At 42.0% G+C, this 123395-nt stretch overlaps 1 protein-coding gene across 1 annotated transcript; it reads right to left on the reverse strand.

Annotated features, from left to right (window-relative positions):
• Nucleotides 1-642: 642 nt before the first annotated feature.
• LOC124789358 (mesoderm posterior protein 1) lies at nt 643-94156 on the reverse strand. Its single transcript, XM_047256688.1, has 4 exons — nt 93959-94156; nt 31193-31434; nt 14903-15035; nt 643-2676 (listed from the first exon to the last, which is right to left on the reverse strand). Exons 2-4 carry the CDS (start codon nt 31413-31415, stop codon nt 2409-2411), a joined length of 624 nt encoding a protein of 207 aa, XP_047112644.1. The 5' UTR covers nt 31416-31434; nt 93959-94156; the 3' UTR covers nt 643-2408.
• Nucleotides 94157-123395: the final 29239 nt, after the last annotated feature.

Below are 123395 nucleotides of genomic sequence, written 5' to 3' on the forward strand. Positions count from 1 at the left end.
TTATACTGAAAATATCCAAGAGAACGTGTAATCACAGTCCTGTGTATAGTAATAGTGATTATTTCAGTATATGTACAGCGGCTTCAAACATGGCTGGGAGGCGGCTAAAGTACAAGAATATCATAAATATAAAACAGTCAATTGCTGCAACAATATTTTACTTTCACTGTCTTTCGACACCGACTATGAGTGTCTTCTCCAGAAAATCAACATGTAATTGTGGATTTTCTAGTGAAGACACCCATAGGTGTTATCGAAACCCAGTAAAAGTAAAATTTTGTTGCAAACGTTTGGCTTTTCACTCGGAACTACCGTATACACCTACGTATTCAAATAAGCTGTGTGTCAAGATATAGATTGGGTATAAAATGTAAAAATATGAACGGGAGATCAGCGGTGACGCAATCAAAGCCTGTAGAGCGGTTCCTCACTGAGATGTGTGCGTAAACTATTTAGAAAATTTACTGGGTTACATTTTTTTCCCTCACCTCGGTGCAACCAGAAAGTTCAGATGAAGTGCTGAAAAAATTGAACATTATACTTACTCTTCGACGGATGCATCTTACTCTCCTAATTATGTATGAAACGATATATACGTTAGCGTGTTGTCATAGTGCAATTTTTAAGCACAGTAGAAAACAATTTTATGTTGCAATATATTTTATTTTGAGTTGATAACTTACGTAAGTAAACTGAAGTACATGTATTGCATGTTTATTGTAAGTGCTTCTGCATTTTCAGAACCACATTGGTAGTTAAGACAAGTGATTATATTCTACAAGAACAAGAATCACTGCAAGGTATAAATACTTATGGACAAGTTATTACTACGTAAACAAATTCCTCTTTCGACTGCACACACCTGTAAAGTGACTAGTTTCATGCATTTTTGGATAGCCACTTGTAGGAATATCTAAGCATTGTGCCACCCACGGATCTAATGTGAAATGGAACAGAAATATATCCGTTGCTGTGAAGAGGTAATTCTGTAGAAAATAACTCTATGCAAAGTTTACTAGCAACTTATGGGTTCAATCTGGGGCGTTCTCGGTCGTTTGATGCAACACTGAAGTTCCAGTGCTGAATGAGAACCGCAGCTTCCCCTTATTATGACTACGTCGTTGTCAGTCGATAAAATTATACGCTAGCGATCCCGGTTATGCTGTACGTATGCGTTTGCCCTCTGACTAGAGTTATACTACCGTATATCAGTGGTCCATCTATTTCAGATGTTTCATGTAAACACCGTTATCGCAATATAAGGGCAATGTATATGTGCAATGGTAATCTGTATGTAATGGTTGGTTGTCACCTATAAGGTATATTTCAACTGTCTGACTACTTACGTGTGGAATATAAAAGGAAAACAAATTATAAAAGGAAATAAGAATTACAAATAGATTTCTATTTTATGGCAGCTATTACATCCCATATGGTTTCTGTTCCCGAATCGGCGTTACCGTAATTACGAATGATTAGATTTTTATTTGCACCTCCTAAGTAAAGCGTAAACTAATAAGGCTTGTTATCCGGTGGAAACATAAATGAGAAGTGTGTCTAGCTGATGAATTAACATTTTCTTTGAAATTACTGTGGGGCTGTGGAAAATAGTTCCTACTATGTCGTAAAACAAACGCATTAAATACTGTATGGGGGTCAAACAAAATGGTGCAACGTAAGTACCTGTTATCTGTTTTGACATAAGAGGAAACTAATTTTTGTCCGAGCGGTATGGTTTTCTTATATATTTTAACAGATGAAACCACTCATCGCAAGTTGAAGTTTCCTAGGTAGTTCTGTTGGACCATACTCTATTCCGCTGCTGTAACCTTCGTTGGGCTTGTCGTAATTCATGATCAGTTTGGCCTTAAGACGCGTAATCTCATCGTTGTAAGTCTTTTATTAGGTCTGCCAGCTATAGTCTTCCTTGTACGACTGAAATAAAAAAGAAAAGTTGTGGAATGCGTCTGAGGACGGACTCTGAAAGCATTAAAGTTATGAGAACAGACTCACAACTTTAAACGATAAATTATAACTCGTATCCTGTGATAATAAACTCTAGAAATGACAGTGTATCGTAAGGCAAAGCAACAAAGGAATTGATAGTTAGTGAGGACTGTTCATATGGTAGATAGAGCCAGTTGCGGTCACTGATGCGTCGTATGTCTTAAAAATACTAAACACTCACTAGTCACAAAACATTTAGATACGAATCTGTTCCATATTTAACTATGGATGAAATTGTCACAAAATCTTCCATAACCTTTGTGTGTGGAATATATGGGTTTTATGAAACGCTGACGACTAGTAGTAGCAACGAGAGAGATAAGGTGACGGGGAGGGGGGATGGAATCCGAGCTCTACTGGCATTAGGTCCTGTCTTTGTCCGCTCGGTCAGGTGGCGGCGATCAGTAGTGCTGCAGGAACGAGTAGTCGACGGTGGGCTGGTGAAGGGCAGTCATCTCCGAGGGCAGGTAGTAGCCGTAGCCGAAGGCGTGCGGGGGCGGCTGGCACGAGGGGTCCGGACAGTAGCAGCCAACGGGAGCGGGGGCGGCGGCGGGGGCGGGCTGTGGCGACAGGCCCAGGCCCACCCCCAAGCTGAGGCCCGAGGGCTCTGGCGGCGGCAGCGGTTCCTCCAGCAGCGCCTGCAGGTGCCGGATGTAGCGGATCGCCAGCCTGACACACACCAGAGAACACACTCACAACGCCACTCCCTTTTATAGAATAAATTAAATGGTTCAAATGGCTCTGAGCACTATGGCACTTAACTTCTGAGGTCATCAGTCCCCTAGAACTTAGAACTACTTCAACCTAACTAACCTATGGACATCACACACATCCATCAACGAGGCAGGATTCGAACCTGCGACCGTAGCCGTTGCGCGGTTCCAGACTGTAGCGCCTAGAACCGCTCGGCCACTCCTGCCGGTAGAACAAATTATTCTTCTGATCCAGTGACTTGTCAAACCACATCTAAGATAGCTGTTCAGTTCTATGTATCTGCACACTCTCTGCTCCTTTCTTAATCTGCTGTTCAGTGTCACCCAGCACACCTAGTCTTCTCCTCCTCTCCCTCTTTTCCTTTCAATCTTTGCTTCAATGACCAAATTTCCTAAACACTTCAAAAAATTTGATTGTTCCGAGGTCTTCCCTTCCAATGATATTTTGACGGAACCTTTATACACGGCCCAGTCACATTAATGTGACCAATACCTATGGTCGAAATCAAGGTGAAACAACCATTCACAGACGGCAGGTTGCAGCACTAGCTGTGGAGGGCATATAAAGCATGTTGGAAGGACGTGGAAAACAGTGCAGCCATTCAGAATGACATTTTCACTCTGCAGCGGAGTGTGCGCTGATATGAAACTTCCTGGCAGATTAAAACTGTGTGCCAGACCGACACTCGAACTCGAGACCTTTGCCATGTCTCCGCAATATCCTTTCTTTCCGGAGCGCTAGTTCTGCAAGGATCGCAGGAGAGCTTCTGTAAAGTTTGGAAGGTAGGAGACGAGGTACTGGCAGAAGTGAAGCTGTGAGGACGGGGTGTGAGTCGTGCTTGGGTAGCTCAGTTGGTAGAGCACTTGCGCGCGAAAGTCAAAGGTGCCGAGTTCGAGTCTCGGTCCGGCACACAGTTTTAACCTGCCAGGAAGTTGCAATTTAGAAACAGAGCAATTTATCTGACATCCAAAGGTACACGAACATTGCCTTTCAGGCCAAAGGTGAAGCATTTCCGAAACTGGTAAGTTTGTAAACTATTCGGCTGCCGCTAGGGTTAAAGTATACCGAGCACAGCAAAATGGTGCTATCCAAAACTGGCGCCAAGACAAATGTGGTTCACCATAGACCTTAGACGACAGAAGTGAACGGTGGTTGAAGAGTTGTGTACGGCCGAACAGGAATGCAACTGTTGAGCAGCTGATTGCCAGATGAACCGAGGAGCTACCAACAGTGTCTCCTCAACGAGCATTCGGTAAACTTTTTTCATGTGGGCCTCTGCAGCAGGCGCCCTGTTCACGCAGCCATGCTGACTGCTGTTCATTAACGACGAAGACTAAAATTTGCACGTCATCTTGCAACTGGGCATGGCGACAGGAAGCCTGTTCAGATGAATCACATTTTGTGCTCCATCAGACAGATGGCTGTTGGCACGTATGGCGTGAAAAGTCTGGAAGCAAATACCTGCTACAGTCGTCAGAAGGGTACGAGCCAGAGTAGGTGTATTATGGTCTGGGGAATGTTTTCGTGGCGTTCGCTGCGTGATCTCGTCGTTCTGGAAAGCACAGTGGATCACCACAAGCATGCCTCTGTCCTTAGGTACCATGTCCACTCCTACACAAAGCTTTTTTTCCTCAGCATGATGGAATCTACCAACAGGACAATGAAATGTGTCACAGAGCTCGCCGTGTACGTTCGTGGTTCGAAAAGAATCAGGATGTGTGATCTGAAGTTTTCCCGCCGTACAGAAGCCAGGTAGCGTCGTCCCAAAGGCGCGATGTTTCGGCAAGCCGAATTCTTGCCATCTTCAGGCGTTCTTGGTGTCTGATTGATCTCTGATGGATGCCGACTTTATATAATCTCCACCCCTCTCCCACACCCTCCGTCTGGGCGCTTCCGAGCGGTCCGCGGCTGGTGGTGGGGGAAGGACGGCGCTGGATGGTGGGGTACTGCGGCCCATGAGCTGCCGCGGGGCGTCACGCTTCCCCCACCACCCAGCGCCGTCCTTCCCCCACCACCAGCCGCGGACCGCTCGGAAGCGCCCAGACGGAGGGTGCGGGAGAGGGGTGGAGATTATATAAAGTCGGCATCCATCAGAGATCAATCAGACACCAAGAACGCCTGGAGATGGCAAGAAGTCGGCTTGCCGAAATATCGCGCCTTTTAGACGACGCTACCTAGGTGAATACCCGAGAAATTTTCAAGAATCAGGATGAGTTTAGGGTACTCCCCTGGTCACGAAACTGCCTGGGTTTAAATCCAATCGAGAATCTGTGGACCGCCTTGATCAGGCTGCTCGCTCCATGGATCCTCAACTGAGAAACCTACGGCAGCTGGCCACAGCACTGGAGTCGGTATGGCTAGAAATCTCTGTTGGTAGCTTTTAGAACCTCATTGACTCCATTCCTGCATATTTCGCAGTGGTCCCCACTGCAACAATGGTTATTCAGACTTCTGAAGTGTGGTCAAATTAATGTGGGTGGACAGTGTATTGGTTGATTCTCACCACTTTGTTCTTTCCCATACTTATAATCATTGGGTTTTCTGGTTTTTACCACCCTTTGCTTTATAATTGTAGTTCTTCCTCTGATTCACCCCACACTTTCTGACTTCCTGCATACTTAATTGTCTTTATCATTTCTCCATCTACTACTATGCCTCTTGCTTTTCCTAATGCTTTTTTTATTAGTTGTTCAGCATAAATATTGAAAAGCGTTGGTGGCAAACAACTTCCAGTACTTGTCGCCCCACTTACTTGGTGCTAATGCCTACTATCACTATCTGTCTTGCATAGAGCTAGTTTATATGGTTATTGTCCTTCCAGTCCACACTATCATCCTTTAAGTTCTTCAAAAAGATGCCCCAGTCCGCTCTGTCAAACGCTTTTTCCCAATCAACATAATTTATGTACGTATTCCTGTAACCATCTAGCATTTTTTGTTCTAGCATCAAACATTCAATACCATCTCGTGTTCCTGTTTCTCTCATCAAGCCAAAGCGACCCACTACCACATTATCTTCAGTTTTTCTTTTCAACTTTCCGAGCAAAAAACTACTTATGGTAAACATTCGTTAATCTTTCCATTTTTTGGTGTTATATTTCTTTATCAAGGGAACTAGAAATGTTTTAACTAGATGTTCACGCCAAATGCCCTCGTCAATATATTCTATTGGCGAAGCTGTTTATTGTAGCTATTGCCCTATTTCATAATGCCATAACAGGCTCAACTGGCATTTTATCACAGCTCGTGCTTTCTTCTTTTTGAGATTAACGGCATTTCGTTACATACCAATCTTAGTCGTGTATATTTGGTTCTAAGTATGCACCAGAGAATAGAAAGATGCAAGTATCTTCATCGAAGGGAAAGAGTACGAAACGTTTACTAAAACACTATACAGCCAAACAAGTTGTAGATACCTGACATGGTGTTTACTCTTTTTAATCTAGGTTTTCACGGTTTTTCGTTATTTTTCAGAAAATGGCGTATTTCTTGTAATCAAAGTCTGAATCGTTGAGCACTTTCTTGTTGAAATTCTCAACGAACAGTGTACTTTGCAGACGCTGTTGGTACTGGGCAGAGGGCAGCCTCATTTGGAATAGGCTTTGTAATTGAAGGTATGTCTATCTTCTTCGCAGTATTTTAGGAGAACCCGATGACATCTGTCAGGCCGAAATAAGAGTTGACCGTCCACGTCATGTCGTGCCTACTCCAAACACGCTATGTTTGTTCGTCATCGCCGCCCAGCCTTATACAGCAACGCACACATCTTCAGCAGACAGGCTTGGTGTCCGCAACAAAACACTTTCTATCCTCGAATCAAAGTAAAATTCCTATGCTATTTTTCACAAAAGTTGTAAAAGTCTTCCTATACAATTAGCTCTAAAATATATCTAGCCAATTTTTGCAACCTCTGGGCAGCACTGTATTTATTATAATTGAAAGGAGAGAAATAAGTAAAACTTGTAAATATTTCAGTGCATGAAAAAATCACTTGAAAAGAACGGTTTCATTGAAAGATAGATATGAAACCACTTCTGATAAAGCAACGGAAAGCATACAGACAAATATTCATGAATCCGTTTACTGAACAACACGGCACCGTAGACACTAAGTCTCTTCATTCGTTAACCACGATTCTGTACCGTGAAACAGTAAAAGGGCTTGATAATCCATGCTGGTGTTGCAGATAGCTTACGCTATATATTCGGAGGCAGCGAGCAAAACTGCAGTAAGAGATCTCATATAGCCCGTCTGTCCAAAAAGCTTTTAAAGTTGGAATAATAAAAACTATAGAAAACTTGGAATGATGGCTTTAATGCTTCAGGTGTTACCCGTACTCACGCCTCACTTGAGTGTAAGGCACAAAATGTTCATACAGCTGTGCGGAACTGTTAGAAAAGTGCTTCTTCGGAATGTGTTCGACTCGCGTGTCACATTGGCTTGAATATCGGTTATGTCGCCAAAGCGTTGACCCTTTGTATGAATTTCTGCACTTTGTCGTATTGTGGTAGGTTGCATTGATAACAAGGCTCGTCACCCATGATGATACTTTTACGCAACTGTGATGTCTGAGTTTTGTATTTCACTCTAGTTGCGGCAGCTGTCCATGCGTCATTGTTTTTGTTCTGGAGTCAAAGTGTACGGGAGAAATTTTGCTTACACTTTTTCCTTCTTGAAAACATTTTGGAGACTGTCTTGGACACTGGAACAGAGATGTTGCTCCACTGCGATTCGTGACGCACAACGTTGAAACTACGGCCGCACGCCCATTAATTAACACTGTCTGCTCGCAACTGGCTGCTCTAATGCAGACATGTTGTTTACAGTTCTTAGTTCAAGATCCCACAGTAGTTTCTGCGCTGACGGCGCTTGTAAACCAGGAATAAAATCATCCTATGAACGTGTTGGACTTGTATGTAAAAGTAGATTTTGCATTAATTTTTAGATGGAATGCGAACTGAATGCTGTCTTGAATATTTTAACGCAACTTTCGTATTTTCTGTTGAGCGTGTCATGTAAACTGATGGTCCGGTTGGTGCCCCTATCCTGAGTCCTGAGAATTTTCTGCGAACAAAATTCTCATTTAATATTTCTTCCTATGGTATCAAGTGATGGGAAGAATACTGTTCGTTGGCATTGTGATAGTAGTTTCGACATCGGACACTGAGGAGACAAAAGTCGTGGGATACCTCCCAATATCGTGTCGGACCTGATTGTGCGCGGGGTAGTGCAGCAAATCGACGTGGCATGGACTCCACAAGTCGCCGAAAGCCCCACGCAGAAATGTTGAGCTGTGCTGCCTCTATGGACGTCCCGTAACTACGGAAGTGTTGGCAGTGTAGGATTTTGTGCACGAACTGACCTCTCGATTATGTCCCATGTCGGACGAGCAGGGTGGAAAAATCATTCGCTTGAATTGTCCAGAATGTTCTTCAAACCAATCACAGTTGTGACCTGTTGACATGGTGCATTGCCATCCACAAAAGTTCCATCGTTGTTTGGGGACATTAAGTGAATGAATGGCAGTAGAAGTCTCCAAATAGCCGAACATAACCATTTCCACTCAGTGTTCGGTTCACTGTCCACACCATTATGGAGACACCACCAGCTTGTACAGTGCCTTTTTGGCAACTTGGGTCCATGTTTCCGTGGGGGTCTGGAACCGCGCGACTGCTACGGTCGCAGGTTCGAATCTTGCCTCGGGCACGGATGTGTGTCATGTTCTTAGGTTAGTTAGGTTTAAGTAGTTCTAAGTTCTAGGGGACTGATGACCTCAGATGTTAAGTCCCATGGTGCTCAGAGCCATTTTTAGTGGGGTCTGCGGACAATCGAACCCATCATCAGCTCTTACAAACTGAAATATGGACTCATCTAACCAGGCCACGGTTTTCCAGTTGTCCAGCGTCGAGCCGATACGGTCACGAGCCACGGAGAGTCTCCTCATGTGATGTGCTTTTAGCAAAGGCACTCGCGTCGGCCGTCTGCCGTCATAGCCCGTTCACGCCAGATTTCACTGCACTGTCCTAAAGGTTACGTTCGTCCGCGCCCCACATTGACTTCTGCAGTTATTTCACGCAGTGTTGCCTGTCTGTTAACACTGAGAACTCCATGCAAACGCCTCTACTTTCGGTCGTTAAGTGAGGGGTGTCGACCTCTGCATTCAACGTGGTGAGAGGTAATGCCTGAAATTTGGTATTCTCCGCACACTCTTGACACTGCAGATCTCGGAATACTGAATTTCCAAACGATTTTTCCGAAGTAGAATGCCCCATGCGTCTAGCCCCGACTACCATCGCGCGTTCAAAGTCTGTTAATTACTGTCGTGCGGCCGTAATCACGTCGGACATCTTTCCACATGAATCATCTAAGCACAATGATAGCTCCGCCAATGCACTGCCCTGTTACGCCTTGTGTACGCGATCCTACCGCCATCTGCATATGTGCATATCGCTATCCCATAAATTTTGTCACCTCAGTGTAGTTTTCTGCTCTAAGGGTGCCTTAGGGTGCGACAACGAGAATCTGAAAACTCATACATCTCACTTACGGCGAACGGACGTGCAATGCAATGGATCCACGTTTCTGATAGGTGGCTCACATTTCGAGTACATGCTGTAATCATGTAGACTGGGGATTAATTCTTACTCTGAAATATCCATTTAAATGCCTTCTGCTTGGTGCTTCCCAACTGTAATGTAAGCTTGCTTCACAAAGTTGTGAATACGAGTAGTATAATGGTGCGAATCTATGTTTAATACGTGGTGGGCATTCAGTACTCTGACGTCATGTTGAGCGTACCCTGCCTTGTAAACGTTTATTTGTACGCGTGCTTTTATTACTTTATCGCAAATGGATTTCAATTTACCGTTCAATAAAAAGTTTCTAGTCAGCATGTATCAAATCATCTATCCCCCTAAAGAAGTACTTCATATCCCATTTTCTCAGTGTTTCCCTACATTTTTGTCCTAGAAATCTGCTCGCGGCGGGTTTGCATATCAATATGAAATAAATTGACTAGGGAAATCTGTCACATTGTATTCTCAGCTCCCAATGCACATCAATATCGAATGAACAGCGTGTGTGCTGCCTTTAAAGTCCTTGGAAGGAACTGTGAATTGAAAACAAGCCGTATAAAAGTATCTTGACTGAAGTCCAATTCGTCTCGTAAGATGCTTCACGGTACAGTTGTTTCACATGAACTTTTAGAGGGGGCAGGACTACAGACGTTTTCTCGAGATATCTCGAGCGAGAACAAATACTGTCTCTAATTTGGGGATCCCACACTAATTCTTTTACTGAATAATAATGTGAACACCGTTCCTCGTGGATGTAATTCAAGTGCTTTTCTTTTACCACTATGGCATTTCGAACAGGAGACTAACCGGAAATCTTACTAGGTTCGCATGGAGCAAGACAGAGCCTAAAGGCTATTCTACTATATTACAGACACTAAACATATTAAAAGAGGAAGTATTCTCCATGTGTACTTTCAACACTGGCCATAGTGAGTGGAACTGCAATTTGGAAAGAACTTCATTGAACATAGTTAATTTGGAAATTTTTCTGCTCTGTAATTCGCACCTGACTGTCGCTAGCAACATCTCACATACACTGAGATAGGTTCTGCAGTCGCATTTAAATCACTATCCAAGCATCCAGATATCGATTTTCTGTATTTTTCTCTGAATCGTTTAAACAGCATTCCAAATCCGAACAAGTACACAGCCTCTAATCATCTCGTCTTCCACGGAATGTTAAACCGTAAATATGTGGCCATCACATCTCACTTATGACACCTACCTGTAGATCATCAGTTCCTACTACAAGTCCACAGGCTTCCTTGGCTGAGCTCTGTCTGAGTAAATCCCTTTTGTGTGCTGAACCGTGTCTTTTTGAAAAATTAAAAACAATTATAGAACCAACGCTTCGGCCCTCTTTGCAACGGTGCTCTTCAGGGCGACTGAACTGGATTCTGTGAAGGCTGCTGGAAAGACCTCTACCTCAGATGTAGTTGAATGTAGGTTGAAGCAAAATACTAGCTTAAAGAAAAATGACATGTCGGGATCAAACCAGAATAGGAAAAGAAGAATTTGGCTTATAGGTAGCAGTCATGGGAGGGGTGTGGGCCAACAGCTTCAGGAGAAATTAGGGACAGAGACCAGGTCACAAGTTTTGTGAAATCAAGTGCTAGCCTTAGTCAGGTGACAGAAAACTTAGGTCAGCTATGCAGGGACTTTGAGAAGGAAGATCAGGTAATTATAGGTGGGGTAGCAGAAAACAGCCTGGCTGTATTAGGAGTGACCTGGATAAAATAGGAGCAGAAACTGGGCGCACGAATGTGGGGTTTGTGGAAGTCTTTCAGCGCCATGATCAGCCCTGGGTAAACACTGCTGTAAGGCGTGTTAACACTGAGCTGAGCGGGATGCTCCAGACACCGCCAAAGTCTCACATGAGTGTTGTTCCAGTTGATGCTATTGGTAAGTGGGGTTACACTACACATGGCCTGCACCTTAATAGGAAGGGGAAAGATAAGTTAGCTTCTCTATTAGAAATTACTGTAAGGGGGGCCACAGTCACACAAGGGTGATTCCTGTGGTCATTGGGACCAGGCAGACAGGTTTTTTGGGTTAAAGCCAAATTCCAGACAGTCAACAACCAAGGACAATAGAAGAAAAGAAACTTCATGCACAGCAAATAAGGATAAAGCTAAGGGTGGTATCAACTTACTTCACCAAAATATTTGGGGAATAAAATATAAAGTAGATGAGCTGATAATGTGTTTAGATGATATAAAAAATAAGAATGAGATTAATATACTTTGTTTGTTTGAGCACCATGTAACTGTGGGGATGGAAAATGTCAGTATAAATGGGTGTAATTTAGCATCTTACACTTGTAGATCTATTATGGATAATCGAGGAGTTGCCATTTTCATAAAACAAGGGTATAAATACAACTGTCGAAGTAAGCAAATTTTATGTTGATCAGCACTTTGAGGTTTGTGCATGTGAACTTCAGCTAGATAATGTTGTGTTGATAATAGCAACAGTGTACAGGTCTCCACTAGGAGATTGGGAGCTATTCATTAAAAAGTTTGACTCCCTATTATGCTGTCTGTCAGGCAAAAAGAGGAAGTTATGAATCTGTGGTGATTTCAGTATTAACTTTCTAAGCAATTCTGATAGAAAAGTGAACTAGAAGTTTTGTTAACAACATATAACTTAGTCAGTGATCAATTTCCCTACACGTATAGCTTAGGACAGTAGTACTCTAATAGATAATGTATTTGTACAGCAAGAGGATGTAGAACAGTCACATGCTTTCCCTGTGGTAAATGGATTATCTGACCATGATGCACAACTGATTAACTTACAAAACGTAACAGGGTGTACACTTCAGAAACCATTAAGTAAAACTGTGAGGGTGCTCAACCCGGTATCTATAGATCACTTCAGAGAAAGTTTAGGAAATGTAAACTGGGTAGATGTATATAACGAGTCAAATGCTAATGATAAATGTAGCATATTTCTTGATAAATTTATATCCCTTTTTGAACGCTGATTTCCAAAAAAAATTACTAAATGTTACACCACAAACTCTTCAAATAAACCTTGGATTATTACAGGTATTAAAGTGTCTTCAGAAATAAAAAGAAAACTGCATGAGACAGCAAGAACTAGTAAAAATCCAGAAGTAGTTTCACACTATAAAAATTAATGTAACATACTCAGAAAAGTTTAAGGAAATCAAGAAATACGTATGTTAGAGAAGAAATTAACATCTCCAGCAATAAAATCAAATCAGCATGGAATGTTGTTAGAAGAGAAACAGGAAAAGTAACCACTGGCGTAGGTAGTATTACTGTTAAAGAGAATGAGACCATCTTAACCAACAATACACAGGTAGCCAATGTATTTAACAATCACTTCTTAAGTGTAGGAGAAAAATTGGTGAGAATAGTTCAAAAGAAAAAGCCAGGCAGTACATAGAAGAGTCAGTTTTGAAAAATTTTAGTCAGATTAAGTTTCATCTAACAACATCTTGTGAAATAAGGAAAATTATTAAATCTTTGAAAAATAAATGTTCTGTTGGAGTAGATAACATCTCTAAAAAGTTATTAAAGCGATGCGGAGCAGTTACAGCTGATGTTTTGAGTCACATATGTAATGCATTACTGACTCATGGTATTTTTCCAGACAGGTTAAAAATGCCATTGTCAGGCCTCGCTACAAAAAGGGGGAAACCACAGATGTCAACAATTACCAGACAGTATCCATGCTTACAGAATTTTCTAAAATATTTGAGAAAGTAATGTACTCAAGAGTGGTTAGCCATCTCAACAGTAATGGGATACTTAGTAAATCACAGTTCGAATTTCAGAAATGCTGTTCCACTGAGACAGCAATATAAAACTTCACTGTCCACATAATAGAGTCTTTAAATAGTAAAATGTCACCAGTAGGAATATTCTGTGACTTATCCAAAGGATTTGATTGTGTGAACCATGACATTATGTTAGAGAAATTACAATTCTATGGTATAAATGGAACAGCATATGAGTGGTTTAAGTCATATCTACAGAACAGGAAGCAAAAAGTCTCTTTATAAGCTTCAACTGATTCAAATGAGTTTGCCACTTCATCTAACAGGGGTGAAATTACATTAGGTGTTCCACAAGGTTCGATAATGGGTCCCCCTCTTCTTCTTGATATATGTGAATGACCTCCCTTCTTACGTGAAACAAGATGCTGAACTGACACTGTTTGCTGATGATACAAGCATAATTATTAATCCAGTAAAAGACAGTCCAATAGAAAATGATACAAATAAGGTCTTTGGAAAAATTATTAATTGGTTTTCCACGAATGAGCTTGCTATGAACTTTGAAAAAAAAAAAAAAAACACAGTACATCCAATTTTCTGCTGCAAACATAACACATCAAAAGAAGTCAGTAGCCATGGTAGAGCATACTAAGTTTTTGGGTGTACATATAGATGAGAATCTTAATAGGAAAAGTCATATTTTGGATCTCCTGAAGCAACTAGGTTCAGCAACTTTTGCAATCAGAATAATTGCCAATTTTGAGGATGTAGAAATTAGTAAGTTAACATACTTTGCATACTTCCACTCTCTGATGTCATACGGAATAATATTCTGGGGCAACTCAACACTTAGGCAAAAGATATTCACTGCTCAAAAGAAAGTAGTTAGAATAATGTGTGGGGTTCACAGTCGCACATCTTGTAGGCATGTGTTCAAAAGGTTAGGAATTCTTGCAACTGATTCACAGTACATTTACTCAGTAATGAAATTTTTTTTCAACAACATGGACCAGTTTAAAATCAACAGCGACATTCATGATTACAATACTAGAAAAAAGAAAGGGGTACACTATCCTTTACTTAACCTATCTTTGGCACAGAAAGGGGTAAAATATGCTGCTATAAAACTTTTTGGTAAATTACCAGATGATATAAAATGTCTGACAGACAGCAGTAATAGTTTCAAAAACAAATTGAAATCATACCTCCTTGACAACTCCTTCTATACCATAGATGAATTCTTGAATATGAGTAAATAAATCTGGAGATATAATATATGCATTTTGTGCCATTTAAGCGAATGGGATAGATAACAGAAATATTTAGGTATAACACTATAATGTAAAAAAAAAGAAAAAAAAATTGTTTCCTGTGCGCATTTCTTGTGCATTTGACACGTTCCACATCATAATGGTTTTCCGTGCTATTGATCAATGGAACACGTAACTAACTAACTAACTCTCACCACTCCTTCTCCTCCCACCCCCTCCCCACCACCCTCCACCCACCACCTCCTCCTCTGGGACTGGGTTTGTTTACTCCAACTCTGCGTCTAGTGTTATCTGATGTGGAACTGTGCGGATGTCTTTAAAATGTAACTGAGGCGGGACGTGGGTACCAGCCAGATATTCACCTAGACGAATGTGGGAAACCACCTAAGACCCACGTCCAGGCTGACCGGCACGCCGCCTCTCGTCGTTAATGGGCCGTTCGGATTCGATCCGGGGCCGGCGTGACTCCCTGAATCCCGGAAGTGGATGCTAACGCGTGCGGCTATCCGGGCGGGATCTAATACCTAAAAATATTTTATCCAACAAACTCACGTGTTGACGCTGCATTGTGTGCTTGCTGCCACGTACCTGAGGGACTCTATCTTGGAGAGTTTCTTGCCCTGCGGCTTGCACGTTGGCAGTCGCTCCCGCAGCAGGTCGAAGGCTCGGTTCATGTCGCGCATGCGCGTTCTCTCTCTATCACATGCAGACTTCTTGTAATCTACAACAATGTGAAAAGGGATTTGTAAATATCCGTTCCCTCTGTGGAAGCATGTATACACTAAAAAGGCAAAAGACTTAGTAAGATCACAAGAACGAACATACCGTACAAAATATAACAAAAATCATTTGGCAGTGTTCGAGTACAGTTTCTATGGAAATAATATCAGAGCAGAATGAGAAGTTGTGGGCCTAGGAACCCGTTAGTTAGGTACAATATTCTGGGTAACGTACTTCGTCCAAGATTTATTCAGTCATATGTGGGTACAGACAGAAATGAAAGGGTGCCAAATATGGTGAATACGTTGGTTCTTCTAACGATGAATTGTTCAAATCCCTCATTATTCTCACTTTTGTGGGAAGATTTCTTGTGGGCGTGAAATACGGCTTTTTTCTTGTGTACTATAAATCTTTCGCCTTCGCCAAAACTTAGTCCAGGACATTTGCGTATTATTCGTAAATTATCATGCACGATAATCAATAAAAAGTACCCCGGTAAACACTGGCCAAAACCTATCCAGCAGGTATAACCGACCTCACTTATACCCAAGGCTCTGACAGTTGTTGCATCTCCGGCGTCAAGTGGTGACCCTGTCTTATTCACAGTAACATATCATCTGAGTTTTTCTTTTCTGCGAAATTAATTTTCGCAATTGATTTTGCTCAACGGTCAACAAATTTGTCACATATTTACCATAAAACTCCCTCATAGCGAATTTTGGTTTAATATGTGTCGTATTCGTGCGTCTGATGTACCCATCTCGTGAGCTGTATGTACATTATATTTACTGATCTTCCAATAGGAGTATCATACTGCGCTCAATGTTTCTCTCAGTGGTAAGAGTTTACAGACCCCCTTCAAGAAGATCGTCGTCAAAAAACATCACGTTTGGATTTATTTCTGCTGTCAATAAAATGTTAAAAATATATTTTTGTTTCTACACTGCGTTTTAGTAGATTCATTTGAACTAAAGACACATTACATGGTTACTCTGAATAACAGCATAAGGAAAACTATGTCACAAACCAGAGTAACAGTTGAATTACATTATGTGCAACGTATACAAACAAAATCGCGACACGTCCTGCCATACTACGCGCCTACGCAACAGGTAGGGAATGATTATGCTTTTAAAGGAACAGAATGACTCAGCTATTGTAGGCAGTGGCAGACTAATTCAAGACAGCACGAATGTAGTGAATATTTCCAATATTTCGGAACACTTGCAACGTAAAAATCTGATGTATTCGTTTTTATGTCGGCCCAGCTTCTAAAGTGCTTTCTTAAAAGCAAAGATTCGTAATTTTTCAAACAAAATGTTAAAACAGATTCATCTGGCGTATCTGTTATACTCAGTAGTACACATTACGTATCATTGTCAGAGGCTATGTTTCCAGAAAATTTAAAGTACGACACTGTTAGATCTCTGTATACTGGAGGTAAGGCAGCTCCTACCGATCATTGTTTATTTTCTTTGAAATTTTTGAAAAAGTAATGTACTCAATAACAGTTAAGTACAGCTATAACAATAAGATTCTGAGTAACAGGTAACTTTTATTTCAGAAGGGCATTTCTCCTGTACGTGCATTCTAGCAATTCAACGAACACAAAACCAAATATTCAAAAGATGAAATGTCACCAATTGGAAGTTCTCTATTGTCTAAGGTATCTGGCTGGATAAAACATCATTTATATGGAGAAAGTGAAATTTCCGATACTGAAGAAATATTTCATGGTTTCTTTACTTCATAATTAAGTAATAGGAAGTAGAAAATCATGTTAGGCAGCTCCATCACTTTAGGTAAGGATTCAACTGCCGAACAGGTACAAATCACTAACGGCACACCACAGGACCCGATATTAGATCCTCTCGTATTCTTGTTGTGAACTCCAGTCTGATGCTGATAAATCAAAAAGAACTCCTTTTGATAATGTCACAACCATCATTACGAAGTCTACTAGAAATGCACCGACATTAGGAACAGTACATGAAATTAAACAGAGAAAATGATTATTCTTCTGTAACTGAATTATTAGATACAAAAAACACAATTCAAACAGCATGCTCAAGACATTATTTAACTTCAATAATGAAACAAATGAAAGACAGTAAAAATTACGGCAACATTTCTAGAGAGCATATTTATAGGATTTTTTATTGGACTCTATCTGTTACAAATTACGTGAAAATTTAACTTCAGAAACTTTTCTTTGAATATTACTGGTGATTTCGAAGACGGCAGTGTCAAAAGCTATCAAATACTACTTGTCTAAGTTTCCCCTTTAGTAAAGCTAGACACAGTTGTACTGACGAGATACAATTCTAACGTCTCTGAATGGTTTAGACCTCTTTACACAACGTTCAGTGAGATCTGTACTTACAAACCAAAAGGGAAGTGCTAGTGCAGAAAGAGTGGAACGCAATTCATTATTCGTTTTAAACCGTCTGGCTACAATTGTGTATATTAGCTGTAACAGAAACACTTCTCCTCAATGGAAACCTCACGTGCGCATCTGTGAATGTTCAACCCTCTCATCATGCACAAGTTCTCCTACCTGTTGAGCATCACAATAAAAATGTCAGCAAGTGAATGTAACAGTGCACAGCGGCTTGTGACCGCCAGAATTCACGAAAGATGAGGGTTAGTTATACTCCACTGTATAAGTGAATATTATTATTGTTATTTTGCATGGTAATTATTGAATTATCAGTTTACTTATTACAACAGCAAATATTTCAAAATTATTTATATTACTACATAAAAAGAAGCCAAATAGTCAAAGTATGTATTGAAAATGGATACGTATATTTGTACGTACATGCTTTTAAAATCATTAAAAAATCACCTATGAGCATTAGAGCATAAAGAAAAATTTTCCTTCCTGCAGAAAAAATTCAGGTCTGATATGGTGAAGTAAGAAGAAGTCGCGTTGTAAACAATGAGTATTTTCTTTCTTGTATGCTCGCAAATAACTGTAACTTATAACTGCTATGTGAAGCAGCACGTAAATGGTAGTCCGTTTTGGCGACAGCTAAGCATAGGTACAAATGGAAGAGGTAACGTATATGATATTCAAGAATACGTAGCTGAAGAAATCCGAGTACTGTCTACTTTGCGTGGTCTGAATACTAGATTAATTTCGAAAAATAATATAGAAGTGAGCTAATTTTTGACGTATTTGTTAGTTAGTTCAGAAGCTTACTCTACATGCTTAACTAACTCAAATTTTAAGACTATCAGCAACTGTCGTTCTTACAATTACAAGAGCCTGATGGTGGCTAACGACGTCTACAATATTTTTTCCTAAACACACATCACACAAGCGCCACAATAAAATAACAAGATGCAGTACACAACATAAGAAAGTTTTAGATGGTCTGTTCATATTATGGATAATGATAGCTCTTGCGCGTCTTTTCAACTGAATTATTATTATTGTTTTTAACCAACTATGTTCCCCTAATGGTTTTAGGCATTTTCAGTGGCCAACAAAGAAATAACCGTTTACTGACTTATGATTATTTTGTTGTGAGTTGCGTGGTCTTCCACATCAGAAGTTTTAAGTTAGCTGAAATATCTAAAATAATGAGGTTTATTGTATTTGGTTAAAGACAAATTTAAGAATTCAGTCATCTAAAACCTAAACAGCACTGAAACAGGAATTGAGGAAGAACGGTGGCATAAAGTAATACATAATTACAGATAGTCGTTTTCACTACACAGCGCCTGTGACTGTAACACAAAGTGAACGCAAATAATGCATAATAGTATTCTATTGTTTTTACGAGATAGCACACTACCAAGAACTCATCGGCAGTCCACACATTGGCTGCTCAACCTGCTACCTGCTAGCTGACTTCAACAGCAGCACAGCCAGACCTGACGCATGCCAAAGCTGTGGACTGCCACGGCTGCCTAGAGGATCATCACAGATGATAAGACCGACAGACGCCCAGCCCTCATTGCAGATGGTCTGCAAGTTGTCTTCTTCAAATCAACCAGCTGAAGTGCATTTGTGCGGCCTCCTTACTGACTCATGAACATCTGCTGCAGTCTTTGTCAAATGGTTCAAATGGCTCTGAGCACTATGGGACTTGACATCTGAGGTCATTAGTCCCCTAGAACTTAGAACTACTTAAACCTAATTAACCTAAGGACCTCACACACATCCATGCCCGAGGCAGGATTCGAACCTGCGACCGAGTCTTTGTGAGTACACAGTGTTTGAGGGAGATCTCTTTGCATGACAACCAGAATCCTGGTCCACTGTCAGCAGACTCCACCTGAGCCCAGCACATGGTGATCATCGAGAATGCTGTGGTAGGAGCGGAGAGGGGTCACCAGACTGCCTCAGGTGGACCACGGCTGCTTTGCCTGCTGCCAATGCCCACTCCACGCTCATCGTTGTCAGTGATCCGCAGTAGGAACGTCACGACACGCTGATGAGACATCAGCTTTCCTTTGCGGCATGTGTGTCCCACACCCGGCCGCTCTGTAGTTCTGAAGAAGCTAAAAACTTTGTGAAGTCTATTTGACAGCAATGTATTTGCAGGTAACGCTGCATCACTGACGTCTCTGTGTGTGTACTGGGCAACTCACCCTCAGCCTTCGCTCGCCTTCCTGGTTACAACGTGACTGCAGGGCCACATCGTAATAGTCCTTTTCTTGTACAAGTACAACACTTTGTCTCATTTGACAGCATGCTGCATCCAGTACATCACTGCCCTCCAGCGGTTCCACATTACATAACATACTAACTTGTAAGACAGGCACGACGCTCACCCAGAACGACTTCCTTGTGCCAATAAAAACACTATCAAGCGAATTAAGCCTTAATGTAAAGCTTGCAGTTCAAGTGGATGGCCTGCTACGACACACAGTCCATGTGACTGATCAACATTGCCAAAAGCTTCCTCTAGCCGGAATGTCTTCCGACTAAATTCTACATGTCGTCGAAGGCCGTTTATGGCATGATCCTGATACAGAAAGTCTAATCATTTGTACACACTGCCGAAACTTGTTTGCCTCCAATTGAAAATTCACCATTATCGATCTCAATAGCCATATATCGTTATTCCCTGTCCCAAACAAATTATAATGTGATGTGCCCCATTGCTTCCTACCCACTAAATCTGTCAAATTCACTGATACATGTGCCCCTGTATCCAACAGAAACTTTCACCTTTCCTTACCTACTATACCAACGACAGCACAATCTCCCTCTGCATTCGTATTTCCTGCGTTCGTTTTTACTGAGAACACCTTTCGCCGGTTCTTGGGTTTCCTTTAGAGTTTAACGAGTGCTTATTTCCACCTAGACAACCTCTACTATTATTCTCATTATACTACTGATGGTTCATACCACCCCCGTTTCTCAGTAGCCGACAGCACTGACTCTGCACATGTCCCATACACTTACAATTGAAATATTTTACATTCGCTGCAAATGTATTTCCTGTATCTCTTACTCCTGATGCCAAGTCAGTTTCTTCATATTCCATCGCTAGCCTCACTGCTGAATAGAGAACTCTAGGCGCCCTAGTCTGCACCACCCTAGATATCTCTGGGGCTAAACCCCTCAGGAAAGCACCGAGAGCCCTTTGCTAGGCTTCCTGTAACAACATCTTGTTCGCCTCATCATGCTGCATCAATTCGTATGCACACGCATTAGTTTTTATAATCCTGACTGAAAACCCCTGTAAGGCTGTATTAGACCTCTTAGGAAACACACTTAACTGTCCATGGAAGAACTGTGTACTATAATGTTTTTATACCTTTGCAATAATCCTTATTTCAGCTCCTTGAAAGTCTCTTTCTCGTTTAGTGCCACAGTGCAGTATGTAAAGAACTTTTCTTCTCCTGAAAGGTGTAATCTCGCTATTTGCAACAATTGCTTCTGCGATCAACACCATATCTCAGCAAATCACAGGAGATCCTCTACAAACGAGAACACATTCTCAGATGAGCTGTCAGAAAAATGAGTAAAAGGTTCGCAAGAGCTGGCTCTACTCCTAGACTTTGTGATCTTAACGGTCCTGCCTTCACATTTCTCGTTGTCAGTTCATTATTCGCAAATGTATTTTCTGCTCTTAACCGTGCTACTTCATTAACTAACGATTGCACAGCTTTTGGACCTGTGACACCTTGTATTCCTGGTGCTGCCATTCCCCAACCCTTACTCATATTTTACAAATCCAACAATAGCAAGAACAGAACAATCCTTAATCGACAACACCACCGTATTTATTCCTTATGTCTAATCATGTGGCCTCTGGACTCCCTGCATCGTCTTGCGATAAGGCGACAAAAATGTCTCATAAAGCACGTAACTACCACAGACTCAGCACAAGGAACAGACTGCCCAAGTCAGTGACACTACGGACGTCATACAGGTTCTGATCATTAATCCTTACAGTTGACACTAAATTGGGAGTCATCCGCCAGTTCTTTCTGGCCTCACAGAAGTAACTTTGCTGTTACCACAACTCATCTCAAGTCAGTGACACTATGGACGTCATACAGGTTCTGATCACTAATCCTTACAGTTGACACTAAATTGGGAGTCATCCGCCAGTTCTTCTGGCCTCACAGAAGTAACTTTGCTGTTTCCACAACTCATCTCAAGTCAGTGACACTATGGACGTCATACAGGTTCTGATCACTAATCCTTACAGTTGACACTAAATTGGGAGTCATCCGCCAGTTCTTCTGGCCTCACAGAAGTAACTTTGCTGTTACGATAACTCTGCTCAAGTCAGTGACACTATGGACGTCATACAGGTTCTGATCATTAATCCTTACAGTTGACACTAAATTGGGAGTCATCTGCCAGTTCTTCTGGCCTCACAGAAGTAACTTTGCTGTTACGATAACTCTGCTCAAGTCAGTGACACTATGGACGTCATACAGGTTCTGATCATTAATCCTTACAGGTGACACTAAATTGGGAGTCATCTGCCAGTTCTTCTGGCCTCACAGAAGTAACTTTGCTGTTACGATAACTCTGCTCAAGTCAGTGACAATTTGGACGTCATACAGGTTCTGATCATTAATCCTTACAGTTGACACTAAATTGGGAGTCATCCGCCAGTTCTTCTGACCTCACAGAAGTAACGTTGCTGTTACGAGAACTCTTAATTTTGACCCCATGTCTGCCACACAACACAAATAACAGTTTCACCCTACCGACATTGAAGATACTGTAGTCGGAACTCGTATGTTTCACAGCAGACGTGGCACACCCTCTGCTGTCCACTGGAGGCGACGTCAGAGCTACTGACTCCCTCTCTGTTGAGGGAGGGCACGACCTCTGTCACCACTCTGTTGTGGCCCATGGTGGGGGGGATGGGGGGGGGGCTGAGTGGTGGGACATTTCTATACCGAGAATGTGAAGCACTCAGGCGCAATGGACTGGCAATGGTCAGCAGATGGCTGGCCTCTGTCCAGTGGGACAATATATGCAGCCTGCAATGCTGAAATGAGGCTGGGCAACAAATTGGCTGCCTGTGAGCACATCAAGGCCCTGACGTCAGTGGTGCACTGCCATCTGCCATCTGGTTGAACGCCCATGCACTGCCACCTCTGCTGTGGCTCACTTCTTCTGCAATGACAGGGAAGCTTGCCATGTAATGGACAAGGCCCACTGTCTCCCTGCAGAAAGCCGGTGTCGGCTGGCGCAGACGCAGGTCTGCTGCACTTCGGCACAGGGTGGGCTTAGTGCGAGGGCGGCTGCTGAAACCTGGTCTCGAACACGTCGCTGCAGCTGGTGATACCCATTTTGCTGTCTGAGGTGTCCCTGGAGTCGTTTTATTGCTGCTGGAATTCGAATGAATCTGTACCTAAATTCACAATTATTCATACCTGCTCTGTGGTGCATATATTGCACTATTTCCCAGCACCCATTCACGTAGCTCATAACATGGTTCTAGCCCTGGTGTGCTTACACTGTCCTACCCTCTCTGGCTGTTATCACTGCGTGGTGCATGTTTCACAGAGCGCAGCTAACCTGTCTCGCAATGCTTTTGTGTATCAGCTGCTGTAATCTTCAAGTCAGTCACTGTGCTCACTGGACAGCGGTAGCTAACACAGTGCACCGTGGGGGTTTCTTACAAATTCTTACGACTTCCACTGAAGGCTGGGTAGTGATGCTGCATTGCTGATATAGCAAATTAGTAGTGACCACTGTGATCACGCACTAGCAATATCTATAGAGCGAGCTTAGTGTACTGGGCATGCCACCAACATCGAACTAGGATTGTTACATGACCTTTGTAAACGCTGTTTGTTTACTTTTTGTTCTAAGAGATAAACTATAAAATTCCATGTCTTTATTTTTCACATTTGTTTATTGGTAACAGCAACGATGAGAATCGAAATGTGTCTAAAGAGAAAAAATAGTTTCCATGCATAAGTACCACCAAGCTCTTATTATTGTTATCAAACAAATACAAGAAGCTATATGTGTTGTTAAATATCGAGGCAAATTGTTACAAATCGTTAAAACCATATGGCCAACGTATGTGACTGCCTGGCTATAAACTTGCAAAACAAGTGCTGTCTAGATAGCTTTTGGGGTGTGCTGCCAGTCAATCCGTTACTTTACATATATTTCAAGCAGTTTTCAATTACATGTGAGATTTATATATGATAATACAAGTGATTTCTTGTGATTACACAGATCTCTAACTCACAAATCTTATTCAAAACTACTTACAATAGGAAGCTGTATCAGTAGTACCTATGACGTGGCGAATGATTGTGTATGAACAATATTTCATTTTGCATGTGAACGAGGATGAAGAACGTCGCATCAGAAAATAAAAACGGAAGGATTTCAACCCGGAAAAATATTTCGGAGTGTGATAAATCGCAAATTTGCTGCATGTCATAACTCCAAACTCATTTTAGAGAGTGCATACACTGTCACATATTAGGATGCCATTTTTCAGTGTCGCCACAACAAAATTTAATGATACAGAGATTTAGTAATACGATAAATTACAGTATAATACCCATAAAATAACAGTGACACTATTATCTTATCCTGTAACATAAAAAATACGCCATTTGAGCTGTGACACTTGTCACAAACAAGCGAAATACACTTGAATTTATTTGTTCAAGTTCTATGCCATGTTCATCACATATATCGAAAGCAAATTCTTAACTTGGTTATGCAACAGGGATTAATAGCTTTGTTTACGGCATTTTTAGACAGATGGCAATATAACAGCTGCGTGTATGAAGCAATGTTGTGTAGACCATCCCACCGATTGATGTGCAACACCTATTTATTCGCGTGCACGGTCGTCTCTCAGTATCTGCACTAATCGTCGATCCACTGTAGGTTTTTCTGTATTTCTTTGCAGTCTCCTGCCGTTACTGCCTTTCTAAGGGTAACAGCTTTGTCCACCAAAAGCCTCACGGAGCTTCCGAAGTTGTGAACTAGATAATAGTTGCAGAACATCAAGCAAGTGTTTTCAATTTTCGTTACTTGCAGGCGCAATCAAAAGATATTCCCCATAAACGACCCACTCAGCTGAAGTATGACTTCTTCATAGCAAGTTATAGGTGGCAGTTTGCTGAATAATGATTACGCTTTGTAAACGGTGATTACATGTTATCTATACACAGCGTGTATCGTAATTAATAGTGCAAACTGACACGAATGAAAGTATACGAAAGTAAAAGTAAAACAATTTCCAGTAACGCGTGTCTGTAAACGAGCCGTTTGCAAGATGACTGTAAATGCGAGTTCAGGAATCGTCACGGACCTCAGTATGAAGTACTGCCCTAGTTAGTAGAAGAGTATTTGAAATGTAAGCTTTTGGATCAAGTTCCCATGGAACTGGGCTCAATTTTTATCCCCAGTCCGTCTTAAGAAGAAAGTGAGATATACATGCAGAGGCTACCGCCCCGGACGAGTCGGCAAGCAGTTAATAACGCTACATTATTTGCCATAATCAACTATCATAGTACTAACGTTATGGCTGCAGGCTATCATAACTGATGAGTGACAAAATTATGGTTCTTGTTTTAGTTTATTGGGCGGCTCGCCAACACATTTGACTCTCAGCTCAGTGAAATATAACATGCGTGATTCTTTGGCGGACGTCGGCAAGCCTGAACCGCCGACTAAATGTTTTGCTCCTTGGGCGAGAAGCAACCTGTATTGCCTTGTCAGTTTGGTGATATATGGCATGTCTGGAGGTTGCAAAAGTATTGACTTGATCACTGAGCAGAAGAAATAACTATAAAAACGAAATAGCTGCTGTCAGACAGTAAGTCATTGACGCTGCCGCTGCTGTTGCTGGTGTCCTCTGTGCAGGCATCATTGAGTAACAAAAATGTAGGTCCAATATTCACTACTGCTACTACTACTACAGCTGCTTTTAGTAATTGGTTGTAATAACATCTATATTAAGAGTATTTTTTCTTAGTTAAATTTTCCTTTCCATCCCCTTCTGTAAAGTATTATAATTTAGATGCGTTATGCAAGTTACCATTACAGAGTGACACAAAGTATAATACACAGGTTAATTTACTGACGAGACAGAGTCTTAGGTGCTTACGTAATTTTCACGTTGGAAATACTGTTAGAGAGAATACACATGAACATATAGCAAAATTCAGGTGTGTGTGTGTGTGTGTGTGTGTGTGTGTGTGCGTGTGTGTGTGTGTGTGTGTGCGCGCGCGCTAATGAAGTTTTAATAAAAGAGGTCAGACCAATCAGGTACTTTTTTGAACATGGTGCCCTTTCAGGTGAAGCTTACGTAATATTTGATGTGGAAATACTGATGTATAATTGGATACTATTGAATATAGTGGGCTACATACTAATTGTCTCTTTCATTTTAGGTAAAAAATACAGCGCTGTGATTGATTGTTTAATTTTTAATCGATGCTAATGATTTTTAAGAAATTCCCTCTACTGCCATGTTGCATTTTTAAGCGCTGTGATCGGCTGTTCCACTTTTCAAGGATCTTAAAAGATTTAAAAATGATTTCCAACAAGCACCACCTTCTGTTTTTAAGCACTGTGACTCATTTTTCGTCTTCAAAGGATGTTAAAAAATTAAAAAATACTTTCCTGAGAGCGCCATCTTGCAACTTTTTTTTAAATTTCCCACCAACGTGACGTCACTGAAAGGATGCGTGGCTTCTGACGTGTGATGATGACATCATAAATAAGGGGCTTGGCTTGTGACGTCATGGGTAGGGCAGTGACCTGCTCACATAACAAAAGCGCTTCGTCTTCAGGCCACGAGTCACCTGCCGGGACCATCCGACCGCCGTTTCATCCTCAGTGGAGGGTGCGGATAGGAGGGGTGTGGGGTCAGTACACTGCTCTCCCGGTCGTTATGATGGTATTCTTGACTAAAGCCGCTACTATTCGGTCGAGTAGCTCCTCAATTGGCATCATGAGGCCGAGTGCACCCCGAGAAATGGCAACAGCGCATGGCGGCCTGGATGGTCAACCATCCAAGTGCCGACCATGCCCGACAGTGCTTAACTTCGGTGATCTCACGGGAACCAGTGTATCCGCTACGGCAAGGCCGTTGCCAGACCTGCTCAAATGGCGTCACAAATGAAAATAAAATGCGCTGGAACCCAAGAGCTATACTGCTTCAATGATTAGCTCCCACAGAAAGATTCTGCCAACAAACAGCTAGGTTCCAACCAACTTAAGTCTTTGTTGCAGTTAAGCTCTGCCACAGTATTTATCCAGTAACAGACGTTTCCTGTGTCCAGGCTGATGAGGTAGGAATTAGGTATGCCAGTCTATGAGTCTACAAACAGCTAACAAAGATTTCCAGGAAGACATCCTGCAGCTCATCGCTGGGCAGAAGACAAACTGTTTGTAACAGAAGGTACTCGTGGGAGTCTAAATAGAAAGCAGCTGCTGCACTGATTAGTAGCTATATCTACCTTACGCGTAGTGGCAACATTCAAACTGTTAATCGCCATGGTCCGACTGACAAGAAAATCACGCGGTTTTACTACCAGTGGATTGTGATTGTCCCTAGATTTAAATTGTTGATGCCAAAAAAATATGTTTAAACCTTTATACTTCCAGAAGTACATTATGATCACAATTTACATTTGTAATTTGTTCACGGGTGTTCCAGATGGGTGAGACATTAATTCTGGTGCCCAAAACATTTGTAAACTGTGCAGAAAACGGTAAATAGAATTTCTAGTTTCCATGAAAGGCCTTTCAAGATTCTTGATGCGTTTTTGATGCCAGCGTCGATATATCTGTAACATTTCCACTAGTGTATCTTCAGTGCGTTACGGATGTCTACAGGGACGAGTCTTTCATCATATCTGGCTGATGTACTTGCTACATAAGATGATAGTACATAGGGCTGTTTGTGACTGTGCAGTTTTTATGGAATCAGTTTATTTTGTAAAATAATATTAAACATCTAATAATGTTAAATCACTCTCTGTAAGTTCCATCCAACGTAAATACAAACATTATTCATAACATCTCCCCTCTACCCGTGCTCTGCTGACTCATGCATTGATCAGTCAGAACATTATCACTACTTACCTAACAGCCGGTATGTCCACCTTTGGCACGATCAAAAGCGGCGACAGGTCGTGGCGAGGAGGCGGTGAGGCCTTGGTAGGTCGCTGGACGGAGTTGACTCCATATCTGAGCATGGAAATCACCTAATTCTCATAAATTCAGGGGAGAGTAGCGATGAGCTCTGACGACACGTGCAGTCACCTCCCAGATTTGTTCGACTGGGTTCAGATCTGGCAAACTGGGGGGGGGGGGGGGGGGGAGCAGAACAACTGAAATTCGCCACTGTGTTCCTCGAACCACTCCACCATACTCCTGGCCTTGTGACATGAAGTGTTATCTTACTGAAAAATTCCACTGCTGTCGGGAAACAGGTTCGTCATGAAGGGGTGTATGTGGACTGAAACCAGTGCGCGATAATCCTTGGCCATCATAGTGCCTTTCACGACCTCCACGGGATCCACAGATGGCGACTTGAATGTTCCCCAGAGTATAATGGAGCCGCCGCCAGCTTGTCTCCATCCTGCAGTGCAGGTACCAAGGAGCTGTTCCCCTGGAAGATGACGGATTCGCGCTCTCCCATCGGCGTCATGAAGAAGATGTTGGGATGCATCAGATCATGAAACGCTCTTCTAACGCGGCAACGTCCAGTGCGGATGGTCACATGCCATTTTCAGTTGTAGTTGCCGATGTCGTGGTGTTAACATTGGCACATGCATGGGTCGTCGGCTGCAGAGGTCCGTCGTTAGGAGTGTTGGGTGCACCGTGTGTCGGGACACACTTGTACCCTGTCCAGCATTGGAATCTGGTGTTAGTTCCGCCACAGTTCGCCGTCTGTCAGGGTTTTAGCAGTCTGCCCAGCCTACGACGTCCGACATCTATAATGAGCGGTGGCCTCCAAATTCCACGACTTCTGTACGTGGTTTAACGTTGGCTTCATCACGTGTTGAAAATACTCACCATAGCACTCCTCGAGCACCCGAAAAATCGTGCAGTTTCCGTAATATTCGTGCCGATCCTCCAGGCCATCACAATATGCCCCCCGTCAAACTCAGATATGTCGTGCGCCTTCCCAGTTCTACACACGGACAGCACGCTCACTGGGACTATATGCACCGTGCGTGTGTCTGACTGGCAGTCATTCCTAGCCAGATAACGCTGCTATCGCCTAGACGGGTTTAGATCGATAGTAGGTCGGTGGTCATAATGTTTCGGTTGATCAATGTATCTATGAGGGCCATTCAGAAAGTAAGGAACGATAGGTCGCGAAATGGAAACCACAGTGAAAATCAAAACCGTTTTATTTTGCAATGGATAGCTACACCTTCCAGCTACTTCTCAACACAGTCACTGCACAGACTTAGGCATCTGTCGTCGCGTCGTACCAGGTTTTCAATTCCCTCAGAATATAAGACAGCTGCCAGTGTTGTTCGACAATTTTCTATTCTGGACTACAGTTCGTTGTCTGTGTCAAAATATTGTCTTCATAGCAAGAATTTCATTTTAGCTGAGCTGAACCTCAGGGGTGGCCAATTGCTGGCTGTATTGTGGGTGATCAAACACTTCCCATCGAAAACGCTGCAGGGGCATCTTCATTGCCCCTGCCGAGTGCGGCCGAGAACTGTCGTGTAGAACAAACTGCATGACAGTTATGTTATGTGGATTAAATAGCTTCAGGCGCAATCTTTTGCCAGGTCCTCATACACTACTGGCCATTAAAATTGCTACGCCAAGAAGAAATGCAGATGATAAACGGGTATTCATTGGACAAATATATTACACTAGAACTGACATGTGATTACATTTTCACGCAATTTGGGTGCATAGATCCTGAGGAATCAGTACCCAGAACAACTACCTCTGGCCGTAATAACGGCCTTGATACGCCTGGGCATTGAGTCAAACAGAGCTTGAATGGCATGTACAGGTACAGCTGCCCATGCAGCTTCAACCCGATACCACAGTTCATCAAGAGTAGTGACTGGCGTATTGGGACGAGCCAGCTGCTAGACCACTACTCACCAGACGTTTTCAATTGGTGACAGATCTGGAGAATGTTCAAAAATGGTTCAAATGGCTCTGAGCACTATGGGACTTAATATCTGAGGTCATCAGTCCCCTAGAACTTAGAACTACTTAAACCTAACTAACCTAAGGACATCACACACATCCATGCCCGAGGCAGGTTTCGAACCTGCGATCGTAGCGGTCACGCCGTTCCAGACTGAAGCGCCTAGAACCGCACGACCACACCTGCCGACTCTGGAGAATGTGCTGGCCAGGGCAGCAGTCGAACATTTCCAGAAAGGCCCGTACATGACCTGCAACATGCGGTCGTGCATTATCATGCTGAAATGTAGGGTTTCGCAGGGATCGAATGAAGGGTAGAGCCACGGGTCGTAACACATCTGAAATGTAACGTCCACTGTTCAAAGTGCCGTCAATGCGAACAAGAAGTGACCGACACGTGTAACCAATGGCACCCCATGCCATTCCGCCGCATGATACGCCAGTATGGTGATGACGAATACACGCTTCTAATGTGCGTTCACCGCGATGTCGCCAAACAAGGATGCGACCATCATGATGCTGTGAACAGAACCTGGATTCATCCGAAAAAATGATGTTTTGCCATTCGTGCACCCAGGTTCGTCGTTGAGTACACCATCGCAGGCGCTCCTTTCTGTGACGCAGCGACAAGGGTAACCGCAGCCATGGTCTCCGAGCTAATAGTCCATGCTGCTGCAAACATCGTCGAACTGTTCGTGCAGATGGTGGTTGTCTTGCAGACGTCCCCATCTGTTGACTCAGGGATCGAGACTGGCTGCACGATCCGTTACAACCATGCGGATAATATGCCTGTCATCTCGACTGCTAGTGATACGAGGGCGTTGGGATCCAACAGGGCGTTCCGTATTACCCTCCTGAACCCACCGATTCCATATTCTCCTAACAGTCATTGGATCTCGACCAACGCCAGCAGCAATGTCGCGATACGATAAACTGCATTCGCGATAGGCTACAATCCGACCTTTATCAAAGTCGGAAACGTGATGGTCCGCATTTCTGCTCCTTACACGAGGCATCACAACAACGTTTCACCAGGCAACTCTGGTCAACTGCTGTTTGTGTATGAGAAATCGGTTGGAAACTTTCCTCATGTCAGCACGTTGTAGATGTAGCCACCGGCGCCAACCTTGTGTGAATGCTCTGAAAAGCTAGTCATTTGCATATCACAGCGTCTTCTTCCAGTTGGTTAAATTTCGCGTCTGTAGCACATCACCTGCGTGGTGTAGGAATTTCAGTGGCCGGTAGTTTACTTGGCGGGAGACGCTAATTTCTAGCCATATTTACGTTCTCACTGTGAACTCAGAACTGAAAAGAGCGACATGATGCGATCGACGGACGTACGAGACATAGTGCCCAACACATCTGTGAAAAGCTTCATGAGATTTTCACCTTATTTTCCATTTCGCGACCGATCGTTCCTTACTTTCCGAATAACCATCGTACATTCAGCTGCGCTAAAATACTCCGCTGATCCGGTGGTGATGACTGAGAGTGAAGGAAGACAGGAGCGCACCCAGCAGCCCACAGCACAGCCGGTATGCTGCCTGACTGACCTCTCTCCATCTGCGAGGCGACTTGCGGCCGCCAGGCGACGTTGGGGACGGCCGTGATGCGCACGGGGTCCGCGCCGGGGGGCGACAGCGCGCACGCGCGGACCGCGGCCGGAGCGCGGATGGCCAGCACGCGGCCGCCGCCGTCCGCCGAGCACCTCTCGTAGCCGCCGCTGTCCGAGTCGGCGGACATGGCGGGCTCGCCGGCACTGCTGCAGCAAAACATCCGTCAGTCAGGCGGCTTCCTGCCGAGAGACGAGCGAGTGAGACGAGCAAGTATCAGCACGAGACCGATGACCTCGCTGTTTGGTCTCCTCCCCCAAACCAACCAGCCAACCATTAGCAACAGGAGTACTTACAGTTTCTTTCTTTCTTTTTCTTTTGCTTGTGCCTTTTCCCGCAATGACGTCGGGTCGGCATGGTTAATCGGATTTGGCAAGGTTAATTTAAGGGGTGGCCAGATGCCCATCCTGTCGCCACCCCGTACCCCCCCCCCCCCCAGGACGGAATTAGTGTACCCCAAATGTCTGTGTCTAGTGTAATCCATGGAATAGTGCGAATGTGTTCAGATGTCTGCGATCCATGCAACTGAGGCGGGACGTGGGGACCAGCCCAGTATTTATCTAGTGGGATGTGGAAAACCGCCTAAAAACCCTATCCAGGTTGGCCTGCACACCGGCCTCCGTCGTTAAGCCGCCGAGAGGATTCGATCCGGGGCCGGCGCGCCTACCCGAGTCCAGGAAGCAGCGCATTAGCGCTCTTGGCTAACCTGGCGGGTCAAGAGGAGTACTTACACTGTTTGGTACTAAAGTTCAATTTTTCTCGTAAAAACTTTAGTAACTGACGTTTGTAATAGATTTACTGAAAGTCAACGAACATGTTCAACAGTTCTGACTACACCTGCAATTAATGCATGCTGTGTGTAGGCTACAGAGAAACCGTTGTACAAAGCTTTGTTATCACCCAAAAATATTTCAGCACTTTATGTACTATTCCTTAGGGGTGTTGTTTCTTTATTTCTCGTTATTCCATGTTAATCTCTCACGTGGTTTATATGAGCTACCGGCACAAAGGTATTTTTATATGTGCAAAGGAGCAGTTATCAGGTTTAAGCAAAAGTCCAGTATACTAAATTTGGAAATAATGTAATAATAGATTTGTTGACATACCAAACATAACACTATTAATTTAGTGTTGGTAACTTTAAATCCGCCATAAATTCTACAGCTTGTCATTGGCAAAAAAGAACCGATTCCATTTTTTTGGTTTTGATTGATTTTAGACATAATCGCTATAAGGGTGAGTCACGTAAGACGTAACACCCCTTTTATTTTGTGAACAGTTACACATATGGAAACGCGGTTTTCGGCAAATGTTAGAGCGTTGAGGTGGTCACTAAAGCATTTTAGTAAAATGTTTAGTTCAACGAATCTAGTCCATATGATATAATTTAGAGCAGTGTAGGTAGAGACAATTGTCTGACAGCATGAATTTTACCTCTAACAAGCACAAAAGCCACATACAAGAAAAAGTAGGTAAAATCTTCCTTCAAACATTTAAATATTTAATACAGTAGATCTCTCTGTTTCAGCTCATGTAATTCTGTGAGGATACACAAATGTGACACACTTTTCCTAAGCACTTTGTGACACGCTAGATTGTGTTTCCATATACAAAATTCGTAGATGAACCCGCATCTAGGTCGTAAGTTGGGTCAAGGAGGATTAAGGCCTTTTTCTCGAAGTGCAGGCCTTCCTTACGGTAGTGTTTGCACCCAAATGCCGTTTCCGGCCACGGTGAGCTCACATTCTAAGACATTTCTCGCACTTTTTCGGAAAAGTTTCAGTATCAAAAATAACGCTATATCACTGTAATTATTTTCTCACGAGACATCGAATGCAGTTATAAAAAGCGTACGGTTCCATTCAAGAAAACGAACTTGCTTCAATATCTCCATTGATACCAGCGCTAAAAACATGAATCAAACAAAAACATACGTGGCTCTCGACGCTCTAAGATTTACCAGAAACCGCGTTTCGATATGTGTAACCGTTCACGAATGAGGGGTTTTAGGTCTTAAATGACTCACCTTGTATATCACGTTATTTACCGTGTGAAGTCTTTTTGTGGTGTTGTGATTTTGCTTCCTTATTTATGCCGTGCAGATTATCTGGTGTGGAGCCTCTACCATTGCAGGTGAAGCTGGGTGTGAGACGCCAGGATGTTTGGCAGTTCACCTTCCAGGGCATGGCTGTAGTGATGTGGTGGCAGACTGCCATAGATACAATGCTGGTTGAATTACTCTTTCGCTCCATAACAGTTTTAGCAGTGGAGACAGAGCCGGGAAAGCAGTCTGCCTGTGCCAGCGTTAGCTTACCAGAAAGGCACAGCGCTAACTCAGAAGCGCTGCTGCGTGGTGCACAGCAGATGGACACTGCGTGTCTTGCGGTAGCTGGCCAGCCCCCATTGCTCATTGTAAGTGTGTTGGACCCGATAGGATCACACTGTGGAACTCAGCACGGATGACGTCTGTGGTACGTGCCAGATGGCGGATAGCGTCAACCTATCCCCACACGGAATGATGTACAGCGACAGTGCTTGCTTGCTTGGGGACTGACAGCTGGCCGACTAGATGGCCCAGACAGAAGACTATTGTCTCCACGAAAGTGGCTGTCAGCAGACGGTAGTCACCCAGTGGGTGTCCCAAGGGTGTGATGGCGCAAAGCTTCCCACGCCCGAGTTTCCGGGTTCGATTCCCGGCGGGGTCAGGGATTTTCTCTGCCTCGTGATGACTGGGTGTTGTGTGATGTTCTTAGGTTAGTTAGGTTTAAGTAGTTCTAAGTTCTAGGGAACTGATGACCATAGATGTTAAGTCCCATAGTGCTCAGAGCCATTTGAAACATTTTGAAGGCGCAAAGTGAGCACCTTCCACAGTCAGCACAGACAACAGCCTGCAACTATTGATGACAGCTTCTGTCAGTGGTAGCTTGCTGGTTGCTCTTCAACAGCAGTAGGACGCAGACCTCTCCTTGTGAGAAACGGCTAATGATGACTGCATAACTAAGGAACTCTGTGGCACAAGGCACAATGTGATGATGCAGACTAGGAGATATTCAAGATACAACTACAGTTCGCTGTTCACACTGATTTATTATGTAGAATAACAAGCCTTTGACCACGGGTTATAGTGCCTGCTGCTGTTTAAGACGAAGTGTTGAAAGAAGCGCATGACCAAGTAGTACCTGGGCATGGATGACACAGGACAGTGAATCATAGGGTAGCCAAGCGTTATTGGCGGAAGGCATGTAACAGGATATGGACCAGTATGTGAGGAATTGTGAGCCGTGTGCACAAAATGCAGACTTGAATCATCAACAACTACCACTTCAGATATTTCAAAATTTTGAACATGGCTGAAGCAGCAACTGTTGAAAATCTTCACGGTAAATGCTAACAGCCAAACAGTTGCAGGGTTAAGATTTATTGAAATCCTTGAGCACGGCTTAGGTATATCCAAATATACCTTCATCTGAAGCAAAAATACATCTGATGAGGAAGACACCTTGATTATCAAAAAACTTAGCTACATAACTGTGATAGAAGAAAAAAAAACACTTATAGATTTAAGTAACCATGAAAATTACCAAAGTAATTACAAGGACAAAAAACTTTTAGTCACTTACTAAAATCTGCAATGGAGATGCATAAAACAACAGTGCCAAACCACGTCGTCAGTAGTTAAAATTAAAATATCACCTCTATCTGTACAGCATAATTATGAAGAGATGGTCGATGCGAACACGGCTTATTATCAGTACTTAGCCTGAGAACTAGCGTGGAGAGGGTGTGGAAGCACTAGGGCAGACAGTTTCTCCGAGGGAGGGCACTTGTGGTATGCGCGAGACACTCGCGAACATTAAAACCCAGGGATACAGACTCATGCGCGTCAAAATTTTATACGTTGTGCTAATTCAAACCCTCTGTCTTAATAATTAAAGCACATCAGAACTATTTAAAACGCTTACATACAACAGAAAATATGAACACCTATTTACATGTGTCCTAGTGTCAAGCAGGTAAAACTTGCGCTAAGGAACACACCTAACGAGAGAGGGCACTAGTGTTATGCGCGAAAATCTCGCGCAAATGAAAGACTAGAATACATACTAAAGAAAACGAACAAAATGTTGTAGTAAATCCAACCCATCTGTCGTCATGAATAAAAAACATAACATAATCTTTTAAACCACACCTAAACGCCGAAAACCGCAAACAACAATCATCAAAAATACGTAAAATCCCAACAAGACAGGAAAGGAGTATCCCACCAGCATCAACAGATAAGAAAACTAGCTTCTAGTCAGCCAGACTATATTACGTTAGAGCAAGAAGGGGTTTGAAACTATCCAAAAGAATTTTGTTTCTAAGCTGCACCTGTTCGTTAAGAATAAATCCATCTTTTTGAGATAGATATTTGAAAATTTCTAATATCTTGATCAGGTCCAGTTTTTAACCCTTACTCACTTCGTGTAGCAATTCTACGTCATCCAGTTTACGTGGCGTATGCTGTAAGAGCAATAGATGTTCAGCAAACGTGGAATTGTACACGTTTTCTCCATTTTCATCTAGCATGTGTTCTTTATATCTTACTTTAATGGGTCTACCTGTCTGTCCAACGTAATAGCTGAGGCAGTCGTTACAAGTAATTTTTTAAACTCCAGATTTAATGCCAAGTTCTTCCCGTGCCCCAATAGTATGAATCACTCTTTGTTTTAAGCTACTATTTACGGAAAAGGCAACTGTGTAACCGTATTGATTCCGTAGAAGTCTCCTTATCTTGTTTGATCCGTTCCTCAAAAATGGAATAGAAATAAAGTCATTAGCCTCACTCTTTATCACGCTGTTATCTCCTAAGGTTGTACATTTTACAGCTTTTTTTCCCCTAACGATTTGGTCGGTTAACATAGGGTCGTATCCATTGTTAATAGCTATGGATTTTACTAAAGGTATTTCTTTTTCTATACCTTCTGATGAAGGTATATTTAGATATGTCGAAAACATGGTCAAGGATTTCAATAAATCTTTGTACTGTAACTGTTTGGCTGTTATCATTTACCATGAAAAAACGTCAGATATTACCAAATGCTACCACACGATACTAAATGTTTGGGATGGAAATCTTAGGTCTGTTTAGCCAGATGCCAATAGCTAACAACTATGGCCTGACCGTTGTAGGTCATTCTTTGCCATATGTTGCAAAGCTCACCATTCCTACTCAGCAATCAAGTACAGTTGGAAAACAACTGTCTTTTGTAGTTTGGCTTCCCTGAAACGATAACTACTGATTAGGACACCAGCTTCGTGTCAGACTTAATGAAACAGCTTTGACATCCTCTATGTATCCGAAAACTAAAAACTATTCCATTGATAATTGGAGGACTGAATGCATTCAGTGAACAATTAGGAAGATTCTAAGCTATTGTGTGAATAGGAAGTGTAGAGACTGGGATGATTACCTGTAGAATTTCATGGCTGCATATAGTTCAAAGATGCACGATAGTGTTGGTTTCTCATAATATGAGGTAGTATATAAAAGGAAAATTCCGTCACTATCTGAGGTTATTAGTCTGAAGTTAGGAAAAAATGAAGAACTCGTATGGGACTTTACTAGAACATTAAAGGCTGTGTGGAGGCGAGCGCAGAAAGCGAATACTAAGGCACTGGAACGTCAGGAGAAAATGGGATGGCTTAGTGGTAAACTGCCAGAGTACAGGGTTGACCATTGGGTGATGTTAACTAGCCTGTATGAACTGAAGAGTAGGACAAAGAAATTTGTTGCATGACAACAGGGGCCATAAGGAGCTGTGGAGGTGTCATCATGGGTAAACATTGAATTGCAGTTGCCAATATGGTAACAATTGTCCACATGAGCCAAATGCATCCTTTTAATGGCGCTCCATTAGGTATTGTAGCAGTTGTGTAAGGAATGGGGTAAGGTAGAGTGTGCTTGCGTAAAAGTAAGATTTTTATCATTTCTGGTTTGTAGAAATGAGTCACGGGCAACAGGTTTTTTCAGGAATGGCTGGGGAGTGATTGTGATTTCCTTCCTCCTGGGGTCGCTGTCACTAAGGACAACCATGCTGCATGTCTTAATTCTGGCAGTTCTGCATCTCTTCAGTAGAGAAGTAGTAGATGCATTGGAGAATCAGCAACTAGAAGGAGGGGACTGTTCTCTAGGCTAAAGAATGTCATCCTAAACAGCCAGGACTGGATGCTGAAGTTGACCTATGTAGGAAATGAGGAACAAAGTATGGAGACTGAAAGAGATGCTGCCAAAGCACATCTTGTGGCCAAAAGAAAAGGAGTGTTTGGCGAATTGTGAGAAAAGTACTAAGGATGACTCCTCTCATGTGAGCGACTATGGGAGCATTATGTCAAGCATGTTGATACTGACGATATCCAAGAACTAAATAATATGTTGGGACAAATGAGACAATTGGTCAGCATGAAAAAAGTTATGCTGGAATAGAGTATCACACATCTAACAAACTTGGAACAGTGCACGCTGAATAACACTCAGACGTTGTGAGAACTAACAATAGAGTCGATGGGGTATTTGAAAGCAACCACAGGCAAGGTGAATCACGATCTGAATGTGATACAGGCGCAGGTAGATCTGCTAAGATATTAGAGTAGCTTTCGCAAGACACCTACAGTCGCTAGCTGATAGCATAGGGGATGCTATAGTAGAGGTAACAGCATTACAGGAGGCCAAACACCGTGCAGTACATAGCCAACTGAGTCTTACATTGTTGCCCTGAATAATTCCTTGCTGACCTACGACAGGTCCAGGACAAATCAATAGCAGAAATTAAACACATAGTTAAACCAAATGAACAGAGTTTGTCTTTATAATGTCACATGGCAACAGTAGGGATTAGTACCGAAAAAGGCCAACTCCATGCACTAGCTCAATTTCCAGAGTGAGGTATCAATGCATGTTACGAATGCTTTATAGTCTCTCCAATAATACGTGGAACTCTAGAGAAGTAGAGACAGATAAGAACACAAGACGCAAGAGAAGCCGTTGATCTCTAACGGAAGGGGAAGTTATGTTTTAATGTTGGCAGACAAACTTTGTCATTCTGAAGTACGAGAAGACTGACCCAAGCGGTCGAGACAGAGGTAAGTGGGGTACAACAGGTTTCAGAGAAAGCATGAGTATGAGGATGCCCACGGGATATCCAAGCACTGCACCCTTACTTGCAAAGGTCTTGCATGCATTAGATCTATTACATACACTCCTGGAAATTGAAATAAGAACACCGTGAATTCATTGTCCCAGGAAGGGGAAACTATTGACACATTCCTGGGGTCAGATACATCACATGATCACACTGACAGAACCACAGGCACATAGACACAGGCAACAGAGCATGCACAATGTCGGCACTAGTACAGTGTATATCCACCTTTCGCAGCAATGTAGGCTGCTATTCTCCCATGGAGACGATCGTAGAGATGCTGGATGTAGTCCTGTGGAACGGCTTGCCATGCCATTTCCACCTGGCGCCTCAGTTGGACCAGCGTTCGTGCTGGACGTGCAGACCGCGTGAGACGACGCTTCATCCAGTCCCAAACATGCTCAATGGGGGACAGATCCGGAGATCTTGCTGGCCAGGGTAGTTGACTTACACCTTCTTGAGCACGTTGGGTGGCACGGGATACATGCGGACGTGCATTGTCCTGTTGGAACAGCAAGTTCCCTTGCCGGTCTAGGAATGGTAGAGCGATGGGTTCGATGACGGTTTGGATGTACCATGCACTATTCAGTGTCCCCTCGACGATCACCAGTGGTGTACGGCCAGTGTAGGAGATCGCTCCCCACACCATGATGCCGGGTGTTGGCCCTGTGTGCCTCGGTCGTATGCAGTCCTGATTGTGGCGCTCACCTGCACGGCGCCAAACACGCATACGACCATCATTGGCACCAAGGCAGAAGCGACTCTCATCGCTGAAGACGACACGTCTCCATTCGTCCCTCCATTCACGCCTGTCGCGACACCACTGGAGGCGGGCTGCACGATGTTGGGGCGTGAGCGGAAGACGGCCTAACGGTGTGCGGGACCGTAGCCCAGCTTCATGGAGACGGTTGCGAATGGTCCTCGCCGATACCCCAGGAGCAACAGTGTCCCTAATTTGCTGGGAAATGGCGGTGCGGTCCCCTACGGCACTGCGTAGGATCCTACGGTCTTGGCGTGCATCCGTGCGTCGCTGCGGTCCGGTCCCAGGTCGACGGGCACGTGCACCTTCCGCCGACCACTGGCGACAACATCGATGTACTGTGGAGACCTCACGCCCCACGTGTTGAGCAATTCGGCGGTACGTCCACCCGGCCTCCCGCATGCCCACTATACGCCCTCGCTCAAAGTCCGTCAACTGCGCATACGGTTCACGTCCACGCTGTCGCGGCATGCTACCAGTGTTAAAGACTGCGATGGAGCTCCGTATGCCACGGCAAACTGGCTGACACTGACGGCGGCGGTGCACAAATGCTGCGCAGCTAGCGCCATTCGACGGCCAACACCGCGGTTCCTGGTGTGTCCGCTGTGCCGTGCGTGTGATCATTGCTTGTACAGCCTTCTCGCAGTGTCCGGAGCAAGTATGGTGGGTCTGACACACCGGTGTCAATGTGTTCTTTTTTCCATTTCCAGGAGTGTATTTAGATCCAAAATGGTTATCACACTAAGACTGAGGGTGACCTAAGAAAAGATGAGACCAGAACTAAAAAGTGATAGATTACTGATTAATGGCACAACTAGAGCTACAAGGTGGGGGGTTATTTGTTAATGACACAACTTATGACATGTGTGGAGCAGCTTTTCGTCTCACAGCTACTATCACAGGGAACACTTCCACGAATGTGACACAGCCATTGTTGTGCCAGGTAGATAAAACACTGAACATACTTTCTGCCCAGAACCTAACCTACCTAAACAACACATTGAAAACTGACCTCAATTCACTGGGCGGACTGATACCAATGCAAAAAGGGCGCATTACCATGGGGTAGACGCTCCAGCACGTGCAGCAATACTTTGATGAACAAAAGAAGTAAAGTCCTGCTAACGAGTGTCTCAATTTCTGATACCTCGTGGTTCTGACTCTACTTTGTGTGATATGTGTCTACTTTTGGTGGAAAACAGCCCAACCACTTGAGCATCCAGTGCATCAATTGCCAGCAGACTGGGTAAATATTAGAAAATAGTAATTAATTAATAAGCAGCCACTGACAAATGTGGTTCATGCTGAACTATACTAATCAGAATAAAAGAATGTTGTACATTTATGTCAAACCGTGATACGCGTTGCCTGATGTTCCCAGAAATGTAAATGGATGAAAATCCAGAGGACTAGATTTCCGAAAGAGGAAAGGAGTGTTACGCTACAATTTGGCTGGTCTAATGAATGGTTCTAGCGACTGAAACAGGGATACTACATTATGTGGAAGGTACCATGCGTAAGTAACAAGGCATCCTGTCACAAGTATATGCGTTCAGTGCACAAGGACAACTATTCAGTGAGCTGAAATTTCAGAAGATTCCACCTATAGTCTCTAAAAGGAGATATTGCTGCACATTACAGCGCCAACAAGACTTATGGAGGCACTAACATGATGGTAAATCTAGGGAAAATGATGCCAAGATTGGCGAACAATTTCACTCAGCACCCCTGGTCTTTTAAAACTTATTGGACATGACGGCTGCCATTTCAGAAACACTAGCTCACCTAGCACAGTCCACACAGGGTAATGCAGGATGAATGTCACATAATTCGTGAGGTGTTTCTACATATCAAAATAAACCGAAAAAGTCCTGTGAACACGTGTCCGATTTTCAGTCACTACAGAACTGGAATGAATTTAAGACTACACAAATCAATGAATGAATATGAACACAAGTGTGAATATTACTTACTGGAATGCTGTGTACGCACAGGGGTGGTCAGAATAATGATGGGACAGATGATTGATTCATTCTGCAACAGGTGCGGGGGTTCTCCAACAGATGGCAGCACTGTGACATCGCAGTGAGGCAATTGCTGCAAGTGTACCCAGTGTGCAATTGACGGTTGCATCGGTGAGCAATCGTGAAGTCGTGTGTGTTGTGTGTGAGTGTTGTATAATTGAGCAAGTACATTGTGTCCATGAATACCAACATGCCACATACAGTATGTTCAACCATGCAGAATATGCAGACACGTTGTTTGTGTACTGTAATGGCAGTGCTTGTGCGGCTGTGACAGATTACCAAAGAGTTTTCCTGACGAGAGAATCCTCTGTACCAGGGTTTTCCAAACATTACATGAATCTGGAACAGCGCCCAGTGTACACATAATATCAGAATGTGTGGCCATCCAGTCAGTTGTGGAAGGGGAAGCCATCATTAGAACGATACAATGGAGTCCCACCACCAGTACACGGCACATTAGATGTCTGCTTGATATTCCACAAACGCTAGTGTGACTTATGTTACAGTTCGAGGGCTTGCACCCATGCCATGTGCAGTGTGTGCAACGTCTGCCTCCAGGTGACTCAGTAAGCAGGTAACAATTTTGTGGCTGTACATAGTGGCATTGTTAAATACACTTCATTTACAGATGAGGCTACATTTACATGCATTGATATCATGAACACATTCAATTCTCATACGTCAGCGGTCGAGAACCCACACGCCACTAGAGAAACAAGATTCCAAGTTAGATTCTCAGTGAACATCTGGTGTGGTATGATTGATGACCACCTAATAGGACCTGTGTTCCTGCTAAATCGCATAACAGCCACAGCGTATGCACATTTCCTGATATAACACCTACCTGCACTTTAGGAAGATGTGGTAATAGAGTAATGATGGCATACATACAACAACATGATGGATCACCGGTTCACTTTACGAGACAAATAACACATTTCCTCAGTGGCATATTAGTCATGACTGATCCATTAACTGTCCTGTCAGATCTCCTGACCTAATCTACATCTCCATCCATACTCCACAAGCCACCTGACGGTGTGTGGCGGAGGGTAATTTGAGTACCTCTATCGGTTCTCCCTTCTATTCCAGTCTCGTATTGTTCGGTATGCCTCTGTGTGGGCTCTAATCTCTCTGATTTTATCCTCATGGTCTGTTCGCGAGATATACGTAGGAGGGAGCAATATACTGCTCGACTCCTCGGTGAAGGTATGTTCTCGAAACTTCAACAAAAGCCCGTACCGAGCTACTGAGCGTCTCTCCTGCAGAGTCTTCCACTGTAGTTTATCTATCATCTCCGTAACGCTTTCGCGATTACTAAATGATCCTGTAATGAAGCGCGCTGCTCTCCGTTGGATCTTCTCTATCTCTTCTATCAACCCTATCTGGTACGGATCACACACTGGTGAGCAATATTCAAGCAGTGGGCGAACGAGTGTACTGTAACCTACTTCCTTTGTTTTCGGATTGCATTTCCTTAGGATTCTTTCGATGAATCTCAGCCTGGCATCCGCTTCACCGACGATCAACTTCATATGATCAATCCATTTTAAATCACTCCTAATACGTACTCCCAGATAATTCACTGAATTAACTGCTTCCAGTTGCCGACCTGCTATATTGTAGCTAAATGATAAAGAATCTTTCTTTCTATGTATTCGCAGGACATTACACTTGTCTAAATTGAGATTCAATTGCCATTCCCTGCACCATGCCTCAATTCGTTGCAGATCCTTCTGCATTTCCGTACAATTTTCCATTGTTACAACCTCTCGATATACCACAGCATCATCCGCAAAAAGCCTCAGTGAACTTCCGATGTTATCCACAAGGTCATTTATGTATATTGTGAATAGCAACGGTCCTACGACACTCCCCTGCGGCATACCTGAAATCACTCATACTTTGGAAGACTTCTCTCCATTGAGAATGACATGTTGCGTTCTGTTATCTAGGAACTCTTCAATCCAATCACACAATTGGTCTGATAGTCCATATGCTCTTATTTTGTTCATTAAACGACTGTGGGGAACTGTATCGATCGCCTTGCGGAAGTCAAGAAACGCGGCATCTGCCTGGGAACCCGTGTCTATGGCCCTCTAAGTCTCGTGGACGAATAGCGCGAGCTGGGTGTCACAGTATCGTCTTTTTCGAAGCCCATGCTGATCCCTACAGAGTAGATTTCTAGTCTCCAGAAAAGTCATTATACTCGAACCTAATACGTGTTCCAAAATTCTACAACTGATCGACGTTAGAGATATAGGTCATTAATTCTGCAGATCTGTTCAACGTCCCTTCTTGAAAACGGGGATGACCTGTGCCCTTTTCCAATCCTTTGGAACGCTACGCTCTTCTAGAGACCTACGGTACACCGCTGCAAGAACGGGGGCAAGTTCCTTCACGTACTTTGTGTAAAATCGAACTGGTATCCCATGAGGTCCAGCGGCCTTTCCTCCTTTTAAGCGATTTTAACTGTTTCTCTATACCTCTGTCGTCTATATCGATATCTGCCACTTTGTCATCTGTGCGAAAATCTAGAGAAGGAACTACTGTGCAGTCTTCCTCTGTGAAACAGCTTTGGAAAAAGACATTTAGTATTTCGGCCTTCAGTCTGTCATCCTCTGTTTCAGTACCATTTTGGTCACAGAGTGTCTGGACATTTTGTTTTGGTCCACCTACCGCTTTGACATATGACCAAAATTTCTTCGGATTTTCTGCGAAGTCAGTACATAGAACTTTACTTTCGAATTCATTGAACGCCTCTCGCATAGCCCTCCTCACACTACATTTCGCTTCGCATTTTTTTTTTTTTTTTTTTTTTGTCTGCAAGGCTTTGGCTATGTTTATGTTTTCTGTGAAGTTCCCTTTGCTTCCGCAGCAGTTTTCTAACTCGGTTGTTGTACCACGGTGGCTCTCTTCCATTTCTTACGATCTTGCTTGGCACATACTCATCTAATGCATATTGCACGATGGTTTTGAACGTTGTCCACTGACCCTCAACACTATCTGTACTTGAGACAAAACTTTTGTGTTGAGCCGTCAAGTACTATGAAATCTGTTTTTTGTCACTTTTGCTAAACAGAAAAATCTTCCTATCTTTTTTAATATTCTATTTACGGCTGAAATCATCTATGCAGTAACCGCTTTATGATCGCTGATTCCCTGTTCTGCGTTAACTGTTTCAAATAGTTCGGGTCTGTTTGTCACCAGAAGGTCTAATATGTTATCGCCATGAGTCGGTTCACTGTTTAACTGCTCAAGGTAGTTTTCAGATAACGCACTTAAAAAAATTTCACTGGATTCTTTGTCCCTGCCACCCGTTACAATCCCATTAGACTTCTGTTTATCGGTCTGTTTGAAGGAGGATGTGTATGCTACGAAGGTGAACACACATGAAGAACTTGTCGCTCGCATCACTGGCACTGTTACCTGCATCACGGTTATTCTGCCCCACCATAACGAATACACAGCATTTCGGTAAGGAATATTCACACTTGTCTTCATAATCATTCAGGGATATGTGTACTCACTCTAGTTCTGTAATGAACTAAAATCAGGCACATGTGCATAGGATTTTTTCGTTTTATTTTCATATGTGGAATCACCTTACAAATTATGTGATATTCCCCCTGAATCACCCTTAAAATTGCCAAATTCAGACAGGTGTTATCAGTTACGCAACCATCGCCAGCCGCTAGTCACAAACAGAGTTATGTACCCATCTGCCATCTGAGAGGAATTAGCTTGTGGCAGCAATCAAATCCTGTTGTCAGTAGATGCAGGCCACTGCCTGTGCTGAGTCTGGACGCTGCTGACTTGGTGCCTTCACGCCATCAGTCCACCCCTTGGGTGTCTAGCATCTGTGATGGCTATCTTCATGGTGGATACACTGTGAGCACACATGGTCAACATCATCCATGCTGGGGGTTACAGTGTGATCCTGTCTAACCAGTACATATCATGCTGAGCAGCTATATCAGTCTATGTGCTATCCATCTGCGATGCTTCACATGGCACCTCTCGTGAATCAGTAGCTGTGCCACTGTGCTGATAGCAACACCTTACCAACGGCCATAATTGGCTGAAGGAACACACAGCACACTGTCCTTCTGTCAGGCTACTATTCACACTGGCACCCTTTACTAGCTATGGCCACTGACATCATGTAAGCCATTGACCATATTTCCAGCTCTGTGTCCACTGCTGTATATTTTGTGGAACAAAAACTTGTTCAACCAAAATTGTTTCCTTGTCAGTCTGTCAATCGATAATACCCACCACTCCACTGTAGCCTTGCCCTGGTAGACGAAATACCATACCTCCTGATGTATCACGCCCATCTCCACCTTCCAACATACACACTGGATACCCTGCTCTCTACAGACAGATTAAACCACTTACTACTTTTACTGTCGTTTATTGCTGTTATACACGCTTTTGATGTAATTCATCAGTGAAGTCTTATTATACTTATTTAATGTTCACTTATTCCATTTACTATTTGTCTGGTGACTTGTGCACGATTTCAAAGTGTTGTTAACATTCAATATGTTCAGCTCCTGTGCATGGGTGTGTGAGTGTGCGTGAGACAGTAAGAAGGAGGGAGGAATAGCGCGCGCGAGAGAGAGAGAGAGAGAGAGAGAGCGAGAGAGAGATTCAGAAGCTGGTGGAGTGAGTGGTATGGTGGATGGGTTTGAGAATTTAATTTAGAGTGTAGCCATACACTTTTTTGAATTGAAGTTATTTATAGTTCTTCCAAAGTGGCAAATAGTCTTTCACTGCACCGTGATGTATGTTCATTTATTACTCTCTTCTCTTGGGCTACTGCTTTTTGGATGTGATAATCCTCTTCTACTGCAAATTTTTCGTTTTTGATAGTTTGACGAACTCTTACAGTCTCTTTGTTCTCTGTACAATGCTCAGCAAATATTGTGTGGGAGCTAGTACTTTTTAATGCTCTGAGATTTTCTGTACATCTGGTTCTAAAATCGCTACATGTCTGGCCCACATATACAGAATGACAGCAATTACAAATTAAATGGTAGATACCATGTTGGCTTATTCATTAGTGTATCAGTTTCGGTGGTTTGTCTTCCACATCTGTTCTGTATTGTGGTGTTAGTTCAGTATAATATTCTGAGTCCTTGTCTCTTCAGTACTTTGCACACCTCGTATGTGACATGTTTATCATTATGTACCATGTGTTGCTTACAGTCTGCTGATTTGTTGTTGTGTGTTGTATTTTATCTGTCTGTGTGAGTGTTTCCTATTTATGAAGCTTCTATTTCTGTGTTTATTGTTTATTGCATCTACTGTCTATCCATTATAGCCAGCATTCTATGTAGTCTGTTTTGCTGTGATTTGATTGTATTGTGTAGGCATGTTTGTTCATATGTGTTCTATTCAGTCTGTGTAGAAAATACGTAAAAGTGGCTTCTATATATGTTATAGTGTGATTCGACTGGTTTTGGATACTTTTGCTAGTAGTTATGGGCTTCTAGTATATTGTGAATTCACGTATGTTTTTCCTCTTGTGTCTGGTGAGGTCTAAGAAATTAAGTCATTCGTCAGTGGTTGAACGATGAACTGTTTGTGGAAGGATAGCGATTATATCATCATGAAGTTCTTTTGTAAGAGTATATACTTCAACTAACAGAAAGATTGTATCATCTGTGTATCTGTACTAATACTTTATGTTGTACTGCTTCGGTTTTCCAGTTTTGTCAAAGTTTTGATTTTCCATATGATTCATGAATACGTCAACTAGGAGGTTACTGACTGTGGATTCCAAAAACACTCCTTCTTATTGACTGTTTTTTACTGTGATGAGCTTGAGAATATCTGATATTTCTTGTATGTTTGTCACAGATGCGTTTCCTTGTAGCAGTAGGTTTCTTTCTACGATATTTATGGTTTCATCTGTTGGAATGTGAGTTTACATGGCAATTGTATGAAATGAGTTTAATGTTGCTGTCTTTGGCGTATTTCCGTTTCTTATTTTTTGTATTACGCCACTTTTGTTCTTTGAGCTTTGGTTTTCAACGTATTTATATATTTTCTGTAGCAATGTGCTTCTTTGCTTGGCTAAATAATAGGTAAATGTACTGGTAAAGTTGATCGTAGGTCTCCTGTGAATTTTTTGTTTTTGAATTTTAAGTAAGTATTTCAGAGTGAGGAGCTTGTGATTTTTCCATGCAATTCTTTCTATCTGTATGTCCGTGAAAATCATCTCTGTGATTTTCAGAGTTTTCTGTAAGTTTCTTTGGTATCTGTTTGTAGGATCATTTGTTAGTTCTGTATTGTTCTTGTGGATGAATTTTATTGTTTTGTCAATGTACTCCTCTTTCATGATTGCAACTATGTAGGCTTTGTCAGAATTTGTGATAATGGTGTACCTTGCTTTAGTTTTTGTGCGGTCTTTTGTAGTTTTTTTTTGTTTAGTTGTCTCTGTGTTTTGTTCTTATGATGGTTTTGTTCTCTGTGATTATATTTTTCTTTCTTCAGCGACTATTTCTGTGGTTCGGTTTGGACTGAATTGAGGTGTGTTCAGTCTTTCTTGTTGCTTATGATGTATTCAGTTCCTGTTATGGACTTCTTCGTTCTTTAGTGGTGCACCGCTGAGTCTATGTTAAGTTTAGTATCTTTTCAAACAAGCTCCTTCCTTGTTCAGAGAAGTTTATGTCTGTTAAATTAATCACTGGTTTTGTGAAAGGTGTATTTACTTTGTGATCGGTTAGCCTTCTTAAAACAGGGAACAGCTTGTATCCGAAATTATCAGAAGAAGGGAATTATCCCTTCCAAAGAAAAGTAAAATAAGAGAGGTAAGTTCTAAAGGACGCATATCATGGTGCAATAAAACGCTATTTGCCACAAAAGACGAACTCTACAGCATATGGTTACCTTCTATATTAAATTCTCCACCTCATCCTCCATGCCACTCACTCTAACTGCCTCTTCCTCCATCTCTATTCTCTCTATATGTTCATCTGTCTCTCTCTTTCTGTTTCTCTCTACCCCTCCCTCAGACGTGCATACTCTCTCTCTCTCTCTCTCTCACTCACTCACACACACACACACACACACACACACACACACACACACACACACACACAAACAAACAAATAAACAAGCAAACGTTGTCAAGCTGGTTTCAAACAGCACTAACACTTTGAAATCCCTAAGTAACATGCTAAGTAACGCGATGTGTATCGATTTTCAGTCTGAAATGAACACATAACGGAAAAAATAGAAAACATATTTTTGTTTGTGCATGACATGTTGCATGGTAGATATAAAGCAACCAGCATACACAATTAATAGCGTCATGTGAAGCAGTCTAAATTCAGTACCCTAGCTTTAAATGTTTAAGAATACTCTAACTATGTATAACAGCTCAACTCAGTGACATAGTCTTCACTGTATACTGTATGTAAATTAATGTAAAAAATTTAACACTTAATAATTGCTCCTTTGTGCATTTAAAAACATTTAACACAAGACATTACCATGTGATAATTTATTTAAAGAATAAATAAAAACAAAATATATCGCCGATAGTGGCACCTGAAGTTCTGAAACATGTTTAGGTAGTAAAAAAAACAGTAAAATATAGTCCAGGATAAGCTGAAGTGCCTGCTCAGTTGGCATTAGCAAGTACAGGAAATAAGAAGTAAAATATGGAAAAGATGATTATTTTTACGCCAGGACATATAGTTTCTTCGAAGGTCTTCAACAAATTTCAGAACACAACCATGATTGATCGTGACCGGGCGAAATATCTCACGCAATAAGCGTCAAACGAGGAAACGACAAAGAACGAAATTTGTCTAGGTTGAAGGGGGAAACCAGATGGCGCTATGGTTGGCCCGCTAGATGGCCCTGCCATAGGTCAAACTGATATCAACTGCGTTGTTTTTAAATAGGAACCCCCATTTTTTATTACATATTCGCGTAGTACGCAAAGAAATATGAATGTTTTATTTGGACCACTTTTTTCGCTTTGTGGTAGATGGCGCTGTAATAGACACAAACATATGGCTCACAATTTTAGACCAACAGTTGGTAACAGGTAGGTTTTTTTAAATAAAAATACAGAACGTAGGTACATTTGAACATTTTATTTCGGTTGTTCCAATGTGATACATATACCTTTGTGAACTTGCCATTTCTGAGAATTCATGCTGTTACAGCGTGATTACCTGTAAATACCACATTAACCCTAGGATGCATACACAGGGCCTCCGAGCCCCTTGCATGTCTTCATTTTTAAAAAAAATTCAGAAACTTTTTGTTTGATTTCAAACTGCCTTCCAGTACTCTTTCACTACCACTGTGACATTCCTCCTATCAAGTCTGAACTAGATACCTTTTTAAATTTTTGGATATTTCAATACGTTTACCCATACACCGTGAATGCATAAGCAGGGCTTCAGAAGCCCTCACACATTTATAAATGTTCTTTAGCCTATATCGTCTTCAACGTTTGTTTGGGAGCAGTTATTAATTCAACAATAACTGTAGTGGTATTTCCAGCAACAGGAGTGCCAACAGCAGCAGTAGCTGTAGTAATAATAGTATAACTAAAAAATAATACACACTACTTTCACATATTGGCGATGTCGGCGTATTATTGATGTTTTTGCTATCAAATGTTTTATTATTGCATAGTGTTGTTGTCCTGTGCTGCTCTTGTCAGCCTCATTGTTACTGTAGTTTGTTTGTTGCTGCAAGACCCATATTGTTACGAGTATGACTCGTTTAATACTGCACAAGCTGCTGTTCGAGAGACACGCCTTTTGCTATGGCTTCGACACGCAAAGAAAGAGAGTCTGTACTTGTAAATGCAGCTAATTTTGAAAGTGTTGAGGCTCAGTGGTTTGAAGAAGATGATTCTTGCGAGGAAGCAAATATTTTTGAAGATGCAAAAAGTGAAGAATCAGCCAATTAACCTGCAGATGTGAATATTGAGGCAGATGACTGTCCTTCCGACAATATTACTTCATCAGAGTCTGAAAATGAAGAACCACCACAAAAAGGTATAGAAGACCACACATACATTAGTCGGAGTGGAACGATTTGGAAAGTAGATCCTCCTGCAACTTTTTGTACGCCTGTCCATAATGTCGTAAAGAAGGCACCTAGTCCAGCCTGGTTGAAAACCTGTAAACCTAAGATGCCTGGGACTATTTCATCTCCAAGGAAATACTAGAGGAAATCATCAACTGCACAATTATTGAAGGCAGAAGAGTGGCTGCTTTACGTGGTAAAACGTGGAAAAACGTTTCACTTGCTGAAATGGAAAGGTTTTCTTAGCCTTTTACTGCTTTCTGGTGTTGAGAAGAGTTTGGATGTCCTTATTAGAGAATTATTCTTGGATCAAAAGGCAAATCCTATATATAAGGCCACCATGTCAGTAAATAGATTCGAGGATATAAGGAGAATGATTAGATTTGATGACAGGCGTACCCGTGAAGCTCGATCTGCAAATGATTAGATTTGATGACAGGCGTCCCAGTGAAGCTCGATCTGCAGATGACAAACTTGCAGCTGTTCGCTATGTATGAGAACTATTTCTTGACAAGTGTCAATGATTCCCAATGATTCACTCACAGTTGACGAACAGCTAGTCCCATACCGTGGAAGATGCAGCTTCACCCAGTATATACCCTCTAAACCAGCCAAGTATGGCATAAAACTATTTTGGTTATGTTATGCTACATCTGCGTATGCTTTAGACGGAATTGTTTGCATGGGAAGAAAGCCCGATGAACCTATTCAGAAAAATCTTAGATTGAATGTGGTGAAAGATGTTGCTAAAAGCGTTGAAGGATCATCAAAAAATATTACTGTTGACAACTTCTTTACTAGTGTGCAGCTGGCAGAAGAGATGCTTCAGAAGCAAATTACAGTGGTGGGAACAATCAAACAAAATAAACCAGAAATTCCTAATGAGATGAAACCATCTGCCTCAAGAGCGATTGATTCCTCTTTGTTTGCATTTAGAGGTGACATTACAATGGTGAGTTATGTCACCCAAAACTAAAAAGTCTTTAGTTCTCATTAGCACTATACACCACGACAGAAACACTGATGAAACTCATGCAAAAAAGAAACCAGATATAATAAAGTTCTATAACTCTACGAAGGGTGGAGTAGATCAAATGGACCAGAAAATTCGTTATTACACTTGCAAGAGACAAACAAGAAGATAGCCATTTGCATTATGGATGAATATGATGGACGTCGCAGCAATGATCAATGAAATTTTATTTTCCGCCCAATATCTGACGTACCATAGTGGAAGAAGTGATAAAAGGCGTTTGTTCGTAAGAGATTTAGCAGAGGAAATGGCAAGACCACTAATGGAACTTCGTATTCAGATCCCTAATCTTCCAAAGAAAATCGTTGATGCCATGCAAAGATGTGGTGTTCAAAAAGATGTCATATTGCCGAACCAATTACCTGTTTCAGGAAAAAGAAGAAGATGCAATTATTTTCCATAAAATGAACACAGGAAAAGAGCTATGACATGCATTAAGTGTGAAACCAATATTTGTAAGGAACATAGTGGCGTTCTTTGTGCTTCTTGTTTGTCACGTGTTGAAAACTAAGAAAAATGCAATTTTATATGAACAATGAATAATAGCTTTTTGTCAAAATATTACATAATATTGTGAATAATGAGCATGTTTTAATTGAAGAAATTGGTTGTAATAAATGTTATAAAATGTAAACTGCAACTTATAAGTGAATTAATAAAATTATTTGTATATGTTGTATGTAAATGGATGTAACTAATAAAATTCACTCTTAGAGTTTTTTTTTAAATTAATAAAATGTTAATCAGGCCCACCAGATCCTGTTACTGTATCTTAGGAATCTTTCAATATGAAAATAAATTTGACAGAAAAAAATTTAACTCCAAAAAATGATTATATGAAAAGAAGAAAATTTTAAATTAGGGCAGGGCCTTGGAGGCCCTGCATATGCATTCATGTGTGTTTTCGGCACCATGCATTCTAGGGCTTGCAATAAATGCTCAAAATGATGTCCGTCAACCTCAATGCATTTGGCAATACGTGTAACGACATTCAACTCAACAGCGAGTAGTTCGCCTTCCGCAATGTTCACACATGCATTCACAATGCGCCGACGCATGTTGTCAGGTGTTGTCGTTGGATCACGATAGGAAATACCCTTCAACTTCCCCCACAGAAAGAAATCCAGGGACGTCAGATCCGGTAAACGTGCGGGCCATGGTATGCTGCTTCGACGATCAATCCACCTGTCATGAAATATGCTATTCAATACCGCTTCAACCTCACGCGAGCTATGCGCCGGACATCCATCATGTTGGAAGTACATCGCATTCTGTCATGTAGTGAAACATCTTGTAGTAATAGCGGTAGAACATTACGTAGGAAATGAGCATACACTGCACCATTTAGATTGCCATCGATAAAATGGGGGCCAATTATCCTTCCTCTCATAATGCCGCACCATACATTAACCCGCCAAGGTCGCTGATGCTCCACTTGTCGCAGCCATAGTGGATTTTCCGTTGAACAGTAGTGCACATTATGCTGGTTTACGTTACCGCTGTTGGTGAATGACGCTTCATCGCTAAATAGAACGCGTGCAAAAAATCTGTCATCCTCCAGTAATTTCTCTTGTGCCCAGTGGCAGAACTGTACACGACGTTCAAAGTCGTCTCCATGCAATTCCTGTTGCATAGAAATATGGTACGGGTGCAATCGATGACGATGTAGCATTCTCAACACCGACGTTTTTGAGATTCCCGATTCTCGCGCAGTTTGTTTGCTGCTGATGTGCTGTCGCACCTAAAACACCTACTTGGGCATCATAACTTGTCGCAGGTCGTGGTTGAAGTCGTCCAGGACACCGAGCAGCATACATAGCACACGCCCTTTGGCCATTTTGATCACAATAGACATACATCAACATAATATCGACCTCTTCCACAATTGGCAAACGGTCCATTTTAACACGGGTAATGTATCACGAAGCAAACACCGTCCGCACTGGCGGAATGTTACGTGATACCACGTTTGTGAGTATGACAACGCCATCTATCAGAAAGTGAAAAAAGTGGTCCAAATAAATCATTCATATTTCTTTACGTACTACGCGAATATGTAATAAAAATGGGGGTTCCTATTAAAAAAAAAACGCAGTTGGTATCCGTTTGACCTATGGCAGCGCCATTTAGCGGGCCAACCATAGCGCCATCTGGTTTCCCCCTTCAAGCTAGACGAGTTTCGTTCTTTGTAGTTTTTTCGCTTGATGCTTATTTCGTGAGATATTTGGGCCCGTCACTATCAATGGACCACCCTAAATATATATATATATATATATATATATATATATATATATATATATATATATAGTTGTGTTTTGAAATTTGTTAAATAACTTCGAAGAAACTGCATGACCTGGCGTAAAGCTAATCATCTAAATAATTGAACGAAGTATGTTTGTCCTATAAAACAATTCCTAGCCATGTAGCTTTAACTGTACGTAACATGTCATCTACATCATAACAGACAAAATATAAAACTCAAATCAGGTGTGTAAAGTGGAAAAATCTAGTCGCTGTATTCTGCTTAATAAAGGCATTGAATATTGAATTATAAAACAGGATATAGAACTAGTAAAGCCTATAAAATATCTGCCATTTTTCATTAATTAATGCATAGGGTGAGAACATACAGTAATAGAAATCAAACAGAAAACTCAGCAAAAGAAAATGACCAAAATGATAATTCACACAAACGCTAACATATCACAACATCAGTATAACAAAAATACCTTTCGCAAAAATTGAAAGACAAATTTTTCATCTTGTAACACATAAACAAGCCAGTTCGAGATACTACAAACACATGTAATAATAATTTTTCAGAAAACAAATAATCAAAAAATACCACTGAGGATACAAGATAAAGTGCTGAAACATGTTTGAGTGATAACAAAACTATAAAACAGTGTGAATGGCTATGGTGGAATCACTCTTCCGTTTTTCTTAGCAAGTTCGGAAAATGCAGTAAGAAGAACTAGAACATCCAAAACATGGTTGTAGTACGTACTAGGTTTCTTGAAACTGATCTACTAAAACGATACTCGGGCTGGAGAAGTCAAAGTATGTACTTACACACTGCAAACCGAAGATGGGGAGTGGCTGGCTACTTCATGGTATAACTGGAAACACGGCGTAATGTGGCTACCGAAACCACTCATTTTCTTAAAATCGCAAATAAGGACAGATTCAGCACTTAAAACGGGACACGCACGTTTAATCAAAGAAACTAGTGTTCCTCATGTCAATAAGAAAACGCGCAACGTATAACTCAGAGTAACACATCAAACTGATTGATTCAGACCGAAATAAATGTATCACAATGACAAATGTAATTTGGTCTGTTTCTCTCGAATATGCTCGCTATTTTTTTTATTTTATTGATTTTAACTGAAATAATTTTCAACACCGTACGAATAGGCTCTTAATTCGGAGAATAATTTTGTGTGCGTGAAACGCTGTACGAGACACCACTGCGGCGTAATTAGGATTTCCAACTTGTTCGCCGACGTCGGATGAACATCCGTACAGGGCACTATCTGTCTGCATTATGTTAGGTTCCAAGATGCTGTTCCAGGCGGGTGTAAAATGAATGTGCGCAACGGAGAATAATAAACGCTAAAATGATGATTTGGCCCTGTCTGACTATCCGCTGAAGCAGATCTTAGGATCTCTTAATTCTATATCTTACAATCTAAAGATAAATGAATGATGAAGGCAACAAATCCTGCCAAATAATAAACGTTGTTACTACTTATATATTTATTGTAGATTAAAAAAAAACTTCATATTACAAAGTTTACATTTCCTAAGTAAAATTACTGATCAATTGCCCAACGTACCAAACACTAGAAGACACTACTTTGAAAGATGATCTACGGTGGTGTGGATTCTCAGTGGAAATAAACTAAGGTGATCACAGCTGTTTAGCTTTTATAGCCCTATTAAGTCGAAGTAATTTGCGATGTCACAGTATGTACTACGTCCGGTGCGTCGAAGTGATAGTTCTCGTACCCGCCTGCTACGATGGAAGAACTCCAGCCACAAATAAACTCTTTCAAACACTAAGACGGCAGAAGGCGGTCCTCTGACTAATATACTCTAATCTGTCTTCACCTCTCTGTGCTCTACACACGAGAAACGCGAACTCCGAACCACAAGGACGGAGTTCAGATAATGTCTCAACGTAAGTATAAGCAGAGGAAGTGCTCTCAATTACTGAACGCTGCGTACTCAACGACGACTTCCAACCCGGAGGTGAAGTCCAGAACCGTATAGGTTCGCAACAGTACAGTTCCTAACTGTTCTAATTATAAACTCTACTGAGAGAAAAGACAGCAAGTCCGTCTGTACCAACAAAAGCTGATACCGAGCAACCGTCACACACGCGCGCTCACAACGGAAGACCACGTCTCCCAGCGCTGGCTTCCCAGCAAGACTCATCTCCCCACCATCGTAATTCCGAAAACGAATCATATTCCAGAAACCACGGAATATTCTCCCTCTCTACAGATTCTTCCGAACGCCGACCAACCATATTTTAGTCTTTTATCGTCCAGCGCGGAAAGTTTGAGAGGAAAAACCTGTACTCGTACAATGGTGCGCGTCTGAGTAAAAATCCTTGGAAATAACCCAGCCTGCGTGGTTTCCGAGGTGCCGCTTCTTAGTTCCTCTCACCTGCGTCCAAGATTTGCAAAGTTCGGAAGTATTATCTGATTATCCTTCCAGCCCTACTACAATAGCGGCCGGCCGTCACCCCATTGTGCTCCAGAGCTCAGGTGCCACGACGTCCGTCAAGCTACTTCCTGTGTTTCAGGTGGACCAACACCTGTGCGGGCCTTCCACCCAGAGATTGAGTTCTGTCTGCCGTTTCACCCCCACTGGCGTTCCAACCTCTACTAGTATAGGAAATCATTCATTACGCCGTTTTTATAGTAAAGACACTCTGTCACTTTTCATGCAAGCAATAAGCGTTAACTATTATTTACAAGGCGTACGTGACAATGTCAGTCTCCTTTAAATATTCATATATACGATGTACAACCTATCAAATGATATCTAATTGTGGCTGTAGTTCACGGCAAAGTATGTGGATGAGTGCGTGTAAGATGCGAATTATAGCCACCTTACAAGGTGTGCCCTCCTTTTGTCGAAATACACCGAGGTATTCTGCTAGATGTTTCTGCAAAAAACTTTGCAGTACAAGTTGAATGCTTTTTCTGTAGCATAACACAGATGTTTTCTGTCACTTGAGTAGAACGTTTCAGGAGGCAGTGATGTAAACAAGAGCAACTGGAGATACTGCCAGGAGGAAGCACGATGCTGAGAAGGGAAATAAGTGGAAGAGCGGACAGAACCGATGGGAATAGCCATTTGTGGCGCAAAAGCAAGACATCTACAATCATGCCTCTCGTTCGTTAGAAGATCGAATGATCAACAATTTCCAGGAGTTACCTTGGTCTCGCAATACTGAGGAGTCAATCGAAGATGCTCGTGGAAGGGATTTGCATCACAAGGAAACACTTGGAATGGAACTTCGATCTATGATGTCTGGTTCTCTACACCGACAACTTCTGGAAATAGGTAACCCGTGATTATCATCGTAGAAGAACGCGAATGCGGTCAGGTGCCAAAGAATTTCTCAGGCATGCATTTTCTCAGCAGGAAGGTGAGCCACCATGTTTAGTGAAAGTACCACGCACAGTTATTGAACATGTCCTATTCCTATGGAGGGTAATTTAAGGGCTGTGCACCACCTTGTCTACAGTACGCCGAGGAGTATCCAAGCATGCTAGAATGTGCAGGATAGAGTGACATGACAATTATTAACCAGCAGCAGATTTTGATTTCATAGGTGCGTAAAGTAGTGGACTTTCGAGCGGATTGCCTATATTTTGGTTACTGATTTTTTTTTAAATTTCAGAATGAAATTAGATTAGTTTTGTAAAGCTTATTTTGTCCTTCCCTTCTTCCCTTCAGTTTAAGACTACACACGTCCTATGGAACTGCAAAATGCTTTTTTTATACAGTTTAGCTATAATGTCTCGGTCGTCTACTTAATCTTGTTCTGTGGCCCAAAGAAGTGCTAGCGACACTTGTCAGAACATTTTCATAAGTAGAATAGTGTATTCCTCTCTGCCGATAACATTTTCCTTTACCATCTATGGCGTGACTGCACACTGCAGTGAAGCCACGTGCGTCACACACCACCTATACAACATGCATGACTGCGGTGGGCGCTTCACTTACGTCTTCTCGAGAAGATGAGCAGCAGGAACAGCACACAATGCTTTTATGTTCCACCACAGATGAAAATCTGCAGATCTGAGATCCGACATCGACATAAAGCTCGAAAGAGGTTAGCGTGGCACCTCGAGCATCCCGAGCGTTGCCACTGATTATCTGGCACTTTATTAGTGCCACAAACAATGTAAAATTTTGTCTACAAATCTACACTCCCGATGTGCTACTAATCTACTCTGAAGTGACAGAAGACGTGGGATAGCATCTCCTAATGTCGCGTCGGACCTCTTTTTGCCTGGTGCAGTGCAGCAGCTCGACAGAGCGTGGATTCAACAAGTCATTGGAGGTCCCCTGCAGAAATATTGAGCCGTACTGTCCTATAGCCGTCAATAACTGGCAAATTGTTGCCGCTGCAGCATTTTGTGCACGAACTGACCTCTCGATTATGTCCTACAAGTGTTCGACAGGATTCATGTCGGGCGATCTCGGTGGCCATATCATTCTCTCGAATTGTCTGAAATGTTTTGACATGACGCACTGTCAACCATATAATTTCCACCGTACTTTCGCGGCATGAAGTCCATGAACAACCATTTCCAGTCAATTACCGGTTCAGTTGGACCACAGGACCCAGTCCATCCCATGTAAACACAGCCCACGCCATTATGGAGGCACTACCAGCTTGCACAGTGCCTTGTTGATAACTTTGGTCCATGACTTCGTGGAATCTGCGCCACAGTCGAACTTTATCATCAGCTCCTACCAGCTGCAATCGGAGCTCTTGTGACCAGGCCTCAGTTTCCCAGTCGTCTAGGGTCGAACCCATATGGTCACGAGCCCAGCAGAGGCGCTGCAGGCGATGTCGTGCTGTTTGTAAAGGCACTCGCGTCAGTCGTCTGCTGCCATAGCCGATGAATGCCAAATTTTGTTGCACTGTCCTGACTCATACGTTAGTTGTACGCCACTCGCTGATTTCTGCAGTTAGTTCATGTAGCGTTGTTTGTTTGTTAGCCCCGACAACTCTACGCAAACGCCGCTGGTCTCGGTCATTAAGTGAAAGCCGTACGCCACAACGTTGTCCATGGTGGTATTCTCGGCACACTCTTGACACAGCGGGTCTCGGAATATTGAATTCCCTAACGATTTCCAAAACGTAAACCTTTTCACATGTACTACCTGAGTTCAAATAACATCTCCGCCAATGCACTGCCATTTTATATCTGTGTATGCGATGCTACCGTCATGTGGATATGTGCATATTACTATCCCATGACGTTACCTCAGTGTACACTCGTGTATAAAGCTTAAGGGCGATAGTGACTTTCACATGATGCGTCACGGTCATGTAAACCACCTCGACGAAACTTGGCTTTACATAGAAAGAACTGCCACAGTATGGTACAGAAGATAAATGAAAAAAGAAAACGTAATGAGATGAACTGAAATGACTCGTTTATTCAAAGACAATAACCACACTGAAGCAAACATGATTCATGATGGTCAGCTGGACATTGTAAAAGGCAGAGGACTTGGTTATTAATAGGGTGTGTGATGACCACGGGTGGCAGTGCACACTCGGCAATGTGTTCCTATGTTGGCCACTAGGTTGGCAAGGAGTTCTTGTGCTAGAGCGTTCCATTCCTCCAGTACTGCGGTTCATAACAGCTGGATGGTCGTTGGTTCATGTGTATGTGCTACAATAAGTGTGCCCAATGCATCCTAAACGTGTTCGATGGGATTTGATTCGGAGGAACGGGCAGTCCAGTCCATTCGCCGAATAAGCTGTCGTTCCAAGAGCTCCTCGATGTGCGCTGTCGGATGCGGTCGCGTGTTGTCATCGATAAAAATGAAGTCAGTGCCGAATGCACCCCTGGGAAGATGTACAAGTGGAAGGAACACTGTATCATAATAAAGCCTACCGGTAAGTGTTCAAAGATATGGAGCTCGGTACGGTCAAAAACGTTATGCCTCCACACACCATAACAGATCGACAACCGAATCTTGTTGGAAACGTTCCGTCCCCACCTCGCGCCATATGAGGGTACAGCCAGCGTGAGCTTATGTGATACGTCGAATTGCGAGGGGCATTGAATAAAATATGCAACACATTTTATCCTCGGCCAACTGAGGTTAAAAAAATGCGGAATTTGTCATGGGACATCGTGGAATATTCCCGCTTCAGTCGCTATAGTTTCTTGACGCTCTGATAGGTGGCGGTGCTACACTAGCCTTCAAAATGGCGTCTGTAACGGAGGTGCGTTCCAAGTAGAGAGATGTCATTCAGTTTCTGTTGCGGGAAACCAAGCGCTTGCAGAATGACTACAGCGACCTGGCAGTGAACAAAAGCACGGTGAGTCTTTGGGCGAGACTCTGTCGTCAACGCAGCAAAGGCGCGCAAGCCTGTCCGATCTCCCGAGCCCCGGCCGGCCTCACACAGCTGTGGCTGCTGCAATGTTGACAAGTGCGCGCACTCTCATTCGAGGTGATGAACGGATCACAAACACTTCGCTGCACAACTGGAAGTTTGCTGGTGGTGCTGATAAATTCGTTCACCAGTTGGGGTACTCAGAGGTATGTACCCGCTGGATTCCTTGCCGCCATTCAGACGACTATAATGAACAACGGAGGACTATCTGTGCGGAACTGCTTGCTCGTTACGAAGCTGATCGTAACCCTTTTTTGTCGAACATCGTCACAGGCGATGAAACATGACTTCATCACTTCGAATCGGCAACTAAACGGCAATCCACGGAGTGGCACCACACCACCTCCCTTCCGAAGAAAAAGTTCAAAGCCGCACCCTCAGTGATAGCGACGGTCTTCTAGGACTCTGAAGGGGTTGTTCTCTTTGATGTTCTTCCTCATGGTGCAAAAATCAGCTCTGAATGTGTTGTGCTACCCCCAGGCAAGTGAAGAAAAGGCTTCAGCGTGTTTGTTGCCATTAAAATGCAAGCGAACTTCTCCTTCTCCTTCATAACGCAAGGTTTCACACAAGTCTGTCGCTCCTAGAGAGTTCACAAAACTTCAACGGACTATTCTTCCTCTAACACCCTACATCACAGATCTTGCACTTTCCGACTTCCATGTGTTTGGCTCAATGAAGGACGCAATCCGCGGGAAGCAGTACACGTGGATAATGGGGATGTTATTGATGCAGTGAGACGTTGACTCCGGCGTCGACCAGTGGAGTGGTACGTGCGGGCACACAGGCACTCCCAGTAAGGTGGCGTAAATCCTTCGCACTGAACGGAGATTTTGTTGAGAAATAGGGTTCTGTAGCCAAAAGAGTGCGAAATAATATGTCGTATTGGAATCCTAATAAAACCAGCCAGATTTCAGAAAAACGCTCCTCTCACAGTACAGTTTTCTGTAGTGAATACAGCACGGGGTGAGTGCGACTGCTCTTAGAATAGCGTGGCGGCGTGCCCTGGGGCGCGTGTCAAGGTGTGCCGTGTTTGGCGCTGGTCGACTTCCGCGAGACAATTAGCAGCCTTTGAGAGCGGCACCCGTCCGCAGCTGTGTCTGTTTGCCGGCGCGGCTGCAGCAGACGCCACCTGCGGCTTAGCTGGCGGCCGCTTCCTGCCCACACGCGCAACACGACCACGGCGTCCTACCACAGCTCTCTGACAGGCCTAGCACGGTTCCGGAGCCCACACACGCTCCAGATGCCGTCAACTGTTCTGGGCCGCTGTGGGGTGGTTAGTCTCCCATCGGGCGCCTCCCCAGGTAGCAGATAGGGGATCGTCACCAGATATGGCGGACACTGGAGAAATAAAATATCCGGGCCGACCAAAACTAGCACGACAGGAGGACACATTTCGAAGCCGTAGACGAGGCAACCCGTATAGGACACAGCAAGTCTGACATAAAATCAGCTGACACGTAAGCTTAAAGGTAGTGGTCCCGCCACTGTCATTACCCTGCACAGCTTTTGGCAGGCGGCCGGGTGACTCTTGAACTACTAAAAATCCGAGTAAAATTTCTCTCCGGATATAATTATATGATATGCTGAGCCATGAAAGAATTACGGTAAACAGTAAGAACACATCACATACATCAGAAACGTTTAAAATAGCAACATAGAATGTAGGACGTCTGACACATTAAAAAAAACTAAAAATAGAGAAACAGAATTGGAACAAGAACGAGGCAAGGCAAAAATCAGTATGCTGGCATTACTAAAAAGAAACAGAAATTGCAGGGAACGATCGAATTTCGGAATTATATGATGATCTATTGCACAGTATTACAAGGACAAAGAGCTGCTGCTGAAGTTTCCATCTGGTTGCAGAAAGCGTTAAACAACAGAACATATTCGTACACTTCTATAAATGAAGTGCCGGCCGCTGTGGCCGAGCGGTTCTAGGCGCTTCATTCCGAAACCGCGCTGCTGCTGCGGTCACAGGTTCGAATCCTGCATCGGGCATGGATGTGTGTGATGTCCTTAGGTTACTTAGGTTTAAGTAGTTCTAAGTCTAGGGGACTGATGACCTCAGATGTTAAGTCCCATAGTACTTAGAGCCACTTGAACCATTTTTGTAAATGAAGCTGAGAGCGCATACGTCTCCATATAGTCTTTGTATGCACCAGAGGAAGGAACCGCTGAAAATACTAATGAATTTGAAGAGCTGTTAGAGTACGCTATGTAAAAAATAAATAAGAATGGTTATATATGTACTTCTCACGGGAAACGTAAACGTCCAAGTGGGTAAGAGACCTGTTAAGGATATAATACGTACAAGGGGTCAAAATACGCTGAACATGAAGGTAACAGAGTTTGCTACACAAAATCAATTAGTAACAACAAACAGCTTTTCTGAACATCGTGACATCTATATACTTACATATGTACCTCGAGGAACAGTTTCACTAATAGGTATATTCTCGCGAGTAAAACGGCATGTGCAAGAATAAATGGTGCAAGACTTTTCAGAACCTTGGATGTATCATCAGACCACTTTTTACTAAGATATGGCATAGGCCTAACTTTTATAAAAAGATGGAAGAGACCTCGCATAAACATCCAATCGGATGTAAGAACTTATTGCGTGCACCTGCTCCAGGAATATAACATCAAACTATTATGTCAAAAGAGACTAAACGAGAAATGACGACAAGTGTAAGCAATTAAGTAACAACACAAATGGAGAATGGAATACTACTAACGCAGCTATAACACAAGCAGCCGCTGAAGCGTTAAGAATGACGAATAAGAAGTATTCTAAAAATTACTTGTCATTGCCTAGTAATATGAATTAGAGAGAGAATTATACACTCCTGGAAATGGAAAAAAGAACACATTGACACCGGTGTTTCAGACCCACCATACTTGCTCCGGACACTGCGAGAGGGCTGTACAAGCAATGATCACACGCACGGCACAGCGGACACACCAGGAACCGCGGTGTTGGCCGTCGAATGGCGCTAGCTGCGCAGCATTTGTGCACCGCCGCCGTCAGTGTCAGCCAGTTTGCCGTGGCATACGGAGCTCCATCGCAGTCTTTAACACTGGTAGCATGCCGCGACAGCGTGGACGTGAACCGTATGTGCAGTTGACGGACTTTGAGCGAGGGCGTATAGTGGGCATGCGGGAGGCCGGGTGGACGTACCGCCGAATTGCTCAACACGTGGGGCGTGAGGTCTCCACAGTACATCGATGTTGTCGCCAGTGGTCGGCGGAAGGTGCACGTGCCCGTCGACCTGGGACCGGACCGCAGCGACGCACGGATGCACGCCAAGACCGTAGGATCCTACGCAGTGCCGTAGGGGACCGCACCGCCACTTCCCAGCAAATTAGGGACACTGTTGCTCCTGGGGTATCGGCGAGGACCATTCGCAACCGTCTCCATGAAGCTGGGCTACGGTCCCGCACACCGTTAGGCCGTCTTCCACTCACGCCCCAACATCGTGCAGCCCGCCTCCAGTGGTGTCGCGACAGGCGTGAATGGAGGGACGAATGGAGACGTGTCGTCTTCAGCGATGAGAGTCGCTTCTGCCTTGGTGCCAATGATGGTCGTATGCGTGTTTGGCGCCGTGCAGGTGAGCGCCACAATCAGGACTGCATACGACCGAGGCACACAGGGCCAACACCCGGCATCATGGTGTGGGGAGCGATCTCCTACACTGGCCGTACACCACTGGTGATCGTCGAGGGGACACTGAATAGTGCACGGTACATCCAAACCGTCATCGAACCCATCGTTCTACCATTCCTAGACCGGCAAGGGAACTTGCTGTTCTAACAGGACAATGCACGTCCGCATGTATCCCGTGCCACCCAACGTGCTCTAGAAGGTGTAAGTCAACTACCCCGGCCGGCAAGATCTCCGGATCTGTCCCCCATTGAGCATGTTTGGGACTGGATGAAGCGTCGTCTCACGCGGTCTGCACGTCCAGCACGAACGCTGGTCCAACTGAGGCGCAAGGTGGAAATGGCATGGCAAGCCGTTCCACAGGACTACATCCAGCATCTCTACGATCGTCTCCATGGGAGAATAGCAGCCTGCATTGCTGCGAAAGGTGGATATACACTGTACTAGTGCCGACATTGTGCATGCTGTGTTGCCTGTGTCTATGTGCCTGTGGTTCTGTCAGTGTGATCATGTGATGTATCTGACCCCAGGAATGTGTCAATAAAGTTTCCCCTTCCTGGGACAATGAATTCATGGTGTTCTTATTTCAATTTCCAGGAGTGTAGAACTGATTCTGCTTTAGCAAAAACGAAGTACGAAAAATTAATCTTGGAAGTTGGAATCGATACGTGAGTGATGTAGAACATGATATTCGTGGAGGACAATTCAAAGAATACAAAATTATGGAACGCTTTGCCGGCCGGTGTGGCCGTGCGGTTCTAAGCGCTTCAGTTTGGAACCGCGTGACCGCTACGGTCGCAGGTTCGAATCCTGCCTCGGGCATGGATGTGTGTGATGTCCTTAGGTTAGTTAGGTTTAAGTAGTTCTAAGTTCTAGGGGACTGATGACCTCAGAAGTTAAGTCCCATAGTGCTCAGAGACATTTGAACCATTTTTTATGGAATGCTTGAATAAAAAAGGACGAGATACAAGTAAATAAAATATTTGAAAAGGAGTGGTTAAGATACTTTAAATGTTTGTGGACTGATAAAGACGTACCAGAAACAGACACCAATACTAGTGACTCTGTAGATCTGACAGCAATGGAAGAACTGCAAAATGTGATCCAAGAAACAAAAAACAAAAAGTCGCCGAGCACTAACAGTATAAACATGGAGCTGATGAAACATCCATCCGATCAAGTAATGCATATACTTTCGAATTTTATGAATGTTTTCTGGCTCAGCGGATATATCCCAGATGAATGGAATGAAGTTTTGGTGTGTCCTGTTTTCAAGAAAGGCGTTAGATCATAATGCTCAAATCATAGGGGAATAAATCTGTTAAATTCCTGCTACAAACTTTGTGCTGAAATTATCAACAATATATTAATACCAATAGTAGGAGCACTTATGTTATAGGTACAAAATAATTTTAGAAAAGGCCGATCACGTTCTGATTGTCCCACAATACACATAACGGTGCCAGGGATTGCAGAATCGCCGCGCGGGGTTAGCCGAGCGGTCATAGGCGCTACAGTCATGGACTGTGCGGCTGGTCCCAGCGAAGGTTCGAGTCCTCCCTAGGGCATGGGTGTGTGTGTTTGTCCTTAGGATAATTTAGGTTAAGTAGTGTGTACGCTTAGGAACTGATGACCTTAGCCGTTAAGTCCCATAAGGTTTCACACACATTTGAACATTTGATTTTTAATATATTTTGTATGGGATCTAAAATTTATAAACCTCTCTCACACCGGCCTGATTTAGCTTCACTGATCAGGATAGTAAAAACATGCGTATATTAAGGGAATTTTCATTGACAAAGCAGGCTAATCACATTCACACAGTTCAGTACTGTTCTATCCTGATTAAATTAAGCTTAACTTAAATTCCATAAGGCAGTGCAGCAATTTCGAAGTCTCGGTGCGACGAAAATTGTCAGTCGATCTCCTGGAAACATTTGTAATAATTATTAACTTTCAGTGATCACATGGGGAAGACCGGAGATTGCTGGTAAGACCGTGTTAGCCTATTTATTTGAAGTAACTGGATATCTTGAGCATACAAAACGGCAGGTTCGTCCAGTGTAAATCAGACGTTCCCCACTGATCCCGTGCAACACAGCGTAGTAAGCAGACACTGTCAATAACAATAATTCGTTATATAATACGCGAACACACTTACTTTAGTTTAGTTCATGTATTAAATTCCTTCTCATACAAAATCTCATCAAGATGGCGACTAGCTCAACAATACATACATATACATCCTTCTTTCACGACTAATCGGCAAGAAGTCCCCTATTCTTTTCATAAGAGAAAACATAGATAGCAGAGAAGCTATTCCATGGAGTAAATGGACGCTCCAAGGAATAATTGGGCTTGAAACTACTTTGCATTGATAATCGGTAAGATAAGAAGAGATATTTCGAGATATGTACTGAGTTATATAATTTATAAAATTTCTGAAAATATCACGGAGAGACCGCTGCAAGAGACATTACAGATTCCAGAGTCCGCAGTTTGTCACTAATGTGAACCCGAACGTTGTAACCCACTTTCGTGGCTGTTCGTCAAAAAAAAAAAAAAAAATGGTTTAAATTGCTCTGAGCACTATGGGACTCAACTGCTGTGGTCATAAGTCCCCTAGAACTTAGAACTACTTAAACCTAACATAAGGACAGCACAAACAACCATGCCCGAGGCAGGATTCGAACCTGCGACCGTAGCGGTCGTGCGGTTCCAGACTGTAGCGCCTTTAACCGCTCGTACACTCCGGCCGGCGGCTGTTCTTCGCACATGCTGTAATACTGAGGAAAGATTAAATTAAATTCAGTTTTCGTTCCATAGACCCAGAAAATGAGGCGATCCACGTGGATGCGGAACACGTCAGAAAGTATAACATAAAACCGATAAAACATTCAATATAATACCAGCTACCTGATCGTTTGTCAGGAGATTGTCAAAATAGGTGAGTACAATACACTAAACTTGAACAGCTAAATTTACAGATTTAATATTCTGTCAGAAAGAAACATTGTTATGCACTGTTAATAAATTTATCGTACACAAAATACCTAATCTTGACTGCTGTGACCATGTGCAGTGAAAACTGAAATCTAACAGACATATTTACTTGAGCTGGCCTAACAGTCTCTGTTAAGGAGTTGCCTATCAAAAAGTCTTTCAAACTCTGTTTAAACTGTGCTTTATCTGAAACCAAGTTTTTTATGATTGCTGGCAGTTTACTGAAAATGTGTTTTCCTGAATATTGGACCCCTTTTTGGACCAAGGTAAGCGATTTTAGGCTTTTATGTAGATTGTTCTTATTCCTAGTACTGATACTATGTATTGAGCTATTGGTTGAAAGTAGAGATATATTACTTGCAACAAATTTCATTAAGGAATAAATATACTGAGAAGCAGTGGTTAGAATACAAAGTTTCTCGAACAGGTTTCTACATGATGTTCTTGAGTTTACACCACAGATGATTCTACCATACACTTTTGCACGCTAAAAACGTTTGCTCGGTTTGATGAGTTAACTCAGAATATGATCCCGTGTAATGTAATACAATGAAAGTAAGCAAAGTCTGCAATTTTTTTTGTATGTATGTCTCCTACATCTGTCATCATTCTAATTGCAAATACAGACTTGCTTAGGCACTTAAGCAATTGTGTGGTGTGCCCTTCTCAACTGAATTTATTATCGAGTTGTAATGAGAAACATTTAACACTGTCAAGCTTTTGGATCTGCATGTCTTCATATGTTATACACATGCTGGAAGGAAATCTCTTATAAGTTCTGAACTGCGTATAGTGGGTCTTTTCAGAGTTAATGACAGTGAATTAGCTTTAAACTACTTATTAATGTCAGAGAAATTTGATTAGGAGCTATTTCTTAATCTGAACCTGACTTGCTACTTATTGCAATGTTTGCATCATCTGCAAACAAAAAAAAAAAAGCTTAGCATCTTGGAATGTAACAGAGGAGAGGTCATTAATGCACACAAGAAAAAGCAATGGACTCAAGATGAGGAACACCACATGCAATTAATTCCCAATCGGATGAAGTCTGTCGGCTTACTGACAGGTATTCGCAACGACACCCTTTGTTTCCTGTTAGTTAGAATAGACTCAAACCATGTCGCACCACTGCCGATGACACGAAAATATTCGAATTTATTTAAGATAATGGTGTGGTTCACACAGTCAAAGGCTTTTGACAGGTCACAGAAATACCAGTAGCCTCTAATTTATTATCTAATGAATTCAGTACATTCTCACTGCAAGTGTAAATAGCTTTCTCTATATCAAACTGTGACTTGGACAATATGTTATTTGCAGTGAGATGCTTAAGGAGCCGTTTGAACACAGCCTTTTCAAATATTTTTGAGAAAGCCAGAAAAAGTGAAATTGGTCGATAGTTTGATGGTATCTCTTTATCCCCCTTCCTGTAAAGAAGCTTAACTTCAGTATATTTTAGCTAGTCTGGAAATGTTCCGCTGATAAGAGGTTGATTACACAAATAACTTAAGATAGAAATCAACTTGTATGAGCACTCTTTGATTAACTTCGTTGATATGTTATCATTTTTTTTTGGTCATCAGTCTACTGACTGGTTTGATGCGGCCCGCCACGAATTCCTTTCCTGTGCTAACCTCTTCATCTCAGAGTAGCACTTGCAACCTACGTCCTCAATTATTTGCTTGACGTATTCCAATCTCTGTCTTCCTCTACAGTTTTTGCCCTCTGCAGCTCCCTCTAGTACCATGGAAGTCATTCCTTCATGTCTTAGCAGATGTCTTATCATCCTGTCCCTTCTCCTTATCAGTGTTTTCCACATATTCCTTTCCTCTCCGATTCTGCGTAGAACCTCCTCGTTCCTTACCTTATCAGTCCACCTAATTTTCAACATTCGTCTATAGCACCACATCTCAAATGCTTCGATTCTCTTCTGTTCCGGTTTTCCCACAGTCCATGTTTCACTACCATACAATGCTGTACTCCAGACGTACATCCTCAGAAATTTCTTCCTCAAATTAAGGCCGGTATTTGATATTAGTAGACTTCTCTTGGCCAGAAATGCCTTTTTTGCCATAGCGAGTCTGCTTTTGATGTACTCCTTGCTCCGTCCGTCATTGGTTATTTTACTGCCTAGGTAGCAGAATTCCTTAACTTCATTGACTTCGTGACCATCAATCCTGATGTTAAGTTTCTCGCTGTTCTCATTTCTACTACTTCTCATTACCTTCGTATTTCTCCGATTTACTCTCAAACCATACTGTGTACTCATTAGACTGTTCATTCCGTTCAGCAGATCATTTAATTCTTCTTCACTTTCACTCAGGATAGCAATGTCATCAGCGAATCGTATCATTGACATCCTTTCACCTTGTATTTTAATTCCACTCCTGAACCTTTCTTTTATTTCCATCATTGCTTCCTCGATGTACAGATTGAAGAGTAGGGGCGAAAGGCTACAGCCTTGTCTTACACCCTTCTTAATACGAGCACTTCGTTCTTGATCGTCCACTCTTATTATTCCCTCTTGGTTGTTGTACATATTGTATATGACCAGTCTCTCCCTATAGCTTACCCCTACTTTTTTCAGAATCTCGAACAGCTTGCACCATTTTATATTGTCGAACGCTTTTTCCAGGTCGACAAATCCCATGAAAGTGTCTTGATTTTTCTTTAGCTTTGCTTCCCTTATTAGCGGTAACGTCAGAATTGCCTCTCTCGTCCCTTTACTTTTCCTAAAGCCAAACTGATCGTCACCTGGCGCATTCTCAATTTTCTTTTCCATTCTTCTGTATATTATTCTTGTAAGCAGCTTCGATGCATGAGCTGCTAATATGATGGTGCGATAATTCTCGCACTTGTCAGCTCTTGCCGTCTTCGGAATTGAGTGGATGATGCTTTTCCGAAAGTCAGATGGTATATCGCCAGACTCATATATTCTACACACCAACGTGAATAGTCGTTTTGTTGCCACTTCCCCCAATGATTTTAGAAATTCTGATGGAATGTTATCTATCTCTTCTGCCTTATTTGACCGCAAGTTCTCCAAAGCTCTTTTAAATTCCGATTCTAATACTGGATCCCCTATCTATTCTAAATCGACTCCTGTTTCTTCTTCTATCACATTAGACAAATCTTCACCCTCATAGAGGCTTTCAATGTATTCTTTCCTCCTATCTACTCTCTCCTCTGCATTTAACAGTGGAATTCCCGTTGCACTCTTAATGTTACCACCGTTGCTTTTAATGTCACCAAAGGTTGTTTTGACTTTCCTGTATGCTGAGTCTGTCCTTCCGACAATCATATCTTTTTCGATGTCTTCACATTTTTCCTGCAGCCATTTCGTCTTAGCTTCCCTGCACTTCCTATTTATTTCATTCCTCAGCGACTTGTATTTCTGTATTCCTGATTTTCCCGGAACATGTTTGTACTTCCTCCTTTCATCAATCAACTGAAGTATTTCTCTTGTTACCCATGGTTTCTTCGCAGCTACCTTCTTTGTACCTATGTTTTCCTTCCCAACTTCCGTGATGGCCCTTTTTAGAGATGTCCATTCCTCTTCAACCGTACTGCCTACTGCGCTATTCCTTATTGCTGAATCTATAGCGTCAGAGAACTTCAAACGTATCTTGTCATTCCTTAGTACTTCCGTGTCCCACTTCTTTGCGTATTGATTCTTCCTGACTAATGTCTTGAACTTCAGCCTACTCTTCATCACTACTATATTGTGATCTGAGTCTGTATCTGCTCCTGGGTACGCCTTACAATCCAGTATCTGATTTCGGAATCTCTGTCTGACCATGATGTAATCTAATTGAAATCTTCTCGTATCTACCGGCCTTTACCAAGTATACCTCCTCCTCTTGTGATTCTTGAACAGGGTATTCGCTATTACTAGCTGAAACTTGTTACAGAACTCAGTTAGTCTTTCTCCTCTTTCATTCCTTGTCCCAAGCCCATATTCTCCTGTAACCTTTTCTTCTACTCCTTCCCCTACAACTGCATTCCAGTCGCCCATGACTATTAGATTTTCGTCCCCCATTACATACTGCATTACCCTTTCAATATCCTCATACACTTTCTCTATCTGTTCATCTTCAGCTTGCGACGTCGGCATGTATACCTGAACTATCGTTGTCGGGGTTGGTCTGCTGTCGATTCTGATTCGAACAACCCGGTCACTGAACTGTTCACAGTAACACACCCTCTGCCCTACCTTCCTATTAATAACGAATCCTACACCTGTTATACCATTTTCTGCTGCTGTTGATATTACCCGACACTCATCCGACCAGAAATCCTTGTCTTCCTTCCACTTCACTTCACTGACCCCTACTATATCTAGATTGAGCCTTTGCATTTCCCTTTTCAGATTTTCTAGTTTCCCTACCACGTTCAAGCTTCTGACATTCCACGCCCCGACTCGTAGAACGTTATCCTTTCATAGATTATTCAATGTTTTTTCTCATGGTAACCTCCCCCTTGGCAGTCCCCTCCCGGAGATCCGAATGGGGGACTATTCCGGAATCTTTTGCCAATGGAGAGATCATCATGACACTTCTTCAATTACAGGCCACATGTCGTGTGGATACACGTTACGTGTCTTTAATGCAGTGGTTTCCATTGCCTTCTGCATCCTCATGTCGTTGATCATTGCTGATTCTTCCGCATTTAGGGGCAATTTCCCACCCCTAGGACAAGAGAGTGACCTGAACCTCTATCCGCTCCTCCGCCCTCTTTGACAAGGCCGTTGGAAGAATGAGGCTGACTTCTTATGCTGGAAGTCTTCGGCCGCCAATGCTGATTATCGTACCGACCAGAATACTTAGATTTTAAGGATTTATGATGAATGCTACTTCTTTGGGTGACGTGAGTGTCATTTCCATTTTACTAAAGTTATTTTTAAAGACTGGTCTCAGATACTTCATTGCAATGTTCACCGAACCTGACAACCCCAAGCTATCAGTAACAGAAATGAAATACTTGTTTAAGAGGTTTCCAGCACTACGTGCATTTGTTACCAAAGTCTCATTTATTTTTAGTGCTAAAACTGCTTCGATTTATGCGTTACTTGCTTCAACATTTTGCAGTATTCTTTGTAATGCATTATAGTGCTAACATCAGATATCTTCCTAGATGGTAGATGGAGTGTCCTTTTTGTCCCATATGATATCTTTATTCCTTGGGTAATCCATGTTTTTTTTGACTTCTATGTGATTTGAGCTACCTTTAGGGGAAAACAATTTTCTAAAGTTAACTATATTAATGAATCTCATGTATTTTCCATCTATCCAGTTCTTGTTTTTGAGCAATTTCCTGAATTTTTCCATTTTTGACTTATTTATTACCCTCCTATACTCAGACTTAATAGATTTTTTATTCTGACAAGTTTTAACATTTAATACAAGATGCTGCATATCGTGATCAGATAGCCCATTTGCAATTGGTTTTGTGATATGCCTTTCTTCTCTATATTTGTTTACAAACATTATCAGTAGCAGTCTCAGAGCATTTACATATCCTAGTTGCAAAGTTCACAGTAGGAACTAAATTGAATGATAGTGTTACTGACTGCAATAATTGTTCACTGACGGAGCTTTTTAATAAATCCATATTGAAATTACGAGCAACCACTATTTAAAAGGTCTCCCTCTTGTTTCCTCGGCGAGTTGTGTGACTTGTTTGTACTCTCTGTCAGTCTATGATGAGTACTTACCTAGTGCAGTGTCGTCTTTTGTTATGGATGATAACTGTAAAACTGAGAAACAGAATAAGTACCGACGCAAAGCGTATTTCTCACAATTAACATCACAACACCTAGGTTGCAGATTAATAATCAACGGTGTCTCATGCTTTTGCCGCTGGAGATCCTGTAAAGAAATTAAAATTTTAACTCACTTCTGTTGGGAGATTATAAACTGTCGTTCTTAATCTTTTGCTCCTGGAAATCCTGTTCTGGTGAACGTTTTCAGACCCCGTGCTTCGTAGGCTGACATCCAGACTGAGACCTTGCTGCCATGTGAAGTCAACAAGTCAACCATTAACGAGAAAAATTCAAAGTACATACCGGTAGGTATTTCCTTAGCGATTGTCCCTTCTCCGTACGGCACGAATTATTGGTGATTTTCCCATAAAATCTAAGGCGTAGTTTTCTTACATATTGTTAGCTTCCAGACTAACTTTTCGTCCAACATGCCTACTAAGTACTCTTTTGCCTAAGTTAGCCAGCAGTATAGGTAACAGATATTTTTTAAAGAACATTATGGTCCCCATTGATTATAAAATTATTTAGTCATAAAATCCACTATTGTAATTTCGGTCATATGGCCATTCTCAAGCGGAATACTGTGAAACTGCGAACTCAGAATATACATGCGGAACTGCGGTTAGACAATGCCATACCCAAGACAGTAACATTGCAAAATTACACATTACTCACATTGTGCTTCAGCACATGCCACATCTTCAGGAAATATATGACACGTATAGAAGTGACGTCAGGATTCTCAAAATGAATGGTAAGAAACGGCTATGTGTGTTGCATCGGTAAAAATAATGTAAATCACATTATTTCCGGTAATTTACTAAAATACATTACTTATATTTGACACAGAAACATTGTGAATGTAAAACACACATTCGTGTGCGCGTGAGATTCCTTCGTTGTCACGTAGAAGATGGGAATAATAAAACACAATGATCATGGCCTAACCACAAAATCGGAATACACCTGCTTCAGTATCCACAGTTACATTTCATGAGTGGTGGTATTCCTAAGTCAATTAACAAATCAGTTCACTACAGCTGACTTATTGTTGCAATAAATGGTACCACGCTTTGCATGTGTTTCCATAAATGAAAGCTATATCAACGCAGTACAATGTGCAACATATTTTGATCGTTTTCGTAAATACCTTTGTGTAACAGTACACGCAACATCATTCTTGATGCAATATAAATCGGTATAAAATTGACTGTTTACATATGTTCATATTTCTACTCGATTAATAAAAGTATGTTCCAAGATACTACGTATAACGAGCACCGGCTTGTGATTAAACTAATAGTTGATTCGTTCTGCGCCGTGTAATGATGTTCGGAACCACATAATTAATACATAATTAATAGCAGCATCAGTGTACTGAGATAGAGACCAAATATAATGGCTGATATGCTAATGGGTTAGAGGGGGCAGAACGGTTAAATTGAGGGTAACGTCTCGTCTGTTACCTTTTATTACTAGCAACAATAATGACTGTTAAGTTATTTCTCAAGTCTGTATGTTAGTTTAATAAGCCATTTGGATGATTTTTAAGGTGTTTGTGTATTTCCGATTCTTCCAGTAAATACATAGTTATAATTTTAGGTAGTTTATGAAGGATTTTTAAGGGTGAAGTTGTTGTGTTGATTTTATGTTCGTTATCATTTAAATTTTTGCTGAACGTCGAGGTATTGCTCTGTCTGCCTGAGGTTGTCTGTCACAAGATACTAGCCAAATTAGCTCAGTATTACATTTACTTCACGTGCCGCATTAGATTTTGTAAACGCCTAATCTTTTACATAGGTTAGCCTGCACCTAAGTAAAGGGAAGAGCGGCGTATTGAATTTTTATTCACTTTATAGCCTCTAATTCAGTTTCATCAGTGAGAATCTCGCTCCTTGTTTTTAGTTTTCTCCCATATAGCTGGATGATCATTTCCCTGTCCACGTGTGTACGACCTCTGCCACGCGAGCAACTGGTGGGAGAGATGTTCGGTACCGTGGTCACCACTTTCTCCCGAACTCGCATCTATCAGTTTCTTTTTGTGAGGGGATGGAGCGTTTGGTGTACGAGATACAGACAGATGCCCCAGAAGAGATGGTTTCCCGTTTGGCTGTAGCTGCACCCATTATTCTTCTATCACTTGGTTGTTCGGAGCACGTTAAACAATCTTTAGCGCACGTGCTAGTTGTGCATTAATGTAAACAGACGACATTTTCATCAACATCTCTAAAACAATATTCATCATGGAGTAATATGAACACCGTTTCTGTACATTACTAGCGTCAAAACTTTTATTGACCCCTAGAGGGTGAAGAGTGCACCTGTGATATTTTGTTTATCGCTCTAAAATTGTGTGTACGTATGTTTCATACGCCCTGTATAAGTATTTCAGGAGAAATATCCCACCTCTGAAAAATGTCACTGCTTCTCCTCTTACATTAATCAGTAGCTGTTTTCACCTAACACTTGAAAATATTTATCTATATTTACACATAGTGTTATTAGCTATCTATGTACACTTCTGTACCTCGTTTGTGGTTGTGAATTATTGAATTCATCCTGAATTTGCTTTTGTTATTAGTCACAAATACCGTTATGGCATATATTAATTGGCATGTAGGTGGAAGAATCTTCCTGGACTCTGTAGAGGATACTGCAAGATTTTTGGTTATCATCTTTACACAATTTTCTTATCCTACTCTTCTGTATAATTAATACATTTTTCACTTTAACTAAAATCCTTCAGAAGATTATGCCATGGGATAGAAATGAGTGAACGTATGCAACGTACGGCAGCAATCGTTTTCGCAGGTTAACCCAGCATGGGAGAATCCCGAGTCGGGGGCAGGCAGAACTGAGCTTTTTAGTTAACTTAACACATGCAGGTGCCAACTCAGTTCATACCCATTAACTTTACACAAGGAGCCTCATCCACTGCACTACCTTTGGCCTCTACTTCTAGAACCTGAAAAATCAGCTTCATTTCTTTGGAGCTACGCAAGACGAGTTTTTGTAAGATCAAGTGTTGAGCTGTTGTCTGTGACCCAGACGCACGCGTACTCCACTATTCTCCTGGCTGTGTCTGTGTGGATGTGTTTGGACCTCTTAAAAATAGACTGCATCATCAGCGGAAATCGTAATTTTGAAGAGCTTTCCAATATCCGTGGTAAATCATTTATGTACTTTAATCTTATTCCTGTCGTATTATTTGCCAGTGTGACTCACAGTTTTCTTTTCTACGCATCTAAGGGGTAGGCATTAAGTGCGATACCATTTCGTTTTCCTAACAAAGTTGTATATCCATACAATCAAAAGGTCTTGGCATGATCACAGAAAATACCAACAGTGCTATTTTTATTGTTCAGCTCCACTAGAACTGAGTTCATACCTTGTCTTCTCAGAAGAATAGACTTTTGGAACTCAAACTAAGCTGGTATTAAGAGGTTTTTCTCAGAAATTCAATTCGCTATTTTGTTGTAAGCTACTTTTACAAAAAATTTTGAAAAAGCGGGAGGCACGTAGATTGGCCTAATGTTGGAGGCCATCTGCCTGTCTCCCTTTCTGTATGTCGTTATTTCTGCGGCCTACTTGTTTTTCATGTGGTACTAACAACACAAAACAAGATTTTAGTACTTTGGATGAGATACGATAGTGGCCAGAGTAGTTATTACCTTTTAGTGACCTAATGATTTTTGTGATCTCTCTAACAGATGAGTTGGCGCAACTGATGTCTGATAATGATGATGATGTATTTATTGCCTATTTACTGTTAGGAAGAATTCGTCGAGTTAACTCGGTAGTGATCTGAATTTCATACCACTGGTATCATCTGAGAATTCAGTATCGTTTACCTTGCTGAGTTCATTCGTTCCAAGCCGAATAATGCGCTAAATATTCCTTGCCTTGTTCTTCGATTTTTTGTGTGTGCATAGTATATGGTAGTTGTTTTTTTGTTGACATTCAGAAGAATTTTGAAATAATGCTTGTACTCCATTTTTAATTCTTGATTTGAGCTAGTTCTTTGTATTAAATGAAATACTCTGTTCGTAGTAAAGACACATTGATCACAGGTGTTAGCCATCCTCTTCCAGACTTCCACTGTATATGTCCCTGACCTATTGTAAAGAACAACAGTATTAATAATCGTACAACAATATTTTTAGGAGAGAATGAAATTTCTCCCTTAGTGTGTGTCCTTGGTAAAAGTCTTTGCATTCCTTATCCTGTTAATTCTCTCTGAGTTGTGTAACTGAGTCAACATTCACAATTCTATGAAATTTGACTTTTGCTTTCACACTTAAACTTGATTTCTGGGGATGTTTTATTGCTTCATTTCACGATCATGATCAGATGAACCATTTATTATGGGATTCACATCTATTTAATTAAAGACGATTGGATTTAAAAATAAGTTATCCATCGCTGTCCCACTATATCCTTCTATTCTTGTTGGAAATGTTACTGTGGAGGTCATTTCAGCTAGACATCAACTCTAGGCGCCCTCGAACGGAACAATCCGAGATGAAATCCATTTTGAAATCTCACCATACGATCACTTCCCAGTCATTTCTATTAAGTCTTAGTTGTACCCTCCACTTGATTAGTGAAGTTTCAAACCCTTCGTGTCTGAGGCCAATAGAGCGACAGAACTGCAATTGTGTGTGCTTCGAGGTCTGTTATTGGAGTACAGCACTCAAATAACTGTTCAGTGCAGTATTCACCGATGTGTGTGGCCTGAGACTTCATTCCGCTTTTTGTGTATATAGCCATTCCCTCTTTCCTCATATTATGCTTACAATAATGTGATATTAACTTGTACCGATCAAGGTGTATCTGTTTAATTTCTGTGACTTCAGATATTCTGTAACCCATTGCAAGGTTTTAGATTTTTCGATTTCCTATATTGATGTGAGAAGCTCATTTTTCTTATTTTCGTGGTAGAGTGCTTTCACCAGACTTAATTCAGGGGGCCCTGATTTTCGGATGATTAGGCTAGGCGGGAGATAAAAACTGTCATTTTTCAAGAATACTAGATCTCTGAAGATATGTATTTCTGTACACATCACACTGTACTTTACACTGTTTCACATCGAGACAGAAGGTAACTGGCCAAAGTTTTTTATGTAAATGGAGTGTCCTATATACTGGAACGATTGTTATATGCCGTCTCTCAGATTTTCACTGGTTGTTTTACATTGCTGATGTTAAAAGAGTCACCAGAACTATGAAACTACGAACTGGTAGCGATAATCACACATAGATTTTACCGGCGAGATTTTTAAAATTTGTACTCACGTTTTCTGTTAGTTTTCCGCCGGTATAAATTGAAGATAAATACTATTTAGTTCTATCAAACTTTGTTGTGGATCGCTATTTAAGGTGGTCGTGAAAAACATCCTACATACTAAACACCACGACAGCTCTTGATTACAGCAACTTCCGATAAAGCGTCTTACTCCTTGGCGTGGCGTGTACAATAGTACAGTAGACGAGTGAACACTACAGTTGCGGATTTTCTGCAAGTTGATACTTGGTGAGCAAAATCCTTTATAGAACGACAACTTTTTTTCATGTGTATTATGCGTACACATTCACATTCAACGACATAGAATTTATCCCCCTAAAGAATATGTCATTCGCAGTTGACTGTGCTTTCTTATAGGGTACAATTCTTCTTTGTACCTAGGCAACTAAAGTAATTCCTTGCAAAAAATCTATTACGGACTGAAGTACTCTGTAATTTCTAGACTAATTTCAAATAAAACATAGTGGATATTAGCACAGTACGGACCAGTTAAATATTTCAAGGAGATCGCGGCGTTGCTTGACTGATACTTGAAATTAACGCTTCATTTTACTCAACTTCCTGTCCGGGAAGTGAGCTTAATCTTGTTCTTCTATAAAGCAATGGTTTCAAAGTACCTTATAATCTTTGAAGATCTGGTCACACTTGTATACTTCTGTCCTTTAAATGAAATGTTTGTCTTCGTTGTTTTCCTCATTGCGGGGAAATTTATTTGTTCACCAAGACTTGTGTAGTTTCCTTTGTATATACTACTTAATTGGCCCTGCTTAATCATCACGACCATTTCATCTGTTTCTTGTCCTCTGAACGCTGAAAACCCACTCATTTCCGTTTCTTCTAAGCAACGAGTGGAAGCTTCTACCTAACTCTTTGTGTTGCACGAAGTATTAAAGTAAAACTGGTTACAATCCGCAGGTTAATTTGAACATAGTAGATTTTCGGTAGACATGGTCCTATTGGAAAAGATATGCTATTGCATTCCTCCGGCTTTTGAACTGATCTATCGTTTTTCCACATTAAGAAATCATTGACAGACTTGGAAAGAGCCTTAACTGACGGAAAAACTACTGTATGTAGTTGGTGACAAACCCCAGGCTTTGCCAGATAACCACTAGGCTATCGAAACACACTCTACTTATTACGATGTACCTTAAGGATTATTCCACGATCACTAGCATTTATCGAATACCCGCTTTTTCATTATTGTCTTTATCCGTTTCGAATAACATATGCAAAAGTGCTCGCATTAAGTCTCATCACTAGCAGAAGAGAGAAGGAAGACATTTTCCGTCAACTGCAAAACTCAGTCAGAAGATATTAACGAAAATTAAATTGGTTGAAACTTTCACTTTATCACATAAGAGTAGAGGGATACGGGAAATTAACATGCTTAGTCTCAGTATAAAGGAGACTAAAAAGAGAGTAAACGAGTTGTTAGTTTGTTTGGAAGATCTCAGGTGTGCGAAGGAAAGTGCTACACCTAGTTTGTTTGGGCAGCATACAACCAAAAGCTAGCAAACTGTGAAGCAAGTGGTTGCAAATTAGATGTACACTAACATAAGGCGACAAAAGTCATGGGATAGCGATATGCGTACATGCAGATGGCGGTAGTATCACGTACACAGGGTATAAAAGGGCACTGTCATTTGTACTCAAGTAATTTATGTGAAAACTTTTCCGATGTGTTTGTGGCCGCACGACGGCAACTAAAGGACTTTGAAAGCGGAATGGTTGTTTGAGATAGACGCTTGGGACCTTCCATTTCCGAAATCATTAGGGAATTCAATATTCAGCGATTCACAGAGTCAAGAGTGTGCCGAGAATACCAGATTTCAGGGATTACCTCTCACCACGGTAGCCGACGGTCTTCACTTAACGACCGAGACCAGCGGCGTTTGTGTAGAGTTGTCAGTGCCAACAGACAAGCAAAGCTGCGTGAAATAACCGCAGAAATCAACGTGGGGCGTACGAATATCGTATCTTTTAAGACAGTGTGGCGAAATTTGACGTTAATGGACTATGGCATCAGACGAACCACTTCTGAGAGAACGACATCGCCTGCAGTGCCTCTCTTAGGCTCGTGACCATATGGCTTGGACGCTAGACGACTGTAAAACAGTGGGAGCTCCGATTTCAGTTGGTAAGAACTGGTGGTAGGATGTGGGTGTAGCGCAGACCCCACGAAGCCATGAACCTGAGTTATCAATAAGGCACTGTGAAAGCTGGTGGTGGCTCCATAATGTTGTGGGCTGTGTTTACATGGAATGGACTCGGTCCTCTTGTCCAGCTGAAACGATCATTTGTTGGAAACGTTGTTTCCGGCTAGCCGTAGACCATTTGCAGCCTATTATGGACTTCATGCCGCGCGTGATTAGACGAGCGGTCTAAGGCGCTGCAGTCATGGACTGTGCGGCTGGTCCCGGTGGAGGTTCGAGTCCTCCCTCGGGCATGGGTGTGTGTGTGTTCGTCCTTAGGATAATTTAGGTTAAGTAGTGCGTAAGCTTAGGGACTGATGACCTTAGCAGTTAAGTCCCATAAGATTTCACACACATTTGAACATTTTATGGACTTCATGTTCGCAAACAACAATGGAATTTTTGTGGATGACAACGCACCATGTCGTGGGGCCACAGATGTTCGCGATTGGTTTGAAGAATGTTCTGGACAGTTCTAGTGAGTGATTAGGCGACCCAGATCGCCCGACATGAATCCCATAGAACATGTATGGGACATAATCGAGAGATCAATTCATGCACAAAATCTTGCATCGGCAACACTTTTGCAATTATTGACAGTAACGGGCAGCACGGCTCCGTATTTATGCAGGGGACTTCCAACGGCATGTTGAGTCCAGGCCACGTCGAATTGCTGCACCACATCGGGCACAAGGAGGTCCGACACGACGTCACCCTAGTGTAGGTCTATAACAGGTAATGTAAGAGTTGTCACTGTCATAGAAAAAGTGACTGCGAACTGAAAAAATATGTGAACAATTAATTTTTGTGTAGATCATGATATAGAAGTATCTGCTTGTGAATTAATGCAACACTTGTTAAAGTTGTTGTTATTGTTACCGGTCACCACTGGGTAAGTGGGCAATTTCAACGAAAAATGTTGATGTCTTACTGTGCTATCTCCCAGACATAAAGAAGGGATTGTCAATTTTCAGTGACTTCAGTGAAAAGCTTTTGAAAGAATCTGACAGGAAAAGTTATTTAAATATGCTACTAGGCGCTTACAATTTAGTTTCAGAGAAAAACTTCCACACAAGAATAGCTCAAGACAGTAGCACACTTTTGGGTAATGTATTCACGCACCTTACAGAACTTAGCTCCATGTTCAGCCCAGAAACAGAAAGAAAATAATGACTGTGAGTAATAGCAAAGTAATGAGGGTTTCAAGGAAAGGTTAAGAAAAATATTGGCTGAAGTTAAGTTTACAATGAGCCTATTGCCAACCATAAATTCAACATAGTTTTCTTAATAAGTTTGTAATCTTTTTTGAAAACGTGGACCATGGTCTATGTGTCATTAGACTATCTTCAGGACGGAAAATGGAAATACACAAAATAGCCAGAACAAGTTAGGCTCACAAAGTATTTTCTTATTACAAATTGTACTATAACATTTTTAAAATGTTGTAAGAACGGTGCAGTGTGGTAAGAGACTGAGAGATCTTCATCTACCTTTACGTACTTCTACATCTACATATATTCTCTACAAAGCACTGCAACGTGCATGGAAGAGGGGACATTCCACTGTACAGCTTATTACGGATTCTTCCCACTCCTGGAAAGTTCGAAGAATGATTGCTTGTATACCTGTATGCGAGCTGGAATTTGGGTAACTTTGTCCAGACAGTGATAGGTAGGGGGCTGAATAATGCCTAGATTTCTCACTTAAACCTGGTTTTTGACGCACTGTAAGTAGATTTCGCGGCATATTTGGGGTATTTTCCAAGTATCCTACCTACCACCGATGTCCATATTCTAGTTTACTTACAACTTCATATTGCCGCGAACTGTTACATTCAAGTATTTGTATTAGTTGAATGTGTCCAGCTGTGTCTCTTTTATATTGTAGTTTTGGATACCACGATTTGAGGTATTGCGTAGTGCCCAATTTTACATTTCTGAACATTTAAAGCCAGCTGCACGAAATTTGCAACACTTAGAAATATTATCAATATCTGAATATCTGTGCAATTTCTTTCGGCCTGTTCATCACTGTAGATAACAGAATCATCTGTGAAAAGTTTTAGCTTACTATTAATATTGTATATCAGGTAACTAACGTACAACATGAACAGCAAAAGTCGCAACTCAGTTCCCTGGGGCACGAGTGATGTTATTTTTACATCCACTGATGACTCTTCATCCAAGAAAACATGCTGCGTCCTATCTTCTAAGACGTCCTCGCTTCAATCTTTTGATACGCTATGTGATATACTTTCGTTAGTATGCATTGGACTGAAACTGGGTCAAATACTTTTCGGAAGTGAAGAAATGCACGTCCACAGTTTCCAGATTGTAATGTTAAAAAAGCGCGAGTTTGGTTTCGAATTGCGGATGTTTTTGGAATTCATGTTGACTGGGGTGGATGGGGTCGTTCTGCCCGAGATATTATTTTCTAATATTATACCACAGATGGAGGTCAAAGAAGTGACCAGGAGTTTTGTGATCTCCTCTGCTATCGTTATTGTAGAAGTTTTTATACCTCACATACTCCTAATTTTTGGTATAATTTTTCGTTTGAGACTTATTGAGAAAATAGTAGATAACTCAAACGCAAATTCTGTATAGGATACACTATCTGGTAGACAGTCTATTGGGCTCTAGGGCTTTGTTCAGTTCTAGCTATCTGCCAATGCCACTGACACTCGTATGCATATCATTCATTTGAGTAGTGAAACGATACTTATACAGGGGCAGTACTCCTGGATATTCCTTTGCAAAGGAAGTTTGAAAACAGAGTTCATCACTTCCACTTTGATCTGATCTTCTTTATTGGAGTCCCTGTGTCATACCGCAGTGGCTGGGCACTAACTTTGGTGCCTCTGGCAGCCTCTACTCATGACCAGAATTTCTTTGCGTTTTTGAGAAGTCTTTGGATAAGAGTCTGGTAACGTAGTCGTTGAAGGCTTCAAGCATTGCCCTTTTAGCAACCAAACGTGTTTCATTGAGCATTTCTCTACATAATGTTTTCCAACTATCGCGCAGTACTCTCTGTTTCTTTGGAAATTAATATAGATAAATTAATAAAATGAAATCAATACGGAACATTGTTAAAAGATAGACGTCGGAAGAAACGGCACTACTTATATTACAGTTGATGGGAGCATGATAAAATGCATTTCAAGTGGGGATATATTTTTAATAATTACGTTCTGAAAGGTAATATGGAGTGATAAAGAGGTAGATGTACAGTTACAACTTGATGCGTGGAAGGAAATAATGAAAAGGTATGGATTAAAAATAAATAAAGATAAGAGTGAAGTAATGGTATTTAGAAGAGAGAAAGGGATGAACGGAAATATTACCTTGAATGGAGAACCCCTTAAAGTGGTAGAAAGTATCACTTATTTAGGGAGTGAAATATTTAGGAATGGAAGAATAACCAATGAAATTAATAGGAGGTTACAGAAGGGAGGCAATTTCCACCAAACAATAAAACTGAAGATGGATGGAAAAAGATCTAGAGCACGCCCAAGAACACGGTGGAAAATGGAAGTGAGAATATCTGTGGAAAGGAGAGGTGTGACCTGGCAAAAAGTGAAGGAAGGAAAGTGGTGGGAGGACGGAGCCAAATGGAGAGGACTCGTCAGCACCTAGACCCGGTAGTAGCTGGACCGAGATCCGGAAAATTACAGATAGATATAGATGTTCTGAAAGAAAATGAAGAGGAAACTAGGAAAAAAGAAGAAGCAATGCAGGGAAAATATAGTCAAATGAAAGTTTCTCACCCATCTCCATCCGAAATACGGACAATCATAATGGCCCTCAACTTTACAAGTTTAAATGGCGGTGATGACAGCTGCAGTAAGATACAACAAGTCTGCCACTCAGTCGCGTGTGTAGTACGTATTACCGATACAAGTTAAAACGTGCCACTGTTATGCCTCGCCGGCCGGAGTGGCCGTGCGGTTCTAGGCGCTGCAGTCTGGAGCCGAGCGACCGCTACGGCCGCAGGTTCGAATCCTGCCTCGGGCGTGGATGTGTGTGATGTCCTTAGGTTAGTTAGGTTTCATTAGTTCTAAGTTCTAGGCGACTGATGATCTCAGAAGCTAAGTCGCATAGTGCTCAGAGCCATTTTGTTATGCCTCTTTATAGGAAAAGTGGCTCCACTGAGATCAATATCTACCGGCCTGCCTCACTCCTCACATCTTTTTTCGAAACCTTTCGTGAAGGTAATGTGCTGCAGGGCTGTAACCTTCTTGTATGCTAACGGAACACATAGTAAATCACTGTTTCGATTTCATGAGAGCTTGTGTACTGAGGCAACTATTTGTTCACTCACAGAATGCAAATAAAATTTTCATATGATAAAATAGCACCAGTTGGGGTTTCCTGCCACTTCTCGAAGCGATTTGATTGCGTCAGTCACAACATTCTATTACGTATGTGCCTCATTTACTTCCTGTTTACGGAAGAGGATGCAAAAACATGATGTTCGAATAGTACAAACGTGGACACCACATCATCCCAGGGCTATTTCATGGGATTGCTACAGTTCCTATCATTTTTCTTTTACCCAGGAAACAGAATCAGTCGTTTTGGTAGGCGATACAAGTGTTATTATCAAATCGAGTAAAGAAATATCCATACTAAAAACAAATAAATGATGGTTTTGTTAAAGTTATGGACTATTTTTGCACAAATGTGCTACTTAAAACTTTGTTTTGTACTATCAAAAGTACCACTCCTCTTGTTAATCTAGTGTACCAGCCAATTCTTGGGTATGCATACTGATGACAACACAAAGGGGAAAAACCATATAGGTGATCGGCAAAAACTTTTAGCTTCAGCTGCTTTTGCCACAAGAATAGTTACGAACTTTGGGGGCAAAGAAATCGGAAAGCTAAAATATTTAGCCTATTTTGATTTACGTCCTATGGCATAATTTTCTGGGGAACTCCACACATAAGCAAAACATGTTCATAGCATAAAAGAAATGATTTAGAATTATTTTTCAGCGTCACACTCGTGCCTCTTAGAGACACGTGTTTAAACAATAGGAAATATTAGCCACAGTTTCACAGTAGATTTATTCAGAGACAACATTTATTGTCATCAATATATTGGTATCTGATATTGACACAAATATTCATAAGTATTATGCTAGAGGAAAAATGATCTTCCCTTCTAACTAAAACTGACTTTGATACAGGAAACAGTGAAATATATAGTTATAAGACTCGTTGATAATCTTCCAATAGAAGTGGTCATTGTGCATATGATCTACGGAACTTGGAACTAATCAACTAGCAGAATCATGGGTTAACGACCCGTCTGTGACAAGGAACAGTTCGAATTTGAAAAGTTGGGTAGGAAATCGTCAGCGCCCTTTCAAAGGACCCATCCCAGCATTTATCGATTTTGGGAAATCATGCAAAAACTAATTCTGGGTGACCGGATAGTGATTAGAAGCAACATCCTCCCACATATGAATAGAAATCGTTACTTCATCTACATCTACATCTCCATCTACATGGATACTCTGCAAATCACATTTAATTTCCTGGCAGAGGGTTCATTGAACCGTCTTCACAATTCTCTATTACTACGATCTCATACAGCGCGTGGATAGAAATTTTGGATCCTATTTCATATATGCCCATAAATTAGGGGTAATTGTGTAAATTGTTAAAACTATGCATTTGTTGTAAAAAAATGTTCCCACTATTTTTATCTTTACACACATATTTTTCCACTTTGGACTTTCTACGTGGTATCAGTCGTACTCAGTATTGAAGGCTAGGCTCCCACAAACCTGCTTGTGGTGGGTTAACAAGTAGCTTGAAATGTGGGAAAAGAGAGAGAATTTCAAGCAGACCCGGCAGAACTTTATGCACTCGCACAGCACTATTGTGAGGATTCACGTTCCCGTCCTGCAATGGTCATTGTGTTGATGGTTATGGCACTTGCACCGCATACAACTGTGTACGGAACTGAATCCTTGGTCATGATAATGAATCCAAAATTAAAATTGTAAAAGCAAATTTTTAGCACTCAAAAACAAATTCTTTTACATTGGGTATGGCCATACCCAGTGTTCAGCTTCCAGCTGGTTTACAAAACTTTCAATCTCCTGATATGACTAACATGTATGTGACTATATAGCTTCAAGAACGTTCCTTAAAACAGTTTATTGTTGAGTACTTAAAAGTTCTCATACTCTTTGTCCCCTATAGACGAAAACAATGAAAAGTATAATGTTTCCAAGACTCCGCAGAATCTACACCCAAAATTATTTCATTGAGTTTAATGTCAGCCTACAAATCCAAAGATGAGCAAGCGATCTTCATATGAAATATGAGATACGAAGATCGCTCGCATATCTTTGGATTTCTTGTCTGACATTAAACTATGGGCCCCACTGAAATAATTTGTATGGAATATGAAATATGAAGATCGCTCGCACATCTCTGGATTTGTTGTCTGACATTAAACTATGGGCCCCACTGAAATAATTTTGGGTGCTCATTTCGCGCGATTAGTTCTGTTACTGTCCAGTTCTGGCAAATAAACTGAATTTGTTTCAGTTTATGGGAGTTCATTTTGTGTGTTTTGTTTATAATTTCCAACATTTCTAACACATTAATTACGTTTGTCGTGTGAATAAGGAAAATCTCATCTTTTACAACGTCAAAATCACAAAATCCAAAAACACAGCTTCAGTATTTTCAAAATAGAATTAGCTACAGGCATGAAAATACACAAGACCAGTGACGTCTTTACAATTTTGTTTTGGTGGGGGGCTATACCTTTCATTTTACAATAGCTGAAACTGAAAATTAATTTTATTAATTCATACTACTTTAATGTGCAAAACTATAAAAATAAGGTGTGTCATTGCTTTAAATTTGTTTAGTTGAAACACTAATAACATTACGAAAACGGTTTATTGAGGTCAGGAATTACATCATGAGATCAATTTTATAGGGTTACGAGGTTTCAATAATGTTAATAAAACATGATCCAGCTGCTAAGAGAATTTTATGCCTGCTTTTATAATCTCTTGTTAATTTACTTTGAAGATTATATAGTCTGCCTATTTCTGGTACTTAAATACACAGTAGAACAGATGATTGAACCATTTACTAGGACTTTAAAACAGAAAAGGAAGACGGAGGTCTCTTTGTTTTGCCATAGCACTTATCACAGTTTGGTCATCAGCCTTTCTTCTGGCTGAGTTTCATAATGGAGAACTCAATCAGATGTGCCTCTCTGGTTCTGTTCCTTAGGCACGTCTTGATTCTCTTCAGGGTGGAGAAACTGGGCTAATTCGTGGTCGCTGTCACTGGTAGAGCTGCCGGGAGCTGTAGAGAACGAAACATATTAGGATAGATCTGACAGTCGTAGACAGACAAAATGAACTGACTTTCGTGACTCCATCAATGATACTTATGTCTTCAATTTTTTGTGGTAGAAGAGAAAACTGTTAAAAAGTTCGCAGTGTGTCAAGAATCGATCCTGTAATGAACTAATGAAGGCATCCAGAAAGGGTATGAACACAGGCGCTTTAGCCTGATTTGCACGATGTGCTTGCTTTGTGGAAATGCGTGGTTGCAGCATTTCAGCTCCACTGACCAAAGCCAGTTCCTTGGCTTCTAAGAAAACCCAGCTGAAAGCAACGTTTTCTGCCATTGCCAGCAATTCCCTTTTGAGATTCCAGGCTATGTTGATTGACTCTGCAAAATCCATATCTTGGCGCTGAAGCTGACGGCAGATGGACTCACCCAGCGCAAACTGTACAGAACGCATAACCGAGCAGACGACAAAATCTCCCTTGGTGATGACTAATAGAATCATAGCATCGTGAGATGTGGTCTTGTTGTCAAATTCTTGAATCTTCACTATAGCCGAAACAACACAAGTCTTGTGCACTGCGAAGACGCTCAATCCATTTACTAAATGTGGTATGTTTCAAAGTCCTTACTCGAACATCGGTTAATGATTCAAGGGCATAATTTAATATTTGCCTTCTCTTAGGTGACTCAAAGAAATTACGCGTCATTTCCATTGTTCCTCATGAATTCCTCGTAAGTGTAATGTTGCATGTGTCGGCGACTACCAAATTGAAATTATGAGCTGCACAGTGAGAATATACAGCTAAAGGGTACTCCTGCTGTATGAATGCCTGAGCTCTACGGGCTTTTCCCAACATGGATGTAGCATCGTTATAGCCGTTTCCCCATAAAAACGAAACATCCAGTTTTACCTTACATCTAATTCTTTGCCAGTCACATCGAACACCGGAAAAAATTCCACGAATCTAGAGATCCGGGGAAATCTAACTGGCACAAAGGAAGAGTAGCTCTATTCCAGCAATATCATCAGGTTAATCCAGAAGACCCGTGAAACCTTTGGCATCATTAATGCACTGAACAATATTTCGCAGGAGTTGTTTATTGCTGCAACTGATGATCTGATTTTGGATTGGTGCACTAATGTACTTGTCACGCTTACGAGTTTCTGCCAAACTTGCTCGCAGGTTTCCGTCACCTCTCGCGCTATATTTTAGAATGGATCGTAAGTTACCTATGTTCTTGTTCTCTTGTATATTGACTTCAACAGGCCCGATGTCCTCGTGTCCCCTTGATTTAATTTCCTGACGTCCATGGCGAATCACCGCCTCGATGCTAGGGACGATAAGTTTTCTATTTTTTTCCTCCTGCGCCACCCAGCCTTGGTCCAGACAATGTTTTACGCCTTTTGTTTTGCTCATCATCGTGTGAGCAAAACGGTCACCATCGATTACTGCAGCCTTATGATAAGTGTTGCTCGCATGGAAGTTGAAATATTGAAAGGCATGCTTCCACTTCGAAAACTAGGAGGTTACCAGGGCTCCAACATTTTGATGAGAACCTTTACTCGAACTTGTCTTAGCGAAAGATGCACACCACTTAGAGAAGACACAGTCCTCTTTGGTGTAGTATAATAAGCAAAAACATTTCTTCATCGAACGTAGGTTCGATTAACGATTTAGTTCACTTTCCACAATTAGGAGAAATTTTGGAGCTGCATCGCGTAAAAAAAAAATAAATAAAAAATTAAAGAAAGTTGAAATTTTGTAGCTTCATCAACTTTTTCGTTACTTGATAGCAAACTGTCTCTTATCATGTGTCAATAAAGAAGTTGATTTTATTTCAGGACCCGACAAAGGTGATTTTAATTAGCAGTAATGCTTCTATTGTTTGAAAACAGTAGCGGCGCCGACAGTGGTGGATCATCCGTTTTCCCGGCCTGAAAGGATAGAGTTTTTATAGTCGCGGTGTTTTGGAGAAGCGGTACAAAATGTTTCCACGTTTGTTTTGCGATGCATTCTTATCTCTTAAAATCAGGATTTTACTATACTAGCTTCAATAACACTGATTTTCCCAACATTATCGTATCGACAAGTTAACAACCGGTAATGCAGAGAATCGTGTACGAAACAAACTACATTTCTTGGTCAGCGCATCCTCCGATAGTGTGTCCACCACTTGTATAACGCGCACTATTTTTTGTATTCATTAACGTTCATTGACGGGTACTCTACTATGCTGAGGCTGAGCTCGTAAACTTTGTACGTAACTCACCACTGATGTTAAACTGATATGTGTTGCTAAAAGTAAACTGAAAACATTTAATGTCACTATGTACTGGAAAACGTTGTTCAGATAAATAAGCTTTATTGCCCTAAAAACAACTTTATTTTCTGTTAACCAATCACAACGTAAAAACACATCAGTTATCGGCAATTCTATTTTGTACGGAGATTCGTTCGTTAACAATCTGTTGTTGCCATATTGTAGCAACATACAACCCTCTTCTTTACATACTGAAGCAGAGGTGTTGGTAATGCTTGTTTTCTACCCATAGTATTACGATATTGTGTGCCGATATGTAAGAAAAACATATCCATAATTCCACATTATGCGGTTGGGGTGTGGAGTTACTGCACAGACATAAATCCACTAACAATCTTAACAAATGGAGCCATCAGATATGTGGTGTACGTGGTATATAGACTATGCAGAGCACTAAGCAAATAAGAAAAGCTTAACATGATCATGGAAACAGGACAAAAAAATGGTTACAACAGCAAGACCATATACCGCCTACACAACAGCACTACAATGAGGATACAAGCAGCAGACACTAAAAATAAAAATTATCCAGGTACACCAATACATATAAGCAACAGATAATGCACACTCACAGCAGGAAGCTCGTCTGCCAGCACAAACAGAAAATGGCACGCCATACATATCACAAGCAATGCACATAAAAAATTAGTAACATCGTCAAAAACACGAAACAAACGTATCCTTCAGTACAAATAGCACAATACGAAAGAAATTAATAAGTTTGATAGAACAGGAAGAAAAATAGAATAGTTTGTGAATATATGAATTAAAATGTAGTAGCAACAATTCAAATTTATTGAGCTGACGGCAAGAAATTTTAATGTCAGGTGCTAAGAACGTATAAGGTCGCTGAAGAGTGAAGTACCCACTCCATTTTTGCAGAACATCTGATAAAAGAAAATCATTACCACCCTGTGATGAAATTAGACATGACGACCTCATACCACAACTGCAATAGAAAGGGAATAGTCACACTCCGGGATAAAATGGTTCTGATAACCAACGCCGAAAAAATTCAGTGAGGCACAGTTAGGCTTGTAACACGTCAGTGCAGTCCATACTAAATTATGACGGAAATGCTTAACAGACGTAAATTGGAATCGTTGGTAGAAAGAAGACGTTAAGAAATTTTGGCAATATATTGGAACTTAATCTGATTTTGATATGATGAGTGGTTTCGATTATCATAAACATCAACAGCAGTTAGTGACAGCTATCTTTTGGTGACATGGCGTGGCTCCGGTCACCGGTTCCTCGTGTGGTAAATTAACTGTGGACAGATGATGGTTATGATAACAGAGACCGATCATCACCAATAGAAATACAAGAAATTTGCGATTTAGTTAGTTAATAGTTCTTATATGTAGGAGACGTCGTTATCAAGAAACCATTTGCCCTGCCTCCTTCGTGTACACATCTCGCTTAGAGATAGCTGAGAATAATGCACGACAAGCTATGGTGTGTACGTGGACAAACAGTTCTCTCCCAATCTGTCCGCTTGCAGAGTGACATACGGTGTGGGTTACGTATACTGGTGGTCTGCAGGGATTAGCAGTCTTGCCACAAAAAGCGGCCAACATTTACCGGAGGTCGGGATGATAAATGAACATGACAAGAATTGTTAAAAGGTTAATAAAAAATGAAGAAATACAGTGTATGCAAGACGAAAGCGGGCCCACTCCCCAAGCAAGTTGCGATTTCCCACTTGATTGATACGTGATGGGCTTGCTTAATTTTTAGTAGTTTCAGATGTTGCTTTGAAAATGATATGAATGTATTTTCGTCCTCCTCTGAGTTCTTACTTTGTATTCCGTGAATGAAGGGGTGCGTATAGTTGACGGTTAAACTAAGACTGGTTCATGTAAGAAGACCCTTGAAATAACTCCGCTACAGCGGACAGGCGAAGTACTTACATCCTGTCATTCTGTAATTAAGTCCTTAAACCTGAAGCCATACTTCCAGAGGTAGGTGAAAACGGTTTCAATACTACTAGTGGTTACTTAAAAATATTGTGGATAGCGAACTTGTCTCGACGCCATATTTTACGAGTGCTGAAGCTTGGTTTCTCACCTTCTTGGTCATGGGGGTAGGCAGACTGACTGCTACTGGTCCACCGACAACCTTCAGATTATGTAATGAATTCCTCTTTGAAAAAAAAAAGAAAAAAGAAAAATGGAACTGGACGCGCGGTTTGTGGTAGGAGATTAATGGCACGATGGTGTTTGATATCGTAGTCCATGCAGACTGTTATCTCCAAATTTTCGATAAATACTGTCCTCTGTAAAGGAACCGTACAGACATTACTGTTTTTTCTCGGCAGTTGGAGCTACGTGTCACACGTGTCGTCAATCGCTGTCCAGTATTTGTGAAGCCCTTCACGGAAAAACTGACAGTAAGCAAAGATTTGTGGCCGCCTCGTTTACCAGAACTGTCTTCTTGTAATTTTTGATCATACGGGTATTTAAAAGGAGAAGTGAACGACAAGAGCCATAAAGCGGTAAACCAAAGGAAGGAAAACAGAAGTTGGAGTCTTGGAACAATAAATTTAACAGTTCCGCGTAATTTTACAACACAAAACTGCATAAAATGTGCAGGTTGACTATTTTTCACGTAAATTTTAAAATCGTTTTCTGGTTTTAAACAAAGTGAAATTTTTCTACGACCTTACTAACATGGAGCCACATTTCTCATGGATTTATTGCATTAGTGGAAGCAATAGCATTTACATCTCATACATTATTTGTTGGAAAAATTGAAACTACCCGATAATAATATACAGCACTTGTACTCCCAAGTTAATTCTAGTGGTTTGGGAATATTTTCTGTATATTTGATTCTTAAGGAAATTTTACAAATCAACCATGAACATCAAGAAATATAGCTTAAAATCTATTATTTGCAACGTGAGTAGGAATTGGTGTCAAACATAAACCAACAAAAGCAAAACATATGCGGAGTATATGTGATGAAAATTTCAACTGAAGAGAAGAAACGTGCGGAACCGTTTTTCGGTTTTCAGAAAAAACATTTCTTCTAGTTTTCTTTTATGGTCGTTTTCGTATGTACCGTTTAAGCGGTGGGGAAGAGAAGTGATACATCTGGACTGGAACGGGTCATCCAAAGATGTAATAACGAATGAAAGATTTAACCACAGCAACTGCATCTGTTGAATCCGACGCCACATCAAGGTTCAAATGGTTAAAGTGGCTCTGAGCACTATGGGACTTAACATCTGAAGTCATAAGTCCCCTATAACTTAGAACTACTTAAAGCTGACTAACCTGAGGACATCACACACATCCACGCCCGAGGCAGGATTCGAACCTGCGACCGGAGCGATCGCGCGGTTCCAGACTGAAGCGCCTAGAACCGCTCGGCCACAACGGCCGGCCCACATCGCAGAGTCGTCACAATTTACCGTGGACAGTGGCTATTTTCTGCCACACATAACACTCTTAAATCTGCAGTTTAAAAGAGTAGCAGGAATCATTGCTGCACATTCCTAAGAATTCTGTAACGTAGGAAAGCCCGTACCCAGATTCTTGGGAGGGAGAAGTGCCTCAGGTTGTTCTCCCTCGCGGACGCCTATTTCAGGTTATCTTCAAAACATGCACACAAAACTAAAATTTGATAAAAAAAAGAAAAATTACAGAAATGTAAGGACGCTGTTCAGAAAAATGGACCACATGATTGGAGTTGATTTGAAGACAATGTATTCGTGACTCATTATTGCAGAGCTTTTCCTCCTGTAAAGATGGTTATTGAACCGAAACCCGTAGAGCAGGGGTTCCCAACCAAATTTTCTCAAGGACCCCCTCATCGAGCATGATTGGTACCTTGTCATATCACTAAAAAAGCCAAATTTAGAGTCTTTTTATACGTTTTCTATTTTTGGTACTTAGAAAAAACATTGACATATTCATTATTGAAAAAATATTGAACGGCCATAACAAAAAATCTGTTATCATACGAAATATATTTAATATATTTTTTATTCTAAAAGCTTCTTGGACCCCATGGGGGTCCGCGTACCACCTGTTGGGAACCACTGCCGTAGAGAATGAAGGGTTATTTGTACAACTGATGGCTGAGAGATGCATTTCTTCAAATATTTCACAGCTGTTAACAGCTACCTTATTTAAAAAAAAAAAGAAAAGAAAAGAAAAGAAAAGAAAAAAAAAACGTGGCCTTCACAGAATTTGCACATATAGATTCTTATCCTCCGATGTTCCCTTTTATTCCCTCCACTGAAAACGCACATTTACCGATACAAGTGAATGATAAGCAACCCTAGCGAAATCTTCAGTGAATGTTGATTCGTCTGTGTTCGCTTCCATTTGCTCAGGTTAAGACATTGTGTCCCACAGATGAAAGTAATTAGCGATTACCTCCAGCGCGCGGTCGCGGGCAGCCAGGCAGCGGCAGGCGGGGTGTGGCAGCAGGTAGCAGCGCGCCGGCGCCCTCAACTGCGTGTGGTGTGGTCGGGGCGTCGCAGCTCGTGGCTGCTGCCGTGCGCCGCGTGTCGTGTGCTGTGTGTCGTCTGTTCGCCTCAGCTGCCACGCAGGAAGCCGGCGCGGCGCCTCACCTGCCGCGGCTCCACTGCCGCCACTCAGCCAATCGCCTCCCACGCAAATAAGCCGCACACACGACACTTGCCCCGCCTGTTGACCCCACGTTCCAATAACGCTGCCGCTGGTAGAAACAAAAATGTGGCCAATTCGGTTTCGAATACTTGCGCACGTTACCGATTACGTTCAAATGAATCTCAACCTGGCACCCGCCTTACCAACAATTAATCTTATATGATCATTCACTTCAAATCGCATACTCCCAGATATTTTACAGAAGTAACTGCTACCAGTGTGTGTTTATATATATATATATATATATATATATATATATATATATATATATATATATATAAGAAAAACAAACCTTTGCCTCTCCGGTAACCAGTCGAAGTGCCTGGTCGATTTGTCTCCTGCCTCACTCTCCACTACGGGGTCTCATTTTCGTTTTGTTCAAATGTGTGTGAAATCTTATGAGACTTAACTGCTAAGGTCATCAGTCACTAAGCTTAACCGGCCGGTGTGGCCGAGTGGTTCTAGGCGCTTCAGTCTGGAACCGCGCGACCGCTACGGTCGCAGGTTCGAATCCTGCCTCGGGCATGGATGTGTGTGATGTCCTTAGGTTGGTTAGGTTTAAGTAGTTCTAAGTTCTAGGGGACTGATGACCTTAGATGTTAAGTCCCATAGTGCTCAGAGCCATTTGAACCATTTTGAACCACTAAGCTTACACACTATTTAACCTAAATTATCCTAAGGACAAACACACACACCCATGCCCAAGGGAGGACTCGAACCTCCGCCGGGATCAGCCGGACAGTCCATTTAGTTCATTGTATTTTTGGTATGCCCGCAAAAATAACTTAAGTCGCTAACGTACGGCTGAGGGTCGACCGAAGTGCGGACTATTCGAATTTAAATGGCCAAATAATGAAACTGCCCGAAAAAATCGGAACATTCAAAAAGAAATTTAAGGAATACATTTGCCTATGTGACATATTTAAGTGATAAACATTGTAAGGTCGGAGGTTAATGTAAGCACAAGATAGGCCACTGCAAACGTGAAATACTGGTACATTAATAACCCGTGTAACCGCCAGAATGTTGAATACAAGCATGTAAACGTGCGTACATTGAGTTGCACATGCGCCGGATGTCACTTTGTCGGATGGAGTTCCACGCCTGTTGAATCGATCTGACAATACAGGGACGGTTAATACTGATTGTGGATGACGCAGGAGCTATCGTCCGATGGCGTCCCATATGTTCTCGATTGGTGACAGGTCTGGTGATCGAGCAAGCCGAAGCAATGTGTCGACACTCTTTAGAGCTTGTCGGGTTACAACTGCAGTATGTGGGCAAGTCTTACCCTGTTGGGAAACAACCCCTGGACTGCTGTTCATGAATGGCAACACAATAGCTCGAATCACTAGACTGACGTACAGATTTGCAGTCAGGGAGCATGGGATAACCATGAGATGCTCCTGCTGTCATACGAAACCGCACCACAGACCCTAACTCCGGGTTTAGTTCCAGTATGTCTAGCACACTGATACGTTAGTTGCACGCGCTCAACTAGCCTCCATCTGCAGAACACACCACCATCACTGGTACCGGGGCAGAAACAGCTTTCATCAGAAAACACAACAGGCCTCCAACCTGCCCTCCAATGGGCTCTCGCTTGACACCGCCGACGATGTCGCAAATGGCGGTGATTTGAGGTCTGTGGAATGCACAATACAGGGCGTCTGGTTAGGAGCTGTCTTTGATGTAACCGATTTGAGAAGGTTAATTGTGCCGCTGTGGTGCCAACTGCAGCTCAAATTCCCGCTGCAGATGCAGTACGATGCCTTAGGGCGGTAGCTGAACAAAATGGTCTTCCCTCTGGGTACTGGCCAAGTCTTTCTACAATATCACACAAGGTACATCCACCTGTTACACGACCTCGTTCAAACTCAGTGAAGTACTGATAATGACGTCTTGGTCGCCCTAAAGGCATTCTTGACTACATAAACTTACCACGACCAATCTCAATCTAACTAACGTTCACGACAGTTACAACGTTCTTTTGCAGCAAATCTGATTTGCATCTTCATAGTGGAGCTACTAAAGCCACTCTTAAGAGACTAGTGCGAAATTTGAATAGACATCATCTTTCGGATGTAGAAACACCCTAACAATTTTATTTTATGTCGCATAGCTCTTTCTTGGTGCTGCGATTTTTTTCCGTCTATGTATTTTGGTCAGAATTTTACGGGAGGGAAGCAGGGAGATGTTGGGACAAAATTCCTGATAACCAGACCTAACAAAATGGCTCTGAGCACTATGGGACTTAACACCTGAGGTCATAAGTCCCCTAGAACTTAGAACTACTTAAACCTAACTAAACTAAGGACATCACACACATCCATGCCCGAGGCAGGATTCGAACCTGCGACCGTAGCAGTCGCGCGGTTCCAGAGTGTAGCGCCTAGAACCGCTCGGCCACTCCGGCCGGCCTATTGTTTATTATTTCTGTTTCAGTGTCCTTGTTAACATATATCGATACAACGAATATCAAATTATGTTAACATGGGAGCGCTCTATCAAATGGGCACGTGAAGACTCCAAAGTGCAATTATACTGGTGTTCAAAATTAAAGTAACAAACTGCTATTTTCCCGTCCTGTGTCTAATTCACGATATAATCATACGGATTGTTCTGCACGTAAGATACCATTCCAGTCATCGGACAATCAGGCCAACAACGACGTCATGGCACCTGTCAAACAGGGTAGTGTTTGCCGGATAGTCCCACATCCACAATCTCTGTGTACACAGTCATAGACGGTGTATTATGGCACAGAGAAGATGCCTATCAGACTCTCTGCATTGGAGCGCAATAGGAAGGATGGAAGCAGGACAGTCGATGTGGTCCGATGGATTAACGTGAATCGTTATGTTATTTCTCGGATGTGCCGATAGTTTATAGACACGGAAACTGTATCCAGAAGACCAGAGCAGGGCCGACCACGTGTGAAATCAGAAAGAGAGGACCGCTATTTGGCTGTAAGGCCCTGACATCACCGCCTTAGTACTGCATGGTAACTGGTATCTGGCCTCGCAGCATCCACTGGATGTGTTACATAGAGGCAAACGGTGCACAGAAGGCTTCGGTAGAATGACCTTTACTGTCGGAGACCTGCTGTATGTATACCTCTGACCCGTCTTTACAGAAGGGGAAGTCTGGAGTGGAGTCGTAAACATGCCACCTGGACGGCTGAACAGTGGACGAACGTTCTTTTCACAGAGGAGTCCCGATTCTGTCTGGAGAGTGATTCTTGACGAATTCGCATCTAGAGGGAACGTGGAACATGATTTCGAGACCCAAATGTTGTAGAGAGAGACTGATAACGAGGAAAGTTCCTAATGGGGTGGTAAGGGATTATGTTGACCACTCTACGGTCGCAGGTTCGAATCCTGCCTCGGGCATGGATGTGTGTGATGTCCTTAGGTTAGTTAGGTTTAAGTAGTTCTAAGTTCTAGGGGACTGATGACCTTAGAAGTTAAGTCCCATAGTGCTGAGAGCCATTTTATGTTGACCACTCGAACACCTCTTCATGGAATTGTATGTGTGAATCGACAAGGTTTAACTTCTGTCAGGTATCGTGACGAGATCTTGGAACCTCATGTGCGGTTGTTGCGAAGTGCTATGGACCCAGACTTCGAGTGTTGATGGACAACAATGCTCGACCTCATAGAGAACAGGCGGTTGATTTTTCTTGGGAACGGAAGATATTGTACGCATGGCGTGACCTGCTCGTTCTCTCGACTTGAGCCACGTAGAGCATGTCTGGGATGCACTGGGGATACGGGTTGAATCACGTCAGAACCCACCAACCATTCTCCAAGAGTTGCCAGCAGCTCTACAGGAAGAATGGGTGTTACTGCCTCAACACGAGATTGATGACATCATTCACAGCATGCTTCGTCATTGTCAGGCCTGTACTGCTGCCAGAGATCGTCACCATCAATACTAGGCATATTAACCAGTTGCCGGGATGGATGTGCAAATCCGCTAAGTTCGAAAAAACGAAGAATATTTTTGTCCATCGTTATTCATGTTGGAATTGTTTATGTGCAGTATTCTTTACATTGTACTGTACTATCGCCTGTTTATACTGTTTTGTGGAAAAATAAAAGCAACCTTGCAAAATTTTCGTTTGTTGATTTTATTTTGGACAGTAGAGCAGTTGAAAGAGAAGAAAATGTGACTGACGATACTCGAGAGGGCCATTTGTGTGTGTATGCATATATATATATATATATATATATATATATATATATATATATGTGTGTGTGTGTGTGTGTGTGTGTGTGTGTGTGTCTTCTGTGTTCATTGTGTTGCCATCAGAAAGTCGTGAATATGATCTCTGGAAGAAGTAACTATCTAACGACCAGCCCGCTATGCTCTCAAGACTGTCTGGGACGATGGGCAACAATAATCTAGACGTCTCCATTTTAGATCAAATGTATTGGGAAGCTTCTCTTAGTCGCTGGAGAGTGCCTGAACTGTAAATCCCGTCCCAAATATTCCCCATTTCCCAATTGGGAGCACTTCTGCCCCACTTGGAACGCTGCAAGACAGTAATTCACACTTGGTCCAGTATTTATTTTTGTATTTTCCACTGTTATTCTTACATTATAATTGTATATATTTTCATTGTTTTCTTGTCAATGCTAATTAATGGTAATATTGTGAAAGAACTTTCCTGCAAATTATTGAAAACATGATGAAGTCTTTTCGGGTTATCAGCCAAGTCAAGCCGTCGTTCTGCGGCAACATTTGAAGTTTCCTACTTGTCCTCTTCAAGTGAAGTGTCAGGTTCGTGTCTTGTCTCGTTCTTTATAGTCACTGTACCGCAGGCTCCTCTGCCTCGTCTGCGTCGGCAGCGCCAAGAGTGCGCCTTCGGAAGAAGCGTCGCGGCGCATGGTGGGGAGGAATCGCGGCTGGTAGAGATGGGGACTCCCTGCGTGCTGGCGGGTGCGGGCGTCGAGTCCTGGTGAGACCTGTCCATTCCACCCGCTGTCTTCGCCGGTTTCGCAATCGAGCGTTCTTGTCGGTTTTTTTTTTTTTCATTTTTTTATTTTTAATGGTTGCTGCATCCCATGTGGTGCAAAGTTGGAAATGGCTATCTCAGTTGTCAAGGTTATCGTGGAATCGTATCTCCACAACCTCTTGGAAGTCTGAATCCCAGAACCCGTTTACCCTGCACAGCAGCTCTGTTTGTTCGAAATCAAACATATGGTCTTCCTTGAGACTGTGTTCTGTCACTGCGGATTTCTCAGTTAGGCCTAGGCGAAAGCCTTACGTGTTCTGAGCAGCGCTCCGGTATATATCGCGGCGTCTGGCCGGTGCACTGTTTGCCATACTCTCAGCTGATTCTGTAGACTCCAGGTGAAGAGCGGAAGGGGTCGGGACGACGCTGTCACAGCTTAGGAAACCGCCTCGCCCACCAGCGCTCCGGTGATCAGAAGGCTACGCGCCTTTCCGCGAGAAGAGACACTACGTTGCCAAGCCCCACGGTGTTCCCAAAGGAGGCTCCGACATGTGCGAGGTCCAGCCGGAGAGTGCCGGTGATTACCGAAAGCTCATGAAGCTAGTGGAAGAGGCAAAATAGTATTGCTTCAGCCATAATGCCGGACCGCAAAAGCAGCTGAAGGGTGGTCTTCCACCACCTTCGAGTCAAGCTGGAATCGGGGTTCCTGCAGCAGAAGCTCGCAAGTCTAGGATTCTCAGGCCACTACGCCGGCCTGATGAAGCCGCCTGCGACACACAAGAACACAGCTCTGTTACTGGTTGTCCTAGTCGACAATATCGAAACTCGAAAAATTTTCAAGGCGGGTAAGGTCGCGGACTTTTCGGTGAAGCTTGAGCCCCTTCGTACAAAAAGTAGGAGAGTCCAGTGCTACTGCTGCCAAGGCATAGACCTTGTGGGGCGCTACTGTCTCATGCCAGCCCGCTGCGCGAAGTGCGCCGGACCTACCAGACCAGGTAGGAAGAAGGAAGACCCGCCGACTTGCTGCGCCTGTGGCGAGGCACACGTGGCAAGCTACAGGGGCCGCAGTGCTTTCCACCGCAAGACAGCCACCAGACGTGTCCAGCCGGGACGGAGCTTTGCAGACGCTGCCAGGGGGAAAGCGCCATCCGCGAAATAGGCTGCAGGAGGAGGACGCAGGCGTCAGACGGAGCACCGCGCCACCTCGCAGCGTGCAGAGCACACGCAGCAGCCAACGGACAGCACTCCAGCGATGAAGAACGTCGTTGCCGCCGGAACGGACGCCAGCAACCTCAGTATGCTCCTACAGGCTCTCAGCCAGCTCATGCGCCGAATTCCAGCATTCGACGAAGCATCAACGGCGGCCCTCCAGGCCAACGCCGTCAAAGTCAAGAGACATGGATAATGCCCGTATCCACGGTTTGACCATATGCACGTTCAGTGCGAACGGACCGTCTCTCCAGCAGGGCGAATTTCGCCAATTCCTATGGGACGAGGAAGTTGACGTCTGTCTAGTGCAGGAAACATTCTTCATACAAGGGACGAACGTTCGAGCAGCGAACTACTGCTGCTACCGACAGAGCCACCCACAAGCACGGTACTGCCATCTACGTCAAGAGGTTGCTGCGACATCATCGAATCCACCTACCGGAGCTTGCCTTGTTGGAGGCCATGGATGTGGCCATCAACACCACCGCCGGGAATATTCTCTTCGTGTCGGTATATCTGCAGCCCGATAGACCGATGTACGAGGCAGATTTCAATATTCTGCTTCACTGGAGGGACGACTTTTGATTGCGGGGGATTTCAATGAAAAAAAAAAAAAAAAAAACTAATGGAACTCTCACCGCACCAACGCCAGAGGCCGCCGACTCTCCCGCGTTGCTCATCGAAACGGCGCAGTCTGCCTGGGGACGTTTGACCTCACGTACTTCCCCGCCCGGGGCAACCTGATGTGATTGACTTCGCATTACTGAAGGGTATCGGACAATTCACGTACGCCGAAAGGCGGAACGTCCTATCATCCGACCATGTCCCAGTGATTTATGAGATGGATCCTAAGGAAATGCAATCCGAAAACAAAGGAAGTAGGTTACAGTACGCTTGTTCGCCCACTGCTTGAATACTGCTCAGCAGTGTGGGATCCGTACCAGATAGGGTTGATAGGCGAGATGGAGAGGATCCAACGGAGAGCAGCGCGCTTCTTTACAGGATCATTTAGTAATCGCGAAAGCGTTACGGAGATGATAGAGTCAAGCAGTATATTGCTCCCTCCTACGTATATCTCGCGAAGAGACCATGAGGATAAAATCAGAGAGATTAGAGCCCACACAGAGGCATACCGACAATCCTTCTTTCCACGAACAATACGAGACTGGAATAGAAGGGAGAACCGATAGAGGTACTAAAGGTACCCTCCGCCACACACCGTCAGGTGGCTTGCGGAGTATGGATGTAGATGTAGTTGTAGATCGGCTGCTCCCTTCCAGACCAGCTCCCAAGTTACAGAAACTTGGACTGTGAGTGTTTCCAAGCGGAAATATTAGAGCCTCTAGGAGGCGCGGCTAATCCCGAAGTAATCGGGGCCGACCCAGCCTTAGCTTTCCTCAAGCGAAGGACACTGCCAGCAGCAAACGCAGCGATCCCAAGACGACCGTAGCGACCACGAGACTTCTCGCAGCAGTTACCACCACACATCCTGGCAGCTGTCACCGAGAAGAACCTACCGTCCCGTGACTGGCAATCCACTCGCCAACCGCTTGCAACGGGAGATAAGGGCACCAATGGAAGAACATAGGAACAGAGAATGGCTGACTTAGTATCCACGCTCAACCCAGACGACGGCAGCGGCTGGGAAATCGTGCAGAACCTCCTGCGGTGCCGAGAGCGTGTACCACCGCTACACGTCGACAACGAATACTTCTGTGAGCCAGAGGCAAAAGACAGCGTGCTGGTCGAAGCATTTGGTGCAAACGTGGTCGACGTCGTGGACGAGGCACGCAGCCATCAGATCGACGAGGAACTCGCGATCTTCCTAGCAGCTAAGAATGAAAAAGACATATTCGAGCAGATTGCAGAGGAGAAGTCGCGGTGCAACTTCGTTCCCTGAAAACCAGGAAAGCACGAGGCAGCGACGGAATAAACATCCAACTGCTGAAGATAATCCCACCAGGAGCACACCAGGATTTATCTGACTTGTTCAACGACCTACTTAGCACAGGCTGCTACCCGGCAGCATGGAAAAAAGTGGAAGTTGTGGCCATCCCGAAGGCTGGCAAAAATCCACACCAGGTAACCAGCTGCCGACCCATCAGTCTACTACCGCCCCTCTCGAAAATTTTCGAGATGCTGCACGCGAAAAGACTGACAGAACACGTCACCCAAGAGGTTGTTATTCCAGACGAGGAGTTCGGTTTTCGTAGAGGTCTTACTGCCTTCTGAGAACGGTAGAGCCGGAGATGAGAGCACAGTGTTCCTGAATATGTTCAGAGCCTTCGATACCGCCTGGCACGGCGGCTTCATGTACAAACTCTTTATACCCGGGATACCAACGTCGCACACAGTCCTCCTCCGATCCTACCTAGCGGAGCAAACGTTCCACGTCAAGGCCTACCACGGTAAGTTCACGGACTAACAGATACGTGCTTGGGTGACGGAGGGGTAGGTCCTCGGCCCATTGGTATACTCACTATGCACTGCCGACATACCGCGGATGGCGCGCATCGAATTGGTACTCTACGCCGATGACACAGCTCTACACACCTGTAGCACGAACGCGCACACGATACAACGCCAACTCGCGCGGTGCAATCTTGGTTCGTGGTCAACGAAATGGCGGCTGAAATTCAACGCAGCGAAGAGCCAGGTAGTGATCTTCACCCTGAGAATGCTGCTGCCAGATCTCCCTCCCGTCGAAATCCTAGCCCATGGAGCAAGACGGTGAAGTACCTAGCTGTCACCCTAGATAAAGACATTCTTGGGCGCCTCATATCCGAGACGTCAGAAGCAGAACCACAGGGCGCCTTCGTGTTCTCTACACGCCGCTGAACACGCAGTCGACACTGCCGGCGCAACACGGCATCACGCTGTACCTAACACTGGTCCGACCAGCGTTGGAATACGCACCTGTGGTGTGGGGGAAGGCTGCAGATTCGCTCAACGCAACGCTGCAAAGGACCCAGAATCGAGCTCTGAAGCCCGTTCCACGTATTCCGAAGGAATACATTCACCAGCTGCACGAGGGCACAGACAGGTTGAGCATCATAGCGAGATCTTGTTATGAGAAGGCGGGGCTATCCCGTAACCGGCCTGGGCCACCAACCACACCACGGGCCAACAACACGTTGGCCTGACCTGCTGCAACAATGATTTTCTCGCAGCAGACAAAGGATATCATCACCACATCACCCAAGGAAAATTCGTATAGGTAAGGTTGTTTCCTTTTTCTCCCAAAGGAACAGCGGGAACAGAATTTTTATGCTTAAATTGCTCAACTTGCCGAGCAAGGAAAGCTCGCCAATGCAGCGTCAGCGTCAGAAAATCCGACACTTCGCCTGCTAATGACAAGTACGAAACATGGTGAAACATTGACGCAGAACGACGGCTTTGCTCGGCTGGTAACCTGAGAGAACCTCATCATCAAGATTTGCCGAGAAAGTCTAAATTAGCATATTGAAAACAATGTTGTAAAAGATGTAAGTAGAAACACTGGCCACGTCACTGACTTTGCATTGTGTAGTAACAAAAGATATAGTTTGAATGGTACTAGCATCTCTGACAAGCAAGTGCCGCGTGGCGAAGTATATTAAAATTTGCCCATAACTGGAAGAAGAGTCTGTCCTAAATATATGTTGTCCTAAAATAATTTCGTCGCGCCAACAGCACCAGCTCAGTGTAAGACGGAGTAATTTACAAGACAACTTAAAAGCGATATACGTTGACGGAAAAAAGAAATTGCAGTACCAAGAAGGAATTGTGCCACATAAACGAAAGTCGGTGGGCGTGTTTCTACATCTTAAAGATGATGTTTGTTTAAATTTCGTACCAGTCGCTTAAGAGTACCGCCAGCAGCGCCACGATCGAACGAGGTGGCGCAGTGGATGACACACGGCACTAGTAAACGGGGAGACGGCTGTTCCAAACTGCGTCCAGCCATCCTGATTTAGGTTGTTCTTGATTTTCCTAAATCGTTTCCGGCAAATGCCGGGGTGGTTTCTTTGACAAAGGGCGCGGCAGTAGGATAAGCTATATGGAAAGACGGGTAATATACAATATGTACAAGAACCTAGAGGGAACAACGAGAGTGGTCCATGAAGAGTCAAGTGCCAGGATTAAAAAGGATATAAGACATGGATGTAGCCTTTCACTCCCTCTGTTGAACCTATACCTCGAGGAAGCAACGTCGGAAATTTAAATAAAAATTCAACAGTGGAATCAGAGTCAAGGGAAAAGAATATCAGTGATAAGATTGCTAACCACATTGCTATCCCCAGTGAAAGTGAAGAATTATAAGATCTGCTGAATGGAACGAACATGCTAATGAAATATGGATCGAGAGCAAATCGAAGAAAGCCACAAGTCATAAAAACTAGCAGAAATGAGAACAGCGACAAACCTGACATCTGGGTTAATGAAACTTCCTGGCAGATTAAAACTGTGTGCCGGGCCGAGACTCGAACTCGGGACCTTGCCTTATGCGAGCATGTGCTCTAAAATCTGAGCTACCCAAGCACGACTCATACCCCGTCCTCACAGCTTCACTTCCGCCAGTATCTCGTCTCCTACCTCAGAACTTCACAGAAGCTCTCCTGCGAACCTTGCAGAACTAGCACTCCTGGAAGAAAGCATATTGCAGAGACATGGTTTAGCCACAGCCTGGGGGATGTTTCCAGAATGAGATTTTCACTCTGCAACGGAGTGTGCGCTGATATGAAGCTTTCTGGTAGATTAAAACTGTGCGAGCACTTGCCCGCGAAAGACCAAGGTCCCGATTTCGAGTCTCGGTCCGCCACACAGTTTTAATCTGCCAGGAAGTTTCATGTCAGCGCACACTCCGCTGCAAGGTGAAAATCTCATTCTGGAAAAATATGGATTAATTATCACGAAGCAGATGAAGTTAAGGAACTTTGCTACCTAGGTAGCAAAATAACCCATGATAGATGGAGCAAGGAAAACTTAAAAATCCGACTCGCACCGGCAAAAATGGCGCACCTGGCCAACAGAAATCTCCTAGAATTAAACGTAGCTCGTAATCTGAGGAAGAAATTTCTGAGAATGTACTCATATATTTGGAGCACAGCATTGTATGGTAGTGAAACACGAACTGTGGAACAGAAGAGAATCGAAGCATTTGAGGTGTGGTGCTACATACGAATGTTGATAATTAAGTGGACTGATACAGTAAGGAATGAGAAGGTTCTCCGCAGTATCGGAGAGGAAAGGAATATATGGAAAACACTGATAAGAAAAACGGACAGAATGGTAGGACACTTGTTAAGACATCAGGGAATAACTTCCATGGTACTAGAGGAAGCTGTAGAGAATGACAACTGTAAAGGAAGACAGAGAGTGGAATACCTCAAGCAAATAACTGAGGATGTAGACTGCAAGCGCTACTACGAGATGAACATGTTGTCAGAGGAGAGGAATTCGTGGCGGGCTGCATCAAACCAATGAGAGGACGAATGACTTAAAAAAAGTGGAGAGCAGGGTGGATGTCTGTTGTGTTTCCTGATGACAGCTGTTTCTGTCTTGGTGCCGTTGATGGTGGTGTGTTAATTAGAAGGGGGGCCGACTGAGGGCCTGCGTTCAACTTATCTGCGTGCTAAACACGCTGGACCTACATCTGGAGTTACGGTCTGGGGTCAGATTTCGTACGGCAGCAGGAGCACTGTCGTGGTTATCACACGCACTCTGACTGCAAAATTGTAATTCATTCTGGTGATTCAAGCTGTTGTCCTGCCTTTCATGAACAGCATTCTCGGAAGTAATATTTTGAAGAATCAGCCTCAGTTGCACAAATTTTTAGACTTTACCAGGTTTCGGCTAAATTAATCTAGCCTTCTTCAGAAGCATAAAATTACTATAATGTTGACTACGCCTTACTCTGTCATGTTATAGTAGTTTTACGCTTCTGAAGAAGGCTAGATTAATTTAGCCGGAACCTGGTAAAGACCAGAAAATTTGCGCAACTGAGGCTGATTCTTCAAAATATTAGACTATCTCATTTGCTGACGGGGCTGCAATATGCTAAAAATTCTTAGATCCTAGGAAGTGTTTTTCAACAGGGTAACGCTCGCCCACATATCGGGGTTGCAACCAACGCGCTGTACAGAGCGGTCTGCTCGATCACCAGATCTGTGTCAAATCGTACACATGTGGAACATCATCGGACGACAACTGTAGTGTCATCCATAAACAGTTTAACCGTCCCTGTACTGACCGACCAAGTGCAACTGGAATGGAACTTCATCCTCCGTCATCTGTATAACACAATGTATGCACATTTACATGCTTGAATACAATATTCTGGCGGTTATTAATGTGCCAGAATTTCACATCTGCAATGGCTTTTCTCGCGCTTGCATTAACCTGTGATCTAGTAATGTTAATAACTTTAAGCATGTTACCTAGACAAGTGTATTCCCGAAATTTCATTAGTCTACATTAATTATTTTTCGGTGTTGTGAGTTTTTTCAGTGAGTCTATTTAGAACGCGCGACTGTCAATGCGGCGGATTTTGTGTATACCCTTGATCGATTACAACAAACAGTCACGCTTGGAGCGTTAGCATCGCTTTACACAATCGGAAGATACTGAACGCGTCGGTAAATTTTCCAATACGAGAAGGAAAATGTAATTAAAGTAATAGCCAGTATCCTGTTAATGTCAACGTGTAAAATAAAATAGTACAATGTAATATCAGTATACATGATTCACAGTAGCAGAGTCGAAATCGTTTGGTATGGGAAGTGAAAAGTGACCTGATCTGTTAAAGCTCACAGGAATTGATAACGAGTACACCGTGGGCTTGGACGAAGTTTCTGAATTATGATGCTTTGCGTAGATTGTAATTCGTTTCAAAAGTTTTTTGCCGATTTCAAACACATCTTGATACATTAAAAACTAGACACGTTTTTTTACAATCTTATAGATATTTAATACTGCTTCTACAATTCAAAGAGACACAATTAAATGCGAAATCCTCATTCGCGGTTTGAACATGCTTCTACATTCGACATATGCGATAAAAAAGCGTTTTTAAGTGTGTTTATACATGAAAGACGCTTGGCAGCGCTGCAGTGGCGGTTACAAAAAAAATGCGAGAATTTCGCGACTGTTTCTGATTGGGTGTCGTTGACAACTGAACACCTAATGTCAGGAGTCTGCTAGGAGATGAGTGAAGCCGGTGCAGTGTCGACGTGTACTACTCTCACACTGAGGGAGTTAATGCCGAGACTGCGCGCTGTGTTAAGTTGTTTACAGTTACGTATTGCCGAATCACAAATGTAGGAACTGCATGGATTTTCAGAGAAAGAAATGTGTGAAACTGGGCACAACAATGAGCAATGTTGACTTCCCATTGCAGTCATATTGTACCAAATCTTGCAAAAAATCTACTATTGGAAAAAACATGTTATTCGATACATGTAAAATAACGTTGCAGCAAACTGTTATTTTAGTGTCTGACTGGGTTAAAGAAAATACACTGCCAATTTCACACACATTTTGATACATTAAAAACTAGACAGGTGAAACTGTCCAGGATGAAATTCTGGGTAACGAGTAAGATAAGTTAAATTGAATTTAATTCCATCGCTGGGGGGTGTTCATCTTTTGTCGTTGTTGTTGTCAGCGCTGTAAACAAAGTTGATATCGTTCATCTTTTGTCGTTGTTATTGTCAATGCTGTAAACAGAATCGATATGTGACGCCGTGACAATCACGCATTCGATATATATCGCTTGCAAGTGATCTTAGAAATTACCTACGGCTGTACCATTTCAGACCTTAGAAATGTATAAGATTTTCCAGTGTCGTAGAATCATTTTATTAAATAACGTTGTGTGTGTGTGTGTGTGTGTGTGTGTGTGTGTGAGAGAGAGAGAGAGAGAGAAAATTCAATACTTAGCCTGTGTTAATGGTTTTCCTACATTATTAATTGCCTACCAACAGTAGGATCCTTTTTCTACCACTATAATAACCGAGCGTCATGTTATTAAAAGAGAAATAGACTTCTCCATACAATGTGATAAAAAGTAAAACTGAAATTTTGCTCTTCCAATGAGAAGATTAACTTTACTAGTTGAGTGAAAAATATTACGTCACTTTTATAGTTTAACTATATTCATTGTCTTTTTGAGAGCAAAGTTCGTTAAGTAACTAAATAATTATGGCAAACTGTAACAAAAGTTTATACTCTGAATCAACTGTTTTATTAAGTTGTTGGTATTTATTGCTCTTCTGTTTCCTCTCTGCATTTGTACTTCCGGTGTTGCCTCATCTAACTGCTGCTGACTGCGACCTTTATTGTGTTTAACTTTTATACTTCCTGGTAACGAACTTTAATCATTAGGAAGAGATGGTTAGGAAAACACGCTACCAGTGAACATTATTCTGAGATAAGTTTCGTAATCATTATCGCATCATCTTCTGCATTTAGTAAGTCGGTTTTGGTTTTTGATGATTTTTAAAGTGTTCAATGTAATGGTGATTAATTATGAAAAATCTTCTAATCACTTGCTGATTTAGCTAAGCTCCCGTATACTTAATGACTATTGTCACCGACGTACTTTCATTAATGGTTACGTACGTTCACTTTCAATCAACACAGACAGTTTCAACTATTGCCTCTAAATGGACTGGTGACCGTAGTATTTCATTTAATAACTACAGTTTCACTGTATTTCAGTTTCATAATTCACAAAAACTTCAGAAAACTAATCAAAGTTAATCACCATAATTGTACAGTTTTGTTTCTGTTCGTTATCAACACATTATATTCCTTTATCGTTATAACGGTCAGCAGTCAGTAGTACACTAGTCTGTATTATGTCGGTTCGTATTTTTCGGTTTTCGTACTTTATCCGATAATTACATACGTTTGAATCACGGTCGATTGTTAACATACGGAAAAGTGCAGGTAGATTACACACTCTCATCTTCCCTGTTTGTTCTACAACAGTTCGTCCAACTCTCTGGAGTGAGTACTGCTTCACAACAGATACGTTTCGCTAGTTGAAAAACAACGATGATGTTACTTTAAGCGATATTTTGTTTTATGGAGATGTAAGATTTCGCAGATATCCATTCATAATCGGCGATTTCTTTTGTAGCAGGCTGAAAACGTTTCGTTGTATCTGCCAACGAACTGCCAGTGATCGTTCATTGGAAGACCATGTACCCTAATAGGTACCGAGTGCCACGTCTTCTCTGGAACATGTTAAACAGTATTTGGCATGACAATATTTTGCATGACATGAATTACCGATAAAATTGGTGTCAAGTTTAGCGCATAATATGTGTTGGATTCTTCGAAAGCATACAATTACTCGTATTTGAGGAGTCAGAAGTATCTTTCCACTGCCGTTCAGAGCTTCAAACATGGAAGACAGAGCATAATTATAGGTAAAGGAGAACTGTTGAAGACCTAAGAAGTGCTCACTTTCTATTAAAGGTTGATAGTCAAGCAAATTATATTTTCTACTGTGATAGATCAGTTGACTACATCTGGCAACCAGTATATTACGTATACTACGTTACAACGATAGCGAGTTCTTAAAAAGAATAATAAAAGTAACAGAAGGAATTGCACTACGTATTGTAGCTGTGGTTTGTGATATGGGAGCAAAAAAATTGAGAGTGGAAGCAGCTTGTGCTATCAAGAAAAAAACATATTTTTCGATTCAGGCTAATGGCGCCAGAATAGTAGCAGTATTCTGTTTCCCACTGGTTGCTGGAATTGCCAAGAAACCATCTACCAAACGAGGGGTAGTATTTTTCAATTTCTTGTATTTTCGTGTTTTGTTCAGAAAGTATGAAATATAATGTGTTTAAATGTCGATCTAAGTTCTATTATCATAAAGAGTATATAGATCAAGAAAAAGCAGAGAAATTTCAATTTTTGCTAGATCCCTTGTGTAATTTCTAGGGAATCTTGTTTTCGCTCCGCTCAAATCTTTGTCAACAGTTCAATATCGTATTAATGTAGCTTCCTATGCACAAAACACCTAGGCCTCCAAGAGATGAACTTCTTGGCAGTTTACAAATTTACATAGGCAGCAGCAGCTGTTCGTGAAATATTTCAATATCCCCTCAAATTACTAATTAACAAATTAAATCTCTTTTTGCAAAATTATACTTCATGTTGGTCTGTTCATACCCCATTTGTCCATTTCCCACTATCCGTTTGGCGGTGAAAATTCGACAAAATTACCTGAGATCAGTAACTACATTTTTCTTAATTACTCTGAATATTTTCGGGCATTTAAAACACTTCTTACTTGCAAAACTAGACCATACGTTCTTCACTTTTACACCCCACTTGTCCATTTCTCGCTCTTCTTTGCCTATGAAAATTAGGACAAGAATCCATTACATAAATTCTACCTAGTCTTGTTTTCACTACGCTCAAATATTTCAGCAAATAAAAAATGTGCAAAAAATAAAACCGACGGAATACAGACGCCTAAGAAAGCATTGTCAGGAAGTGCAAAATGGTTAAGCAGGACTGGCTAGAGGATAGATTAAAGGCTGCAGAAGCATACATAACTAGGGGAAAAATGGATGTTGTTTATACGAATATTACAGAGACCTTTGGCGACCAGATAAGCAACTGCATGAGTCTCAAGAGCTGAGATGATAAGCCAGTAATAAGCAAAGAAGGGAAAGCTCGAATCTGGAAGGAATATGCGAAGAGGCACTACAAGAAAGACTGACTTGAATCAAAATTGTTTAAATGGTAGAGGAAGTAGATGAAGATGACATGGGAGATAAGAAACTGCGAGAAGAATTTGACAGAGCACACAACGATCTAGGTAAACAAGGTTCCTGGACCACACGAATTTCCCTGAGTATTATTGGGATCCTTATGAGAGCTACCATGGTAAAACCATTCAACCTGGCCTACAAGATACGTATGTGAAACAGGTGAAATACTTTCATTTTTCTAGAGGGATGTAATAATTCCAACTCCAAAGAAAGCAGGTGCTGACAGGTGTGCATACCACCGAACCATCACCTTAATAAATAAAAGCTGCAAAATACTGGCACGAATTAGTTTTAAAACAATGGAAAATTGAGTGACCGTAGGGGAAGACTAATTTCGGTTCCGCAGAAATGTGGATGCATGAAGGGCAGTACAGACCCTACGACTGGATTGAAGAAAGACAAACTTCCGTTTGCAGCATTTGGAGATTTAGAGAACTCTTTAGAAACAACATTGATCGGAGGACACTCTTTGAAATTTTGAAAGTTGCAGCGATTAAATACAGGGAGCAGAAGGTTATTTACAACTTGTACAGAGACCACAATCGAAGAACATGAAAGAGAAACCGCAACTGAGAAAGAAAAGAGGCAGGGTTGTAGGCTACATCAGAGGTTATTCAGTCTGTAAGTTGAGCAATCTGTGAAGGAAACCAAGAAATGATTTGGAAAGGGAATTCAAGTTCAGAGAGAAGAAATAAAAACTTTGATATTTTGGTATGATATTGCAGTTCTATCAGAGACAGCTAAGGACCTGGACGAACAGTTGAAAGGATGGATGCTGTCTTAAAAAGGGATTATAAGACGAACAACAATGAACGTAGAAAAAGGGTAATGGAATGTACTCCAATTAAAGACAGGCGATGATGAGGGAATGTGATTATAAAATATTACACTGAAAGTAGATGATGAATTTTGCTGTTTAGGGAACGAAATAACTGATATTTTGTAAGACATAAAATGCAGAATGGGAATAGTACTCGTAATAACAGCATTTCTTAAAACGAGGAATTTCTTACCATCTTTTGCAAATTTATACGTTAGGAATTTTTTTGTGAAGCTGTTTGTATGGCGGTAACCTTGTACAGAAGCGAAACACGGACGATAAGCAGTTCTGACAAGACAAAAGCAGCTCATGAAATGTGGTATCATAGAAGAATGCTGAAGATTAGATGGGATAGATCTAAAAAGAAACAAGGAAGTGCTGAATCGAATTGGGAACAGTGGAATTTATGGCACAACTTGATTAAAAGAAGGGATCTGTTGATAAGACAGCAAGTAATTGTCAAAATACTAATGAAAGGAAGTGTGGGGAGTAAAATCTGTAGAGGGAGACAAACGACTGAAAAGACTGGTCAGATACAAGCGCATGTGTGTTGTAGTTGCAGAGATGAAGAGACCTGTACAGGACATACTAGCATGGAGAGCTATATAAAATCAGTCTCTAGACTGACGACTATACTAACAACGACTTGTTGCAAAATCGTGGGAAATTAAGTAGACTAATCCTAGATAAATTGAAGGAATCGAAGGGTGCTCAGGGTTCAGAAGGAGCGTTAAGCATTTAAGTGAAGCAGAGGAAAGAATTGGGTAGCTATGAGAAATGAGGTGTGAAGGCAGTTGAGGTTCAAAGGGGTAAAAACCAAGGCTTAGTAGAAATTATTATCCAAAAGCAGGCGAAAAGGAAAACAGATGTCTAAAAAATGAAACTGACAGAAAACACAAAATGTCTAAACAGGAAAAGGTAGAGGACACAGGCTGTAGAAGCAACTTGGCTAGTTGGAAGACTGATGTCACCTACAGAAAGCCAAATGACATTTGGAGAAGAAAGGAGAGCCTGTTTGAATCTTAAAATAAGTATTAAAGAAGGAAAGTCTAAGAAACGAATCGGTATGTAGAGGAATATATAACTGAAATAAACTTAAAGACAATATCGCAGAAAGAGAGGAGGAAGTAAATGAAGATGTTGTGGGAAATTTCATACTCTGAGAACAATTTAACAGAGCTCTGAATGACCTAAATTGAACTAAGTCCGCCAGAGCAGACGACGTTCCCTCAGAATTGCTGAGCTACTTGGTTGACCCAGCCATGACACAATTGTTCCACCTGGTGTCAGATAGCGGGAATAACCTCAGACTTCAAGAATAGTACAGAAATTCCAATCCCAGTTTCATCAATTGATAAGTTAAGGTTGCAAAATAATGACAAGAACTAATTACAGAAGAGTGAAGGAACTGACAGAGACCGGCCATGAGAGGAGATCAGTTTTGGTTCCGGAAAAATGTAGGAACACACGAGCAGTACTGATCATAAGATTTATCTTTGAAGATAGATTAAATTAAGGCAAACTTCGTTAATAGCATGAGGAAACTTAGAGAAAGCTTTTGACTGTGTTCACTGGAATATATTCTTTAAAATTCTGAAAGTAGCAGGGGTAGAACACAGGAAGCAAAAGGCTATTCAAATATTGTACAGGAACCAGACTGCTGTCGTAAGAGTGGGAAGACACAGAATGGAATAAGTGGTTGAGAAGAAAGTGAGACAGACTTGTAGCTTATCTCCGATGTTAACTAATCTGTACATTGAGCAAGCAATAAAGGAAACTAAGGAACATTTAGAATGCGAATTTAAATTTAGGGAGAAAGGATAAAAACTTAGATTTGCTGATTTCATTTTAAATGTGTCAGAGACAGCAAGGTCTTGGATGAGCTGTTCGGAATACTCTCGTAATTTTGCTTCTCATGTTATCTACATACATCGTAATGTTTATTTTTGCGCAATCTCCAAATGATTTCATGTAGCCAAACAGTATTACAGAAAACAAGCAATATGGACAGTTATAAGTGGCTCTGAGCACTATGGGACTTAACATCTATGGTCATCAGTCACCTAGAACTTAGAACTACTTAAACCTACCTAACCTAAGGACAGCACACAACACCCAGCCATCAAGAGGCAGAGAAAATCCCTGACCCCGCCCGGAATCGAACCCGGGAACCCGGGCGTGGGAAGCGAGAACGTTACCGCACGACCACGAGATGCGGGCGACAGTTATAAGTGAGTATTTAGCTTGCATAATAACTGTCTGAGCAATATGTGATTCTTTGAGCGAAGGAATGTTGTAAATAATTTCCGGTGAAAAACTAAGAGCAAGTATAATATTGTGTTGTCACTCACTGGAGCAACATGGTTTATAAAACGCAGGATGTTATGCTTAGACATTTTCTGGAAAAATGGCTCTATTTCCGTTTCAGTCGCATTAATAATAGAAAATAAAATGAGGATCACAGGAAACAACTAGTAACAATTAAGTTGAAACTCTTTGCCTCATAATATCTTCCAAAAGTACAAACTGAAATAATATAGTGTTAGTAGAGACATGCAGCAATTTTGTCAGAGTATCAGGTCAGGTTAGATGTTTGTTAGGAAGGATAAAGCGTTTTACGTAGACCACTGTGTTTTCCCTTTGTTAAAATGCCGATGAAATATGAGACAGATTTCACACTTCTTTTCTCAGCAACTATACCTCCACCAGAATCGAAAGTGGCCCACTTCCGGAGTTATGAGGACATCCTGTTCTTTTACTATGAATGTCTTGGAACTGTTGTGGAATATGCCAAGACCACTAACTCTGAAAACACAACCGTAGTTAATCTTGATTAAACCTGAGAGTCAGAATGCAAGATGGTTTCATATTTCTTATGTCGTTAGCTAGACGAACGACTAACTTCGGAGATGTAAAAACTCTTTTTTAAAATGCTTTGAAACTTTACTTTCCCAATACAATCTAATTTATGGGCTTTACTTCTCGTTTTAACAAGTTAACTACTCCTGCGCTAGTACAATAACCTCGAGAAAGGGCTCTCATCACTATGCTATTAAGCACCCAACAATTTTTAATCTATCAATCCATCCATCCGCTTCACTACTTTCCACTATATCTAACTTCATGCTATCAATTCCCTCTTTTAAATTCTCTAACCCACCTACCACATTAAGGGGTCTAACATTAAATGGTCTGGCCCGTAGACTGGCAGTATTGTTTTTCCTGATGATTTCCGCTTCCCGAGTAGACCCGCTGGAGGATCCGAATAAGCTATTATTTTAGTTCCGGAATATTTTACCGACGAGGATACCATCACCACAAAACCATACAGCAGTGACACACGCCATCGGGAAGAAAATCACGACTGTAGTATCCCCTCGCTTTCAGCTGTTCACAGTACCAGCTCAATGAGGCCCTCTTCGTTTATTTTCCAAGGCCACATCAGTCAGTAATCCAGTCTGTTGCCACTGCAACCTCTGAAAAGACTACTACCCTCTTCAGGAATTACATATGAGTTCTGGTCGCTCCACAGATATGCCTCTTTTGTGGTTGCACCTAAGGTACAGCTACCAGTATCGTCGAGGCATGCGTGCCACTCCTCCTTGGAAAAGTCCATTCTTCATGGTGGTTGCAGAAGTATAATCTGAGAAAAGGACAAATTATGCATTCTCTGACAGTTCAACTGACTGCTCATGTATGTACATAATAAGCAACAGATAGCTCAAACTGTACGATTTTAGTAAACTACTGTGTTTGGTTCGCATTCCATCTTTTGTTATGTACATAACTGTAACAGAAATGATACACTAAGGTTTACATAGTATAGATATGTTGAAAACCGTGAACCTGCTTTACTTACTGTTCCGGAAAAGTTTAATTATGATATAATGAAGTCATGTTTCATAGAACCATACACAAACTTCAGCTCTGTAAAAATGCAGTTCCAATTGTAATAATTTATGGTTCAGTGATATCATCTATGATACCAGTTCTCCTGTCTGCCCTGTTTGAAAGTTTTCCTGTACTAAGTCTGTATAAATTCTACGGTACGCGATGTTGACGAAAATTTTTGGAACTATTAGCGATAGTGAAACGTCTCAGTAATTTTTTACTAGTATTTCATCTCTCTCTTTGTGAACAGTATGTCTAATTCAGTCTATAAAATAACATTTATAAAAAGACAAATAACATATCTCAAAATAACCTAATTAACATACAAATGAAGACCTAAGCTGTAAACAATGATAAGGAACAGTCGATGATAAACATAGTTATTGCATGCAAAACATGGTAAGTCATGTGCTTTATTCATATTAGCTGTAATACCACGATAAGCTGTAAAATGACAGCTTTCTCTCGAATGTCATAGTTTCCTAATTGTAACTTTGTCAGAAAGTGTGCACGTAAACAGTGGTAAATGCCAAAAACACGTCTGCTAGTAGCAGTAATGCGTTCATGCCAGGAAAATGCTTTTGAAGGACGATTTGTATAAATCCGAGTATGATGTGAGTAACTAAGATGAAAATCTTGAACATGTTCCTGTAAGGAAATGAGACTAAAAAATTGTTACTAACAAAGGAAATATAGATAAGTCTTTAAGGAAATAAAGAATTTTAAGCTGTGTCCCTTAACACTGTTTATGTCAATTTACGTGACAAGGTGATGACCGAGATGCTAAGGGCCTTGGTTAACATTGTTTATATGGAGTAGTAGGGTATCTTGTAAGAATAATTTCGTTTTCTGCTGAATCATAGATTAATTTTTGGGACTGTCAAACTTTATTATTGATATAATTATAAATTCAAATCTTAGTATCAAAAACTGAAACAATTTGGACCTTTTAAATTTGTATTTTTTAGAAGTTTTGTGGTACAGCACCATGATTCGCCCGGCGAGTAAACATCGGTAAGTCAGTGCGAACTCATTTTAATTGCACGCAGTTTAATGGTAACCAATGTTAAATATCTATTGACAAATTTTAAGCATAAAATGTTTGGTAGAATTTACCATTTTAAATATATATTGTTAGTATAAATGTATTTATAACAATAACTTACGTCAATAAAAAAATCATATTGCATGTACTTGACATATCTTATTTATGAAATTTTGTTGATACTTGACAGCGCATTTTTTTTCAAAACAAGCAACTTAACTCTTACCATTATGCAACTACCACTTTTTTATCATAACAATTAGAACACTTTTTAAGAGATTACATTGAAAACTTGTTTTGGAGGTTTTGGGTGTTTAGTTTAATATTAATAATGTAGTTTTGGAATACTTTTCTTGAAAATCATCCACTATCTACTATGACAGAGTTCAGATATAAATCATTCGCTGTATTGCGAATATAATGAAAACAGAAACTTACAGTGTACGTGAAAGAACACCATTAGTAGGTCACGTCGACAAAATCTAAGAGATCACGTAAAAAAGTCTGTAATTTTGAGTTAGAGCACTCACTGTTTACCTGTAAAGAAATTTCTTCAATTCTCCTGATTTGTTTTTTCTTGTCTTAATGCTTCCTATACTTCAAATAGTACATGCTGTGTTGCTGGAGGAATTTATTATTTCTTCAGAATGCGTTATCTTGATGCTTTGACGATTTTGCGGGTAATTTTACAACACAATTTGTGATCTTGTCACCATTCGTGTTTCTTGATGCTAGGTACAGTTATTACATGACATGTTATATGTTTTTTGAGCACTAAATATGTTGTGTACATCTTACCAGTCCATTATTTGCAAATACATGATTAATTCCTCATTTAATTTTTCATTTATTGTCCTTATAGTTTTCATGTTCTTTTTATTTGTATCATGCACGTAAACAGTTCAATATCACCAAGTGAAAGACAGCGCCCACAGAATTTTCACAACAGTTTAATGATCTCAATGTATCTACAAAAAAGTTATCACTAACATTGCTGCTGGTCCTCCCAACTTTTTTTGGTAAATGTATAAAGGGATTTTAGATTAATGAAATGGCAGGGGACTCAAGTACAGCTCTAGAAAATTTAACTGAAGATATTAAGTAAAGCTATTTTTATTCAAATGGACTGTATTTATAAGCCTATCAAGGCCTCTGTGGCCATTATCAAAGGAAGAATATGTTACAAAAATTCATGTAAAATACAAATTACGAATTTTTTGATTCCCTATATATATATATATATATATTGTAGCAGTCACCCTTTGGGTCAGGAATTTTAGTGGATGTGGAAGTTGAGTAGGTGAGATGGTGATGCTACTAGTGTAGGAGACTGAAATCTTGAGCTGGTGTGGATGGCTGTCATATGCTCTAAGGCGCCAGTGAAACATCTCTGTTATCAGTGGTTTCACGGTACAGTTTGTCTTCTTCAGCGCCGCAGTAGGTGTGCTTATTCGTCCGCCCGACTGCGACAAGGAAAGCAGACATAGGAGTCCTGCATGCTGCACCTGTGGTGCATGTCAGGATCCAGCAGCGATGCGATGCAGTGGCCAGTGCAAGAGTCACTAGCAGCTAGTGTTGCCTTCCCTAACAATCTTGAACAGGAATGTGCGCTTAAGCGAATGTCGATAAAAAATCACAGACAGCGGAAGTGGAAGCCCAGGACCGTGTCAGCAACACAACATACAGTCAGAGAGGTAGTTTTACGTGCAGTGAGGTGCTCTGGGGTCACGCCCAGCAGGCTGTAGGCGGTAGTTTTGCAGTCACTCGAAAATGGTTCAAATGGCTCTGAGCACTATGGGACTTAACATCTGAGGTCATGAGTCCCCTAGAACTTAGAATTACTTAAACCTAACTAACCTAAGGACATCACACACATTCATGCCCGAGGCAGGATTCGAACCTGCGACCGTAGCAGCAGCGCGGTTCCGGACTGAAGCGCCTAGAACCACTCGGCCCCCACGGCCGGCGCAGTCACTCGGTACAGCCTTTCTGCAAGGGAAGGCCCGGGTTTGCCCACATCTTCTTCAATCACAGTGGTGACCAGACAGCAGTGGCAGCTTGTTGTGGGTAGGTGTCATTACAGTCGGCTGGTTGTGGTCTCGGAGGCAAAGTCTTCTCTCGGCAGCATGGAGCACATCATGATTCGCCAGTCGGGTTATCCCGTACCTAGCGAGACTGTCAATCCGTCAGAATCAGCGTTGTAGACTGAGTGATCAAACACTAGGACTGAGCTTCAGAAATGGTCGTATTTAAGCTAGCCTTAACGTTATTATCCGGAGATGTGAGCGGACTTTTCCCCGCTGTGGTGTCTCAGTTATTGTCATTTCTCCTTGCCTTCGCAATTACCGCTCGTGCTAGTAAGCTGTGTAGCAGGCAGCTCGGATGTTGCATGTTATGTCTCTGTAGGGCAAGGCTCGCAGAATGACGCATTCTGTGCCGTCATGCTGCACTACTTGCACTTGTTGACTACGGCTCGGATCCATGTGACAATATACTCGTTATACGAGCGCCACCTCTCGTCTGCAGTAACGCAGGTTCTGCGTGCCCCAGACACGCTGTGAGACGGATCTGATTCTCTGCCACCTACGCCAAGTAATAACTTTAAAAATTACTGGGAAATTGAATTTGCTGTGCAACAATTCTCCCTTATTCAAGAAATTCGTCCCGAATATTACTTCTACATATATACTCCGCTAGCTACCAAGCGCTGTGTGGCGGAGGGCACAATTCGCGCCAAATTCATATTCCCCCCACCCCTCTGTTCCACTGGCGGATCGCGCGAGGGAAAAACGACTGTCTGAACGCCTCAGTACGAGCTCTTATTTTCATTATCTTCGAATGGTGATCATTGAGCGATTTGAAAGTTGGTGGTAATAATATAATTGAGTAGGTTAGAAGCATAACTCACATGCTCCAAAAACATAAATTTTCACAAATGACTAAAAATATGTTTTACATGCGTCGTGCGCATGTTCCATATATTGACATCAGTATGTGCAGGAACAATGGCTATAAATCATTATGTATATTTCAGATTATGTTTGCTTATTGAGAAATTACAATTATTTAAGTTTATATTAAGGATCATGTGAGTTTCGTTGAGCTATGGAACATATAACTTTTGACAATCCCCATTTTGGGTCTTGTGAGTTTTGGTACTAAGCTGTTTGGACGATGTTGGTTTCGCGGGAACTATTGTGTTGCGACTCGATATGCAACACTTTTTGGTTCCGACTGCAAGCCACTTTCTCTTCTACGGTGTATATTTAATATTACATTCCGATGTTATTCGTGATATATACCAATTAATCATCTTTTATGGACTTTGCTTGTGTTAGTTTACAAAACATATTCTCTAGTTTGGAATACTGTTTGCAATTTCATAAAATAAATGTCTTCTGTCCACAATTCTTCAGTTTAATAATCAACTAGGTCGATGTCTGATGACGTTGCGAATTTCCACATACTTCAATATGAACTGATTCTGATAATCTCTTTCCGATGTTTTATAAAACAAATCATGAAAGTTTTTAATATCGTTCATAGAAAGTGAACAGCAATTAAATGCTCCTCCACGGTGTTGCTACCATGTCGGATACTGGAGCAGCACTGAACGTTTGTCCCTATAATGATAGAACAAACTCCACTGTGAGGTTCTTTTTATTTTTCAAAAATGGACTTAAAATATTGAGTTTGCGATTCTTCACTGTTAAGTTCCAAAGAAAGAGTCCTATACATTCTACGCGGAGGAACAAATCAAGCCAATAACAAGAATCAATTTAATTTGAAAACAATGAGGAAAACAGGATATTCTGACCTCATTCGTTTGGCTTCCTGACTTTTCCACATTTCTGGATGCTGTGAACGTTTCCTTGGCCTTCCTCTTTCTAAAGCGTTTTCTTCCATGACTTTTGTCTCAAATAAGTTTTATTCCAACCATTATATTGAGTTATATTCCCCAAAATAGCTGAACAGAACAGAAAACACACTACACTGGCATCAATACTTACTACTACACAAGAAAATGGCGAAGAGTGAGGTAATCGCTGATTGGTCAAGATGAGGTACGGGACAAAACTCACAAGGTCCCGCGGATCATGAGACTTTTGAAACTAACCATGAAGTTTAGCAACGATCTTGTGCCAAATGTGAATAACTGCTTCGTGAATTATGTTCTATGTGTAAAGCTTTATGAGAATATGTCAGCATCTCAATTTTCATTATTTTGGAGAATGTGAGTTATGACTCTAACCTACACATATATGCTCTACATCCTCGTTGAAGATCGGATTTCAGTATTTAGTGAGCAGCCCCTTCTGTTTAGCGCGCCGCCTATCTGCAAGTGTGTCCCACTTCAGACTTTCTTTGTACCAATAACGATTGCAGTTTACTTAGATTACATTGACACTAGTTTATACCGAGGAATCCCAGTTAACAACTCACGAAAATCAGTTACGTTACTTGTTCCTGTTTAAATCTACGTTTTACTCTCCAGAATTGTCGAGATCTGTCTCTTTCTACTTGCTATAATTTAATAACAGTTATTGGTACAATCGGCTTCAGTTCCTTTATTACGGTGTAAAGCCATTCCGTGGGGATCTGGTGCAAACGTAGGTATAAAGGATTGGCAGCTTTACATATCAAGTGTAAGTAGCGTACACAAGTTACCACAAGAAACATGGCAATGCTAGTGGGAGATACACTTATAATTATGATCGTCTGACGTCGTTTTTCCTGGAAATGTAGGATGTGTTCGGACATCTGTTCCATACGAATACGCTGCTTTTCTGATGCAATTACGTTATCTCTGGAGTGTAGGAGTTCCAGATTCAGAGTGGCGTTAAGAACGGTTAGATTTTGGGTAGCTAGCATATTCAAACGCTTTTCTGGCTAGTACAACACCGGCATTGATAACTATATCATGGCCATACCGGTAATGATTGAGCGTAACCGATAGTTAGCCTCGGCTACATCACAAGTTGTGCCATTTATCAATACACCGCTGTTCTGAAGTTCCATTCTTTCTATACCCCTAGGTTTTCATCTTCATAACAGTTGATGATTACGGCCTACGGTGCAAAGACTAAGTAAAGGCACTGGATTTTTGAAAATGTGGCATACATTCTTGCAATTCCCTGTGACATTGTCCTGCGTCAAGTCTACAATTATTCTTTGAGCTGTCTAAGATAGCATATAAGCTGCGGGAAAGGAACCTCCATCAATTCCATCCCATTTTCAAAAAGAGTGCCCACACGAGTGAATGACTTGCATGTTTACCCCTAACACATAGTATAGTATGAATGTAAAAGTACAAAAAATGAAAACAATAAGGAAAATATACTTAACAATACGTAATTATGATCTAATAGTTTCATAACCTCAGTGTATATGATGCTTGTGCACAGCAAAAGTGTTGGGTGGCGCATTCCTCTTAACCTTCCTTGGATTCCTTCTCTGCTGTGGCACTGGTACCCAAATTTGTGGTAAGGCACGGTCTATACCATGATATGGTTTTACCCTACTGAAATTTACAACGAATGTTTCAACTACCAACTGGATCTTAATTCTGACTGGGGAGGTCATTTCTACGATTTGATATAGACTACTTACTTCGTCAGTAATCTTTTGGTTTTCCCCTTCCTTTTTTTAAGGACTGATAAGCACACCCCCTGGCTGACTCTACAATGTGGAAGTAGTTTAGAGGCGAGATGCCCCAGTGGACAGCCCGTCAAAAACTGAACACAAATCAAGCATGAAAACAGGAAGGGAGTGTACTGCACTGTGAAAAAAGAAGGAAAATAAAATCAGTGAACGGTCCACACTCAAGATATGCAACATCGAGTGATTATAAACAGCCACGGCGTTGCAGTGATTTGTTAGCGTTGTTGGACTCCGAAAGGGGAGATCCGTGATCAAATCTCCCTCGTGCTCCATCATTAAAATTGCTACACCACGAAGATGACGTGCTACAGACGCGAAATTTAATCGACAGGAAGAAGATGCTGTGATATGCAAACGTTTAGCTTTTCAGACCATTCACACAAGGTTGGCGCCGCTGGCGACACCTACAACGTGCTGACTTGAAGAAAGTTTCCAACCGATTTCTCATACACAAACAGCAGTTGACCGGCGTTGCCTGGTGAAACGTTGTTGTGATGCCTCGTGTATGGAGGAGAAATGCGTACCATCATCACGTTTCCGACTTTAATAAAGGTCGCATTGTAGCCTATCGCGATTGCGGTTTATCGTATCGCGACATTGCTGCTCGCGTTGGTCGAGATCCAATGACTGTTAGCAGAATATGGAATCGATGGATTCAGGAGGGTAATACGGAACTCCATGCTAGATCCCAACGGCCTTGTATCAGTAGCAGTCGAGATGACAGACATCTTATCCGCATGGCTGTAACGGATCGAGCAGCCACGTCTCGATCCCTGAGTCAACAGATGGGGTCGTTTGCAAGACAACAACCATCTGCG

This window comes from Schistocerca piceifrons, chromosome 1, assembly GCF_021461385.2.
Source record: "Schistocerca piceifrons isolate TAMUIC-IGC-003096 chromosome 1, iqSchPice1.1, whole genome shotgun sequence".
NCBI classification, from domain to species: domain Eukaryota; kingdom Metazoa; phylum Arthropoda; class Insecta; order Orthoptera; family Acrididae; genus Schistocerca; species Schistocerca piceifrons.

Excerpts from the sequence above, each read along its gene's own strand:
- LOC124789358 (XM_047256688.1), bottom strand. The coding sequence starts at position 31,415 with ATGTTTTGCTGCAGCAGTGCCGGCGAGCCCGCCATGTCCGCCGACTCG. Across the intron at positions 15,036-31,192 it reads CGCCTCGCAGATGGAGAGAG|ATTACAAGAAGTCTGCATGT; the intron begins GTCAGTCAGGCA and ends ACATTGTTGTAG. Across the intron at positions 2,677-14,902 it reads TCCAAGATAGAGTCCCTCAG|GCTGGCGATCCGCTACATCC; the intron begins GTACGTGGCAGC and ends GGTGTGTGTCAG.